Source organism: Podarcis raffonei, chromosome 2 (genome assembly GCF_027172205.1).
Source record: "Podarcis raffonei isolate rPodRaf1 chromosome 2, rPodRaf1.pri, whole genome shotgun sequence".
In the NCBI taxonomy this organism is placed as follows: Eukaryota; Metazoa; Chordata; class Lepidosauria; order Squamata; family Lacertidae; genus Podarcis; species Podarcis raffonei.
Window position 1 is genome coordinate 81258091 of NC_070603.1, and position 125173 is coordinate 81383263.

Here is a 125173-nt window from a genome sequence, read left to right on the forward strand (position 1 = left end):
GCTGCTGCTGGGTGTGGTCTCAGCTGTTTTTGCTCAGTCTCTTTAGGTGGCTGTGACACCTTATATCTGATATATCTGTAAGGTAAACCCTGAAAAGAGGCTACGGCTATAGCCATAAAGTCAAATGCCTGTTCAAGTTACGCAACAGTGCAGATATCTCAAAGGAAATAAATCAACACAAGTGAGGCTAAATTAAAAAAACAAACAAACCCATCCATCCATCCATCATAATCTTGATGATGTCATTTTAACTTTAAGGTCTGCCGATCAATAGTGAAAATTGGATTAGTAAAAAGTTTTTTGCACCTATGAATGGTGTTCTGATTTAAATTATACAAACAGCATGAAAAGCCTAATCCCACAGCCCCAGAGCTTCCTATGGCCATTCTCCACCTTCCCACATTTTATGGCCTCAATAATTACATTAATGAGTCTCAGACTCATCAGCTCCCCTTGCACACCCATGAGGAAGCCAGAAGCTTCCACTTTCATTCAAAACGATGGTTTATTGAAACAGGGAAACTTCAAACTGTTGCTTATGAAATTAGGCTGTACTGTATGCTTAAACCATAGTAAAGATTAGCCAGTTCATGTCAGAGGAAAAGGGTTGGGGGGGGAGCACCCACATGCCTAAACATGTTCACATTGTGTCAGAATCCGGCCCTTAGCAAAAGAAAAAACAATGAGGTGTCTACAATTCTATTATTGTGGCACATTAAAGAAAAAAAATGAATTTATTATGGCACAAGGTATCATAGACTAGAGTCCATTTCATCCAATCATGAAGTGGGCTCTAGTCCTAAAAAAGCTTATGCCATAAATAAACCTGTTAACGTGCCACAATACCTCTTACTGCTTTTGTTTCAACAGACTAACGTAACTACCCTTCTGGAAGTCGAACGAAAACTGTCCTTAGAAACCTACACAAAGAAGGTGGAACCTAGCAGGGAATCATTTAGGGAGGATGAGAGAATATTTGCATGTACATGTACATGTACATATATATATATATATATATATACACACATGCACACACGCACACACACACGTTTCAGACCACAATTTATCCTTTAGTAATCTTTCTATTTCTGGCCAGCTCACTGGTTTTATGAGAGTTTTCACAAACAATGAAATGGTGCTATAGAATAGGTACACATTCCAGAGGCACCAATTAATTTGGGTCCCACCCAGCTTCAAAAAAGCATGGGGGGTGGCTTTGGTTTAGGGTTGTGGTGGTGCTTGTTGTTGATGTTGTCTTACTAGTAACACTGTTATAGGTATCATGAGGTACAAAAACAAAAGCTCTTAAAATGCACAATCCACCCTCCTCAAATTAGCCTTGAACATATGCAGGTCAGGATTTTTGACCCTGCTAAATTTCTTCCCTCTCCCCTCCTACCTTAAACAGGGCACCTGGAATCTCTGGCCAAGGATAGGCAGTAAATCTTGCACAGATGGACTAGCAAACAAAAAGACAGGCGTTTGTTTTTTGAATTCTTGCATACAAAGTACAGAAAGAACATGTAGTCTACCATTTAAAACAAAGAAGAAGAAGGAGGAGGAGGAGGAGGAGGAGGAGGCGGAGGAGGAGGAGGAGGAGGAAGAGACAACCTCTATGTCTTAAAAAGGTTTGGGGTTAATTTGTTTCAAGTGTTGCTCTAAAGTTAGCATTTTTTTAAAAAAGTTCCCTTGTCTGAAGCCACCTGAGTTTACAGAGGATCTCCCACCATTGCTAATGGATTAACTGATGCACCAAGCATGATGTCTTCTGAGGAAACTTCAACCAGCAGTAACACAAAGTTTACACTGATATTCAGGGGAATCCTTCTGTTTGTTCTCTGTGAAGCAGGGAAACGCAGAGGCCTTCTATGTGGATTTCATAGCTGTCTGGATAAAGATCGCCCCCCCCCCCCCGCCAGCAGGTATTAGGGTTCAAACACTGAGCAAAAGCTCTCTGCCCATCTTGGAGAGGGAATCACTTTTTGGTAGGCCTCTAGACCAGAACAGAATACAAATACAGGACATGGGAGGACTTTTAAGACTTTGCAACGACTTAGGGCACATGTTTAAAAGCTTGCATTAAAAATTATTATTATTTTAAATTCAAGTGATAAATAGTTTAAGCTTGTACAAAAATAAAAACATCCACTCCCACAAGTAAAAGGCATATATAGCTGACCCTTGGAAAGGCATATAAAGCTGACCCTTTGAAAGCCCTTGGGAGCAGCAAATATACACTGCTGAAGCCACAGGTTGGTTATATCTTTGGTATAAGAAAATAGCATATCTTTTGACAATGTAGCTCTTCCGCCGGCAGGAAAATTTCATGCTAGACTGGTGAGCCAGTTTATGCTTATTTGTTTCTTGGTGCGTCTTCCATGTACAACATGCAAATATTCCTAACATGTCTTCCTATGATGATTGGAGAAAACCCCAGTATTTTCTTGGCTCCTCCTAGGACTTTTGAATCTAGAATGAAACATGAACAGGGGGAGGGGATGGAAATGAGAAAAAAGCTGAAGTAAGTCAGATTTGCAGCCATAATGGGTTTTGTTTCCACAAATGATATTTCACACACACACACACACACACACACACACACACACACACACAAAACTTGCCGGAATTTTGGCCAAGGAGAATTGCTCTATTCTACGACTTGCAAATTATGTAACAGAAGAAATTGTGATTTGTAAAAAGAAGAGCTCTTCACCTAATTTTGAGTGACTGATTATTTTTGTCATGAATAAAATATTCATTCAAATCAAGGCTTCTGCTGAAGTCTACAATTAGCTATAAATCAACTCTGCAGCTTTGACAACCAAATTGTAGGGATAATAAAAAGTTTTCTGCATGTTTTATACCAGCCTGTTGATTTTGTACTATGGAGTATCTTTCCCACTGGTCTTGCCTCGTCAGGTTTGGACCCCAAAAACGCTTCATTTTCCATATTACCAAACTCATACAGAAAGCTTCCCAAGACTAGCAGTACAGGATTAAGGAATCACTGCAAAAAAAGCCCAAATAATAAATGGGTCACAGGGTTAAACAAAAAAGGAACACTTCTGTTTACAAGGCCACACATGGTAGAGCAGAGGCAGAAAGAAGTGGATTGGAAATTGCTGGTTGATCTCTGTGTAATCTGCAGTAGATCAACAAGGGTTTCTGTGACTCCCAACCACCCAACAATAGACAAAAACTAACACACACACCCGCCTCCCAAGATTAGGTTGCTGAAAAATAATAATTGTGGGAGGAAACCAGGACCGGGGATTTTGTATGAAAGAACTTCCTCAGCTACTAGAGGAGCTCAATTCTATCTAGCACTGATCACCAATGTAGTGATCCTTAGCATATGTCCACTTGGTTGAACCACTAGGTAAAGGTAAAGGGACCCCTGACCATTAGTCGTCCAGTCGTGACCGACTCTGGGGCTCATCTCGCTTTATTGGCCGAGGGAGCCGGCGTACAGCTTCCGGGTCATGTGGCCAGCATGACTAAGCCGCTTCTGGCGAACCAGAGCAGCATACGGAAACGCCGTTTACCTTCCTGCCAGAGCGGTACCTATTTATCTACTTGCACTTTGACGTGCTTTCAAACTGCTAGGTTGGCAGGAGCAGGGATCGAGCAACGGGAGCTCATCCCGTCGCGGGGATTCGAACCGTCGACCTTCTGATCGGCAAGTCCTAGGCTCTGTGGTTTAGACCACAGCGCCACCCGCGTCCCTTAGGTTGAACCACTACTTAGCACCATTTCTGCTTCAGTTTATTAACCCTCCTCCATTCCCTCACTTACTGCAGACACTTACTCCAAGACTTACACTGCCTCAACTTATTCAGATGTTACAGAGAGGTAGAGCTGAGTGTCATCAGCATACCTGTGACAACCTTGCCACAAATAGCTTTCATGTAGGTGGAATGCATCAAGATAATTGGTTTCATTCCAGAATACTTGCAACAGTTGTGCCACAAATGTTGGGGGGGGGGTACTTGTTCTGGCAAACCAGAGTGGGACCTAGATGGGCTTTTTCAGAAATTGTCAGATCACCACCTCTTTCAAAATGTCCAGGGCCACAAAGATGTGTTGACCACATCCTGGATCTCCCCCAGCCATACCCCCTCAGCAAGCCAGGAAGGGTAAGTGTCATCTGTTGGCTGTGTTGCTGTAGGCCCCTTGTAGACACCATCAGGCTACATCAACTGAAACTGATCCCATGACACCACACTGGAGACTGCAGTGAATGCACATGTAGTGTCAAGGTATATGACAAGAGTCATATCTTCCTCACCCAGTTTATATTTCTGACTTCCAGGCAGCTTATGAAGAACTTGTCAGTCTTGCCAAAATGTGTAGCCATGAATTATATAGCTGGGGCCCCACACATCAGCCTGTCCTCTCAGAAAGAAAAAACAAACGCAAGAGTAATTTACCTGAGTTACAGCAATACATGTAGAAGGCTAATCCTGCGGCGATGCTGAAGCAGGCAAGGAAGAATGTAGGACCTAGAGAATAAAAAACCGACAGAGGATTAAAATTATGTGTTCAAATTAATGGTTCATCAGTTATCATTGTTGTTACTGTGACTACAGTGATTCAAATGTAACTGGCACAATTATGTTTGCTTTGGGCTTCATCTACTATATTATATAATCACCATTTCCTGCAGCAATTATTTTTTATTACAATTATTATTACCATTGTGAAGGCTTCTATTGCTTGTAGCCCACTTATTATTTTTTTTGAAAAATTAATCCTTATTAAAAACTTGCAGGGCAAGAGAAGAAATTCTAGGGTGGCATTTAATAGTGTCCTTGTATAAATGGAGCAGAATTCCACCTGAGAATTGGAATTTCCCCTTCCTCTTCTCCTGTGCATATCCCAAAAGTGCTCTGAAGGGTTGTGAGGAACCTCTGGAGAACAACTGGTGGGATGCAGTGAGAGGAGAGGAAGGAGAAATTTTGCCTGCTCATGCAACAATGGATATAACCCAGAAATTTTAATATCTTCTAGCCTTTAAATTTAAATCAGGCTTGTCATTAGCTACTTATGTGAATATAATAATTAAAACATTATTCAAGCAACCAAATGATTCCTATAGAAATACCACAGGGCTTCTCTATGATGACCAGAGGATAACTCAGTCAGTAGAACACGAGATGCTTAATCTCAGAGTAATGGGTTCAAGCCCCACATTGGGCAAAATATATCTGCATTGAAGGGGGATGGACTAGATGATCCTTGCGGTCCCTTCCAACTCTACCATCCTGTGTTTCTGTCTTTGGTTGTTTCTCCCTTCCCCCCTCCTTAGCCTCCCTTCTACCCTTAACTATGTGAGTTTTGTGTGCAACTACTATAAGGCAGTTAAACGCCTGCTCTAGTGGTAGAACAAAAGGGGCTTCTTCTCTCTTCCTAGCCTAAGAACCCCTAATATGCTATTTGGGTACAAATGAGCAGTCCCATCATTGCCCTCCACATGCTCAAAGGCACCCTTTGCACAGAAACTACGTGCGTGCACCCAGGGTCCTGGGTCCTGCATACCTGAGCCTTCAGATATATGGGTGTGCACATGTAGGCTCTGTGAAAACAGCATCTCTGATGGGTGCAGTGCTGATTGTACCCAAAATTTAACTTTTTAAAAAAGGAGGTTTTAGAACAGAAGAGCCAAGAGTGCGCAGGTGATCACTGCACTCTGCTGTATTTCCACGATGCAACGTTAACCGTAACTGCATGCCTGGTGTCCCGCCCTGCCTTCTGGCTTTAAATGTGCACAATAAGGGCCAAAGGGAGGGAGCAAGAGCATTAGGAGGGCGGAACAACTCGGCTGAGTGGAGCAGGCATCTTAAATATTATTTGCACTGCTGCCTTAAGCTTATCCACTGCACAGATCTACAAACTCAGAAGCTCCACAAAACAAACCCAGCAGCTGTACCAAGAAAAATCATGGGCGTGGGTTAACATTAATATAGAGTCGCCACTTAAAGGTAGAAACTTACTGAAGCCTATGCAAATGTTTAAAAATGCCAACACAAATGTGACGTAAAATGTTGTGGCCCACTGTAGTTAGTACTTTAGAGATCAGGGACACAGTTTTCCTGTGCATGCCCCAGTGAGATAAATGGGGTCAACAAGCTCTTGCACAACGCCTATTAATTGCAGTGGTGTCTAGATTGTTTCCTAAACACATCCCTAGAAAACTTTGGATTTTATATTGGATAAAATGGGAAGGGGTTATGGGTTTTTCTTTGTTTTGGTTTTATTATGTATTTTGTATTTTTATGTTGTGGACTGCCCTGTGATCTTCGGATAAAGGACAGCAAGCAAATTTAATTAATAACAATAATCATCATCAGTTTGAACAACCCAGAAATTACTACTGGGGGAAAAATCTTGATTATACATGCATATCTTTCATTTATTAAAGCCAAAGCACATGCCCAGAGCAAACACACTTAGAATTAGTATCATGACATTCAATTGCAACATATATTTATATGTATTTTCCTTGTTAACCTTACTGTCCAATATTGATTTAGCCAACAATACTTTACACGCATTATTTACCCCTGTCATTTAGAATACATTTCTCCTTCTCAGGGTTTATCCCTGTGGAATCTGAGGTTTCTAGAAACAAAAGCAACACACCAAAGAGTTAGTGTAATATTCAGCGCAACACACGTCTGAAGCACGTCATGCACAGTGGGAGGAAAGCAAGGACCAGTTTTCAAAGTACAGCATTTACTCGAGCCTAATGCACCATCAGATCTAATGCACACCTCAATTTTCAGAACCTGGAAACAAAACAAAACAAAGTATTTGCTGGCGAATGTCAATGTGCCATTGGATCTAATGTGCGCCTTAATTTTCACAACGTATTTTGGCCAACAAAGATGAGCATTAGATTCGAGTAAATATGGTAATACAATAACGCAACATAAAATAGCTGCTAATTCCCCCATCCCAACTTTATGTGACGTTAGTGTTCAAATTGCGACAGGAGTGGGGGTGACCTTAATGTAAGGTTACCAGATTTTTTTCAATGAATCCGGGGACACTATTCTACTTTCTACTAAATATATGGATTTTGTCAGGGGACAGATTTGTAAATCCAGGGACTGTCCCTGGGAAACAGGGACATCTGGTAACCTTACCTTAATGACACCCGCAACCCATGCTCTCCCTGATTCCCTCCAGTTTTAGCCAAATAATGCTGTTTTTGAAGGAGCAGCTAAGGGGGCGGTTGTAAAAGGTGCCCATGGGTCCTGCCCCCCTCTAACTCACTTGAAACTGAGCAACCCATTCTACCCCGTGGGAGCCCAATGCACACAGGCTTGTCTACCAAGGGACTCCTGCACAGCTGACATAGCAGCCCTCAGTGCGGCAGAGGAACAGCAAAGACAGAGGAGTATTCTAGGGGGACACTCCATTCACATCAGGCTCTGGGTAGGCTTCACCACTGGGTTTGTAATACAAAAGTGCATCTAGATCACATCCAATATACCCCCTGTGGTTGTGCATTCTCGGGAAAGCTCAATAATGTCGGCTACTATTGATCTTCTCATTGGGTAACCCGTGATGAATCAAAGGGGTCTCCGAATACCACTGCCATAATTAGGGCCATTGACATATGAACAAAAGGCAGTGGTAAAATACGTCAGCTTAAACATTTGTGTAGGTTGGTTTGCAAACGTAGGGCCAAAGGTAACCAACTTATCATCTTTGTGCGTTTCATATACAAAGTTGGCGAATAAACAACATTTAAAAGTGGGGTGGTAGAGAACTTTCATGAGAGGCCAAGTATTAAACCTATCTATTTTCTTTCCATGCTAAATAAGTTTTAATTACATGCAATGCCATTGTTTAAGTGAACAATTGTTGTCTTCCAAGGTCACTCAAATCTTTGTGCTCTTTACAGTCAATTGACAGCTTGTGGTATTTTCCAAGGACTTTTTCTCCTTAGTTGCACCTGCAGATCAACCTTCATGCTGCTCTCAGTAGAAGCACTGGAGTGCTGCGCACCAGCCTGCCACGTGGATCCCACCCTGCCAATTTCTGAAAAACGCTTTCAAGCACACTTTTCAGCCAACATCAGGAACATCTGGTGAAGCAGGTTGCTTGGCACGACAAAGATTAATTTAGCTGCAATAACGCGAGCGCTGATTTTTCATTCCACTTTCACCCAGCTCATGTGCAATGCAGACATCTCAAAAGTTTATGTGCACATCAAGGGTAGAAGATGCATAGCGGGATAAATGCCTGTGTTTAGAAGAATCTTGAGCAAACCTGTGTTTTTTGTTTTCTCTCAAACAGTTAAGCATTTTCCTGGCACCATTTGATAATACACTGGTTTGAATGTAGCTGGAACGTGCAATTTGTGCATCTCTCAAACATTTGTTTAAACACCCGTGACTTTCCCCATAAACTCCCCTTCCCTCCTACTTCTTTTTCCATGCATTTTCCCAGACCCAATTTGGCCAGGTAAACATGAGTCTGGAACGCTATAATACTAGCAAGGGTAAAATGCAGGTTATGAGTGTGCATGCGAAATAGTATTAAAGGGAAAGTAGCTGGTGGGAAGGGATCCAGTGTTCCTCAAACTTGGGTCTCCAGCTGTTGTTGGACTACAACTCCCATCATCCCTGACCACTGGTCTTGCTAGCTAGGGCTGATGGGAGCTGTAGTCTAACAACAACTGGTTTATTTGACACAAGTGGAAAATGGCCTAGAACCCAAGTTTGGAATGAAGCTACTTCACCTTAAAATATAGCCAAAAGTCTCTGTTGCGACTGATCTTTTCACTTTCTTACTTGAACATGCTGCCCCTCAGCTACAGATGGAATCAATTAATGTTTGTGTTCTCACAAAGGCTAAAGGTTTCCAGTACTACATGGTTTCTGAAAGTCAGAAAAGCAGAGTTCTGGAAAATATGCCAGCTTTTGAAGACAGCTAACTTCTGGCTAGTTCAGCAATGTGTAATTGGCACAAAGGCTATCGCTGAAGAAATATGCCCATTAGCTGTCAACTATGGTCTTCAATTTGCAAACTGGGTTGCTAATGTATTGAGTCAAAGATTCAGATTAGCTGACACCATCCAGTCCGTGATATATTTCTAATATGGGCCCTTGGTGCTAAATACATTGTCAGCTCCTGAATTAATCTGAATTAATCTTTCCCATGACACAAAGAAATATATTTAGTGAACATAACTAGGTATTTTATAGCCACCGGTGTCAAAGCCAATGACTGATTCCTTCCCATGATACTGTGGTTCAATTTCATGCACAGTGCAATCCTATGTATGTCCACATAGAAGGAAGTTTCACTCAGGTCTGTAAGACTTGGGGCTTATCCACATTTCCCTTTCATCCACACTTTCCAGGTGCTTTAAACAAAACCTGAATTGTCATCTGTTGTGCTTCAGCTATAAAGGGTGGGTTTTTCTGCTGGGGGGGGAGGGGAGAGTGCTCTGACATGGAGCTTTAAAAGCATGGACCAGTTCCTAGAATGTGCAGGGTAAAAGTTAAGTGTGGATAAGCCCTTACTCCCAAGTAAATGTGCGTAGGTCTTCACCTTAACTGCCCAATCCTATGCAGGTTGACTTGGAAGTAAGTTCCACTCAGCTCAATGAGGTAATTGTGGATACGATTGCAGACTTATAGCACCATCACAGTACGAGGTGCTTTATCAGAGGGGTGGCCAGCCTTTAACTCTCCAGATGTTGTTGGACTACAACTCCCATCATCCCTTTCCATTGGCCATGCTGGTTTGGAATGATGGGAGTTGGAGTCCAACAACATCTGGAGGGCTGCAATGTAAACAGAGTTGCAAAAACGGGAAAAGCCAGTCTCCACAAGAAAGGCATCATAATTCTGGCATGACTTCCTTTGTTCTCCATGTCTGGTGTCAATGGCTAAGGAGCTGGGCTGGCAGAGGGGAAGACCAGCTTCAACTTTCTGTTCAGAGATGCCTCTTCTGTTAAATTCTTAGGCATAAACCTAAAACTTAAAAAGAAGGGCACAAAGTATGTTTAGAAAATGAAGGTACTGTGCAGATATGCATATAAAAGGCAGCCAAGACTGGCTGCAGCTCCCTGTTAACACCTACACCTAACATCACAAACCTGAGTTTGCTGCCACGTAATGTGTAGAATGGCCCTGGGCTCACTGGATAGCCTTGGGCAAGTTTCTCTCCCTCTCTGTCTCTCTCCCTTTCTCTCAATCTTGCCTGCCTTACAGTTGTTGTTGCTGATCTGAATTCCTTGGAGAAAGGACAGAATACAAATATGATTATTAAATCCAGCTCTGAACATATTCAGCATGTCTCAGTGCAGGAGAAAGAAAGAGCAGTCCCAGAATGTTGTTATTTTCTTGCTGTCTATACAAGTGTTATGCGCTCTACTGTACAACAGAAAATTATTTCCATGTAACCCAGTACATAGGGACATAATATAGCAAGGATTGGTTCCTATCCTTCCCCACTGCCTTTCTGGTAGAGCAACCTGGTACTACTAACCTTGATGCCATTTTAGCTAAAGAGGCATTCCAGGAACTAAGTCTATTTGATTCATGTTTTGTCTTAATCACCACAGGAGAGGGGAGCTGGTACAATGTAGTATGTGGCTGCACAAGAGGAAAGGGCACCAACTGGATGGTAGATACTGGCTTCATTCAGATCTAACACTAAACCATGGCTGAGCATTGTGAGAACAAATCTCCACAAACCTTGGGATCACATATTCCTCCCCACTCCAATGGTGCAGCTTGAGGAGATTAGAAGTTTCTACTTCCATTTTGAATTACCCAGTTTATGGTTCTATTTATGGACATGCTAAACTGTGGCGAATCTTAACTATGGTTAGATGAAACAAGCCTGCTTTATAAACTATGATTTGAAGTTAGTTTGCTTCAACAAGCCATCACTACATTTCACCACAGATTGGATGACAAAGCGAGCTGAAGTGAAAATTTCCAAATTCCTCCTTACAGCTATGGAGAGAAGGAGAAAGGAGGGGGAGCACGTAAGGCAAAGGTTAATTCTTTTGATGCTAACCCATGGTTTAGTGCTGAGTCCAAATGAGACCGTGATAGTGCTTCTTCACTTTGCCTGCACCATTTTGTGAATTTATTTATTTTTTAAAGACATTCTTTAGAGCAGGTGTAGAAAATCTGTGGGTCTCCAGATGTTGCCTCACTACCCCTCCCACCTTACCTGGTCACTGACTGTGGTGGTTGGGGCTAATAGAATACACTTGGGTGGGGGCTCAGTAAATCAAGACCTCCAGGTATAGGGCAGTATATAAATTGAATAAATAATGATAATGATAATGATAATGATGACATCCCCTGCCCCTTTCTTTTATGCCTGCTGAAGGCCCTCTGCCCCACTTTTTATCATGATTAACTTGGACCTGTCCTATTCCTTTTCCCAGAATGCCTCTGGGCCCCACATGGAAGAGGACAGGGCTGTTGTAGGCCTTGGCCTTGCTTTCCAGCAGGCTGGCAACCCCAACTACCCTAAAAAGGAGGGGAGGGTGCTTCCCGGTCACTGCATGACAGCAGTGTCCTTGGAGGTTGGGCGTTCTTTCACAAATTGTCAGCATGCCCCCAGTACACATAGGAACGCCACCACAGGGGTCTACAGGGGCTTTACCTCTTTGCCTGCCACAGTAATCTGCATTGAAGTAAAGGTACCACAGAATGGGGACTTTTTAAAATGCAGCTGCAGGGACGGGAGCCTCTAACTGGATCAGGGCCACAAGGGGAAAGAAAGGGTTGCAGCCTTTCCACCCCTGCATGCCAGGATCCTAGCATGAGACAGACACACAGAGGCACAGAGGTTGTAGGCAGACAGTTAAGAACAACAGAACCCTGTCAGGTCACACCAAAAGCCTGTCTCGTCCGGCCTGCTGTTCTCACAGTGGCCCACCAGGTTCTTATGTTCCGAGCACAACACCACACTTCTCACTCATGATTCCCAGGAACTGGCATTCAGAGGTAGACTGCTTCTAACACTGGAGGTATAAGATAGGCAACCTTATCCTCCATGACTTTGCCTAATCTTCCCATAAAGCCATTCAAATTAGTGGCTGTCACTACATCTTGTAAGAGTAAGTTTCATAGTTTAACTACGTGCTGCAACTACTTTTTGTCTGTCTTGAATCTTTCAGCACTGGATGCCCCCCGTTCTAGGATTAGATTATCCACACTGTGCATAATCTTATAGACCTCGATTATATGTGGCTCCCCCCACCCCTCGCTCACTCACCTTTTCTCTAAATCTGTTATCTTTCCTCCTAGAGGAGTTGCTCCAGCCTCTTGGTCATTTTCTGCACTTTTTTTCCTCACTGTGGTTTTGTTTGAGGAGTTTATGTCCCCACGAAACAGTTTTGCATGTTTCCAAATGCCCCCCCTCCTGAAGAATCATAGGGCAGTTTCAGCAATGCAGTATGCCTAGCATTAACAACACACATACACAACCGCAAAACACTCTGAAAATGGCAGAACTGTCTAGGCCAAAAAGGACTAAATAGATTCCAGACCAGTCTAGATATAGCTGAGGTAAGTATGTCTCTAGTTGGCCTGTAACCATTTATCTTATTTGTCCAGAGTTGAACAGAGCACTTTCTTGCTTAACTTTCTGTCAGTTTAGAAACAAGGGTGATGCAGGACTATGTATTTAAATGTAACTGGCTATTACTAATGACTCTCAAAGTTGAAGAACTGATTGCAACTGGCTACCAAGCTGGGTAAAAACAGAAATCCCCCTAAAAGTTATTGGGAAATGATGTCAACCTCAGTTGATTATATGACTGGCTGATTATTTACGTAGCTACATTTGCCTTTAAAATAAATATTAACAGAAAACAAAAGCCTGGACCTTGGAGATATCCCTTGTGGAAGAAAAGTTGGCCACTGAAGTTTTGAGCTGACTACATAGAAAAACAACCTGGACTCATAATCTCACATTGAGCCTGTGCAAAAGTGGGAGAAAGACCCTGGATAGAATAAAAACACTTCAAGCCAAGCACTGAATCGCTTTTCCTGGGCAACAACACCACTTTTTAGTCCGGAATCCAGCCTTTGCAGCTCATAAAGGGAACACAAAATATCTGAAAAGGTTGCAAAGCTGCCAGATTTATTATTCATATATAAAACAAAGATTCAAAATTGCCAGATTGGTGTGCAAGTACAGCTGCAGCAGCTATAAATAAGCATTTGTCTGCCACATATAATTTGGTCAGTTTTTAGGTATATCTAAGAAACAGCACACAGAAAGTTCCATTTAGTCCCTGAAGAGGCAGCATTGTAACAGAGCACCCAAAGAAATCTGTTAGCACTCTGACTTACTTAGAATTCTTCTGCTTGGCAAGTTGTTATACAGCTGTTCAGCATTGATCTGCAAAGCACGGTAAAATTCTTGACAGGGTTTGTCGCCTTCCTTCTGCAAGTGGGCTAGAAGGTTTGACAGCCGACTATGAAGAGAAGCTTTGGGATTTCGGAACTGCAGGGAGGGTGGGAACGCATTTATTAGCAAGGATGTAAAAAACAAACAAATACCAATGTTAAAGCAACCTCTGCCTCCCTTCAACGGTACGTGAAAGAATACAAATGTAGCTTTATATTTTTGTTTAAAAGTTCTTTATAGCAGAGCGTAAGATTCTATCACAAATGTTTATGGTGCTTCTACGTCATGAGAGTTAGCTATTCCAAAGGAGAATAAATAACATACTTTCTCCATTGTACACAATAGGACAAACAAGCAGTGGTGTCCGTCTTTCTACTATTTGCAGAAGATCTAAAAGGCACTAAAGTTCAGCACTAAAGTGAAATCACATATGAATATTTTAGATTTTCTTTTAATCTCATCGGTCTTTGTTGTATGTGGCTTGTGCAAAGGGTGGCATATAAATAATATAAATAATATACAAATAAGCTTTAGAAGAGGATCAGAGGTCAGATGGACAGAGAAGGAATGGTGAAGACCGTCTCCCCAGCCTGATCCTTCTGGAGAAGAAGGCAGTTCAGAATTACAACAGGGGTTTGAGGGAGATCACAGCTCAGAGGAAGATGAGGGGGAAAGTTGGGAAATAATGGGAGAGGAGGAGGCGGCAGAGCCAGGGAAGCTGGCTGACATGTTATCACTAGAAAGCATTCCAGACCCACCATCTCCTAGAACTGGCGAGCCTTAAAAATAGGAGAGCAAAGGGCTCAGAAGCAAAGGGCCCTCAGTACCAACCGCAGAAGGGGTGGCGCATAAGGAAGTGGGAGAGAAGGGGAGGGGAGATTTACACCATTATTCCAAGAGGCTGCCTTTCTAAGCCTCTGTCTGTGAACATTGAATAAAAGGCAATTGGCAAGAACTTCCTTGTCTTATCCATTAGAGGCAACCTCCCATGGGATTTGGATCCTCTGACGCTTGACATCAGACAAATTCATGAAGGGTAAGACTACCCATGGCTACTAAGCCTGAGGGCTATGCCTTACCTGTACTGCTGGATGCAGTAATACTTCTGAATACCAGTTGCTGGGAAAATGCAGAAGGGGAGAACGTTGCTGTGCTCATGTCTTGCTTGTTGACCACTGTGAAAACAGGACACTGGACAAGGTGGGTCACTGGCCTGATCTAGCAGGGCTCTTATGTTCTTTTTTTATGTTCTTACCAATTCTAGTTCCCAGCAAGTCAACAGCTGCCTATGAAGAGCCCTACTGGATTAAATCAAGGGCTGCATCTCATTTCCACAATGGCCAGTCAGATAGTGCCAAGATTGGTATTCAGAAGTATTCTGCGACCAAGCATAGAGTCCGCATAAGGATGTTCCATGGACTTGATGTATACCGATCTATGGCACAGTTCAGCCATTTCCTTAATTCCAGTTTGGGTACAAGAACTTTTTGGTGATCTTGATCAATGCCACATGCTACACCTTCCTGCCTCTTTAACAGAAATTCCCAGATACACAGAGATCAGTCTAACAGGCCACAAATTGAACCTGCTCAGAAATAAGAGTCTAAGATCGCGGCGGCGTCAGTCGTAAGCATTCGCATTTGGAAGTGAGAAAAAGATTTATCTGTCTTTACAGCGGCACACTTTTTCTTAGGAATCCAATAGTTATTTCATTAGTTTGAAAATGCGTACTTGTCTGTGAATGCAAAAAGAGATAATTGAATCTGGTGAGACAGACAAAATTCTGTTCCTAACGGGATGTTTGGATTGCAAATAGAGGACTACACTGCCTCATGAATATGAATGAACACATGGAAATGTTTACTGTAATTTCAGAAGAAGAGTTCAAACGCTGTGGGTGTACGATCACAGCATTTTGAGACCCGGGGCTTGTTTACATAAACGTTTATGGTTTGTCTTGACAAAACAACTTTAGCTTAAGGTATTATAATAGGGATCTAGGAAGTGGGTGCCATTTTCCACCTTCTGCATAAAATTCCCTACCTATTTACGGATGCCCCTGGGCTTCATCACTCCTTGGACTGCAGATTGTAGCTACTCGTTAACTCTCTCCTCAAACAAGAGACAAGCATTACAACACAGAGCCCTCTTGAGATCTTCCCTCATTCAGATTTTAATTCAAACGAAAGAAAAACTCACATTTCTCTCCTTAACCCCCACCTGACCCTCTGTTCCAGTTCCACTCATGGGAGGAAGGAAACCACAACAGCCTGTGAAGTGCCAGGAATGCAATAATTTTTTTCTGGAGCAGTGGAGAAATGATATTTCCAAGTTCTTCTGGAACTTGGCTTAGCAGTGCAAGTGCCAGCGAGCAGGGAGGAGAGGGAGACCTCCTCACCAAGAGAGCTGGAGCCACAGCTGCTGCTGCTGCCGCCACCCCCATAAGCAAAGTGGAAGAAAGGAGGCTAGAAGGAAGCTGGTGCAGCAATTGGACCTTATTGCAACTGATGGGATCCAGTTTAGCGCAGAGATGCTTAGAATTAGCCAAGCTATTTGCCAAATGGGAGACGGTTGGAACCATTCAGCTTATTCTAAGAAACTCTGAGAAGAACCAGGGGAGAAAGCAGTTTGCTCATTCCTCTCTCATTTGCCACTGCATTTTGCCAAGGAGCTGATCTCAGAAGGATTCTCTATTTTTAAAAACCTAAATTATTGCAGCTATTTTTATACCACTTAATCACTTAAGTGTCTAAGTGGTATTGTAAGACCTTGCTGTTGGAACTGGTTTTAAACAACCAGAATTAAACAGATGTGGGGGATTTTTCTCTGCTCAGGTATACGTGTGTGTGTGTGTGTGTGTGTGTGTGTGCGCACATGAGAGGGAGTGCTATGCAATTATCTGCATAGGTTCGCTCACTGGCCATCAGGGTTGGTGTTCCTAAGCTATAAGAGGGTATAATCCTATACACACTTACTTGGGAATAAGCCTGCTTAGATTTAACTGGACTCCCCTTTGATTGGTTTCTACAGATGATAAAGAAGGGGTGCTGGCATTTAGAATTCTCTGCAATGCCTTTACTGATTAAGAAGAGCTGCCATTTCCCAACTTCCCTGGCAAAAGAGACTGAGTGTTAAATCACTCTGAGAGTTCGTAGAATCATAGAGTTGGAAGGGATGCCGAGGGTCATCTAGTCCAACCCACTGCAATGCGGGAATCTTAACACGCGATCCCCCATCCAATCTGAAACCATACTGGACTCTTGTTTAGCTTCACAAATGTGCTAGCAGTTGTAGTTCTGTGAAGGGAATGGTGGTCATCTAACCATTTTCAGCAACAAACTACAGTTCCCAAGATTCTTTGAGGGAAATTGTGGCCGTACGATACTGCTTTAAACGTATAGTACAGTCATATGGGAAGTGTTTTCTGTGTGATTATTCAAGCGTACACTTCACATGTGGAGTCTAAACTTGGCTCATTTTCTTATCTGCTTGAATTTATCAGGTCCACAGTTTTGGTGTGGTTTGTGTTAAGAGGAACGTTGAAGAGCGGGGAAGGGCTGATATCATGTGCGGAGAGGATTTTAAGGAAGCTCAATTGCTGTATACCTTAGCTGAACAAATAGTTTTTCCTCCGGTTCCCATTGTCAGTCGTATTAGAGAAGACCCCAGAGCTGCCTTTGGCTCTCCTGGGTGCAACCACCCCTAGTCTCAATGAGGTACCAGAAGTTTTGCATTTAAAAAACCAGCAATCCTAATCCTGGGTCAAATGAGCTACAGCAATAGCAAAGAAACACTGCAGGTGGGATTCCTTCAATTACCTTTTCTGCTTCTTTATTGGTAAGAATTTGAGGGTAAACTCTGTTCAGCTGAAGGATAATTTTGTCAACCAGCTGCTCGCTCAGCCTGCCGTTGCTCGTTAGGAATGCCATGTCCTGCCGTAAACGATCACAGTAAGTCGGATCTACAAAACAGAAGCAATACATTTAAAAACAGGCCCCTGGTTCCACAAAGACCAACTGGATGGAAGTGCCATATAATTCACATCAGCTACCAAATGTTTCACACTAGGACATGAGCTTCAGGAACATCCTGGGAGCGCCATAAATGCTCTCAGGAACCATTAAGAGCGGCTGACATTCATGAATATACTGTATTTTTCGCTCTATAAGATGCACCAGACCACAAGACGCACCTAGTTTTTGGAGGAGGAAAAGAATAAAAAAAATATTCTGAATCTCAGAAGCCAGAACAGCAAGAGGGATCGCTGCGCAGTGAAAGCAGCAATCCCTCTTGCTGTTCTGGCTTTTGGGATAGCTGCGCAGCCTGCATTCGCTCCATAAGACGCACACACATTTCCCCTTACTTTTTAGGAGGGAAAAAGTAGGTCTTATAGAGCAAAAAATACAGTAATAATAATAATACAAATACTGAGCATTCATAGGGTGTATTTCACATACAATGCAATCTTTACACGTTGCGTAGTACAAGATCTCAGATAAAACCAACAAGCCACGAGGTCTCATCAGTGACAGCCCACCAAGACTGTGTGTGTGTGTAGCGAGGCATTTCCAAGTGGTTTAAACTTCAACATTGCAGCCCTCCCACTGCACTGCAAGCTACTCTCCCATCCTGCTTGTGGTCTCATGTGTTCCTTCACGTTCCTGAACTCTATGTGTGAACTCACCTCTTCCTTTTCTTTTCAGAGCCAACCATGGTCAGCATCACAGTTGCAGTTTTGCAACCATGATCAGAAGTAAGTTTGCAGGGGGCTGAGCCAGGCATCCCCAAACCTGGCCCTCCAGATGTTTTGGGACTACAATTCCCATCATCCCTGACCACTGGTCCTGTTAGCTAGGGATGATGGGAGTTGTAGTCCCAAAACATCTGGAGGGCCAAGTTTGGGGGTGCCTGGGCTGAGCTAATGGTTAGAAAACAAAGCTGCATATAAGCCTTGTTACCTTTGAAAATGAAAAGATACAGAGGAACACAGAGAGGGAGAGGGAAGACGCAGACAAGCTCAGCAGAAAAATAACAGAACAGAGTTGGGGAGCTCCTGATCTCCTATACATGTTTAGGAGATTGGGCAATATCACATCTAAACAGGCCTCAGTAAAAAATGCATTTTTTTAAAGTTGGAATGCTCAATTTTTATATCTGCCTTCAAATCCTAGCCACTAAAAGGGAAACTGTGCAGTCTAACCTGACCTCAGAACAATTTCAATTGCTGTATTTTTATTGCTGCATAGCCGAGCATGGGATTTGTTTGCTAATCAGTGCTTCAAAATCCAGAGATTCTGCTATAAAAACAGCGGGATGGCCTTAAAAGAGGATGATTTTGCTGTTCAGCTTTAAACCTTTCATTGCCTTCAGATTCTGTCCTCTCTTTTTAAATAATGTGATAATTCCCCCAAAAATATTCATAAAAACCTCCCATGATTATTGTAATAAGCAAAGGCTTTTTGAGAGCCTGAGTCATTCCCATTAAAACGAAAAAAAGAAAAGCTTTCTACTGGCATTGCACAACTTTTGCAATTCCATAAGTATCAACTGGATTTCCAGAAGACTGTTACCATTCACCCCATAAAATTAATGGTTCAAATGGCAAGCGAAGCATCTTTTTCTGCATTGTCTCAATGCACCTCAATAAAATCCATGTGCTTCATTATACTGTTTGCTAAAATTCTTTTCCAGTTGAGATGTTATATAGTCTTCTTTTGTTTCAAGATGCGATGAGAAAGGAAGATTGAAGAGGGCGGAAGTCAAGTCAAGAGCTACGTTTTGAAAGATGTACTGAGAATACATGGATGGGGATACGGAGAAACCGAAAACAAACATAGAGATGGTGACAACACAGCATATTAATGATTAGGGTTGTTTCACATAGGACAACATTTCCCACAACTATATTCTGTCCCAGGGTGAAATTAGCAGTGGCTTGCAAATTAGTCATCTCCTTCCTATGCAGTCCCCTCACCCCTTGCCCACTTTGAAACCTAGGACTCAGCTACATTATTCAAAAAAGTGTTTTGAATGCGTTATAAACAGACGCTGTAGAGTGTGTTTTTACATAGTTTTTTTTCTTTTCTTATAACAATTTATGATTCATTTTTAGCGTTCCCCCCCCATGTGTAGACCCACCCCTAGACTGTACACTTCTGGAGGCAGGGAACAGCCTTTTTTCCTTCTGTATGTCAAAGTGTACAGTACCATTTCAGGAAACCAAGAACACCTGATTCTCCCCGTCGGAAACGTCCTAACATGATGATTGAAATGTCTTTGAAAGAGGCTTCACATGACATGACACGACTATCCTTCCATATGAACTCCTCACAGTATACGTCAAGAAAATTAGACATCAAATTCATATAATTTCCTTGCATTGGGCATCCAGTGAGGTTTTAAAAATGAAACTCCTGCCATATCACAAACTTCTTTTGACGCCACCCTAAGTTCCCTAAGACATTTGCTGTGCTGATTAAGAAATCGAGGCCAAGGTACTCTTAAGAGTCTGGAGTTCTCTAGTTCCAAGGTTTACCTGTGAAAATGTCCCAATTGTAGAGGTAGAACTTGTGTCTAGGGCTACATACATACCACAAAGTTAAAACACATTTAATGCACATTCCCTCTTTCAAAGAATCCTGGGATTCTGGGATCCCTTGTTAAGGGTGCTGGCTACACTGCCATTCTTGGGATTCTTTTTTTTGGGGGGGGGAAGCAGGGAGGAATGTGCTTTAAATATGTGGTGTGTATGTAGTCTAAGTGCTGTGAATGAACAGGAAAGCAAGGCAAGCTCAGGCTGGCTTCCCTCTCTTGGCTCTCTCCAATGTCTTCTGCTACAAGTCACATATGCAACAATATACAAGAGCATATTAGCAGCGAAGAGAGTTTACATCAGTTAAGCCTCTCTCTTTTTAAAAAAATGTATTTCAGTAAACTGGAATTCTGCCTACAACTGCAGCTCTTTAAATTGTGCCTCCAAACAACTGTTATTATCTGCTTTGTGCTGACCCATACAAATCTTGTATTTTATGCAGCACACATAATTATGCAATGTAAGCTTCTCTGGGATTTTAGGCAAGGCTCCTTTTTATTTTCTTCAATCAACGGCAAATGCAAGGCAGCATTATGTAAAGGGCAAGTTCCCCTCCCCACTACGCTACCTTTCTATGAGTTCCGTCTGCTCAAAATCCTTACATGCAATTAAAATGTGTTAACCTTAACCTTTAAGCATCACGATAAATGTATGGTAGGGGTAACTAGCCTTTTCAGGCCAGTGGACACATACAGAATCCTGAAAAAGTGCTGTGAGCACTTGCTCTGTCCACCATTACTGATCTTCCTGTTGCAAACTTCCAAGGAACTCTACCTTCCAAAGTACCGAATTTGGATGTTTCGACTAAACACACCCCAGTCCCATCAAGTGTGCTCCTGGACCTTTCACGGTTGCTTCAGAAATAGCTCTGAGGGTGTCAATTACTGAATTAAAATCAAGTTTTGTCACTGACTTTATCTGAATACATCACAACACACAAGACAATTTGCAAACAATGGCATGCCTAACACTTGGAAGATTTCTAATCAGTCTCTTGTTATTTAGGAGCGCACAGAATGCAGAATCTCAAATTGTAAATAGGACTCCCATTGTACTGTTTTTGCCTATTGTATGTGCCAACAGCTAAATAAAAATGTGTTGTTGTTAAAAATCATTGTAGATCAACTATTTCATTTTTCTTTCTTTGACAACTGCTCTATCACCATTAACAAAATGAGTTTTTGAAAATATCCAGCCCGTAATCTTTTAATCCAGCTCTGGCTTTATTCCCTCATGAAGCTGTAACCATAGAAGATCACAGACTCTGAAATCGCTAGATGCTGAAATGAATTCAGCCTTATCTTGGACTCCACCGTGGAAACAGATATGCAAGGTAGACTAGACGTATTTCAATGAAACTTGACTGACTTTTTTTTTTAAGGCACTGGTATTTATTTATCAGAGAAAAAGAAAACAGCCTATAAAAATGATGAGGAAAGAAATCCAAGGCAGGAAGAAATCTCAGTGTTTCATTGGACTGGAGAGACATATACAGTCCAGTACCTCCCATGCTTGAGGAATGTTTACAGAATTGCTAGCTACAGACCTGAGTTTTGTCCTGCAGCAGCCTTACCAATTGTCAATGTTCAATGCTTTGTTCACTTGTCTTATTCTCCCGTCTGCTGCAGGCTCCAGGGAGTAAAATGCCAGCAGTGAGCCCAGGGAATGCCGAGGTCACTAGTGCTGTACAATGACCTGTCACAGTAACTATGGCTTCCCAGGACTGAATGAACATGCACTTTCCCAGGGAAGAGCTTGCATCCACTTTGTTCCTAAACTCCACAAAGCCAAGGTCTGGCTTAGAGTGTTGCCTGAACGCAGTACAGTGGTACCTCGGGTTAAGAACGTAATTCATTCTGGAGGTCCGTTCTTAACCTGAAACTGTTCTTGACCTGAAGCACCACTTTAGCTAATGGGGCCTCCTGCTGCCACCGCGCTGCTGGAGCACGATTTCTGTTTTCATCCTGAAGCCAAGTTCTTAACCCAAGGTACTATTTCTGGGTTAGCAGAGTCTGTAACCTGAAGCGTATGTAACCCGAGGTACCACTGTATCATGGTTAAACTCATTACTCCTTAACCACAATCTGTAGCCAAGTTTTGTTCTTGGTTAAAGAGGACAGAGCACCGAGGACACACCAAGTGAAACCTTGGCTTAGCTTCTATGGGTGCTAAGAGGACCCAGAGAAGAGCAAAGTTGGCACCAGTAGGTTCATGCTAAGCCATGGTTTGCCTTAGTGCTACATGCAAACATTGCCCCTGTTGTCATCACCTTTGGAGCTCTTAAAGATACACACTCTGGTGGAATCTACATACATATAAAGAAAACGCTGTGGAAATGGCTTTTTAAAAAAATGTTTTGAAAAATACATTGAATTTGGCATAGCTCACTGTCGCCATCTAGTGTCACATTTGTATATTGCACTTTACAACACATTTAAAATATTTTATTTGCAGTTGTATAGCTGAGTCCACTGTTTCCAAGGCTTGCACTCTCCACCCTTAATGCTTAGCACTTTCCTTGGTCAATTATGGCAAACTGGAGGTATATATTGTATGTATATTACCATGAACACATTTATGTTTGGCATGTGTAAACATGGCATAGTTATATTTGGCATGTGTTAACATTACACTAAATAACTGCAATATTGCCACACACAATTTTTAAAAAAAATATGCAAAGAGCTCATTCAACATTTAATCCAAAGCCTATCCCAAAACAAACCACATCCCCACAGTTTACATCGTCAAAGCAATTCAGCAATACTGAAAACAATAATGCAACTATTTTAGTACACCAAACAACAAGCAATGCTAACAAAGCAAAGTGCTCATCATTTTGGCCTTCAGGCAGATCATAAAAGGAGAGAAGATTACTCTTCCCACAAAGCAGGCAATTATAGCACTAACAATGATTGCTGAATGACCAGGTCATTATGATAACTGCAGATGGTTTAAAGCTTTCTTCCCACTTCCATTCATTGTGTTCTTGGAAAGAATCAAACAAATCCATAGTTTGGTGCAGATTCTGCAAACAGACTGAGGATTTTATTGCTGCTGGCAGCCAAACATAAAGAAGATATCATTTTATGAAAGTAAGATGTTACAAAGCCATTAAAAATCAGGTTTTCCAGATATAGATTTGGAGAGCACTCTTTTTTTGTTTTTGTTTTGCCTCATTTATGTCCTGTCTGCATATTTTTTGGGTGTTCTCTCAGATATCCAGACGCTGGAGGCAAGCAGTGGGGAATGGCTATCTCTATCTTGCCTGACTTAGGAACTGGTTTCCATTCAAGATGCTGGTATCAACTTTTAAAGCATCTTGATTGGTTGGAGTGTTGCCTGCTTTTTTGGTCGTGTGTGTGTGTGTTGGTAGGGGGGATCTGAGCATCACCAGCTTTCCTTCTGCGAAACATTTTTTGTGGTGTCCACAACAGTTTCTCAGGTTTCCAAATATGCCCCCAAATCCAAAAAGGTTGAAGACCCTGAAGGGTAAGTGTTCAGGGGTAAACACCTGAGGGAATTCATAGAGGTGCAAACTAGCTTCCCAACTTTCATTGGCTCCTTGGCTTCCCAACTCAGGGGTTGGTGGGGTTGGGAGGGAGCTAAATAGCAGACATCTGTCCTTGGAGATACAGTTCAAATGCTCCACAATTGCTTCGCAACAGGGAACAGCCGGCCGATGCTGATAAGTTTCAGTCTCCAATGATCTAAGCTGGATTTGAAGTGATGCCTTCTAAGTGAAAGGTCAAGCAACCAGCCATGTGAAACACGCAGGCATTAGCTCAAGAAAATAGTGTATCTGAAGGTCAGCATTTAGAAATAAAGACTATACAGGGTAGCAGAATCAGCAAACCATTTCTGTATAGGCCAAAAGCACTGCCTCTGATCATTGCAATCTTACATCTGCTTAACTTTTGTCTCACCTTCACACAAGAGCTAAAATAAATGTTTCCATCTCAAGCATCCGCATGTTCAGATTCTTCTAGCATGAGCAACTTGAATATCACAGCTATTTTTGGAAAAGTAGTTTCTACGGTCTATTATACTAACCTGGCTCACAGTAAAAGCTGCTGTTTAATATATATATATATATATATATATATATATATATATATATATATATATAAATAAATATATATATATATAAACAGATTAGGTGTGTTACTGCTCAAACCTTTTACTTACACAACCAAATTATCTTGTTGTGTTTATTTACAAGATCAATTCCGCCAAAGCTTCCTGTAGCTGTTATTGTGTGTATGTTTTTGTACATCTGCGTGACAAGTGACTAGCGAGTCAAATATTATTGTAGTTATTAATGGCAATTCTGATGCTTTAACCAGTGGCATCACTCTAGTTGAATGGTGACTGTCAGGGAACTGCCATCGGAGCCTAGAGTGGAGGTAAGGCTCCCTAACGATGCAGGAGAAGGGACCAGCAGGGAGAGAGAGCAAACTTCCTTAGAGAAAGGAAATAGGAGGGACACCAGGAAGCAAGGGGAGACTGTGGAGGGAGGGCTCCGAGACTCTTCCACAGAGAGCAGCGGGGAGAGCCCAGGACCTCCGTTGGGCACGCCCACTCTGCGCAGGAGACTTCCGCGCAGAGAGGCTAGGCGGAGACTTGGGGTGAAAGAATTTTTATGTTGGAAGAAGTTCAGAAAACGCCCACTGACGGATTCTGCCAGCGACTGACACAGCCATGGAGAAAGGGCTGTCCAGCCAGGGAAAGGTTTAGCCAGGCAACGTTGCCTAGAGCTGCAGCACCCTTTACGCACAAGCAACCCCCAATTCCCTTTACAGTGACCAATGGCTATGTAAGCAGCATTGCAAAAAGTAATGAATATGCAGCATCATTATGTGCAGAGCCTACTCCTGATTTAAATGCCACCCCCCCCCCATTTACCGTATTTTTCCGTGTATAAGGCTAGGTTTTTTCCCTTTAAAATAATGTCAAGAATGTGTGGGCGTCTTATACACGGAGGCCATCTCCCCCCCTCCCATTTTCTTAAATTGGAGTCCCCAAAAATAGGGGGCGTCTTATACATGGGGATGTCTTATAGACGGGAAAATATTATATAATTATATATATTATATAATTATATATATTATATAATTCACTGGGCATCTTGAGACAAAGCAACATACTGCTCAACAGATGATACCTCAGTAGCAGGGTTGGGGAAAACCAGTGGCACTCTAAATGTTGAATGGCTTTAAAAGAGAATTAGACAAATTAACGGAGGTAAAAGGTAAAGGTACCCCTGCCCGTATGGGCCAGTCTTGCCAGACTCTAGGGTTGTGCGCTCATCTCACTCTAGAGGCCAGGAGCCAGCGCTGTCCGCAGACACTTCCGGGTCACGTGGCCAGCGTGACAAGCTGCATCTGGCGAGCCAGCGCAGCACACAGAACGCCGTTTACCTTCCAGCTGGTAAGCGGTCCCTATTTATCTACTTGCACTTTGATGTGCTTTCGAACTGCTGGGTTGGCAGGCACTGGGACCGAACGACGGGAGCGCACCCCGCCGCGGGGATTCGAACCGCCGACCATACGATCGGCAAGTCCTAGGCGCTGAGGTTTTACCCACAGCGCCACCCGTGTCCCTATTAACGGAGGAGAGGACTATTAATGGCAACTAGTCATGATGGCTATACTCTGCTGCCACAGTTCAAGGCAGCAATGCTTCTGAACACCAGCTGGCAGAAGCCCTAGGAGGGGAGAGTGCTCTTGTATTCAAATGAAGCTTGTTGGTTTCCCACAGTACAGTGGTACCTCGAGTTACGGACGCTTCAGGTTACAGACACCAGGTTACAGACTCTGCTAACCCAGAAATAGTACCTCGGATTAAGAACTTTGCTTCAGGATGAGAACAGAAATTGCGCGGCAGCGGGAGGCCCCATTAGCTAAAGTGGTACTTCAGGTTAAGAACAGTTTCAGGTTAAGAACGGACCTCCAGAACGAATTAAGTTCTTAACCCGAGGTACCACTGTAATCTGGTTGGCCACTGTGGGATGCTGGCCTAGATCACTAGATTCACTGATCCAGCAGGATCTTCTTAGGTTCTTATATTATTAAAGTTTATCCAAGTAGTATTTACTTGCTTTCCCAGTGTACTACAGAGAGGCTGCCTCTGTTACCGGGGCTGATGACTCAGGCGGAGAAGCTGACTCACTTGGCATCAATTACTTCCATCTTCTGAAACTTCTGCTCTAAAAAAGTGCCCTGCCTTGCCCATTGTGTTATGCTGTTAGCAAGAGAACCCGACGTTTTTAAAGCGGGTGACAATTAAGAAACTCTAAAAAACACAAAGCTTGTAAGCAGCAAACCAAATGTCTAAAAGCAACGGTAACTGTGCAGTCCAATTAAGATCGACGCGGCTGGTAACAGGGTGTAGGATTGCAGACTTAAGACAACAAACAGAAATGCAGGTTTAAACAACTTCCTTCCACGGGAGAGGCATCTCCCAACATACTGAAGGCTGTCTTTCAAAGAGAGGGTGCAAAGTTGTGCAGGGCACATTCTTTCGTCGCCTTGCAAGGCAGTCGTGTGCTGATCTCCGCAGGGCTTACTTCTGAGTAAACATGCCTAAGATCGGAATGCTTAAACGCACCCTCGGAGAGAAACGCCCCGAGCGAACATGCACAGCGGGCGGAGGCATTGCACGTCTGCAACCTCGCGCACGCTTCCTCGGAAATAAAACGCGAGCAAGCACCCACGGACGAGATCGGGATGCACAATGGTAAGAGGAGACCTCGGCTCCGGTGCATGCAAAAGGGGGGCGAAAGTCTCCTCTAGCAGCGCCTGGGGCTTCCTTTGCGCGCACACACACACCCGCCCTCCGAGGTGTCCTTGCAGCCCTGCTCTGTGCGCCCCCTGCAGCCGGGACTTGGCGGCGGCCCGCCACCCTCTCCCTCCTCCGAGGGGCGTACGAACCTGGCATAATGGCGTCCAGCGGGAAGGAAGGCCGGCCCGGCGAGGTTGGGAAGGTTCCTCGAGCTGCCGTCGCTGCCAGTCCCGCCCCTGCGAGCTCTGGCGGGCGCGTCTTGCTCCTTCCTCCCGGGCAGGCAAGCAGGCAGGAGGCCTTCCGGACGCGCCGCTGCGCTTGCAAGCCGGCCTCGGCCACGCGGCGCTCAGGCAAAGATGCCAGAAGGACCGCCGTAGGAGGAGCCGCCGCCCGGCTGACAAGGGGGGCAAGAAAGCGGCTTCTCCCTCGCTTCTCCTCAACAGAAGAGTCGCGCGCTTTCCCTTCTCACTTGTCTGGGCAGGAGGAAAAAGAGTTGCCCCTCCATTCCCGTGCGCAGCGAGGAGCAGGGAGCTGCAAACGCTGTTGCGATCCCAAGTGCTCTTGTTGGGGCCCGGGGCGCTGGGCTTCCTTTCTCCCAAGCGCCACGTTTTCCTTGGGAGTTCATCATGGTGCGGAGCAAAAGGGCAAACGGTGTGGTAAACGTAAAAAAATGAGCCTGCGCTGGATTAAGGCACACAGGGCGCCAAGCAAAATTGAGATGATAATAATAATTTATTGTTTATACCCTGCCCATTTGGCTGCGTTTCCCCAGTCACTCTGGGCAGCTCCCAACAGAATATTAAAAACAAGATAAAAGATCAAACATTAAAAACTTCCCTAAACAGGGCTGTCTTCAGCTGTCTTTTAAAAGTAAAATAGTTGGTTAGGGTTAGGGAGGGCGTTCCACAGGACAGGCGCCACTACCGAGAAGGCCCTCTGCCTGGTTCCCTGTAACCTCACTTCTCGCAGTGAGGGAACCACCAGAAAGCCCTTGGAGCTGGACCTCAGTGTCCGGGCTGAACGATGGGGGTGGAGATGCTCCTTCAGGTGAGAAGATCCATACCTGAGAAAATCTCATTTGGGAACTCCAGATTTTGGCCTCGCACAGCCACCATAATATGAAAGATGACCAAAGTCTGCCCCTGTATGAGCTACTGAGAAAGCCGCCTACTACCCTGTTTTTTATAAACTACCAAAAAATGTGTACGGTAAGTCCCCAACGTAGGCACATTGTGCACATTCAGCTTTATGCACTTGGCAAAAAAAAAAAAAGGCAGGCGTCCAGGGAAAAAAGACTTCAGCAATCCCACCCACTTTAGGCATGATCCCTAGAACGTAACCCCTGCCCATGGAAGTTGTGGGCTTACTGTATTGAGTTTTTGCTTGGGGGTGGATGCTGAAGTTAGGCCTGAGCCTAAGGGTGCTTCTAGGCTGACCCTACTTTCAGGTGGGATTGTACTGGCAAATCTAAGTTGTGTGATCAAAGTTGATTTGGAGCTCTCGTGCATCGAACCCACTTCCTTGAAAGATCAAACTTTTTGCAGTAAGCAAAGTAAGGGAGAAATGCGCTGGAAAGTATGGGATAGTGCATGCCTGCTTGCTTTTGGCACATCTCGCCTCCCCACAAGCAAATCTCTAGTGAATGCGCATTAAATCTCCCTGCAAACAAATCAGGGTAAATAAACAGATTGTCTGGAAGTGCCCCTGTTCTTTCTCAAGAATAGCAAATAAATGCTTCCTTAAAAATAAAAACATAAACATGTCAGGGAAGAATCTGATAACATGTTGTGGTCTTCCAGTCTGGATAAATCAAGTGCCTCCTTCCAGAAGCAGCATCCATCTACACTTCCTAGATCAGGGGTAGGCAACCTAAGGCCTATGGGCCTATGCAACCCAATCGCCTTCTCAATCTGGCCCACTGACGGTCTGGGAATCAGAGTTTTTTACATGAGTAGAATGTGTCCCTTTATTTAAGATGCATGTCTGGGTTATTTGTGAGGCCTGCCTGGTGTTTTTTACATGAGTAGAATGTGCTTTTATTTAAAATGCATCTCTGGGTTATTTGTGGGGCATAGGAATTAGTTCATTATTATTGTTTTTCAAAATACAGTCCGGCCCACTACATGGTCTGAGGGACAATGGACCAGCCCACAGCTGAAAAAGGTTGCTGACCCCTGTCCTAGATAGCTGGACCTGAGCAGAAAACTTGTACAGTCATACCTCTTGTTACGTTCGGTTCAGGTTACATTCTTTCAGGATACGTCCCGTGGCGACCCAGAAGTAACGGAATGGGCATGCGCAGACGCTCAAAATGACGTCATGCGCAGAAGCAGCGAATTGCGACCCGCGCAGACTCGGGTTTCGTTCTGCTCATGTTGCGAACGGGGCTCCAGAACGGATCCCGTTCACAACCAGAGGTACCACTGTAATGCTGTTAAAATGAATCGGGGGCAGAACTGCGCATGCCATACCAGTCCCAACAGCCACAGCCACTACACAAAACCTATGCTCACATGCAAGCACAAGGGGGGGGGAGCTCCAGAGGTGTTACACCCACCCAAAAACACTGAAACAAATCATCTTTGACTCCCAAGTGAAGTGGTTCAGAGCCCAATTCTCCCCAGTTTATGAGATTATCCCCATATTTGGGTAAACCTGAATTTACAGGGGGAAAGCATGAAGACTGGTGTTTGAGGGTAACATCATCTGGATTACCCAAACTAAATAGGAATGCAAACGCTGTAGGTCTCATTGAAAGCAAAAGGTTATAAATGGCCAGTGTGTGGGGTTCAACCTCAAAGAATTTGCACCATCTGCTAGCAGTGACCTTTCTTATATAGGGGGACCTCATGTGTGGGCTATGTCCAAAGTTGCTCTAAGTGCACTTTCATAGAAGAAAACTGGAAATCATGTGACTGCGTTTCCCAATGGCGTATGAGGATTTATTCAAATATGCCTATGGCAGGGATTATAATCTCTACATGGCCATCCACACACATATAGGCTGTCACAAAGTGAGCCACTTCAGTGCAATGGATGGAGTATTTGATTCATTATCATTCTAAATCTCCTATGTACAGTGCTTTTTTTCTTAAAAAATGTTTAGGGGGTACTCATTTTCCTACTTACCTTGAAATACTGCTCCTCAATGAGGCCAAACTTAGATTCACAAAATGTTTAGGGGTATGCGTACCCCCAGAAAAAAAGCACCGCCTATGTGTATTTACTTCCCAAGTGACATGCATGGAATTGCCCTGTAAAACATTATCTGTAGTTATAATTATTTCTTTCTAATGGTATAATTATCAAAGCTCTAAAAGGTTAAATTTGTAACCAATTTGAAATGCTTAGATAGGAACAATATTGAACCAAAGGACAAAATTCTATCAGCGTTTCCATTTCCATTTCTTGTCCTGTGAATTGAAATATAATTCATGACTATAAATAAGAGCTGATGGCACATTTAATTTTCTTGTAGTCTGAACGGTGAACATAAATTTAGACACAGAAAATTAATCGCCACTTTCGGAAACAATTAATTGTACAATTTCAAACAACATAATTTATTTTTTCACATAAGTTCTCAAATTTAAAAAATTCTACATTTTTCTGATTTGCATATGCAGTTTATTATTATTATTAGAAACATGAGCTCATCCATTTGTGTGCAGCTAGGAGATAAAATGCACTTTGATACGTTTTGTAGTATAAAAAAGCACTTCCCTAGCTAGGATTTGATGCTGCGATCCCAGGCCTCCCTTCTTGTAAGTAACCTTCATTACAAGAAAGCAGAGTGAAATTCCATCTGCACCACAGTGTCTCTTTAGATACCCACAAATACAGTTCGCAAAAATGCAGATAAAAATAGAAACTTAAAAATATAAGTTTGTAAAATAAATAAATCCGTATGGATTATGGCATATATGCAAATGTGTTGTGTATGCATTATTTGGTTATTGCTAAACGGTATAGGCTGTGATCATAGTGTATATATGCAAACCCACAATACTCCACTGTCCGCCAAAAATATACATGCATGTATCATTGGGGCAGTGCCCCATAGGCAACAGTGGCTAAATACAGATCTAAGATTGAAAGCAGAAATCACACTGATCCAACACTCTAATTTCCCATCCTGGGCATCTGATTAGCACTGTCATAATTAGATCAACATTAAATATGAAACTAAATATTATGTTAACTGCATAAAATTGACCTGTTGCTGGCATGATTAACAACCTACAGCTCACACCTCAGGATAATAAAATCAACTGTTTCATAAGAAACTAGGCATCTATATCTTCTCACCTGGGAGTAAGTCCAATGGAATTTCGTGGGACTTCCCTCTGAGCAAAGAATTATTCTATAAGTCTGCTAGGGAGTGCAACGTATTTGTCTCAGGGCTGGAAAGCAATTTGTGATAATGAGGGATGCATAACTTGGTAAGGAATGATTAACATTTGCTCATCTTCATTCTTCAAAATGAGTCCTGAATAAATTAACCAAATGAACCACCCTGGTTGTGAGTCCTTTCAGCTGAGAAATCCTCAGAGCTTCTGAGAACCCTAAACCATTAGGATGTGCAGCAGAAGCTATTGAAGGCCCAGCAGCCAATTTGGGGGCCAAACCACATACGTGTCACCCAGGCCATTTGTATTCAAAAATCTTCATATAACTAGAGCTATACATGCTTTGCACTCTAAGGGATCTTCATTGGGGCACAACAAATTTTTGGACATATAATTGAGATATTACAATGTTAGGGCAGTATCAAACTAACATACCCCCATCACTGCAAGGATTTCTGCTTGCACAGCTGGACTCATCATCTCCCTCTGTGTACACTCTGTTTCCTTCCCAAATCTGCTCCGGAAGGTTGGCAAAAACCCCTAGAACTGATTTAGGAGGCACATGGAGGGAGGAGAGGGGGAAAGTCCCATAGTGCAGGCAGAAATATTTGAACGGATGGGACAAACTTGTGCTACTTTGGATACAACTCTTGATATGTTAAAAACCATACTGAGCAGGTAGTTAGACTTGTGTTTCTTTGCCAAGCCAAACAACTTTCCAGCTTATGACTGCCAGGTGTATGTACCCAAGCATGGGCATAGCCAGGATTTTTGTTAGGGGCGGCTGGACTTTGGGGGTGGGGGCAGAATCAATGGTCAGTTAATTAAGTATTTCTATTGTTTTAAATGATGGGGAGGCAGCTGCCCCCCTTGGCCATGCCAATGTCCCCAAATGTTTAGACATGTACTTCTTTTACGCCTCAGTTGTTCTTGGCAGAGAACTCTGAATGTTCCTGAGCTGGCTCAGAGTTGTGATTTGAATATTGGGTTGCCATGCCCAAACACAACACGGACAATTACATCACACCGGCAGTGTTTTCATACTCATTCCCAGCATGATGCTTGAATTGTTGCACATTGAAATAATCGGTCCATTTTGTGCTAAGTTTATAACTAACCCCTGGATAAACATGGTTGCTACACACGATTTGAACCACCATCCTCCCATCAGCCACAGCCAAAGCATCAGGAGGGCACAAGGGTGAGGAACGCTGCCCTTATTTCAATCATGAATCATTTTTTAATATGCGTAAAATGAAAGGAAATATAGGTAAAGATCAGAGCCTGAACTAATCGGAAGCTCTCCTCACTTTGGCATAACTGACCATGGGAACAATGCCAGGCTTGTTTCGGATAGAATGAGTTGGGTGGAGTTCACAAAATGAAATGGCAATCAGAGTTGCACTAGATATTAACCCAGGCAACAACCTTAGAAACAAATAACCCTCTGTTGTGCCTGCATTTCACAGACATTCTTAGATCAACATGGTAGGGCGTTGCCTTATGGCTTATGCAGTCCTCATGCTGAGCTCTCACTGTCTCTGATGCACCAGCGGGGATGAGGAGAAGCAGTGGGAAAGCACTGTTGGGAAGAGTGTGATTCATAGATTTTTGAGTTTTTTGTCTATGGTGAAAATGCTTTTTTGCTGGGGGGGTGGAAGCAGTACAGTGTGATGCTACTGCTAGTTCTGCAACCCAGATGTCAAAAGGTCTAGAAGCAAGGAATTACAAACACTCAAGGGACCCCATTTAGTAGCCAATGTTTACCATCATTATACTAGCAACCAAGGAGTTGTTGCAAACTAATCATGTCAATCCATGTCCTGGTGAACTGATAAGGTGGCTAATGTGGAATAGGAACCAAGAGCAACATCTGAAGCAGCCTTGGTATGGCAGATTATGTAAGAGGACCCTTAAAGTTTGCCATTGCTAAGGAACTGTGTGTGCCCCCCCCAATAAATCCTCCATTTTACAGAAAGGTCCGGGAAAGTGCTTTTTTTGGGGGGGGGGGTACAATTGTACTTCCAAGCTGGAAGGAAAACACTAATCTAAATAATTTTGAAAGCAAGCCCACAGCCATCGCATGATAATATTAGTCACAGTAGCAATTCTGGAAGAATGTGCGTCTATTTTTGATCTGCAAATAAAATTATCAGTGTGGAAACCTTTCCCTTCAAGCATAATGTTTCATTGCATGTCCTTATGTGCTAAATATATACTAAAATATTATGTTGCCAGGTGTAGAAAACAAAAGCAGAAAGCTTTATACTGAAGAACAAGTCCCAAAATATTATTTTCAGTTGAAAAGGGTTAGCAGACCATATGACTACTATTTTCCTATCATCGCTGTACAGACAGATTCTTTGTTAAAGATAATGAACAGGAAGAATGACATATCCCAGCAATAAGAATGCAAAAGACATTCACACAAAAGGGACCAAGTCTGGGTGAATCAGACTTGCAGGCAGGCACTCCCTCCTCCCCCCCCCCAAAGTCACTTACAGCTGCTCTTGTTTTCAAAGCAAGGCTTTTTGTCTTGTCTTTTTAAAAATCCCACCTCTTTATGAACATAAGCTTTAGGAAAAATAATTCACTATGACTTACATTTTCTGAAGAGCATTGTCCATGGGTTTGGCAGCTTTTCCTGCTATGGCTGAAAGAAATCCATGAAATCGGCCAAGTTGAAAATCTGTCCCCTTACTGAAGTTGCTGTCAGGAACGGAAGTTCAGTGACGCCTTCGGGAGGGCGAAAAACGAAAGTAAAATCTGAGAGCCACCTTAAGGCTTTGGCCAGCAGAGGTCTTCATTCCGCCCTTGGAAAATAAATGGATACCTACTCGGTAAACGGTTCACAACGGAAGAAAGGGGTCACTGTGACCTGATCACATTTGTCCTTTAATATCAAGCAGCGAGGCTTTTGCAGTTTTAAAAACACTCGAGTAAAGCTATTAAACATGTACGCACACAATCGCTTCTGTTGAACTTCTCCAGCCTGTTCCAACACTTGCTTCTGCAAAAGCTGCCTTAAGTGCTTAAAATGGGATGTGCCAACAGGTGTACTGGCACACACTGTAACAAAACATTGCATACTTCCCACAGAAGTTTTGTGTTCCTGGCAGAAACGTTTTAAAAAACGACTGTGAAACCTTTTTACAAATTTTCCATGGCATAGTTCCAGGCATCTAAATAGCAATAGTACAATGTTTAATATAACAGATTAATCAGTTTTAAAACTATTAATCAACCTAAAAGGTGCCCCAAATTAATAACTGCAGCAGTTTTTTAAAAAATTAAAAAACTATACATTTAATACTTTTAAAAAATGAAGGTCGCAAGCACCATATTATTGAGCTTGCTGCTTTTTTCTCTTATGTGGAAAGAAACATCTCTTCTCAGAATATCTCAGCCATGACTAATAGACACAGAATCTTAAAAGTTGGAAGGTACACGACTCCTGCCCACAGGCTCAAACACCAACCTTCTGGTTAACAACCAGGTGCCCTGATCCACTGCGCCACTGGGGAGCTCTAAGCATCTAAGCTTGAAAAAGTACACTTTTCTTCCTTCAGAAATCATGTTTACCCATATGCAAGTTCAATGAATAGATTAACCATGAAACTCACATGAATGATTAAATGCATTACTTACTCCTGAGGTGGGAAGGCTCTGGCCCACAGCCTAATTAGGTTTAGCATCAGCCCCTGATGCGATAGTACCCCTTTATAGGTCTGGTAAAACCACAACGTCCGATTAAACCATAAATGCATACAAACCAGAACTACCTTAGATAATAATGGGCCATCCAGGGTAAAAGATACCTGGGTAGCCTAATCGTACCCTGGAGGCCTTTGCCCTACAGAATCAAAGATTGTAGAGTTGGAATGTATCCCAAGGGTCCAACCCATTGCAACCCCCCCCCCCAAGAATCTGGCCAGAGAGCACTAGTGGTGTTGAAGGTGGGCCAGTGGAAGTCCTCATTCTAGAAGTCCTCATTCTTTCAGTGCCTTTATGGACTTATTTGAGCTCCTGTTGGCTCGCCCTGTTAGGACCAATAGAAAGCCAGTAACATCTTGTACAGATTGTGTAGTGGGAGCTCAGAGATGGAGACTTCCCTGGAAGGATGGCTTGTCCAGGACTGAATGCTCTTTTATGCTGCCACTGCAAAAATGAACCCACAGGAGCTGCCTGCCGAAGTTCATTAGATGGTAAACACTGGAAGAGGTTACTCTCCACTGCTCTCATGTTTCTCATGCACTTCTTTCTGATGATAAGTAAATTTTACATGAGCAATAAAGCAAGTTCCGGGGGGGGGGGGAGATAGCTATCACAAACAAAGCATATTCGCAGGCATCGCCAAATGATCTGAGTGCAGTTTATTTATATAGCTGTAACTCTGCAGTTAATAGTACCAGATTGTTTAAATAAATTACAGTGTTCTAATATTGTCACTTCTGTATACACACCTACTGCTTCACATTAGTCCTTATCTCTTGCGCCATCCATTTCTTGCCTGCTCACAAGGCACACGACACATGCCCCAAACCTGTAGCAATATCACCACTCCTGCCACCTTCATTCTGGGTTTTTCCATCTTACTTTTATGATAACTTTTATGGTGACTTGCATTGTTCTACTGCTATGGCTTTCCATGTGAACCAGCTGGTCACTATTACTATTACTGCTATTGTTATAGGTTTTGGGGAGGATGGGATCCCCCTAAACCCAAGAAATTAATAAATGGTAAGATTTTGACCATTTGGGATAAGATGGGAGAAATTCTAGTTGCAGAGGAATTCCTGGGCTAGCCTATACAAAGTGACCTGTCCAAGCTAGAACCATTAAGAAACAATACAGGCTACTGAGGGCCATTGGCAATTCAAGAGAACAGTCCCCCCCCCCGCCCTGAAGTGTAAACAGAGACAGGATTTGGAAGCTTGCCAGGGTAACTGGGCATGTCATAGGAAGAGTTTGGGGCCTTTGGCAGAAAACTTGGGATAGCTGAGAAGAGCCCAGAACCATTTTGGCAGGTTGGCTGAAGGCAAGTAGAGAGAGAGATGCCTTGGATTCCACCTGCTGCACTGCTGTGAGGAACAAGCCCCTCTTGAGATGACCATGTAGTAAGATCTGGACTCCCTCCATCTAGATTCAGGTGTAAATATGTGAATAAATCATATTTTTTAAAGCTACTATAGCCTCCTCTGCATTCTCAGTTCTCCAAAGGAGCACAGACACTGGTTGGGGGTCAAGACCCCTGGAATCCCGTGGACGAGTGGCCTGTTACACTATAATTGGTGTGCATAGATTTGATCCTGCAGAGCTGGTTCTACACCACTCTCATCTCAGCACAGCCAGATTTAGGGCAGTGAGGGCAGTTCTCCTGCACAGGATATAATAAAATTAGTAGTAGTAGTACCTACTCAAAGTTGGGGGGGGCGCATCCAATTTTGTCCTCTCTCAGGGCAACACATTACCAAAGCGCCCCCCCCCCAACTTCCCATCTTCAGCCTTTAACTTTGAGGATGGAAGGTGGAAGTGAATTTGTAGGTATGAGGTTTATATTCCATTTTACTCTCAACAACTGGACAGCCCTCCTCAGTTTTGTTTAATGCTTCTTCTCAATGCCATGTAGATATCCGTGCTTAATTTGAAAGCTCTTTCCCCTGAACCTTCCATGTTAACTGGGGGTGAAGCTACGCTTGCGATTGTGTGAGGAATGTGATTACGCTGGTAGTACGGGTTTTCCGTAAACAGTTGGTGGGGAGGGAGAACCTCACACTCTCCAGTCAGGACCCTGTTACCCCAAGTGTCATTGGGTGTGGGCTTCTCCTCCTCCTCCCAGTTGTTAATGGGGCCGAGTCTCTTCTTTTTCTATTAACTCCCATTGGGAAAGGGCACTCTCCCCATAAACTTGCAGGCAGAAGGGAGATGATGATGTACCTCAAAAACAGCTGGGGTGGGATTTTCTTCCCCATACAAGTTAAAGTAGAGATCACACTCTCCATTAACTTGCATTAACTGTCAGTGCACATAGGGTTTTTAAAGGTGTCCTTTCAAGCACCACCTGATCCCCACGTGACTTAAGGCCCTCCTCCTTTTTAGTGCCCTTTGCATGCATTATAAGCAAGGCTGATGCCGTGTAGTATGTATGCTGTGCCCCATGAGCGGCGATTCATTCGTGCAAAACAGCAGCACAGCAATACCTCTGCCACCAATGAAAGGGGCTTCATGTGGACCATACCTTACCTTTTCTGTATCGGTTCAGCCAACGAATCATTTCCGTTTTGAATTTCCCATCTAGAAGTATAATATGTTATAAGCATCCCTGTAGCTTCCCCCTGTCTGTTCATCACTCTGTCTTCAAGTTCCTGTGGAAGAGCCATTCGATGAGCCAAAACCCATCACAAACACTCCCCTCCCGTGGTTTCCAGCCTATAAGCAGAGCCTGAACACAGCAGCACTCTCCCCTTCTGCTGTTTCCAGAAACTGGTGTTCAGAAGTACAGTGCCTTCAGCAGTGAAGGGAGAACATATCCATCGGGGTTAGGAGCCACTGATAATCTCTTCCTTCACAAATTTGTCTAATCCTCTTTTAAAGCCCTCCAAGATGGTGGCCAGCAATGTCTCCAAAGCTTAGTGTGTGAATAAATACCTACTTTTGTCTGTACCGGTATTTGCATCCCTGAGCCCCCTAAATGAGTCCATTTGAACACAGATAACATAATGCCTGAATTATTTTGAGCATCTGATGAAAGCTTTTGTTCACCAAAGGCTTTCAAGGGTTTGAGTTTATGAATAAGCTTTCATTTTATCCGAAGTGACTGCAGCTTTTCGTTTGATGTTTTAGTTTGATTTTTGCCTTCAAACTGTTGTTTTGTTTTAATTGTATGCCAACTGCCTTGGTAAAGGTAAAGGTAAGGTAAAGGACCCCTGGACTGTTAAGCCCAGTCAAAGGCAATTATGGGGTGTGGCGCTCATCTCGCTTTCAGGCCGAGGAACCCAGTGTTTGTCCACAGACAGCTTTCCAGGTCATGTGGCCAGCATGACTAAACCGTTTCTGGCACAACGGGACACTGTGACGGAAACCAGAGCACACGGAAACACCGTTTACCTTCCCCCTGTAGCAATATTTATTTATCTACTTGCACTGGCATGCTTTTGAACTGCTAGGTTGGCAGGGGCTGGGACAGAGCAATGGGAGCTCACCCCGTTGCAGGGATTCGAAACGCCGACCTTCCGATCAGTAAGCCCAAGAGGCTCAGTGGTTTAGACCACAGTGCCACCTGTGTCCCCAGCTGCCTTGGACAGCCATATGTGGGAAAGGCAGGATAGAAATCTTTTAAGTAAATGGATACCTTTAATATGGGCTAGCTGAGGTATGAGAAACTAAAAATAAAAGTTAGAAATGGAAGGTTTCCTCAGAATCTGAACAATGAAATCACATCTAAATTTGACATTTTTTTTCTTAATTAAAAATCTTTATTATAATCCCCTCATATTTATTGTGAAAAAATACATTTCATGTATTATCTGATATGCTTATAAAAACAGAGGATAAAATAAATTCGCAGTCATGTGCATTTGTCCTTGTTGCTGTCAAAAACCTTCACAGGCAGCAAAAGTACAAACTGTTAAGAACAGGGATACAGAAACATATACCGGATATACGTGCTTCCTTGTTTTCATGATAGGATCACCTTCTTTTTGGGAAAGCAAATTGCAGAAATGGTTTGCTGTTAAATTCTGAGATGTACTGTTTAATTTAAAAACAAAAAAACAGAATGCATTTTCAAATAACATTTGTCAGATCTGTTAAATCTGTTGATATTCTGACGTTTATTGTAACTGATACATGGGAACAATGCAGTGATTCATTTCTATACAGTGTTTTAAGGCACATTCAGCAGGTATCTCTATTCACATTTGGCTTTGGTCCAGCAAATCCTTCGTTGCGTTTATGAGACTGCCTATCCAGGTAAATGAGTATCCATTGTCCCCTGCGGTTCCTTTTCATGCCCATAGACCTCGACAACATGTATCGTACTTATGGTATGTATGGCAACGTTATGCCCCGGTCCCAGCTGTCTACCAAGTGAACTGCTGGGTTTGGCTGGTTTGCTGTGTAAATCGTTTTCTCCAAAACAGCCGGTCTCTGTGATGCCTCCAGCCCATTCGTCATGGAAGCTGGAAAAGAAAAGAAACCTTTTAAAAATTTAGATAAAACTATAGCCTTGATATAGTATTGTCATTGGATTTCTCTCCCCTCCCCCCCCCCCGCCACCGCAGTGAAGAAGTTGTCAATAAATAGCAGAGCAGATAAAAATCTAGAATACCCAATAAATAAAGCACGCCTCGCACCAGGTCTGCCAACCAAGGCCTGTTGTCTGGTACCACAAGACAGGGAGTTGTCGTTTCCTTGGGAGGTTCAGTTACCTCCCTCACTGTTTAGATTTGCTTATCATATCTATACATAATTTTTATTAAGTTTTCTGTTTTACAATTTAAAATACTCATTTTACATCCTTTAGATGTCAATGACTTCCCTTCTTCTTTTTCCGTGGTTCATTTTACATATCATAAATCCCTGAACGTTTTACAAAAACTATACCACTCAGTATTCCATTATTGCATCCATCAAAACTTGTTTACACTGTGTTGAACTTATCTTAATGCTGCCAGCGTTTTCAGCTGTATACAGTTATTTCCCATATATTCAATAAATGTTTTCCAATCTTCTTTAAACGTATGTTCTTCCTGCTCTCTTACTCTATATGTTAAGTCTGCAAGTTGTGCATATTCTGTCAACGTAAGTTGCCATTCTTTAGTTGGGACCTTGCTCGTTTTCCATTTGGGGGCTAACAAAACACAGCCCGTAGTAGTAGCATACATAGATAACCTTTTTTTAAATTAAAAAAAGGGGGGGTTGCTTATCCACTCTGTCTACAGCAGATCTTACCAGCTTGCTTATTCATTTGTTTATAACATTCCTAGATCTTGTATTTCCACCTTGTGGAGCTGTTCCTAGATTACTTCCAGGTCTGGGGACCTTTTTTCAGTCTGAAGCCTTATTCAGTTCTGGGCACCTGGTGGGGGGGGGACCACACCCCAGTGGTGGGAGGTGCCAGAGGCAAAAGTGAGTAGAGCCACTAAATTTTACCTTTGTACAGGTAAAATTTTACATCTTTGCATTTTCTACACATACCTCTGTATCCTCCATCCCAGCAAGCAAGAGACATTCTCAGAGTTCAAGGACACATTCCAGCCAGGCAAAATCCACGCAAAGAAGGGCAAAGCAAGGTTGTGAGGAATGTGACCTGAGGAGAAGCCTGTAGGCTACATAGGGAGGTCTGGAGGACCATGTGTGGCCTATGGGCCTGAAATTTCCCACTCCTGTTCTAAATGGAGATTTTATAAGTTTCTGCACAGGTGGACAGTATACCTTTAAAAACATACACACATGATTTTATGGCAGACAATTTGATGCCTTCATAAAAGCTCAATATATTTTTTAGCTAATACAGTCGTACCTTGGTTTTCAAACAAAATGGGTTCCAACAGTCTGTTCGACTTCCGAAACATTCGGAAACCAAGGCAATGCTTCCGATTGGCTGCAGGAGTGTCCTGCAGCCAATCGGAAATTGCGCTGGACATTCGGCTTCCGAGGCAAAGTTCACAAACCAGAACACCTGCTTCCGGGTTTGCGGCGTTCAAGTTCCAAGTTGTTCACGAACTAAGCTGTTCAAAAACCAAGGTACGACTGTACTAGACAAATACAAGTCTTTTTAATAATAATGATAGGTGTGTCATGTAGGCTACTGGAACCATATTAGAGATCCCTGAAGCTATTTCTCAGAAGAGACTTCCACTTTTTTCTCATATTAGCTTAGCACAGCCAAAGAGGAAATCAATATATTTCAACAGGAAGTACTGTAGAGGTGTGCAGATTGCTTAACAACTGCCGTTCAAGGGCAACACGTTGTAAAATACACGGTTCAAAAGCAAGTACTTTGAGAAGCCACAGAAAAATCAAAGGATAAAGATTTTACAATCAAACGTTGGAAACCGACATCCAACACAAAATGTTATTGACCTAATTTTTGACTTATAGGAATCAGCTTGGGAGGAGGGGGAAGGCTACAGCAGTTACAGGTAACATTTTCCTTTATCCCGTATGTTGTCAAAAGCACGTGCTTCCCCTATTGTGTCATATACAGAATTCAATTTTCTTGAGGTAATAATACAAGTGGTTGCAGGTCAAAAGCCAAAGTGATATAACGACAAGGGAGGAAAGGAGGCAGGAAGATAAAGATTACTTCAGGGAAAAGGTGTGGTTGCTTTCTGCATTTATATCTGATTGCTAGATATCAGGTGACACATAAAAACTACTTTTATTTTCACGGCCTCTGTGAGGAGGAGTGTTTTCAAAAAAGAAAAAACCCTTCCAGATAGAAGCATTTTTTTTAAAAAAAAAAGTTACGTTCTCTTTACACTACAGTTGCTTTCCAACTTCTATAATTGATCCCAGAGTGATAGTGTTCTCTGAAGCTTTATGTCGGAGTGTTCAAGAGTCTTTTGGAGAGTGTCAAAGAAAACAAATGATATCTGGATAAACGATGCCCTTTGCATCTGGCTAGATAGTGTGCAAATGCCACCAAGGACTAGATATGAAAGCCTTGATAAATTCGAATTGACTCAAATAACAACGATCTGACTCAGTATGATTTGTCCACTGCAGGTATAGACGCTGGAAGTTGTGGGAGAGGAGGGAGATAGGAATGTGTTTTCACAAATTTTGACCCCACCACATACACACAAAATCTTGTTTCCCTCAGCCATATCATTGGTTCCTTTTACTGTCAACTCTTTATAGCAATCGCAATGTAGTGTACAATTATATTATATGCACTTGCATTCTGTTGAAATCAAGGCCACTTCTGCACATCTAACTCAGTGCCTGGTTCTGCTCAGTTTCTAAAGGAAATTGCTTGGCCAAATTCTTCACTTGCATCAGCATATAAAATCCTAGTAACAATTTCATCTGTTAGAAGAAGAAGAAGAAGAAGAAGAAGAAGAAGAAGAAGAAGAAGAAGAAGAGTTTGGATTTGATATTCCGCCTTTCACTCCCTTTAAGGAGTCTCAAAGCAGCTAACATTCTCCTTTTCCTTCCTCCCCCACAACAAACACTCTGTGAGGTGAGTGGGGCTGAGAGACTTCAAAGAAGTGTGACTGGCCCAAGGTCACCCAGCAGCTGCATGTGGAGGAGCGGAGACGTGAACCCGGTTCCCCAGATTACGAGACTACCGCTCTTAACCACTACACCACACTGGCTCTCGAGGTTAACAAACTCCCCTGTCATCATGGGACATGATTCTGCTGAAGAGATAAGCAACTAGTTGTGCATTAATGTCTGGTGCCCAAGTTGCACATCCCCACTGGTAATAAAAAGGAAATGTCTCCACTGTGCTTGAAGGGGTGTAAGGCTCATGGGATTAATGGCACTTGTAGAGGGAATGTGAACATGTGATAAGATTTGGGGGCAACATGAGAGAGATCATGAAATGGCAGGCTGGAAGGACTCATATGCCAGCTCTTTAAAGAGAGGTGCATGTATGGGATATTGTGAAATACTGCCACACCTGGTGACTTTCATAAAACATGGCATCCCTTTATCTTCCATCAGAAGGATGGTTTCTGTTATGTACTGAAGTTCTCACCCTGGGCCAGCAGGGGGATACTGTAGATAGTTATGCAAGTGAAGGATCGAAAGTGGCGTTCAGTGATTGGATAGTTTGTATGCAAATGAAGGATCGAAAGTGACGTTCAGTGATTGGATAGTTTTAGAAAGTTGCTGCAGTTACGTTGTTCTGGAGCTCTATATAAGCAGGCTGACTGAGCTCTTCAGTCCAGTTCTGTTCCAGCTTACAAATAAAGAGCTGCTTTGGAAGAATCGCTGTGTCGTCTGATATGTTCACCCACAACTTAACAGTTTCTGTGTTCATAGACCACCACAAGCTTGGATACTTGTATGAAAAGGAACTCTAGGATTTCTTTTAAAATGCCCATGGACACTAAGAGGGTGGAAGTGCTATATGTGATGTATTATTTGCACTCTTTGGTCACTCTATCTGATTGATCATTGTTCATTCTTCTCAACACTTTGATAAGTCTATTTGATTTTTAAGAATGCCTTTCTCCAATTCATTAGTGTTCTGATGAGAATCCACATGAACACCCATATCAGCAAACGCATGCAGAAGGTTGCATTCATAAGCAGATCTGTCTTGCTGGATCAGCGGGAGGCTGTCTTATTTTGTTGTTGTGTGCAGCTTTGATCTCAGTTTGCATCCCTCCATTCATTATACAACAGATAGAAAAAGACAAGTGATCACCAGTTGAGTTCAGAAGAATCAACTTAATTCCCCTTTGTGTTGTTCCTAATGATAATAATGCGAACAGGACTTGCAATAAAGACTTCAGCACTGTAAGACATAACAAGTATGCTCTTCTGTTTCCTGATTGACATTGGAAATTGCTTTGCACGGGAATTTCTTTTGAAAGGTGGTGGGTAGAAATTTTCGCTTGTGTTACAATGCACAACATTTTGGTGGGAATAATGCAGCTGTTGTGGAAACAATAATGGCTTGAATATGACAAAGCATACAGAGTACAATGTTTGCAACAAGATTTTATAACATAATTTCATGGTTGTGGTAAACCTTCGCCCCCAGCCGCCTGCCCCTCCCTCACCTGTCTTTGCTCTCCGGCCAGTCCAGGCTTCTTGAGCAGGGCTGGTAGGCGGGTTCACACTTTTTACAGAACCAAAACCAAATAAACCCGGTAGGGCTGCCACCACTCCCTCTGTTCCCGGGGACCCAGAACCACAACCCAGGGAGTAGGCTGTGACCCGTTATTCTTGGCTATCCCCACTCTACAAGTTGCATCCGCAGACTTGCAGACAGAAATTCTACGGTAGAGCGTAACCAAGCGTAAGGCTAGGATTTAGCTATTCCCCCGGAAAGGCACATAAACCAAACAGTTTCTTCTTTAAAAAATTTATTTTAAAAGAACAACAGAAAACATGCTAAAATAGCAGGCACTTCTTTGGCAAGTTACAAGCAAGGAAAATAAAGACATTGTAAAATCTAACTGACTTACATACTCACAACTAAGGGATAGATAGAATAGTTAGAGTTCTTCCAGAGTTCCGCATTCAAAGTCTTTTCCGATTCTCCATCACAAAGGATGAAAGGACGGCTGCTAGGTGGAACATCAGCAGCTGGGCGGTTTGCGGATTGCAGAGCGCGCTTTCTCAGCCATTTCCAAGATCTTTTATCCCCAATTTCCAAGTAGCGTCGGAACCCCAAAACCAATCATAACTCCTGATTATTTTTTGAATTCGCCAATGACGAGCTTGTGGACTAATCAATCTAACTCCTGGCAGCTGGACTCATTAAGAACCCAGAGCCTAAATCAAAGGGTTCCTCCCTTTCCGTGAAACTTATGTAAATTCACATTCTCAGGCAATCAAGGCCAGATAACATCACTGAGGGAATGCACTTAACTTCGGACCCAGGTGTCAAAGCTTTCATTAAATCAAGGGGTTTCCTTTCCCATAGTAAATCTCTCACACTCTGGGAGCCTGCGAGTCTGAGGTTAAAGGGACAGAACTTATATCCCATGGTCCTTGTGGCTAGCTGGTTACCCACAAGGCCTCACCCTTGTTGCTTGACCAAGGAATAGCTTCCAACTAAACCTAACTTTACTACAGTTATAATACAACTAAAATTTATCTTAATCAAAGGGTTTGGGAAGAGTATACCAAAAGCCCTATTTATTTTGAGCTTTTATCCTGCATTTTTATCTTGTGAACCACCCTGAAATACTTGGGTGAAGGGTGGTGTAAAGGGAATTGGGGGTTGCTCGTGCGTAAGGGGGCTGCTGCTCTAGGCAACGTTGTCTGGCTAAACCTTTCCCTGGCTGGACAGCCCTTTCTCCGTGGCTGTGTCAGTCACTGGCAGAATCCGTCAGTGGGCGTTTCCTGAACTTCTTCCAACATAAAAGCTCTTTGACGCGAAGTCTCCGCCTAGCCTCCCTGCGCGGAAGTCTCCTGTGCAGAGTGGGCGTGCCCAACGGAGGTCCTGGGCTCTCCCCGCTGGTCTCTGTGGAAGAGTCTTGGAGCCATCTCTCCGAAGTCCTTCCCTGCTCTCCTTTCTTCCTGGTGTCACGCCGATTTCCTTCCCCAAAGGAAGTGTTCTCCTGCATCGTTGGGGAGCCTTACCTCCACTCTTGGCTCCGATGGCAGTTCCCTGACAGGTGGTATATAAATTTAATGAATAATAACATGATAATATTAATATCCAGAGTTCAAATCATCCACATTTCACTAGGTGATGGCATAGCCAAAAGAAGTTCTCCAGCAACTCACAGGGGCAAATGCTCCTCCAGATTATGGAGTCTCAAGCCGTTTGGGGCTTTAACAGAAGCACCTTGAATTTGGTTCACTACAAGTAGCCCGTGCACAGTGTTCTATGATTTCATGCAGCTGTGCTGATCAGCAATCTCTCAGCTGCATTTTGCACTACCTGCAATTTCGGAACCCTGTTCAAAAGCAATCTCACAAAGATCACATTGGCATAGTCAACCCTGGCAACATGGATTACTGTACTAAGGTATCCCTGTCCCTGAACAGCCAGAACTAGTAAACCAGCCAAACTGGGAAACAGATGCTCTGCACCACCACAGCCATGAGCCTCCAGCAGCAAGGTTCAAGGAAGAACCCCAGACTACGCACCTGATCCTTCAGGGGTATGCAATGCCATCCAGAAGATCATTCAAATCTCAGACCAGATCTACAACACCTCCATCTTGTCAGAAGCCAACTTCAGTTTATTGGCCCTGATCCAATTCACTGACACCCCAAACTCTGACTTAGCACTTGAGCAGCTTCTCCTGACTCTTACGGAAAAGGGAGCTGGATGTTATCAGCATACCAATGACACTTCATCCCCAGTCCCTTGATAATCACTTCAAACGGCTTCATAACTATCATAAATAAAACGAGGGGCAAGCTGGATCCCTGTGAGACCCCACAGCACAATTGCCATGGGGCTGAGTAAAAGTTCCCAAAGCTACTCTCTAGAATTGGTCCTGGAGCTGGAGGCAGAACAACCAGAATCTCATGTCTTTTGATTCCCAGCCCACAGAGCCAATCCAGGAAGATACTATGATATTTAAGTCTGTTGCAAGATGAGGGGAATTAGCAGGGTCACACTCTCCACATCCTTCTCCCAATACAGACAGATCATCAGTCAGGATGACCAAAGCTGTTTCATGCCAAAACCAAGTCTGAAGTTGGATTGAAAAGCATCCAGCTAATTGGCCTCCTTTAAGTATGCCGGGCACTGAACAGCCACCACCCACCCTTTGGGCTCTCAAAGAGGATATGAAGGCTGGATAGCTCAGCTGGTGAGAGCATGAGTAACTGGGTGGAAGTTGTCACACACTTCTGGGTCCAGAGACTGCTTCTTAAGGAATTTATCTGGGACTAAGCCCTGTTTTGTGGAAGAAAAGGAGAATATATTTTTTGAGTAGAAGCAATAAAATTAGAGTCTGCAGCCATGTTCATGCCCAGCTGGCTGCCCTCAAACAAGAAAATGCTTTTGAACATAAGAAGAAAGGAAGGATGCTGCAATGCCCAGCTGCAGTGACTAGTGTCTGCCCGAGTGGGCCCTCTTTTGTCCATGATGGCGCAGATGTTGCTCCCATCATCTGCCAACTTCCTGAGATCCAGCCCCAGCTGTGCTGCAGCAGACTTTGGATGTGCCTAAAAACAACTGGGCAAGTACCGTATTTTTCGCCCTGTAGGATGCACTTTTTCACCTCCAAAAATGTAGGGGAAATCTGTGTGCGTCCTATGGGGTGAATACAGGCTTTCGCTAAAGCTTGGAGAGTGAGAGCGGTCGGTGCGCAACGACCCCTCTCGCTCTCCAGGCTTCAGGAAGCTATCAGCAAGCCTGGGGAGCCCGCGGGAGTTCCCGCAGGGCTCCCTACGCTGCGGATAGCAGCCTGCCGCCGGGCGCGCAGGGTGCCCTGAAGCAGAGCCCCACGCGCCGGGCAGACATCCGCAGTGTGGGGAGCCCTGCGGGAGTTCCTTCGGGGCTCCCCAGGCTGCGGATAGCAGCCTGCCACCCGGCGCACGGGGTGCCCTGAAGCAGAGAGCCCCGCGCGCCGGGCAGACATCCGCAGCGTGCGGAGTCCTGCGGGAGTTCCCACGCTCTGCTTCAGGGCGCCCCGCGCGCCGGGCAGACATCGGCCAGCCCCACAAGCTCGGGGGACAGCGGGGAGGTGCAGCGCCACCATCCCACTGTTCCCCAACGTGGTTTTGGGGGGGAAATAAAGGGAAATTTTTTTCCTTTATTTCCCCCCCAAAAAAAAAATAGGTGCGTCCTATGGGATGGAGCGTCCTATGGGACGAAAAATACGGTACTTGGTGAAGCCAAAGGACAGAATCATCAGATTAAAAAGAAATCCCCTTGCCTTCTAGGAACACCAAGTAGCATCAAGCCTTAAAGGTCACCAGAAGTCAAAAAGCTTCTGAACACAGAGGAGAAAAGAGAATTTTGACATTTGATGATAAAAAAACAAAATTTTAAATGCAGTTTAACTTTCTAAAGTTAACTTTCCAATCTTTTCACTTACAGTACACCATCTTGAAAAATACATTTGACCCTATTTCACAAAGATTGCAACCTTTACAAAAAAATTTAACTTGCTACCAATTTGACAGCCTACTCCCTCAATTTGCCCCCACAATGCTGCTAAGTACTGAGGTGTTGAAGCCTACTCATAGCACTTTAACTGTCACATATATATATATATATATATATATATATATATATATATATATATATATATAAGTTTAAGCACATGTAAATTCTTGGTTAATTTATGAATTTTCTGCCAAAGGATACATCAATGGCCACCAGCTTAGATGCCTTTAATAGCTGACTAAAACTTAGTGCAATCCTAAGAACAAAAGATCTGGGCAAAGGCCTGTCTAGGCCAGCATCCTGTTCTCACAGTGGCCAACCAAATGCCTATGGGAACAAGCAGGGCCTGAGCACAACAGGCCTCTCCCCACTTTGTGGTTTACCAGCAACTGATATTCAAAGGCTAGGCCTACTCAGAAGTAACTCCCTCTTCATCAGATATAACCTGTACAGTCCTATATACGTAGTTTGGGCCAGGTTCGACTAAATAGCTGTGTTAGTGGGAGCCACTGCAATGAGTCCCACTAGTGTAATGGGACTTTCCACACGTCTCACTTCTGTCCCCGTTTCCTCCTTGGGAAGGTCAGGAGATCTGCCCAGAACACCCAACAGGAAGGAGGAGAGAGGAGATTGTTCTATCAAGCAAGCAGAAACACTTGGGCTGATGAAACCATCGCCTTAGTGTCACATTGAATTCCACACTTTATATTCCTACCATAAAAATAAAAAACGGGGAGATCAGTTCCCTAATCTGACTTTGCACTTCTTTTCCCTAAATTGTGGCTATGCTTAGCTGTGACAGCAAAACATTCTTTAGCTCTTTAAGGGACTTGTGTTGCTGTCTGTGCTAAAAGCACTGTGTAGATACCCTGGTAGCATGTTCATACTCTCTGTCAGTGCAGGGGTTTCACTGACATTTGCCCACAGTTAACAGACAAGAGTGTTTATTTGAGGAGCAGTAAAACAAATCCAAAGTAAACTGAAGTGTGGGATGAATTAGTAAGAACTACTAATCTCTGAAACCTATTCCCGGTCAGTTAATACCTCTGCTTCCCACCCTCTCCATCTCTTGCAACAGTCCTCTGACATAAATTCCAACCATCACTCCAACTGTCATTCTATTCTCTCTTCCGTTTCCACCTCCCACTTACCCCTAATCTTCCATACTCCAAGTGATCTCCACCCTCTGACCCCAAACATGGTCAACTCACTTATTTTTTGCATAGCCTCTCGCAGGCAACAGCCCATTTCATTGTGTACATTTATTCCTTCCTTTCCAAATGCAGCCAAGATATTGCTGTTTTGTTTTTGTTTTCCCCCTGGATGCTTGCTTTGCTTGTTTTTGCTATACAGGCCACTTGGTTGTTAAGAGATTTCCCCTTTTTTGGTCATAACACACAGCGCTAAAGCATTCTGAATCAACGCTTCAGAAAAGCCACAGCATCTCAGTCCTTCAGAGGCAACTTCTAAAAATACCCAGTAAATACTTCTTTAGGAGTGCACCAATTAGCAGCCCTACAAAAAAAAAAGAAAGAAAGATTTTTCATGGAAATACACGCCAGCTGCTCCTAATGGAGAAAACGCAGCCTCCTACACCTAGAGTCAAATGCACAGCCTTTACAAGTCACCCAGCAATTAGTTCACTGAACCAGGGCTTTTTCCCCATTAGCATTTCAGCTAGATAAAATTGTGGCAAAGTGGGGAATGTTGAGCCTTTGAAAAGTGGGATGATGTGCAGTGTGTGTGTAGCATTCAAATCTTCTGAAAACAATCATGCCAGAAAATATATAAATATAACAATACTCAGCATCTATAGCTTTGAAGGCCAAACTAGATTAACATTCCTCGGCTTAGGAAGCTACTTTATGCCATCAGATGATTTACCCATCTAGTCCAGAATTATCCACTGTTGAGGGTCTTAAATTGTTTACACCATCATCTGCTTAGCTGGTCCTTTAGAACTGGAAATACTGAGGACTGGACTTTGGGCTTCCTGTATGTGATGCATAGGCTCAGCCACGGAGCTATGGCCCTGCTCCTAAAATCTTTCTCCGAATATCTCTTTACACGCTTTGGTTAAAAGTAGGAATGGCTGGGGCTCTTGTCTTACCCACTTCTTCTCTTCAGCTAATAGAAGCTTTGGGACACAATTTCCACTGGAATATCCATTGGAGTGGGGGGAGAAATAAATTCCTCCTGCCAAGCACCAGCTCTCAAATCCAAATCATACCTGTTCCATGGCTGCTTTGACCAAAGGGAAAGAAAACATGACATTGCCAATCTCCCACATCACACTGAGTTTGGCCCTTAAAAAAATGTATGTCTCTTACTTGAACAGACTGGATGTCAAATGCAAAACATTTTCTTTAGGTTCTTGTTTGCATTTGCCCCACATGCTCAACAGCCATTGCCTCAAGAGATAATGGAAAGAAGAGCCATTTCTGAACACTGGGCAAGGAAAAAGCTTTCGGTTTCTCAAGGGCAGATATGGGCCCTCTCTAGCTGGCTCTTAGCACTCTTCCCACCCTGGTCCTTGAGTGTTTTTGCCTAGGTGGGATGCATCATGCCTCTTGCTTCCCTGGATGGATGGAGGGGCATGTGAGGCTGTATAGGAACTAGCCTACTGTACAAAGGTAAAAATCACATTTGTTGCTCCACCCACTTTTGCCTTTAGCCCTGCCCACCCCTGGAAAGTGTCCCTTGAGGTGAAAAAGGTTCCACACTCTTGGTCAAGGGGAACTTGGCTAGAAAAGGGAAGTGTCTGACTTTCAATGTAAGAAGTCCAGTTCAGTCTTTTCAGAACAGCACCGCCTGTAGGCCCAGGGAGGGATTTCCTGCAGTAAATATGCAGCCATCTCCATAACATGAGGCTTTTTCACACACGACAGCCTTAGATTTCAGTGGCACAACCATGGGGTGAAAATTAGAACCGAGGGAGGGAGGACAGAGACCTTGAAAAACAATGTGTTACAATGACACTTCATTTGTTGTCTTCCAATTTCATTTGTTATATAATGCATTACAAGGCTTCTTCAGACTGCACTTACCCTGCAAATTCCTCTTTACTGCCTTGCTATTTGCAATAATTTATGTGTTCAGGATGAAGAAGAAGATTTGATTCTGTCTAATTCATTACAAAACAAATGTCCCTTAAGTGATGCACAAAGCTGTCACCCCATTTGTCAGCTTCAAGGCATGCCACATAATACATTGGACCCATGGCTGTTAAGTCATTTAGTGAATATAGATTTGCATTCAAGAACCTACTACATTGCCCAAAAGAGTTAGGCATTTTTGATTAATGGGCCATAGGCTGGCCCTACCATTAGGGAAAATGAGGTTCCAACTCAAGCAATGAAGTAGGGGCAGGGTTTGCAGCAAAAGGCTCTTGTCCAGTCTCCTGTAGGCACCTCCAACTATTTCTGTCCACTAGAACCACCACCATCTCCCAGGGAATCACCTTAACAGAAGACCTTAACAGACTGGAGAACTGGGCCCAAACTAACAAAATGCATTTCAATAGGAACAAATGTAAGGCTCAGCATTTAGGCAGGAAGAATCAGCTGCACAGATATAAGATGGGGGACACTTGGCTTACCAGTAGTACATGTGAAAAGGATCCATGGCTCTTGGTGGACCACAAACTTAACATGAGTCAACAGTGTGATGCAGCAACGGCAGCAACGGGGGGGAGGGAGGTAATGCAATGCTCCAGGCACCTGGCATCTGGCCCCCAAAATATTGCACAGATGGAAATGTGGCCCATGGACTGAGGTCTTCCCACCCCTGGTTTAAGGCGATATACAAACCAGGGCAAAGTGTGCAGAGCATGGACTCAACCTCAGACATGCCTTTCCATAACACATGAATGGAGGCACAGGAGAATGACAGAATGGAGCCAGGAAGTGTGGCCTTGCTCATCCCTTCATATCCCTGAAACTGAGTGAGGGCTATAGTAAAACAGTCTGTGCTCCACAGAGATTAGCACAGAACAGAGACAGAGATGTAACTGGGTGATCTTGCGCCCCTAGCAGAACTGTCCAGATTGCACCCCCTAGGGAATGTGGCACAGAAAAAAATAGGGGGAAACAGGGCCCCCACATATCGTATAAATACCCTCTATTTAAAACATTTTCTTAAGAGGCAATAATTGATATTTTTATTTATAGACATATTTATGGAAATATTTTTAGCAGATTTTGCGCCCCCTCCTTGCCTGTGCCCCCTTGCTCACCACCCCCTAACTACGGTAGAGATTCTGAGATTTTAGTGAAACAGACTGTTGCATACCAAGTATTTGCTGCTTTATATATTTTATTTGTGTTTAAATTGAAAACAACTGTCCTGCTTAGTAAACAAAATGGTACAAATTCCAGAAATGTAAATATGGACTGCATATTGAACTAATCTCAGCACTTCATTACATGCAGGTGTCTAAAATTAAAAGCAAGCTCTTAATCCTTTTGACGAAGTGCCTTAGGATATAATCACTGTGTAATTAGCTTTTTAAGTATATGTAAAACCCCTCAAAACTCAAAAATTGATTAAGTAGCCACTAGACTTTGTACCAAATGTACCATTTCCCGTGTTTTTTTTACAGGTACATCACACTAGTTCAAAGCTAGCGATAAACTATACAGTAATTGAATTTGCTGTGGTCTATCCTGCACTCTTTTAAAAGCCAAGCTAATGCTTACACTAGAATCTGCTATCAAAAGTAATTTTAAAAAATACCTCACCACCATATGAAACGAGAGGTTTTAATTTATTTGTTTATTATTTTGTTTATGTTATTTATGCACTGCTCAATGACAAAAGGTTGTCTGAGATTTTAAAGGGTCTACTCTGAGTATGATTTAGTTGGCTATCCCCAATATAATACAATAAAAAGACAAGAATGTAAAACGCGGCATTAGAACTTCAGGTAACATCAGGAGCAGAACAGAGAGCAAAGAATAAAAATCAGCAAGTTGAAAGTGACAAGATTTTTTAAAAAAGCAGTGGCACCCCATTTACAAAGACCCTTTCACTTTTAGCCACCTGCCAGCTCAGTGGGCTGAGACATTTTAATAAAGGCCTCAGGTTTGGGCAAGGAAATTTGGGCTTGCAATACATAGCTCATTTCCGTTTTTGTATGTCAGATAGAAATGGGACACGTCCATGCCCCAGTCACAGATTTGATCCGAAGGAGGGAGCTAAACACTGGAGAGTTGCCACTGCAGCCATACACACTGTTGAGGTCGCTGGCATCCATTTGTCTTAAGAGGCAATGGAGTGTGCCTCTGGGGATGAAGTCAAACCACTGCGTTAGCCGCACTAGGCTCCAAGCCTAGGCAAGTGTGTATGGAGGTCCTGAGCCGCCTAGATGACAAGAAACCCCTCTTGGCCTCACTGATGTGGTGTGAAAGAAATCAGAGCCCGTGGCACCAGCTTGGCTGCAGGAGGTGCCAGAATAATGCATACAAAGCGCCATCCAACCATCTCAGGGACTCCAGTCTGGATTGGTGTAGGGCAGGCATAGGCAAACTGGGCCTCCGGATGTTTTTGGGACTACAACTCCCATCATCCCTGGCCACTGGTCCTGTTAGCTAGGGATGATGGGAGTTGTAGTCCCAAAACATCTGGAGGGCCCAATTTGTCCATGCCTGGTGTAGGGTTTACTCCTCAGCCTTTTTTTTTCTCTCCCAATGAAATCACACAAGGCAGCAAAGGTTTAGGATTAGAGTTTTATTGACTGTTGGACCCACTATTGGTCTCGTCCACTCAATCTGCCAGAGCCTGTCTTTGCACGCAGGGCAAGTCCCTAACTCACTGAGCATTTGAGACCCATCGGCGACCCTCACCTGGTTTAGCAGCCCAGTCAAAGCCATTCCCAGGGTGGGGCCGCTATCGCATGCTGGCAGCTTCTGGGAGCCACAAGTGAGAGCTGAGTGCAGGGTAGGAATCAAAAGTGGACAAACTATCCCAGAAGGAGCCTGACCTGCCCCACACCAGAGGTACTACTCCATCCCTAACACCCCATACACCCCACCATTCACACTAACCACATTTTAAAAAAGCAATTCCACCAGAAAAAAATGGGGGCCTAATAGGAAAAACAATATGCAGTTCCAGGGATGGCTACTAGAAAACAGGAATGGTTGGTGCATGGTGGAACCTAGCAGTAGGGTTCCTGCTTTGCAATCAGCAGGTCCCAGTTTTCATCCTTGGCATCTCTAGTTAAAAGGATCAGGCAGCAACTAATGAGAGAGACCTGTGCCTGAGACCCTGGAAAGTGGCTGCCACTCACAGCAGGCAACAGATGGAGGAAAAAGTCTGACCTAGTACAAAGCAGCTGAAGTGGTACTGCTGATGCCAAGATGACCTCCAAGGAGATCCCCAACAGCTTAAGAACTGTTAAGGGAGCTCCCTGTGCTATGCAGACCAGAGTCTGCAGGCTAGGGGATTTCCTGTAAAATGTTGCAGTACATGAACACATATGCCTACCTCAAAGTACTTTCCTGTTCTGCAGCACAAGACTGTGCTGAGCAAAGCAGTGGCCAGGATTGGCCTATGAGTCAGAACCAGGCATCCGTCAAAGCAGGAGCTGAATTGAATGTACCGTAATTTATTTGCATTATCTCCTCCGACCCTCTCAGCCTGAGTGTTATTGCAACATGCATCTGCCATTTAAACTGTTCGCTCTCCTCCAGCTACTAGCAGCAAAAAAAGCAGCAGTAATAAATTCAAAAACAAAGAGTGGAATATCTGACAATAAAAACAATTGCTATTATGGGGTAGCTTATAGAGCTCAGCTCCCCGCTGCTCTAAATAAATCTCCTTCCCAGAAAAATTGCAGACTGCACCTACACTCTTTATTCAACCAAATAAAACCTCCACAACAAGTAAAACGACTCCTTTAAAAACCCTAAATTAGGAGTAGACACACTGCCTTCATGGGCAGCCTTCCAGGGGCTGCAAGCCAGAGGTAATGGGGTAGCTGGAGACAAGGAAGTGGGCATGGCAAGGACGGGGACTCTGGTTTTTGGATAGGGGCTGCATTTGAGTCACGCAGGTCAGCAGTTTCTACATACAAATCTCTCCATCTGGGCAAGCAGCAGGGACACATTCCTGCCAAGCAAATTCACTTCAGGATGGTGTGGAGCAGAGCCGGTGAAGAATGTGGCCTAGGAAAAGTGCTAAAGACCAGTTAATAAGGCTTGGCAGGATGGAATTGGCCCAAGGTTCCCCACCAATGCCCTCAATGGAAATGAAGGCATTGCCCTACTATTGTTATCACTCAGGGGCACTAAAGACTGGTCTGCCTCCTTAGCCAAGAAGGGAAGAAGAGGCAAATGACATTAGTTTTTAAAAAATATATTGCTTTAAGTTGGGGTCATAGAATCCTAGAGTTGGAAGAGTCCACGAGGGCAGGAATCTTTTGCCCAACATGGGGCTCAAACCCATGACCCTGTCTCATGCTCTACCAACTGAGCTATCCTACATTCCCTCATAAGCAGTCTTCTGGTGGCTGGAAGCCAGAGGCAAAAAATGGTGAGAGCAACAGAGGTTTCCATACACCTCTCTGAGGGGTGTTCAAGGACACATTCCAGCCACGCAAAAGCATGAAAAATGGTTTGTGAAAGGGCATGGCCTGAGGAGAGTTCCACAGGCTGGGCAGAGATACCTGGAGGGTTTCATTCAGCCCAGGGGGCTGAGGTAGTGTTTCTCTCCTTTAATTATTCTAAAGAGATAACCAGTTGGCTGGTTAGTGCTCCTGTAGGACAGATAAGTATGGAACAAGGAGATGACCCAAATGAATGCAGTGGCCTCAGAGAGATATCAACAAAAGTTTGCCACCACCCCACAAAAAAGAATCTATCCAACTTTGCTCTATCAGATTTTGTATTCTGATTTAACCAGATTTTGATTTCCTCCCAGGAAGGGAGAGAAGCATTGAGTGAAAGGGTGCAGATTCCATCAGCACATACACCTCGAATGGACTTCGCATCCCATGAATTGGGTGTGCCCATGGCCCAGTGAAAGCAGAATCTGATGTGTATGCAAGCATCAGATGACAATGGTGGTTACAAAAGGTAATAAGGCTGAACTTTCTGTTACTACATCCAAATCAGAGTCACTGACCAGTTCGAATTACATAGCCCCAATGTATACACAATCAGGACTATAGCTTCATACTGTGTTCTATGTTGCATTATCCCAAATAAAACTGCATCACGTAGGTGATATATATTAAGTTAAACCAGTGAAGACAAAGACTGGAGGCACGATGCCAAGAATGATCAAAGGTTTTCATTTTGAACTGTGTTTTTTGTTTGGAGAACAGAGGCATTTTATCACTATCTGAATGGAGCCCACACCAGAGAAGTCAGTCATTTGCCGCTGTCTAGTACAGGGGTCCACAGACCTAAAGAATTGGTTCAGACCCTGATTTGGCAAACAGCCTACCTCAGTGCAAGGTACTCTGTAGACTGTTCAATGTGTTAAAGAGTTTTGGTCTTGCAAAGCTGCATAACCCAGTACCCTGGGCTACCTTACCTGCAGAAGCCTCGGTTGTCATACGCCATATTACTACCATCATCAAATACTGGCTTATTCTTTATTTTGTTATTGTTGTTATTTCTGCCTTTAAAACCAAAGTAAGCCGCTTGCATGTTTTCCAGTTCTTCACTTCTGAGCTGGTACCATAGTTGCATATCCCTGTAAAAATGGATACAGAGGAAAGGATAAACATGGGTGGCAGCAGTGTTGTTAGCCAGGCAGGTGACTGAGCTAAAAAGGTTTCAGTAGCACAGGCAAAGAGCAAAGCAGAGTTTCAAAGGAAGGACACCCAAATATGAAGAGCACCCATGAAAAGAGACCACGTGACATCAACAGGCAGAAAATAAATAGGAAACAGTATTAAATCTGCAGGGGATACTTTCAATTTTTTATTTTTACTGCCATTCCTCTTTTTCTGCTACTGCTTTAGAAAGTATACACCCATCATGTAGACACGTATGGGACTGTGAATGAGTGACAGGGGGACAGGGAGCTTTTCATGCTCCTTGAGCTCATGGTAGCTTTTGACACCATCAGTCACACTATCAGGACTTCTGGAGCAGCTGTGCAATTTGGATGTGGGTGGTTTTATTGTGTGTATTTGCAGTTGTAGCAAACAACTAATAAATCTGGAAAATAATAATGCATATTATTAAATAATATCAGCGTGGGTAAAGGTGCCATTTGGGAAGCAGGAAGTGTTTAAAATATGGTAAGAGCTTGTTGCTCTGTCCCAGCTCCTGCCAACCTAGCAGTTCGAAAGCATACCAGTGTGAGCAGATAAATAGGTGCCGCTGCAGCGGGAAGGTAAACGGCGTTTCTGTGTGCTCTGGTTTCCATCACGGTGTTCTGTTATGCCAGAAGTGGTTTAGTCATGCTGGCCACATGACCTGGAAAGCTGTCTGTGGACAAACACTGGCGAGATGAGTGCCACAATTCCATAGTCGCCAATTCCATAGACTTAACCATCCAGGGGTCCTTTACCTTTCACCTTTTAAGAGATTGTGAACATGACAACCGCTGGGAGCAGAGCAAGTTGCCACATGCGTTAACAAAGTGTCATTGCAGACAGACAGATGGGACAACTTTCACCAGAGTTCCAATAGCCACATTTAGATTACTTTTAGAAACTTTTACTGCGGTTTTCTGCAATAAATGCAGGAAAATTGCCATCACAAGACAAACTTCTGATTTTGAAGCAAAACAGTGTTTTGTTTTGTTTACCTTTGGCATACAGACTAAACCCACCCCCCAAAAGAAGATCTTCATGTGTGTGAGGAGGCTGCTTGTAGTGGATAAGAATGGGAAGGATCCAGCAGGCTACTAAGGATCCTTAGTATCTAATCCACTAAATGCTTGCATAAACAAGAATTTGGCATTTGGGAAAGTCCAATACAATTCTCAGGAGATGTAAGAACAAAAGACAGGAGTCAAAAACCCTTCAATTATATAATATGGAAGCACTAGTATTTCAGAAATTAAATTGCCATTATCTGCCTTCCTGAACAGCACTTATATAAACAAGCTGTGCTGCTGTCACTGGCTGTTTCCAGCTAAAAAAATAATTTAATTGGTTTCATGGCTTTCCTTCTTTTACATTAAAGCACTGACAACCCACCTGTTGCCCTCTCACCACAGGCCATATTTGCAGGACATAATACTGATTAACTTCCTCCTCATACATAATAGTTAAATCTTTAACAAAAGGGACACATCTCTCACCCCTCCATGGTTCAGTCAGGTGATAGAATTAAAAGTCTGTTCTTTTTCTTGGTAATATTTGTGAGTTCTTTCTACATTATTTAAAAATCAAGGTGTGTTTGTGGCCTTTGTACGACCCTCACAAATAGCATTGGAGATTATAAGAAGCTGGGCTACACATAACATTTGCCAGCTGGAGATGCCACTGTGTTTCCCTCCCCAGCTACAAAAATTGTATACAGAAATTACACTCCATGTCTCTTGAAGAATCTCACACCCCTCCTCTTTCCCAGGCCATACCCCTAAACTCTGGGCCCCTCCTTGGGTATTTTTGCCTGGCTAGAATGTGTTATTGAGCTCTGATAATGGCTTCTCCTTGGCTGGATTAAGGATAGAGAGGGGTTTGAGAATAATTTGGCATATATTGCTCCACCCACTCTTTCTTTTGGTCCTGCCTACCACTTGAATGTGGCCCCTAGAAGGTTGCTTAGAAGGGACTGTGGCCCTCAGGCTGTAAAATGTTTTCTGTCTCTGCTCAAGAAGTTTCTCCTGAAATTATTCCTATTATAAATTAAATTTGTTACTCACTTCATCTTGCCCAGGGCAACTCATCTGTCCCTTTTTTAAAGCCAGTTCCTCAAGAAAAATTGTATGTGTGTGTGTGTGTGTGTGTTTAGGGTTGTCATATGTCCTCTTTTTCCAGGACACATCCTCTTTTTCATGGGTAGAGTCGTCATACCGATCCATAGTTAAAAGTAGAAGTCGGCAAATATGTCCTCTTTTTTGCTCTTCAAAATATGGTAACCCTAGCAGAAACTACTGTATAAAAGGAAAGTATACATTTGTTGGTCCAGCCACTTTTGTCTCTGGCCCTGCCCACCACCTGTGTGTGGCCTCCAGAAGGGAATGAGGCCCTCCGTCTGTAAAGGGTCGCCTGGCCTAGTCTAAAATTTGTTACTACAGGACTCAGCTGCTGCTACATCAGGGCTCAGAACCATTCTGTGGAAATGAAAATGGTAGTGGTTATTGCAGTAGTTTGCCACGCACTTCTCTTCACAGTGCCAGGCTGAGTACTGCTGCTCTCCAAATATATATATTAATGTGTATTATATTAAAGGGAAGTCAGTGACCAGCCTCAGCTGCAGTGGGAGTCCAACATTTGCTTCCCTAAGCCCAGTCCTAATGTCAGGCCTGCTCTGTTCCACTGACCCTGCCTATGATTTTTCAGCATGGTGTAAACATTGTTTCCAAGGCAGCAGCAGGAGAAGAATGGCTGCTGATATGGCAGGGAGTGTTGCACAGATTGGACGAGTCGTGGCTTCCTTGAGGTATGCTGCCTCTCCCTAGACACAGCAAACACTGGGGTACCCTCACTAGAATCAAGCTGAGAAGCTGTCAAAATCAAACAATGCTTTAAACACTTGTTTTGTTATCAGTTATTTCAGTTTCACAGAGCCAAAAATGATGTGCAATGCTAGCACATAACTGACTTTCTTCCCCTCAGCAAAGTACATCCCCAAATTTTCAGACACCGTAGCATGGGAAACCAAGGGAATCTTCCATTTTGCATGTCCATACTACACCAACAACAACATTGCAGAGGGTTGGACTAGATGGCCTTTGGGGTCACTTCCAACTCTACAAAAGTACAGCAAAAGTCTCAAAGAAAATCAGCAGTAGAACAATAACATGCTGTCTCTCCTATAGTTGAACCTTCAAGTTAACTCTCTTAAACCTTTCCCCTGAAACAACTTTGCCTGTCAAACATGACATACCTTTGAGCTCTTCTTCTCTCACTTTTCTTAACACACTTGATAAGACAGCAGGTTAAAAAAGCCATCGACATCAGCAGAATAATGGCGCAGCTCACAATGGAGGCAATGACGGCAACTTTAAATCCAAAGGTTTCGTATTTGGATACAGCTGCAATACAGCAAACACAGTCAGAGATTGACATCCGCCCTGATATCTACCTCCTTTGTATTCCTGCTAATGAACCCCTCACTTTAGTATGCGCTGACAAGTGGAGTGTTTTGGCTTCAGTTCAACCTGGGAGCATCTCAAGGCAGACTATTTAAAAGCGTCCTATTTATAAGTGAGCAATGAAATACTCACAAGTAACTTGGCACAGTAACTAATCCTGCAGAGAAGAAGAAGAAAGGAAAAAGGAGGGAGAGGGAAGCACTCTGTCTATATGCACAGCTTGTGGCACAGGCCTGGCGCCAGGGACTGGCATTGTCAGGCACCCTGCCCAGAACCATGCCTCAATAAGGGTCCCGTCGCCAATTCCTGGAGTCTCCTGGTTGTGCTACTACCCTTCTTCCTGCTGCTGAGTGTTCACCTTCCATCTCCAAGAAAGCAAATAGTATGTACCTTGTCTTCTTCCTCTAGAAGGCAGTGCTGATTGGGCCCAGAGGGAACAACCAACCAATCAGCAATAGCAGCAAGAAGAGGAAGTTAAAGTACTCAGCGAGGAGGGGACTGATAGCATATTTCCCACTATAGCCCATCAAATTCAGAACCGACACGGCCAGGGTTGGCCCAAGACATCTTGCTGCCTGAGGCAAAAGGCAAGAAGCCTTTCCATGAACAGAAGTTGACTGGACTGGCAGCTGAATCTTACTTCGGCACTGGTGATGGGATAGCATCCCCCATACACCTGAAGCAGCAAGTCAGCGTAGGCAGTTCATGACATACATATATCTCTGCCTTCTCACAGAGCAGAATGAACAGGTGGCTCGGGAGAAGCAGGCAGCTGCTGCTGCTGCCCCACAGCACCTGCCGCCTAAAGCAATTGCCTCATTTGGCCTAATGGGAGGGCCGGCCCTGGGCGCTGTTGTGGCACGCCAATCCAAACACAGCCTACCGGTTAGGACTTTGCAGCCTGTTCAGTGCTAGATTGTTTCTTTATTCTTTCAGTCCTAGGGAGGGTGGTGGGTGGAGGGGATGATGGGAGGCAAACCTTTAAAGAAGTTAATGGTTAGGACAGCTCTTTAATTTAATTGTATACTTCGCCTAGCAACTGATATTTAACGGGTTATGTTTATGGATAACAATGTCAGGGTTCATCTTCCCAGCAAGCAAAGCTATAACGCTGCCCACGGTCACACTTTTTCAAGTCTAAGGAGGTGCAAGAGATTGTCCATCATCAATGCAATATTGGTAGACATACTTGTGATGCTTCAGCACACCGAAGAATAGGGAGGGGGAAGGATCAAGGGGCAAACAATAAGAAAAGTGATACTCCTAATATTAGAAAGGAACACGTGTGGTATTTAACAGGGCTAGCTGTGAGGCACAGACAGGTAAGCAGCAGTCATTGTCTGCTGTGCCATCCTGCTGGCAGTTTCACATATTACATTAAGGTAGAATAATTTCTAGGGCTGTTTCTTTCTGCTAGCTTGGATCTAGGTAGATATCAGGCACATGTGAATAATCTTTGGTTCTGCTATATCACCTGCTGCATCCGCTAAAGTCAGCACACAAAACTAGGCACCCTTGATGGCTTGTACTAGGGTCAGTGGAGTCACAATGGGGGGCGGGGGGGCAGTTCACCCCGGGTGCCATGTCTCAGCGGGGGTGAAAAGAAGGCACCCCATGGGGGCTCATGGCGGTATGAGCAGCCATCACGCCGCCGCAGCCACATGTGGAGGATCCCCCGTTTGTGGCTGCAGCCGCAAGCAGAGGATCCCGGCTCCAGCAGCAAACCACTATGTACAGTGCATGTGTGGTGTCGCTACGTACGGTGCATGCACATGCACATACAACGTCGCACATGCGCCCTATGTAGTGACATCCCACCCCGCGTGTCATGACACCTTTGTTTGCCACTGACTAGGGTGTCCTCTCTCTGAAGGACTATCAGATGAGAATCTTCTATTTGATGGGCTGTCCACTCCAGCTGTGGTTTGAAGTTCAAGAACCCTAAGAAAGGAGATCCAGGGCCATGAACATATTGGCCATCAATAGTGATATCAGACTAAGCAGCCCACAATCTACAGGTACACCAGAGTGCAAAGAAAAGGAGGAACAGAACTGAGTATAATGTGCATATTGATTTATTTGAATAATTGGATGTCAAGATTTTAACATGGGGCTCAGATATTTAGGTAATATCTTATTAAGACACCTTCCAAAGACGGCTTTTATACTCTTTAGAGCAGCTGTTGCTGCCAGCCTCTTGGAAACACAATTAACCAGGAATGCACCACTGTGGTTGAGCTTTGCAAGCAAATTTCAGATGAGTGGGCAAGCCACGCAGTCCCTTGTCATTTTAAATTTAGATGTGGATGCACTTCCGGTCTATTTAGGATTGATAGCAACTTGCTGAAATCCTACGGCTTGGCTGCAGCCTCTTTTCCCCCAGTTGGACCATTACCACTGATGTAATAAATAAGAGAAAGCACAGAGTGAAAAGGGGCTAATATTGTTGCCATTTAAGGCCCATTGTCAATGTGACAGCCTCTTCTTTCTGCTATCTACCGGCAGTAGCCTAATTGCGCTTTACAGAACTATCCATATTTTTAGGAGATGAATCAATTTTTTTTCCAAAAGCCTAGCATTAAATTAAAGAGAGCGAGCGAGAGCTATTCACAGACAAGTTATATAAAAAATCAGCGTTATTGGTCAGACCTGCAGTTTTCTGAGAAAGGGTACAGAACACGTCTCACAGTTGCAAAAATGAAAGAAGTACAAGGGTAAGCATTTATATCCCTCATAAAGCTCTCAACAAGCCTTTCTTTGATGATAGCTGGTAATATCAGAATGTGACTCAAGTATTCTTGCATATGGTAGTACCATATTTTTCCATCTATAAGACGCCCCCTATTTTGGGGGCCTCAAAATTTAGAAAACAGGCGGGATTGAGCTTTTGGGGAGGATTATTTGGGGGGTGTGAAAATGGCTTACCTGCCAGAATGCAGCACACAACCGCTCGCGTCACTTACAATTGCTGCTTATGATCTCGGGCTCGCCCTTCGTTCTGACGGGTGTGCGATTTTCAGCATCTTCCCCCCCCCCCAACAATCAAGCAGCCAATCGCTTACAATCTCAGGCTCGTGCCAAAAAAATCATTCGCATGTCCCCCCTCAGCACTACCCGTGTATAAGACGAGCCTAAATTTTGAAACTCATTTTTGGGTCAAAAAAGCTCGTCTTATACATGGAAAAATACAGTGACGATCATTCATTGTTCCCCTACACATCCATCATCAGCTTTGCCAGTGTTATGGATCAAGTCGGAAAAGATAAGGTAAAAGAATTGTCCAAATCAGTTGGGGGGAAATACTTACGTTTACAAGAGGGAATGTCTGCTGTCCACTGTGTGCTGTTTCCTTTCCAAATGCATGTGACAACGCCTTGTCCAATCAGCTGGTGTTCTGCAGAACACTGGAATGTTATTACTGTGCCAACGGTGGTACCATTGCCATGGATTATCTGTGATGTGCCAAGGTGAGGTGGGAATATTCGGCTGCATTGTCCTATTAAAAGGAGAGAGTAAATAGATGCTATGCTTTTATCAGCGTGTTCCATCAGCAGACCTGAAACATCTTTGGCATTAGCCCATTCCCGTATTACCATCAGATTAAAATGACCATTGATATATGGTGCAGAACAGTGAAGACACATATGTGCACTATAATTCCAAAATTTCTGCATTCAGATCAACTCAATAGCACACACACATGTACATATAGACACAAACACTGGGTGAGGCTAGCCTCTCAGCCTCAGTTTCCCATTTGCAATAGGGAGATAATGTGCTGCCCTACATTACAGAGTTGGCAATAAAGATTACTCAGATGATGCACAGAACTGCTTTACATGCTTGAAATGTGCTCTATAAATGCTAAGTAGTAGCATTAGAATATCAGAGATGAGGGAGAAGATTTACTAGCTCTCGATCTCAGCTACGAAAAGCAAACAAGCTAACTGGATTGTAAGTGCATAGCTGTCAGACTCTGACAATCTCAAAAAGATAAATGGTAGTCCCTCTCTTCTTCAGCAAGAAGCCTGGTCCCTATCTCATGCTGAAAACAAAGCCAGGTACATTAAGTCAAGGATTTCCCTATCTAAATTAAAGCTTTATTCTTAGAAGCATGTTCAGACACAAAGCAATTTATAAACACTTCACATTGTTGTATATATGTTAAAGCTAAAAAGTATACTGACATGCTTTTCATTGACTAATTAAATAAACAACCAAACAATACAGGTGCTAAAAGCATCTAGTCTTAAACATACCACTACAGGATGATTATGGCAGCAATCCTATGCATGGATTCCTGGGAATAATCATGTGCATACAGGGATATGTTTCTGAGCATAGGATTATGCTGTAATTCAGTTTAATTGAATGCAGTGCTTGGTATAAATACTATATTGTAAAACCACGGCATTTATTTCAAAGATTTCAGCAGTATTGCGGCATTTTCTTCTATTCTGGGATTCACTTGAATAGCAATCTCTTTCATTCTATACATATTAGGCCCGTTTTTATGAAGACTAGGGTGCTCAAGTCTCCAGCTGCAACAGCAGCATCTTCATCACCAGCAAAATAAAAATGAAAGACTGGTACAGGAAAACCATTAGGAGTGTTAGACAATTACATCCAACTCATTTCCCAGTTTAAAATAAGTCGTGATCTTCTCGTTCCGTTTAATTAGAGGACACTAATCAGTAAAATTGATCACAGCAGTGCAGCGCATTCAAAATGGAGATACCATTAGAAGCGTTTTGCTCCCATGAACAGTTTTACACCAACACTGCCAGCCAGCCCCTAAAGAGCAGCCACTGCAACAATCCACCCCTTACTCTATGTCCTTGGCGTCACTAGTAAGTACACTGTTGGCAGCAGTCATGGCCATTACTTCAGCTGGAGAAACCCAGGATGGAATTTATCACTACATCAAATCTCACAGGACAGCTGTTTACTATACTACTGAAAGAAGAAGAAGAAAAGGCAGTTATAGAGGGTGGCTATGACAAATGGGATCAACCAGTTTATGAAGGAAATCTTATGAATTTTGATGGAACTTGATCCTATGTTCAATATAAGCCACATTATATAATATATATTGGGGGGATAGGTGTACACATAATGTGAAGTCCCACAAGAGTTGTAGGGTTGTGTCTATATAGGTTTCTTCAAGATGAAAGAAGTCCACAGCCTAAGGAGGAGTCTCCAATCACAGGTGGGGTGGTGTCAGTGAGGACAGTGGTGACAAGAGATATGATCTCCGATGAAAGAAGCAAGATCAGCCATCACATAGCAATCCAAAAATTCAAAAAGGGGAGCAAAGTGTGAGTCTAAGACAGGCTGGAAAGGAAGAGGAATTAACAACCAGGCTGAGTAGGACAAAGTAATATGTCGACTGGTCCTAACAAAGAAAGCTTTAATGATTTGAGGAATGGGGAGTAAACAAAGGGGAAAGAGGGAAATCAGATGGGTGGACAAAAAAATTTAATAATAATAATAATAATAATTTATTATTTGTACCCCGCCCATCTGGCTGGGCCTCCCCAGCCACTCTGGGCGGCTTCCATAGAACCAAAAATACACTAAAATATCACACGTTAAAAACTTCCCTGAACAGGGCTGCCTTAAGATGTCTTCTGAATGTCAGGTAGTTGTTTATCGCTTTGACATCTGCTGGAAGGGTGTTCCACAGGGCGGGCGCCACTACCGAGAAGGCCCTCTGCCTGGTTCCCTGTAGCTTTGCTTCTCGCAATGAGGGAACCGCCAGAAGGCCCTCAGCGCTGGACCTCAGCGTCCGGGCAGAACGATGGGGGTGGAGACGCTCCTTCAGGTATACTGGACTGAGGCCGTTTAGGGCTTTAAAGGTCAGCACCAACACTTTGAATTGTGCTCGGAAACGTACTGGGAGCCAATGTAGGTCTTTCAAGACCGGTGTTATATGGTCTCGGCGGCCGCCCCCAGTCACCAGTCTAGCTGCCGCATTCTGGATTAGTTGTAGTTTCCGAGTCACCTTCAAAGGTAGCCCCACGTAGAGCGCATTGCAGTAGTCCAAGCGGGAGATAACCAGAGCATGCACCACTCTGGCGAGACAGTCCGCAGGCAGATAGGGTCTCAGCCTACGTACCAGATGGAGCTGGTAAACAGCTGCCCTGGACACAGATTTGACCTGTGCCTCCATGGACAGCTGTGAGTCCAAAATGACTCCCAGGCTGCGCACCTGGTCCTTCAGGGGCACAGTTACCCCATTCAGGACCAGGGAGTCCTCCACACCTGCCCGCCTCCTGTCCCCCAAAAACAGTACTTCTGTCTTGTCAGGATTCAACCTCAATCTGTTAGCCGCCATCCATCCTCCAACCGCCTCCAGACACTCACACAGGACCTTCACCGCCTTCACTGGTTCTGATTTAAAAGAGAGGTAGAGCTGGGTATCATCCGCATACTGATGAACACCCAGCCCAAACCTCCTGATGATCTCTCCCAGCGGCTGCATGTAAATGTTGAAAAGCATGGGGGAGAGGACAGAACCCTGAGGCACCCCACAAGTGAGAGCCCAGGGGTCTGAACACTCATCCCCCCCCACCACTTTCTGAACACGGCCCAGGAGGAAGGAGCGGAACCACTGTATGACAGTGCCCCCAGCTCCCAGCCCCTCAAGACAGTCCAGAAGGATGTTATGGTCGATGGTATCAAACGCCACTGAGAGATCCACCAGAGCTAGGAAACAGCTCTCACCTTTGTCCCTAGCCCGCCGGAGATCATCAACCAGTGCGACCAAGGCAGGTTCAGTCCCATGATGAGGCCTGAATCCCGACTGGAAGGGATCCAAATGGTCCGCTTCTTCCAGGCGTGCCTGGAGTTGTTCAGCAACCACTCGCTCAATCACCTTGCCCAAGAATGGAAGATTTGAGACTGGGCGATAGTTGGCCATCGTGGCCGCATCTAAAGATGGTTTTTTAAGAAGCGGTTTAATAACCGCCTCTTTCAGCGGGTTTGGGAAGGTTCCCTCACGGAGGGAAGCATTCACCACCCCACAAAGCCCATCGCCCAGTCCTTCCCGGCTAGCTTTTATAAGCCAGGATGGGCAAGGATCCAGGAGACAGGTGGTTGGTTTCACTCGTCCAAGCAGCCTGTCCACATCCTCGGAGGTAACAGATTGGAATTGATCCCACTCAACTTGACTAGACAATACTCTAGCACTCTCCCGCCCCGGCCCTGCTCCCACGGTGGAGTCTACTTCTTCCCGAATCTGAGCGATTTTATCTGCAAAAAACTTTGCAAAATCATTGCAGGAGAACATGTGCCCGTACTGGGCCCCGATGTTGCAGGTGGTTCCGCTAAATTGAGAACCACCTGAAAAAGTCTCCTGCTGCTGTTTTCTGCAGATGCAATAGAGGCGGTGAATAAATTCTTCTTCGCCATCGCTATCGCCACTTGGTAGGCTCGACGTTGAGCTCTAACCTGTGTCCGGTCAGATTCGGAATGAGTTATCCGCCACTGGCACTCTAGCCGTCTCAACGATTGTTTCATTGCCCTCAGATCCGTGGAAAACCACGGGGCTGTCCGGGCTCCATGCAATCGGAGAGGGCGCTTCAGAGCCAAACAGTCAATAGCCCTGGTTAACTCCACATTCCAGCGGGCCACCAGGGAATCAGCTGAAAGGCCATCAACATGGGATAAAGCATCCCCTACCATTCTCTGGAAACCATTTGGATCCATTAAGTGGCGGGGGCGGACCATCCGAATTGGTCCCACCTCCCTGCAGAGGGGATGGGTCGCAGAGAAGTCCAGTTGCACCAGGAAGTGATCTGACCATGGCACTTCTTTCGTTTCGCTTTTACTTAGTGTCAGTGTGATGGGATGGTGAGCTGCTTGTGCGTAAATTCCTAGTCCCTCAGAGTTTGGCTAAGTCCACAAACCTCTGTCTGTGACGGAGCTCCTTAAGCATGGCTCCATCAGTCGCTCGTTGAATCGGACAGTGGGCGTTTACGGAACTTCTTCCAGCATAAAAGCTCCTTAACGGAAACGCGTCTTCTGGACTCTCGGCGTGACAGTTTCCGGCGAGGAGTGGGTGTCCCTCTAGGAGGTCCTGAAACCTCCCCACTGTTCTCGCTTGAAGTGTCTCTGAGCCCTCCCTCCGACTCACTTTCCCTTGGAACTCCACTTCTCCCCCTGCTGGTCCCCTCCTCAGCTGAATGGTCTCTCTCACCCTCCGTGAGCCCCTTCACCTCCTGCGTCTCAGATGGCAGTTCCCTGACATCCACCTCCCCTCCAGGGCCCCCTTCACCCCCTTCCCTCCCCTCTTCTGCGGGAGGCGAGGGAGCAAAACCCCTGAAGGAACCTCCCTCATCTTCCGAAGTTTCGAACACTTCCCTCCACCTGTTGCTGTTTCCGGTTTCCAAGTACTCCTCCTCATCGGAGTCTGTTCCTTCTTCCAACTCCGATTCCCTGAATCCTTCCAGTTCCTCCTCATCGTCGGTGGTGCCAAAGTACTCCCTCCGGAACCTCGCTACTGGCTGAGGTTTCCTGGGGAACCTTTGGTGGAACGTTTCGATCAAGATCTCGTCACGGACCTCCTCTGCCGTCACCCAGGTGTTTTCCGACTCCGGCTCCCCTTCCCACGCGACCAAATACTCCACCTGATTACCCTTCCACCTGGAGTCGATGATTTCCGCCACATGGTTGCTGCTTTCCCTTTCTTCTATGGCTGGCCCCCGTGTGGATACCCCTTCACCTTCCCCCCTATATGGTGACAGTAATGACCTGTGGAAAACTGGGTGCAGTTTCATGTGGTTCGGTAACCGGAGTCTGAAAGCCACTGGGTTGACCTGTTGGATGACCTCAAATGGTCCCAATCTTTTGGGTCTCAATTTCTTGCAACCCCCCTTGAACGGCAACCCTTGGGTTGATAGCCAGACCTGACTCCCCACCCTAATGGTTTCACCTTCCCTTCTGCTCTTGTCTGCCTGCCTCTTATATTCTTCTTTGGCCCTTTCTAAGTTGAGTTGGAGTTGACGATGGATCGCTTCCATCTCTTCTACAAAATGTTCAGCGGCCGGGACACTCCATCTCTCCCCTCCTCCCCCTGGAAACGCCCTGGGGTGGCACCCATAATTAGCCAAAAAGGGGCTCATCCCGGTGGACACATTCTCTGCATTATTGTAAGCAAATTCCGCTAGCGCCAACTTTTCGACCCAATCGTTCTCTCTGTCATTGACATAACACCTCAGGTATTGTTGGAGGATACCGTTTGCCCTCTCCGCCTGCCCATTGGTCTCAGGGTGCCTGGCAGTCGAAAAGTTGACCTCTACGTGCAACAAGTTCATAAGTTTCCTCCAGAATCTGGACGTGAACTGTTTCCCTCTGTCGGAGACCACCCTCAAGGGGGCGCCATGCAGCCTAAAAATATGTTCTACAAACAATTTCGCTGTCTCTTCCGCCGTGACTGCATGTGAGCAAGCTACAAAGTGACCCATCTTAGTTAACAGGTCTACTACGACTAGTATGGCGATTTTCCCCTGGGATTTGGGCAGATCAGTCATAAAATCTATCGATACCGCCTCCCACGGTCGTTCTGGTGTGGGTAACGGTTCTAATAACCCCGCTGGCGCCCGCCTTTCTCCTTTGGCTCTCTGGCATTGGTCACACCTTCTCACATACTCCCGTACATCCTCCCTCACCTTGGGCCACCAAAACTCCCTGGTCACCAACCACATGGTCTTGTGTTGCCCAAAATGCCCCGCTGTGGGGTTGTCGTGCATCTGTTTGAGTACTCTCCCCCTCAATTCCCCTTCGGGTATATATAGTGCCCCTTTGTAATACAATGCCCCGTTTCTTTCTTCAAAACCTCCGGGGTCTTCTCCCTCTCTCCTTAAACCTCTGAGCTTATCCTGGGCGTATTCATCATTTACCGTTCCCTCTACCAGTTCTCTTTGCCCCACCCAGGCTGCCCCACACACCCAGTGGTCCTCTGGGATAATATGTCTCTCTTCAGGCACTCCCTCCCCCTCCAAATATTCAGGTTTGCGTGAGAGAGCGTCCGCTCTAATGTTTTCTGGACCTGGCACATAGCAGATTTCAAAATGGAATTTGGAGAACTCCTGGGCCCACCTCACTTGTCGTTGGTTGAGCACTCGTGCCGTTCTCCAATACTCCAAATTCTTGTGGTCCGTACACACTTGCACCTTATGCTGTGCGCCAATTAGTAAATGTCTCCATCTCCGGAACGCTTCGTGAATGGCGAGTAGTTCTCGGTCATATACGGTGTAGTTCCTCTCGGATTTGTTCAGCTTACGCGAAAAGAAGGCACACAGTCTCCATTCCGACTTATTGCTCCCTGGCTGAAGCAGCACCGCCCCCACCGCCCGGTCTGAGGCATCAGTTTCCACTCTCATGGGTTTTTGTAAATCCACATGCAGGAGCTGTTCTTCCGAAGCGAATGCCCTTTTCAATTCCTCAAATGCTTGCTCCGCCTCCGCCGTCCAAACGAATTTCTTCTTGCTGCTGAGACAGTCCGTGATGGGAGCCGTTAAGTGGGCAAAGTTCTTGATGAATTTACGGTAAAAGTTCCTAAACCCTAAGAACCTTTGCACATCCTTTTTCGTTTTCGGTGTCTTCCATTCCAGCACCGCCTGGACCTTGCCTGGATCCATGGCTAATCCCTTGTCTGATAAGCGGTACCCCAGGAATTCCACCTCCTTGGTGTGAAACTGGCACTTCTCCAATTTCACCCACAGCTGGTTTGCTTGCAGCTGGCTCAGCACTTCCCTGACGTCCTTTACATGCTGCTCCTCATTCTCTGAATATATCAGCACGTCATCGAGGAAGGCCACGCAATTCTTGTAGAGCAAAGGTCCCAGGACATGGTTCATGAGCGATTGAAAACAGGCGGAGCCTGATTGCAATCCGAATGGCATAACGAGATATTCAAAAGCCCCCAAAGGGGTGAACATGGTGGTTTTCCATTCATCCCCTTTCCTTATTCGTATCAGGTTGTATGCCCCTCTCAGGTCCAGTTTCGTGAATATCTTTCCCTTCCTCACCCTGGTCAAAATGTCATCAATCCTGGGCATGGGGAAAGTCACTGGTTCTGACACGGCATTTAGCCGCCGGTAGTCCACTACAAGCCTGGGTTTATCCGTGTTTTTTTTGTCCACAAAAAACACTGGGTTCCCCCCCACCGCTCTGGACTCTCTGATGAAGCCCCTCTTCAGGTTTTTATCAATAAACTCCCTTAACTCCTGCATTTCCCTGTCTGACATGGCGTACAGCTTGCCCACGGGGAGCTGGGCCCCAGGGACCAGGTTAATTTGGCAGTCAAAGTCTCTATGCGGTGGTAGTTTATCTGCTTCCCTTTCGCTGAAGACCTTGCTCAGGTCAGCGTATTGTTTGGGCACCTTCCCTTTATCCGCCACTTCCGTCCCTGCTAGAAAGGCTTTTGCCCCTTCTGGCACCTTTCCTTCTCTGCAGTGTTCCAGGCAATGTGCTGACCCAAAGGAGACCACTCTCTGATGCCAGCCCACTAGCGGGTCATGCAACGCTAGCCAGCTCATTCCCAAAATGACGGGAGCCCCTCCCAGGGTGGCCACATTGAACGCTATCCTTTCGGTGTGCCTGGCCACCCTCATAACCATTGGGACGGTCTGTAGGCTAACTTCTCCTCCCAACAGCTCCCTCCCATCGATCGTGGTCACCTGCAGGGGGTTGCTTAAAGGGAGTATCTGTATCTGGTGTTCAGCTGCAAACTCCTTACTCATAAAATTACAGGAGCTGCCTGAGTCCAACAGCGCCTTTGTCTTTAGTGGGTATCCGTTTGCCAGCTCTAGCAACACCTCTATTACTAGGGCTGGTCTTGGAGGTTCCGGAGTGGGCACTTTTACTGCTCCTTGGCCTGGCTGCAGTGCCCTGACGGTGGCAGCCAGGCGTTGGCTTTTACTGGCTCCTGGACTCCCTCCTCCTTCCCCCCAACAGCTCCCGCCATCCCTTGCCATTCCTTTCTTTGCGGGCAGACTCTGGCAAAGTGACCTGGCTGCTGGCACAGATAACATTTCTTGGCGCTCTTTTCCTCCTTCTTCCTCCCTTCACTGGGATTTGAAACTGCGCGCACGCGCGCTGTTCCAACTTCCATCGGCTCTCCTGGCGGGAAACTCGGCTCTGGAATCTCTGGAATGCGGAAATCCCTCCAACGCTCTCCTTTCCCCTCCCGCTTCTCCAAGGCTCTTGCCTCCTGGCGCGCTCCAATGGTCAGTGCTGATTTGGTCAGCTGGTCCATAGACTCCGCCCTGGGCGCTCGGGAAAGTTCGTCTTTCACCGCCGAAGAAAGCCCCTCTTCAAAGAGCATTTGAATGGGTTCCGCCGATAGGTCCCACCCTAATTTATGTATCAACATTGTAAACTCAGTCCAGTACTCACGAACCGATCGGCTACCCTGTTTGCAAGCCATCAATTGTCTGCGCACCAGTCCCTGTTCAATCTCGCTGGAAAACATCAAATCCATGGCGCGAAAAAACTTCCTCGTGTCCTTCAGCATTTCACTATTCCCTGCCATCAGGGGTCTAACCCAGTCTCTCGCCCCCCCCTTCGAGATGGCCAATCACAAACGCCACTCGCGATGCCTCGTCGGGAAAGTCGTTAAACTGCAGTTCGAGAGCATACTGCATCTCTGTCCTAAAGGCTTGGTAGTTCCTGGGGTCCCCCCCAAACTTCTGCACCAAACCTGGCATCTTTCTTGCTAGTGTAGCGCCTTTTGCCTTTTCTGCATCCTGCGCCCTCCTTTCCTCTAGCCTCGCCGTTTGCAGTGCTAGCTGGACTTCCAACACCCTGTACCTTTCTTCCAGGCTTGGACCCTCTCCAGCTCCTCCTGCTCCCCTGGCTCCGGCTGGGTTGCTCATGATGCCTCTCTGCACAAGCTGCTTTCAGGGACTGTCCGATTGCTGTGATGGGATGGTGAGCTGCTTGTGCGTAAATTCCTAGTCCATCAGAGTGTGGCTAAGTCCACAAACCTCTGTCTGTGACGGAGCTCCTTAAGCATGGCTCCATCAGTCGCTCGTTGAATCGGACAGTGGGCGTTTACGGAACTTCTTCCAGCATAAAAGCTCCTTAACGGAAACGCGTCTTCTGGACTCTCGGCGTGACAGTTTCCGGCGAGGAGTGGGTGTCCCTCTAGGAGGTCCTGAAACCTCCCCACTGTTCTCGCTTGAAGTGTCTCTGAGCCCTCCCTCCGACTCACTTTCCCTTGGAACTCCACTTCTCCCCCTGCTGGTCCCCTCCTCAGCTGAATGGTCTCTCTCACCCTCCGTGAGCCCCTTCACCTCCTGCGTCTCAGATGGCAGTTCCCTGACAGTCAGATCACCAACATCCATAGAGGTAAACACCAGGTCCAAGGCATGTCCGCGGCTATGGGTTGGGCCAGACTTATTCAGGGACAGCCCCATGGAGGCCATGCTTTCCACGAAGTCCCGAGCAGCCCCTTGTAAGGTCGTGTCGGCATGGATGTTAAAATCCCCTAGGACGACCAAACTAGGTGTCTCCAGGAGAACATCCGCCACGACCTGAAGCAGCTCGGGCAGGGAATCCTTGGTGCAGCAGGGAGGTCGGTACACCAAAGGAATCCTGTACTGCCCCTATTGCCCAACTTCCAGAACATGCACTCAGAAAACTGGGTCTTCCCAATAGGATGCCTGGTGCAAACGAATGACTTCCTAAAAATCCCTGCAACCCCCCCTCCCTGCCCACATGACCTGGGTTGCTGTGCGTAAAAGAAACCTGGTGGACAAGCAGCGGCAAGGACAGGCCCATCTGCTTCATCCAACCAAGTCTCTGTTACACATGCCAGGTCAAGTCCTCCATCCATGATCAAGTCATCGATGGCAGTGGTCTTATGAATCATTGACCTGGCATTGCACAGCAGCACCTTCAGGTCATGTGGGTATCCCTTGCTGATTCTAGTATCCATCCGGTCAGGACCAGACCCGGAGGCAGGAATAGTCCTCAGACAACGACTAAACCTGCCCCCTCTGTAATGACGTGGTCTAGTCTTAGCGTAACTCCTCCTCCTACCCGTGATCACTGAGATCGGTTGTCCCAGTGCATCCCCCCCTGTGTAACATGCCCCAGCCATTTTGTGGGCTGGGGCCCACTCCCCGGCAGCCCTGACCCCTCCCCTTAAGAACAAAATAACACCTTAAACAAACAAACAAACCCAATAAAACAATACTAAAAACTGTAAAAATTACAAAAACATCAAAATCAAAAAAATTCCCTAAGCCCAACCAAACATCCATCCCACCCCCACCCCCCACATACAAAAAATTCAAAAGAAATTTTTAAAAAACATTTTAAAAACACTCTATGCCCCTCCAGCAGTAACAGCAACTGTCCTAGTGAGGCTTGTCAGGCCCCACCCTGGGCCAGGTGGTAAGTGGCAAGAGCAGGGCCCTCAGGCACTCACACAGGGGAGTCTTCCTGGGCCTTAAAAATTAAATTTAAATTAAATTAAAAGATTCCAACTGTTCTTCCTAGGGCTGAATGCTGTGCAGAAAATCTTGACTAGTACTGATTTAGATAAATGTAGACAACACTCATCACAACATATTAAAATGACTTGTCAAATGGCAAATTAATGTCTGGAAAATGATGTCCATGAGGTGGCATGCTTGATTTTTTTATCTGTTGTCATTTACCTGCAGTCGTATTTGTAGAGTAATTTAAAAGTATTGAGCTTGTAGGCTTTTCTTCCTGAGCCGTGTATTTTCAAACGTTACCTTCTCCTGATCTCTTCAAAGAGTGCTTAGGACTAGTCAATCGAGGGCCCATTAAGCTACGTGTCCTTTGCCTGACAGGCCCTTCCTGCCTTAATAGTATTATGTCATTACTACTTGTATGTGTGGACTAGATTAAAAGGGGAGCCAATTTGTCATGAAGGGTATGTTTTCGAAGATTTAATACCTGTGTTCAAAAGAGCATCACAACATTTAAACGTCTATCTGAAAGGTGTTCCAGTGACTTAGCTCTCTGATCTAGAGAGACAGCTTAGAATCTTCCTTGATCAGACTCAGTGTTTCTTCCCTGGGACTGAGTTGGATTCAAACACGCCAATGAAGGCGCCCATGTGTCCTACTTTACAGAGGGCAATGCTCTTTTTGAGGGACTTCTCTCTGAAGGCTTGTCTAGTCCAGGTCCAACTGAAAGATAAAGGACCCTAAGATGAGAGAGTAGGGAAGGACCTTGAAGTCGCCCATCAATATCTCCATCTTCTTTGCCATGGTGAGATGTATTGTATTTCTGCTAATTGTCAATAACCGCTTCTAAATTTGCATAGATACATACATTGCTTTTTTCTTTAAAAATGTTTAGGGGTACTCTCATTTTGACTCAAGAAAATCACCATTTTGTAGTTCAAATCGGAGGGAAATAAATACAGTAAATTACACAGCTGACAGCTCACAGTAACTTCCACATTAGCATGGGGTTGTGTGCACTAACATCTTCCCGATTCTTCTGCTTGTGTCTGAGACTCAGGAAACACCAGGCAAGGAAATGAAACTGCCATCACAGGTGGAAACCACGAAACTGACCAATCACCATGCTAGATTCCAACTCCTACTTCACACACTAAACGCTCGCTTCTGTCTGAGACTCAGGAAACACCGTGTCAGGAAATGAGGCTGCCATCGGGGGTAGCTAAGGAACTGATGATTCACTGTGCTAGAGAAGAAACTAAAAATTTTAGGGGTTTTTTAGTTTTTTCTCCCGTTAGATTCTCAAAATGTTTCTGGGTACATGTACCCCTATGCCCCTTGAGAAAAAAAAGCACTGGATACATATAAATTAGCAAATTTAATGCAGTCCAGTGCCTCATTTGCCCTCTTCTTTACTGGTACAGTTCCTCTTCCTTGTGGTTATCCTGAATCCAACTATCCCTGTTTGTCAGGCATTGTCCCTATTTATTAGTCCCTGGTAAAACACTGTCTCAGCTTTTTCCTTTTTTGCTGTCTTTATCTTCTGTCTGCACTTCACAAGAGCTGTCATTTTTCAGGTTTTGGTTTCCTCCCCAGGGTCATCTCTAGAAGTTATATATCCAAGTCGGTGAATGAAGACATTTTGGCTTCAGCTCACATGTAGGCCAATGGGCATGCGTGAATACCAAGGCTCCATGCAGTGCACAGCCAGACTTACACAAGCACACACACACACAGCAGCTGTCTTGAATACTGATCACATATGGTAGAAAATGTGTTTTCCCAAGTATCTCTTTAACACCTTCCTGAGTTTTCTCTGGTGGAACACAGAGAACTGCAAAGAGAATGAAGACTGAATAGAGAAAGTGGAGGAAAGCCAGGAAGGAGAGAAGGTAGCCTGGGCAGTGATCCTTGGGAAGTGGGGTGTCACAAGGATGTCCCCATTTTCACCTGTGACATATTGGAAGGTATATATTAAATGCTACATCAGCATATCTTTTGCACTGGAATCTCACGTTATGCTCAAATTTATTTTTCACTGAAATGCTACCAGGCGCAAATTTGAACAGGAGCACATGATGGGAAGAAAGGATTAACTATTCCCATCACCATTTGCCCTTCCAAATGAACTGGCAGCTGCCATGGCTTGTATTTCAAGAAAGGAAATACTAGGAAGCAAATCCTTGGGTCCTGTCATAACATGGGGGGGGGGCTGTTTTGAACCTCTGGCTGCTTTAGTTGGGTAATGAGAAAATCATTTGACAAAACGTTTGCTAAGCAGAGTCATTGGACAGAATCAGTTTTCCATAAAGGCTCACATTTTATGGTTGCTCATTAGTCTTAAATGATTATATATTCTTGGTCATAGTCTGAAAATCAGCAAACTTTCCTTTGTCTGTTAACACAAGCCTAAGCTTATTCTAGTTTGAAGGTTGAATTGACACTTAGGTAAAGGCAAAGGGACCCCTGACCATTAGGTCCAGTCGTGACCAACTCTGGGGTTGCGGCGCTCATCTCGCTTTATTGGCCGAGGGAGCCAGCATACAGCTTCCGGGTCATGTAGCCAGCATGACAAAGCCGCTTCTGGCGAACCAGAGCAGCACATGGAAACGCCGTTTACCTTCCCGCCGGAGTGGTACCTATTTATCTACTTGCACTTTGACGTGCTTTCGAACTGCTAGGTTGGCAGGAGCAGGGACTGAGGAACGGGAGCGCACCCCGTCACGGGGATTCGAACTGCCGACCTTCTGATCGGCAAGTCCTAGGCTCTGTGGTTTAATCCACAGCACCACCCCCGTCCCTTGAATTGACACTTAGGGTGTGCTTTGTGATTCCCCCTACACACACACATTCATTTGCATCCAAAAAGGCCACTTTAAAATAGATGGGGCCAGATACAATTAGCCTGCAATAAGGGGCAAGCTGAAATGCTTGCACTGATGAAACAGTCTCCTTAGCGCTATGCTGAATTCCACCCTACAGTTTTATACAACAAACTTTCAAGATACCAGAGTAAACATCCGTAATATTGCAATCCTATGGATGTATATTCAGAAGTAAGCACCATTGATTTCAAAAGTTCTGAGCTTGAGACCAGGTTACTTTAACAATCCCCTTCTCTCACTTAAATCTCCCCTGGATCTCCCCACCTTTAAACATAAATGAGACCTTTGGCAGGGTCTTTACAGTTGTGGCACCACACCTCCGGAATGTTCTCCCTGAGACTTGCCTGGCACAGACTTTAATTTTTTTTTTTTTTTGCCTTCAGATAAATACCTTTTTAAAGTTTGAATCCAACTCACTCTGCGAACTCTGCTGCGAAAGATTTTGTAATGTTGTACTTACATTTCAGATTTTATTAGCTGCTCTAAAACTTCATTTTTAAAAAACCTAGAAAAAGGTTTATTTTAATCTGAAAAGCACCATGTACATTTTTCAAACCAATAAGTTAATAAATAGATTATAAGTTATATATGTGAATTTTATATACCCAAAGAAGGAAAAGTTAAGAATGAGCAGAATTTTAGGGGGAATGCCATATATATTCCAGATACTGAAAAATGAACAAATGAAATCTACCAGGACTTAAATGAGCTCAAAACATAATCTCATCCCGTGCAATGCCTGTATGATTTGCATAGTAGGAGGACTTCTTAGAAACACTTACCATATGGTTTCGCTGCTGGTAAGCTGTGGATTTAGCTTTGTTGATGAGAAAACAAAAGACGTGAGAGCAATTTCACAATACCTACCTATAAAACATTTGTATGGTACCAACAAAAAAAGGGACAGAAAAAGACAAATGGAAAATTCCTTTAAAAGATGGGCAGTTAATGGAAGAATAACACTAATTAAAATCCTAATTAGTTTGTGGAAGTTTAATTATAATAGACACAATAGGTTGCACCCAAAAGTTACATGGCCAGAAGAAGGCTGCTCACAGAGCTGATCTTCCTAGACTTTCCTCTCTCCTTCAGTCCTCCTATGCCCTCTGAAAAGTATATTCTAGGGGGAGGACCCACAGAACCAATGAGGAGCTGAACAGGCGTTTTATTCTTATTACTGTTATTAAATTTGTATACAGCCCTTCATCAGTTGATCTCAGGGCAGATTCAGTCCAGTCTGCAACCCTCTCAGCTTCTCAGTAAGCAAATATCTGTGTTGTTTTAATTTAACGTCTTGAAGATATGTTATTCCAATCTGACTTTAGCAACCATCACTCAATTACCAAATTCCAGGCCCTTAAAAGATTATATCTATGGTGCACTTTTGTGGATTAGAGCCCAAGCAGTGCGAAGTGTTATCCTTAGCTGGTAGGGGGATGCGCACACACAGATAAAGGAAAAGTAATCACTAGGTGTTGGGGAGCAGAGATTCTTAGTAAAAAAAGTAAATCCAAAAGGCAAGGCAAAAGGTGTAAGTATTATTTGCACGCAGAGCCCAAACACAGAAAAGACGAGAATAACCCATTGATGATAATGCTATCCTACTCAGCGTTGCAGGACCAGTTCTGTGGAACTACCTCCTGGTTGAGATCAGACAGGCCCGCTCCCCGTCAAACTTCAAGTGCTTCATCAAGTCCTTTCCATTTCAGCAGGCATTTTAAGGAAGCTAATAATGATAATGACGATGATAATAATAATAATAATAATAATAATAATATAATAATAATAATTCATTTGTGCCCTGCCCATCTGGCTAGGTTTCCCCAGCCACTCTGGGCAGCTTCCAACAAAGATTAAAAATACATTAAAATGTCACACATTGAAAACTTCCCTAAACAGGGCTGCCTTTTTTATTTTATTATTACGTACCGTATTTTTCGCCCCATAGGACGCACCGGCCCATAGGACGCACCTAGTTTTTTGGGGGTGAAATAAAGGGGGGGAAATTATTCCCCCCCCCAGCCGCGGATATCTGCCCGAAGCGCGGGGCGCTCTGCTTCAGCGCGCCCCACGCTCTGTGCAGCAGGCTGCTATCTGCAGCCTAGGGAGCCCGGCGGGAACTCCCGCAGGGCTCCCTAGGCTGCGGATGTCTGCCTGAAGCGCGGGGAGCTCTGCTTTGGCACGCCCCGCACTCCAGGCAGCAGGCTACTATCCGCAGCCTAGGGAGCCCTGCGGGAACTCCCGCGGGCTTCCCAGGCTTGCTGATAGCTTCCTGAAGCCTGGAGAGCAAGAGGGATCGGTGCGCACCACGCTTCAGCGAAAGCCTGCATTCGTCCCATAGGACATACACAGATCTCCCCTTCATTTTTGGAGGGGGGAAAGTGCGTCCTATAGGGCGAAAAATACAGTAATTTTAAATTGGTTTTATCCACCGTATGCTTTACGTAACCCTTCTGAACACCGATTAGAAACCCTTGTGCCCCGTGGCATAAAAACAGCTGAAATAAACAGACAATACATTACGCCACCAGTGAGCCACACAAATTGCACGGTTTTCATGGATAAAGGTAATAGGGGCGAACTTATTTGCTTGTGCAACCTCAAATAATTAGCTGACTCCTAGGATTCGCCACAGTTAGAAGGGTACATGCCCAGCTAGCATAGTCCCTTACGGGAGATGTTATTCACCAGGCACTCCTAATTTCACTGGGTTCTACTGCTGTTGGCATAAACACAATTTCACGCAATAGCACAGTTTCATATTGTTCTTCAACCATAGCAAATACATTGTATCTATGCAGATAATCCTCAAATCACATTGAGCATTATGAGGAAATGTTATCCAGCTGAACCAGCAGGTGTTAGGTAGGCTATACATCTGAGCAAATAATTAAAAAGTTATCCTCTCAAGACAATTTACTACAACAGGGAAAACTCAATTCCACATCCACAACACAGAGGCTGTGTACACACTAACCATTTTGTAGCACAAAAATTATTTATTTTTTCTCAATCCCGGCGCATTCACACTTCTCCTCAACATGCTGTTTTCAATGTAGATGGATTCTAGAGACTGCCTTCCACAAGGGTGGGTATGGTTTCTTGACCGTCATTTGAAAATCCTCCCCTTGATTGGGTTATTCATGCCTTTCCCACCCTGTGCATCGGGAATGAAGAAAGATTGGCAACTGCAGACTTGGTATATGCCTATTCACAACATCATTGGGTAGAAGTGGACACTCATACACACATCCCTATTGCCAGTACTGCCTACATCTGTTTTCAATGCAATGGATCATTGTAGGGTAATGCAGAGTCAATCAGAATGAAAACAGTTTCTCAAGAAGTGCTTTTGGGGGCCAAAAAATATGCAGTAGATCTCTAGATTACATGAGCAGACTAGGTAAAACAAAGGAGTGCCCAGTTTCCATTGACTCTAGAATAAAATGTAATAGGTGTACACATCCAAAATCTTTGGGGCCTGTAGGTTACTTAGTCTAAGTCAGGCATAGGCAAAGTCAGCCCTCCAGGTGTTTTGGGACTACAACTCCCATCATCCCTAGCTAACAGAACCAGTGGTCAAGGATGATGGGAATTGTAGTCTCAAAACATCTGGAGGGCTGAGTTTGCCTAAGCCTGGTCTAAGTCCACAACTAATGCAGAAAATCCAGAGTTAGAGGAATCCCATCATTTGGCTGACCCAACTTTTGCTTGAAGACTTCCAGCAAGGCTGAACCCACTACCACTCTAGGAGGTAAGTGGTGTCAGTTTGGAAGAGCTTGCCCCTTCAAAAGCAAAAATGGGTCTGGAAAACCTCAAGCCCAGGGGCTGCATGTGGACCTCCAGACCTCTCTGTGTGGCCCTCTGAACTACCCTCAGGCTACATCTCTCACCATTCCTGCTTTGCTCCATCCTTGAGTGTTTCTGCCTGTCTAGAATGTGTCCTTGAACTCCGTTAATGCGTCTTGCTTGACTGGAAGAAAGGGTAATGAGAGCTATGTGAGTAAATTAGTATTTGTTGCTCCAACCACTCTGGCTTCTGGCCCTGCCCATGTGACCCCAGAAGATTGCCTAGGTCCTGTGGCCTTCAGGCTGAAAAGAAAGTCCTACCCTCCCTGCTCTAGAAGTTTCTCCCAATGTTCAGGTGAAATCTGTGCTTCTGTATTGTAAGTCTGTTATGAGCTAAGAATCTCCTAAAGAAATTTTCAGTATTTCAACTGAAAGAGAGACTAGTGCATCTTCCTTGTCAGAGTATGTGGAATCTTAACAGGGAGATTCTTTCCTGTGTCTTTTATGTTACTTTCTGAGGAGTGGGTTTGTTCCTTCCAGCTGCTAAGTTTTATTATGTACATCAAAGCCAGATGTTCAATAAGATGTTGTTCTCTGTCATGGAGCAGCATGGAAACTGAATCTTCCTGTCCTTCCTTTGCTGAATTCAACCGTTTGAAGAAGAAAAAAACAGCCAGATTAGTCTATTTAAAGATGAAAACCTCCAAATGCATCAAAACATCCATCAACAGCATAGAAAAACTGACTTATAATAAAACACCTCAGATAATTACAGAGATGGTCTAATTAAAGGAAATCCAAAAGGTGTTATAGAGTTACATCTTGACTGTTATTTTCTAGTTAAAAATAGGCTGCAACGGGTATTGTCGGAACAATTATGCTTCTGTGCAATGCCATCTGCAAATCTGAATTACTCACAGAAGAGATGTAAAGTGCCCATTCTTTCATTCATTTCTTTTGCAATTAACATATATCACTAGTTGCTAACTCTTGAGTTTTCTTCCTTTGCCACTGGGGACAATTTAATCACGTTATATACTTTCAATCATTCCACTGCAAAGTAAATAGAGAGTAGAAAGATGAAGTATTTACCGAATCACTTAATTTCTGTGCTTTTAAACAGAAAGTCTAAAGAGGATTGAACTGAAAACAAGCTCTGAAAGAGAAGAACACGACTGCTTGTTCATCATCCTAAGAACCAGTACATGGACTTAAAGAAGAAGTATTTTCCCCACCCCAAATATCAGCACAGTCTAATAGCCCAATGAGGTTGACTAAATACTGTGCGCAGCCATCATGTACAGGGCCATTGAGATGATGGTGGAAGACCGCAACCTCACTGCAACCCATTGATTGTCCACAATTGATTGAATGTCACAAGAGTGGACCTTCCTCTTCCTCCTCCTTGGGTTCCCCAAGCCTCCAGAGCAGATTAGGAGTTGTGTGTGTGGTTCATAAGGGACAGAAAGAACCAGATGTTGCATTCAATGGGCAGTAGATCAAGGGGCTGTAGCAAATAACCTATGATGGAAGGTTATAATTGTGAGCCTTAAGCTCCTGCAGAATAAGGCACCAGTCGGAGTAGACAATAGTGGGTTGGGTGGACAAAGAAAACAATCTGACTTCATATAAGGCAGTTTCCTATGGTCAAGTGTCAAACAGGAGCCCCACCCCTTGGGATTGTTTTTTCCAGGGATCACTGCAAAAGGCAATTAAAGTGTTAATGGGCCAGTGTGATCCTTGATTGGTTAGTATTGTCTATATTGCCTATAATCTATATTAGAAGTGCTCCCCCTACTTCATTTGCCCTCAAAGACATCAGGATATAGCCAAATCTGATTGGATTACTAGCACGAAGACATCACCATCCAGTGTCCAGTTTATTTAAGGCTGCCATACACCCAGAATTTTCCAGACATAGCTGGTATCCATCCGTCGAAAATGGCATCTGGGCAGAATTATCTGAAAGCAGCAAAAACGTCCATATTGGAAGTGTTGATTTCTTTTTGCAATTCCCCTCCCTCAATAGAAGAGTTTGGATTTGATATCCCACCTTTCACTCCCCTTCGGGAGTCTCAAAGCGGCTAACATTCTCCTTTGCCTTCCTCCCCCACAACAAACACTCTGTAAGGTGAGTGAGGCTGAGAGACTTCAAAGAAGTGTGACTAGCCCAAGGTCACTCGGCAGCTGCAGGTGGAGGAGCAGGGAAGCAAACCCGGTTCACCAGATTACAAGTCCACCGCTCTTAACCACTACACCATGCTGGCTCTCAAAAATAGGCAAAATACTTCTCTCTTTTTTGTTTTTGAGATTTTGCAGAAAAAGCTCAATAACTTTGGCCAAAAACAGATTTTCACTTTTTGAAATATGGCAAGCCCAGTTTATTGGATAATGCCACTCAAGAAGAAATAAAACTGATTATTTTTAAAATATATATAAAGTGGCACTGAAGCACCACGAGAGAATGGAAACATTTAAGTTGCTACTAGCAACCATGAAAAAATGCAGGATTAAAGATTAAACACGGGGATAGGGCCAGACACCCCAAATTTCCGCTTCTGAGGCAAAAAGCAAACCAGAAGAACATTTGGCTCAGCCCTAATCATTATTCTCTACCTGTACTCATGAATAGCCGCTCATTTGTTAAATGTGTGCAGCCAACCATGCTACTTCTGGAGACAGTGCCAAATGGTACCTATTAACTACAACCCATATTTTCGAATGGAAGCAGCAATGAAGAGAAAAGTTAACTTTCCCATGCCCTTAGTGAAGCCGACATGTTATCTGGGGATAATGTTTAAATAATGTTCAACATTTCCAATAACCGTAAAAGAGTTCCATTAAAAGTGTCACAGCACTCAATACAAAAAAAGGGGAAAAAATCCAGTCTATGCATTTGTGAGGCATGTATAACTTTCTCATAAAAATTCTAATCTTAACCTCCATCTAAATATCTTGCTGATGTATGAATCAAGCCTCAACAGAGAAACAAGGCTTTTCACAGCGAATCTATCATTAGTTTTGGTTCTATGTGCGCAGAATGCAAAAGTGGCAGAAATCCTTCACATTACTAAATATGTTTGCATGCATGTGTAATTAATTCATTATTAATTAATAAGTTTGTTACTTAATTCCACAGGAAGCAATTAGCAAACAACAAACCTCAGCAAAATCCAGCTACAATTAAACACTTTGAATTCCCATTGATTTCAACGAAAGAGTTAAGCGCACACTTAAATCTCTCTCATTGAAATAAATTGAAAACTAGAGTGTTTAACTTCAATTTTCAAACTGTATCATATTGAACATGCAATAAATAAATATTACGCAGACCCACATCTTGCCAGCTCACCAAAAACAAAGCACACCTAGAAATGAAAAAATTAAGGACACACACTTAAATATCTCCCATTGAAAGATATTTCATGCTAGATCCTCTTTCCAACCTGTACAATATTCCATGTACAACAAACAGACAAACATTACAAAGGCAAACAGATCAATCTCCAACTTGCCAGCTCACAAAAACCACAGTATTGGGAAGAAAGATGTCAAGAGACTGAACAAGAATGTTGAGCGTCCTACACTCATTTCACAGGAAAACATATTTGATATGTGGGGGGGTGGGGTGCCAGAGGCACTGACTTGGTCCCCAGACTCTGGGTGCCCAGCAGCACACGTGCACAACATGACATCACAATGACATGACATCACATCACATCACATCACATCTGCATCCACCGTGGGGCTTATGTTGGGGCCCACTGTGGTCGTGGATGTGCTTCTACGGTGGCTGGGGGGGAGCAGAGCATGGGTACCCACAGTCCCATGGAGATGGCGTTCCGCCACCCCACCCCCTCCCACCACTGCAGTGACCAGGCTAAAGCCTCCACTTAGGCCACACACACACCCTGGGCACACGTCCGTGGCCACAGTAGGCCCCAACAGAAGCCCCGAGGCGAAGGCCCCGGCCCAGTCACCACCATGGAGCCAGAGGTAAAGCAGCAGGTAGTGGCGATGGGTGGAGGCCAGGCACCCACAGTGAAGATTTTGTAGGTGCCCAGGCATCCAGGGGCTCCTGGAGTTCACACACACACACACACACACACACACACACACACAGTGATTGCATACCATTCTTTTAAGGCACATCATTCCATCACGCACGCACAAAAATTTATGGGAACTGCAGTTCATTAAGGGTGCTGGGAATTGTGGCTCTGTGCTAGAGAAACTACAGTTCCCAGGATTCGGGGGGGGTGTGCTTTAAATAAATGCATAGTGTACAAAGCCCCAGGGATGCTATAAGGTACCTAAAGGGAACACTGCCTATCATAGGAGCCAAAGAACCTGCCTTATACTGAGTAGCACTATTGGTCCATTAAGCTCAGGGAATCCTGACTAGCAGCAGTGCACCTGATTCCAGACCGGGAATCTTTTTCAAAACTACCTGGCAGTGCCTAAGACTGAAGCCAGAACCTTTTCTAGGCCAGGCACATGCTCTGCCACTGAGATGCATTTAAAAAATGGCAAGGCAGCTAGCATGTCAACTTCCTTCTTCTATGCTACCTCTCAGTCCAGGCATGAGGATCGCTGATACTCACCTAGGTCATATCTCCAGTATTCAGAACAAAGGGTAACCATAGCACCTTCTCAGTAGTAAAGGAAGCTACAACCATGGGGTTTTGGATCCAGACTTGCTGGAGACAGGGAGGCATCAATATGCCTTAAATTAGTCATGGTTTCATTGGGTGTCCTCTTAGCATGACCAAGTCTAGAGCTGCCCCATTGTCCAAGGTTGGTTTAAAGGACAGAGGCAAGCAGCTCAGGATGGCTGAAGGCCGGCAGACCCCAAACTGGAGGATACTGAAATCCAAGAAGGGACAAGGAGTATTAAATGGGGGTTTAATTGGCAGAAAGGGCCCAAGACAGCATCTCAGCAGTAGCTTTAGGGAATTTCCTGCCTTTTGTTGCAGCACACACACTTTGTATAACCAGCATTAGCAGACAAAACAATACTTCACCTCCCCCCCCCAGAACTGTCAAAGCAGGGAGGTGTGGACATTTGTATGGAAAAGGCTGCCCATTTGCCAGTCCTTCTTTGAGCAGACATTACCTTCATAAATTATCCAGCATTTCAAACCCAGAGCATGGTTTATGTTCAGGTAGCTCACTGAACATGCTCAGCCAGTTTGGTCCAGAGGAGATTATATATTTTTAAACATTTACTAGCTGCTTGGCACGTTATCAAAAAAAGCTGTCATAGTCATCAATTTGTGCTGTCCTGCAAGAGGCATATTTTGTTGTCACAGTGCTGTGCTTAAACTAAATCTCAGCCACAGAAAAAGGGTGTGCTGGAGAGAAAAAGAAAATATAAAGACAAGCAACGGACTATTGATACCAAGTGGATGTTCTGTCTCTATGAAACACAAATATCAACAGATGCATTTATTCCACCCTCCATGCCAGCTAGAGCCAGCTGTTAATCAGAGTCTAGAGACTTACAGCAGGGATGAGGTCCCTGTGCCCCTCCAAATACTTGCTGCACTACAGCTTCCATCACCCCTAACCATTGGTCATGCTGGCTGGGGCTGATATGAGCTGGAAGGTCAAAGGTTCACCATCCACATGATTTAATATTTGGAGGGTCACAGATAACCCACACCTGGTTTAATGTATGCACTACTGGGGCGCGTGACAAAAGGAAGAACAGAAAATATTATCTGAACACACACAATGTGAAAACTTCTAATAGTTTGCATTTGTTTTGCTTTAACCTGTAGACCTTGGAGTTGCAAAAGATGTACGACATGAAAACAACAGAAGATCCCAGTTTTAAGAGCCAAGCTTCTTTCTTTCTGGAACAGAACTAGTAAATCTTACAAGCCCACTTACTAAGAAAAGAGTTCCACAGGGCTTCCTTTTATTTCAACTTTTTACAACATGGAAGCTATTATATTCGAATGCTGTTCAGCACCCCAAATAACGCCCATGGTGCATCTACAGAATCTCACAATGGCAACATGACCATGCTGAAGCAAGAGTGACATGACATCCGTCAGACTGGATCGTGCCAGACGAGGGAAACGTTCTCTGTGGGAGGAAGGTGAAGATGTAAGCCAGTTTTTCGTTTCTGAATTTTCAAGCTGACCCAGCTCAAGGCTAAGCGAGGCTCATTCTTTTCGCACCATTTTGACCTCCATTACAGAACCGCTAGAACAGAAATGTACTTTACTGAACCCAGAGGAGGCAGCCACATGAATTCCTGCACTAAAAGCATTAAAATAGTGGAAGCACAGGAGTGGATCAGTTCATTTTATGACAGAAACCAAAAAGCTTCACCAGGACAGATAACAAGAGCTGTACTTTTCATCGCAAAGAATTAGTAAACCTATGGTCTGTTCTTCTGAATGATCTGCAGTAGCCATTACTGGGTATCGTGATCAATTAGTCAGCCATTCCATCTTTTAATATGAACAAGAGCACTTGTACATATTTATTTACTATGCCATTTATACCCTACAGTTCCTCCAAGTTGTTCAGAATGGTGTACATTATTCTTCCTTGCCTTCTATTTATTCTCACAACAACCTTTTGAGGTGGGATAGGCTGGGAGGTGGTGATTGATCTATTAGTACCACAGCACTAGCACTATTCATACAATGGCTCTTCTTACTACTAATATGTAGGGGGGGTTCTTTTTGCACTATGCATACAGACCCTTCGTGTTTACAGTTTGTTCATGTAAGAATCATGTAGGCAGTCAGTTGTATTGACCAGAGAGGTGGACATCTGGCTGGACTCCTGCCCACACATCTACATGAAATGCTTGTACATGCAATAATTGTGCAAATCATATACACTTAAGCTTGTACAATTAAGCAGATATCATTTCAGCTCCCATCAGCCCTGCCCTATGCCTATAATATGGGATCATAATTATACCATCATCCAAAATAATGCAGACAATGCACGTTCAGGTGATCCTACCCTGTTGAAAATCGCACACCAACCTTGGCAGATAAATGTCGTGGCAAACATGCAAACACTGTTGTTTGGCAAGGCAGGAATATGCATAAGATAACCGGGAAGCCTTTGCACATCCTACAAATGATTAAACTGCCGTGCCCAAGCTTTTGCTTCCCTGACCCTGGGGGACGAGGGGAAGATGACAGGGATCAAGCACAAGTTAAGCTTGTTTATCACTGTAATGAAAAGAATGGCAAAGCAAAACGCCGCAAATTAGTTCTAACAGACTTCCTCGGTTAATGTAGCAAAGCAGAGATGGCCCTCACCTTTTCAATCAATATCAGCACATCTGCCTAGAAAACAAGAGAGGCAAACCCAAATTGTGTCTGATTACTTGCTCACTACCAATTCTAACCTCATGTTAAACTTAAAAGACAGCTAATCTAATTCTTAAAAACAAACAAAGAGATGGAGATAATATGACTTTTGAGCACTAGCGAGCATTGGGGTGCCATCACTCAGCTGACTCTGGTTGGACACATCACAGCTGCTTAACAGGAGATAAAGAGAGAAGGGAGGTGGAGGTGGTGCAAACACACTGGCAGGAGTCTGGACTGACTCTGCAGGCGCATTCACACTGTGCCAGACTCACCACCACCTCCCTCTGTACCTCCTAGTAAGCAGCAGCAAAATGACCAGCCAGAGGTCAGGTGTGTAGTGCTGTCTCACCACCCCATCCACAGCTGCTTTCTAGGCGCTTCTCACAGTCGAAATTCAGACTACTATCACAGAGTTTATTATATATTATGATTTCAGCCACACACTCCGTGTTTGGGCCTTGCTCATATGTCCGACTCTGACGGTGCTTCACATGTGTATGTGAGTATTCCTGTGTTCGTGCAGCATGTGATTTCCATGAGCAAAGTGGTCGTCATCGGCCAAGCACCACAACTAGAACTTTCCAAAAGCTTCACAGCATCTGAAGCATGAGGATTTTCACACAACTCTGTCAAGCCAGCCCTTCAAAGCACCCCACTTTTTCAGTTCTCAAATGATGATAAAGTAGAAAGACAAGTTTTTCATACATTGTCTAAAGAAAGTATTGAAGAGTAAAGCTAAGGCAGGCGTGTGTGTGTGTGTGTAATGGAACTTGTGACAGAATGTTGTGGTGTGGACTACTTCTATTCTGCCATACCTCCTTCCAGGATACACCATTCCATTCCCTCACTCCTCCATTTTCGGCTTCCCACCAGCATCACCCAGCATTCTGTGGCCGCTAACCATGTGTTCAGTCCTTATTGAGATGTCTTTATTTATTTATTTGGTTTTATTTCACAAACTGTATATACCACTTCATTGTAATGAAATGTCCAAGTGGTTTTTCCAAAAGAAATAAAATACAGTGGTACCTTAGGTTAAGAACTTAATTCGTTCTGGAGGTCCATTCTTAAGCTGAAACTGTTCTTAACCTGAGGTACCACTTTAGTTAATGGGGCCTGCCGCGCCACCACCACGCGATTTCTGTTCTCATCCTGAAGCAAAGTTCTTAACCTGAAGTACTATTTCTGGGTTAGCGGAGTCTGTAACCTGAAGCATATGTAACCCGAGGTACCACTGTAAAATGATTCTAATAATATAAAATTATCAGTAAAAACAACTATTTAAAACATTAAAAAATAATCAAAATCAACAATAAGCTAAAACCAGGTTAAAACGCATTAAAATGTTCAATATGTCTGGATTGGCTTGCCTAAACAAAAATGCTTTTAGCAGGCATTGAAAAGAGTACAGTGAAAGAGCGTGCTTGATGTCAATAGGCAGGGAGTTCCAAAGTGTGTGTGTTGCCACATTAAAAGACCAATTCCTTACAAATGTGGAAAAAGTATGATGTGACGCTTGCAACAGTGCCTGTTTTAAGGCTTTAAGGCTTTTTTTCCCCTTCCCATATCCAAGCCGGCTGATACTGCCCTCTTGTGCATGCACACATTGCACAGTGCCATTTTCATTGCATAAGGATCCACACCTGGCGCACCAAAGTCATGTTAAGTATACGTTATATTAATTCTTTCCACACCAACTATCCTTTATGGCAGATTCTAGCTGAAGCACGGATATGCAGCCCGCCTGGTGTGCTCGCATTTTATATTGCAGGTAATATATTACTTATATCCTGGCTTTGATCTCTTTGCTCGGAACGGGGAGGACGGACATTGCTAGAAGCACAGTTCCCTTGACCTTTTCATGGCTGAGCAGCAGGCAGCTTTTTAAAGTGCAGATTTGCGGACCATTGCTTCTGGAAACACTGACGTCCGAAAAGGGATTCACAAGGTTGCTCGGGTCTGACTAAGGCAGAAAGGTAGGCAAGTGCCTTGCAAGGTGAAGTCTTAGCTCACCCCCACCTGCCCACACTTTATCTCTAAGCATTTCCCACAAGGTAACATCACTGAAACAAATCATTTACAAGCAGCTGGGCAACACAGAGAGACACCCTGTCCTTTATCCTTTACCTATTAATTCTGAATCGCTGACAAAGCCCTCTTCCTGTGAAGAGGAGGCCCAGTTTCAGTGAGAATCATTCCCATCACCTGATGAACTTTACTCAAGATACTCTATGGATGCAATGAGCATAGAATGAACTTGCCTGGTTTTTGTTTGGGGGCAGGGATGCTATCTGCCATATTGGTAGGAAGGCATCCTTGGTTTTGACCCTGAGTCTGCCCATTGATCTGTCCAGCTCAGGACTGTCAGCACTGACCGGCAACAGCTCTCCAAGGTTTCAGAGAGGAAGTCTCTCCCAGCCCTAAATGGAGACACCAGTGATTGAACCTGGGAGCTTCTGCACACAGCACAGATGCTCTACCAATGAGCTACGGCTAGTTCTGTGGAACCAACCACCACATCAGCCTACGCCCCGAGAGAGAGCCAATTTGGCTGTGTTCAAAAGATATCACAAACCCCTTTGTTCCCTTCACCTATCTTCGTACAAACACCGCTGCAGAGCTTCGGAAATCGCTGCCACTAGATGCAATGGTGGCCACCATCTCAGCCGGCTTTAAAATGGGATTAGACAAATTTATGGAGAACAACACTATCAATATAGCTGCTAGTCTTCATGCCCAATGGGTCAGAGGGAGCATACCTCTGAATGCCAGTCACCAGAGGAGCCATTGTACGAGAGGGATATTGCTCTCAGGCCCAGTTTGTGGACTTCCCAAGAGGCCTCTGGGAAACTAAATGCTGAACTAGAAAGGCCTTTGGCCTGACCCCAGAAGGCCTCTTGTTACGCTCCAAAATGCAGAACTCCGGTGTCCATTAGTATGCTGGCTAAAATGGGAGTGCCTGGGAATTATTAATAGTTTTCCAGCCAGATTAATTACCCTGCTTCTACCTCAGGCCTCTGGTCTGCCTAACTAATAAAAAAGCAATCAATGGCTATTGTAGAACCTTGAATTAAAGACTGATTGAGACTTACATTCTCTTAATTCACTCCAGGGTCTGTGTCTGAGGGGAATAAAGTCAGGACTCAAGCAGCTCCTCTATAAGGGAATATTATACTATTTTACTCAGTGTTTTTCTTCTAGAATAAAAGGTGCTGGTACTCACAAGTTGTTACAGTACATGCCATGCTTTTAACCAGTGCCTTTTCTTCTAGAAAAAAAAGGTGTTGGTACTGTGTACCCTTGAGTACTCCAGAAAAATGGACTGGTTTTACTTCTGGAGACTGGCAATTTGAACGTCTTTGCCTGCTGCTATGAGTTCTCTAGTTAAATGACTGGTGATTTCTGGGAGTGATCGTAAAACCATGGAGCTGGAATGACCTCAAAGGCCACCTCATCCAATCCCCCGTTACTGCAAAAATACAGAAGCAATTTTTTGTGCTTTTAGTTTTTGGTCAGTCATTGTTTTGCAGTGAAATTGGGTCTCTTGGCAGTATTGGCAACCATAAGGTAAATGGCCTTTGCTGTAAGCTGAGAAATGACAGGACTATGACAATTATGCCTATACGTAAAGTGGGGACTCTAGACCTTTCGCGCAACTCAGCGCCAGGAGGGGACATTTAATGCAGCCTAAGACAGTGCAAATGGGCGCACTTTGCCCTCACTAAATTCCTGTCCAATCTGCTTTGTCTATGAATAAAAATTGTTTTACATGTGTAAAATTTCTGTTATAAATGGTTTTCAGGTAAATGAAGTTATTTATCGGCAGTAAGCATTTCACACAGAGAAGCTCCCATGCAGTCACTTCAGGGATACATATGCGTGGTCTACCCTCTCATACACAAACACATTTTTATGGCTCTGCAGGTTTTTCCAAATAATAAGTCCACTCCAGGATAATCTGTCTGTTCACCCAGCCCCTGAGCAAAGAGAAGCTGAATTTCTAAGTGTGCTCTCAATCCTGACATGATTTCTTCTATCGTTTTATGACAAAAAGATTTGAACATCTATCTTGACTAGATGCCATAACTGTATTTGGCAAGGGAAATCAGAGGGCCCAGCCCACTCCCTGTATACAGTTTCTTTCAAATTCCTCATGACAATTCATTGCTATTGGTTTTACAATCCAATTCACATGGACTGAGCTATCACTGTGGATTGCCTTAAGGCAACATGGTGCTTCCCCAATGTTGTTGGACTGCAGCTCTCATCATCTCTGACCTTTGGCAAAGCTGGCTGGGACTGATAGGAGTTGTAGTCCAACAAAATTGGAGGAAACCACACTGACTACCCATGTCAATATGCAGGGGGCAGAGTTTTGAACTTGACAAAGGGGTGTTAATAGCCCGGGGTATTCTGGCAATGGGTCTCCATTGGAGATAACTGTTAGAAGACTGCTTCTTGATGCAAGACCACTTAGGAATGTTCTAAATAGGGAAAGCTGATCAGAGGAGGGAGCAGGCGGGCATAGTTTTCTCCCTAGGTAACTTTGATGCAACCTAGGTCTCCATAGGTGTGTACATCTATGAATTGATTTTTAGAGACACACAGAGAGAAAGACAAAGAGATTAAGAATCATAGAACCGTATAACTGTAGAGTTGGGACCCCAAGTGTCATCTAGTCCCACCCCCTGCAATTCTACACGCAGTCACCCATCGAATTCGAAACCATACTGGACCCTGCTTAGCTTTGCAAATGTGCTAGCAATTTTACTGCTGCACTATTAGAGGCTGTCTATAAAGAGCATTCTGGAATGCTGAATGCCTTTCATTTTTATTACTTGATTTATTGCCTTCCATTACAAAGGTCTGAAGACTTACAGCAGTGCAAGAAAGTAAAATATAAACATTACAAACAGTAGGGCCCGAGGGCCGCATCCCCTTCTGGGCAAGCTTCTGAGGGCCACACACCAATGGTGAGCAGGGCCAGACACAGACAAAAATACCTAGTGTGTGAAGAAATGCCAGAAGCCTAGAGAGAGGGTGTATGTCTGGGTAGAGTCCTAAGGGTCAAGTCTGGGGGACCTCATTTCACACACACCCTGGCCTGATGTTTACCATCCACTAGAATATAATAAAAAGCTCTGATGTGAGGTAATGAAGTTGGCTGTTTTTGGAGTTCAACCTGTATACTGGTAAATAAACCCAAACACTACAATATGCCATAACCCCATTCTGTATGACACCAATGCTTGGTAAAGCAGCACTTCTGAACTTCTCATCCCTTGAAGAAGTTGTATGAGCGTAACATTATGGACTGTCGTCACAGCCCTGCAATAGGCTACTTAACTACAACCAGCAACAATTCCTTCTAGAAAAGCATGGTGCATTGCACAAACCACCCCTGATACACAGACACACATCATCTATGACCACCAATGTAAGCTGTTTCAAAAGGCTGACAAGCAGAAGGGCAGCCATTTTCTTAGCAGAATTTTGAGGCAGCTGACAGGAAGAGCTATGGACTGCACTCTCCTGGCGCCGCAACATATTTAAGGGGTGTGTGACATTTGTTGGGAAAGGGAAGCGTGCCCACCACTATACATTTCTGTTTGAATAGTTTCGTAAGTGAGGGTAGAACAGCAACATAGGAGAGAGATGCCACTTTTCATACAGATCACTCTGTCACTTCAACTGCCAGCCTCCCAGCACCTTTGACTGATAAGCTGTATTGATTCAGTGAGGCAGCCAACCTGGAACAGGCCGTTCTTCTTAGTGTACGGCTCCCTTGGTGGTCTATTACTGTACCATAAATAGTAAAGCAAAGCCCACAGAATCAGGCTTTATGTGAGCAAAGTAGATTACATTTCTAATAGTCTTGCAACAAAACATACAAGTGAAAAGAAGGACGGGAAAGACAGGTGCACTCAGTGCTGCTGCTCCGGGAGCAAGAGATTTAGACAGGCAACTTCTGCCACTGGCACAAACGTTTGGGCTGTAAATGGGGAACAGAAGACTTCCCCGTTCTTCATATTTATCTGGGCTGCAAAAATAAATGGAAGATATCTATCTTGGTAGCGTTACATTTTTACGTGATCAGGGACCTGTGGATTTCTCCAGAAATATATACTTTTAACGTTAGAGAATATGCATTTGCAGCTTTGCAAAGATGTACATCTTGCAAAGCTCATTTATGAGTCTTAAGCATGCTGAGGGAATTTTCTGAACTAAATGATGTTGACATGCTCCCCTTCTTTTCCCATAGCCTTTCCTCTAAGTAGAGTCTTGACAGATTTTCAGTACAATTCTACCAACACAAGTGAGCCTTTTCAAAAAATATATGGTACAAACGCCAGCTGCTAAATAGCCACTATGAAATGACAAGTAGAACCTGCAACAAAACATTGCCGTGTGGAGTGCTGCTGTTCGTTGTTCCAGTCAAGCCAGCCATGCCCCCCTTCACAGCACTCCATTCCACTGCTTCTCCAACATGGTTTCCCATCTCCTCCTGTCAGTCAGCATTCAATGACACCACCCAGTCTTCACTGGACTGCTTTTGGGGTTCCCCACCTCACTTTGAGGTTTCGCCCCAAAATAGTTTTATAGTTCTGCAAACTTGGGGGCTTTCCTGACCCTGCTGATACCTCCATCTTGTGTGTGGCCGTATTGGCTTCAGAACATCAGAAAAAGATGGAATGTTTGCTTCAAAACTGAAACTGCATTAAGGAGAGCATCATTTGCAAAAGGTATGTTTGGTTTTAGCTGAAAATATCGAGATGGCTTCTGCTAAAAGAAAAGGACTAGCACATCCTGTACCCGTTCATTTTGATGTTCAGTGAATGCTTAGCATTGCACTCAAAATTCCAGATAGCAATAAAAGCAGGGAAACTGCTTTATTTTATCATCCTCATCATGAACTGCCCAGCAGGCCATTCCTCCCAGTTCCAGATTTTGGAAAGTGCAATGAATCCCCCGTTTTAGCTCAAGGGGATAGGAAATAAAGTTTACTGCTGCCGCGAATGGATGACTTCTCAAGAGAGCTGCACCACAGCGTCAGTTTCATTTTCTCCTAAGTATAAAGGAACTCATTATTGACTTTCAATACCTACTATTGTCCTATTCTCCGTATCACGGTGTGTCTGCAAACACATTCCACTAATGACCACTGAAAGTGTCCTTGCCGAGAAATCCTCGCTCTGCGTGAGGCCAGCTTATTGCATGACCTCAGCTGACATCACTTCCCTCTTTACGGTAAGAATTGTAAAGGAAGCAGAAATGAGTGGTGCACCAGCAAGAGGGAAGCGAAGGGTACGATTTTAGTCTCTTTCAAAGGATGTGCATTCTGCTCTGCTCAAACTGAGCTGAAATCAGCAAGTCAAAATAGGTTTCTCTTTATTGCCTCCTCTACTAAAAGACAATGGGCAGCATTTGTTCTAGACACTAACAAGCTGAGCAGCAAAGTTAAATCAGGGCCAACTACATGTCACTTGGAAGCATGCCAGTTTTGTTTTCTTTTTTTAAAAAAATAGTAGACACAAGAGGGAATTTTCATCCAGGAAGAGCAACAATGGGAGCTTTCCTAAGGCTAACAGCAATGGGGCAGGGAAAGCTAGTTTCATTGGGACTGTGGCTGGGAACTGAAAAGTTAATCCTTACCTACCTACACCTGATAGCCTCAGTGGAAATCAATGGGGGGGCATGTTCACTGTTACATTTTTAAAAGGAAACCCCTGAGATGCATCGCAGTAATGCATTTACTGGGTAGTTTGCCCCTTGGTTATTTCTTAGTTCTGAATAACTGTCATATCTGGCCAAAGATACACACATCCGAGTCCCTAGATGTGCCTAGATTTCCCCTATCAAAAGCAATGAATCCCACCCCACCCCCAATCTCTCCTGGTATATTTAGCATTGAGTATATCACTTTAGGGTGCCATCATGATGAGCATATATTTTTAGGATATTCTGAAGGGTGCCCAAATCAAAAGTAAGTTGCTTCCTCTGAAGATGGGAAAAAGAAAAACCCTCTGTAGGTATACTAAAAACAAAATAGACATCACATGAAAACTCTATTATTAGATTGCATTAAAGCAGCTGTGGGGGCTTCACATTTGACTGGAGCAGTGTCAGTGTTGATGATTTTACACACACACACACATACACACACTCACCATTTTCTCATTCTAAATCACACTCAACAACCTGCTTTTAACTCTAGAGGGGGGATGTATCTGCAATTTCTTTCCTCCAGTGGGCTAACAGCAGCTTGGTTATCTTTTTTTTTTTTTTTTAGATGGAAAAGGTTAGATCAGGAAAATAGTGGAAGGAGAAAGCTTCCACTTTAAAGCAAGAACTGTTATGGATTTCTCACATAATGTGTATTTTTGGCCCTGAAGTCAGCTTCATTAAATCTGAATTTAAATTCAGAAGCTAGTTCCTCTTCCAGGTAGCCGGATTGGGCAAACTACAGCACAGGCAGATATATTATCCTGTATCTTGCTTTACTACCCCTAAGTCACTCCTCTGATCTGATATGGGTTACCCAAAAATACAGCCTGAAGTGCATGTCAGATTTGGGGGCCTCTTCATAGGTTCCAAACACCCCCACCAAAAGCTCAATCCAACATTTATTTCACTGCAGGGAAATGTTTCCCATACAGTAGAAGAGTCGTGCAGGATACATACAGCAGAGGATACCTTGAATGCCTTTGAAATCTGCATCCTGATCTCTCTGTGAATCTGGAGGTGGTATTGCAGACAACTCACTGTCTCTAAACTTCTCCCTAAGTCTATAAAATAAGAAGGTGGCTTGTCTCATGAGGATGGGGTAAATGAGATAGAAACAAAAGGAGCTACCTTATACAGAGTAGTACCTTTGAGAACAGTAGCAGCTCTACAGAATTATTTCCCAGGGTTGCCTAGAGAAGCTTGGGATTGAACCTGGGACCAAACGCAAAGCAATTTGCTCCTCAGAAATGTTACAGAGTTTGGTTAGGCCCGTTTGAGGATGAAAGACCCCCGCAGGGCTTCAGGAGTGAGCCTCTGAAGGATCTTCCTGACCACTAGCAAACTTTGCATTGACTCAGCCCGCTGGCCAGTGCAACCCAGGACTGTGTATTCTGACAGGCAGCAGTTCCCCAAGGGCTCAAGAAAAGATCTTTCCTACCAACCACCTCTGAACTTTTAAGTGGCGCTGATGGCAGAAGATGAACTCGGGAGCCTGAGCCCTTCTTGGCTTGCGCCTTAGCGGTGGCTCCTCCGCATCACGGAACAGAAGCAGGGCTCAGCCCCGGAACCTGTTTCGGCGCCAAGGTTGGAGCTTAGCGAGCAACGCTCCAAACCAGAGCGCCTCGAGGCGTCTGCAGAGTGCCCATCCTTCAGCATCGTGCAGTCATAAGGACGACAGATCCTCGGAAGAGCAGCCCTCCCAAACGAAACCCGGGGCTTCTCTTTTCAGGGGGTTCATCATGCCTACAGGGAAAATGTGCGGGCGGGGGTTGTCTCTCTCGGGGTACCTGCCCAAACCCAGATCCCACACCTGGCTGGGCTTTCCCACCCATACAATCCAAGACCTCTTCCCTTGCCCCCCCCAATTTTGTGTCGTTGCGCCCATCTCAAGCGCCAGGCAGCGCAGACCCCCCCTCTCCGCCCCCCTTCCAGGCGACCCTCAGCTGCCAAGACGGCTCTTTCCTTACCCGTGTAGTTATTCTGGGGATGGTTGCCGTCCTCGCGGATCACCACCGTCCTTGAAACGTCGAGGATCGAGGCAGTCGCCGTTTGCATCTCTCCCTCTCTGGACCCTTCGCGCGACCCTCGGGGCGCCCAACCTAGAATGTGTGCGTGCGTGTGGTGGGGGGAGGTAGGAGGTAGTACTGCCCAGCGGTGAGTGCAGCAGCTTCAAAGCGGAGGTCCTCCAGCCCGCCGGCCTCTGGCTCTTCCTCCGGCAGCCGAGGGATCCAGGCATGCAGGGGATTCCGAGGAAGGGCTGGCGGCGTCGCGCCCCGCTCTTGCCGGCGGAGGATTCCGCGAGGGTGCACTGGCAGGGACCCGATCCGTTCCCCGCGACTTCTCGCCGCCCAACTGCCGCCTCGCACTTCTCCAACGGCGTCTGGCTCGGAGCGAGCGAAGGACGGTGCTGAGCACCTGAAGACCCCGCCCTCCTCCTCCACCGCCGCCGCCGCCCGCCTCTGGCCCGCTTCCCCCAACCTCCTTAGCCGAGATCAGCAGCGCGGAGCTGCAGATGGCAAGATCGGCTGGGCTCCTTCCACTTCAGCCACATGCTCAGGGGCTGCGCGGGCAGCGGCGACGCCTCTCCTGGCCGGAGAGAGCTGCCAGCAGGCCTGGCTGGAGGAGGAGGGTCGCTGCCCCGTCTGGTTCCACTACTAAGGCTGCCCGGGGGAAACGCATACGGGTCGGGAGGTGAGACAAACACGCAAGTGCCTGCTGGGCTGGATGGATCATGGGCGCTCCGTGGGAAGGTTGCCGGACTGATCTGGCGCAAAACGCAGACCTGCCCGATCTTCACACGTGGCTGAAGTTTCTTACTCGCGTGTAAGAATATCATGTGTGAAGACATCAGGAGAAGGCTTCCATCAGGCACGTGTCTCTGTGTCTGGGTATTTACCAAAGCACAGATTTGTACTTTGTGCTTATACTTTGCACTTCCTTTTGGAGACTTGGCTTTCAATTTTAATTTTTTATCCATATATTAAAAACGCCCCAACGTTAATGAGTGAAGGGTGCTGAGATCCTTAAATGTGCACCTACTCGCACTTTAGAAAATGCCTCTGTGCAAATTACCCCCCAATTTGTGGAAAGGAAGAAAAAGAAAGAGTCAAGGGCAAAGAAAATGAATGAGGGGAAAGTCAAGAACCAAGGAGGATAAAAATGGTGTGCAATAAAGAGGAAGCATCGGGAATCTCACATATTTCTCTCAACCTTACCCAAGAGAGAACTCTTAATGAATTTGTCATTATTAATTCTGAGCCTTGGAAATGATAGCCTAATCCCCGCCTGGTAGCTTTTGCCACCAGCTGACTGGCTGGCTGGCTGCAGGAAATTAATCTGATCTGGGCTGGGCTAAGTCAGGGCAAGGCCATCTGTTTATATTCCTGTGGCCTGATGATCTGCAGCCAGCAGGGTGCAATTTTCAAGGTAGAAGACACCTTTCGTGAGAAGGAGGCCTTATCAGATCAGCAAGAAGGAAGTGGTGGGAAAGAATGCAGGTTTAAGCAAAAGCACCAAATGTAGCCGCAGGCGAGGCGTTGTCTTTGGGAATCCCAGATCTGCTGTGGCCCTGTGAACCAAAAGCAAGGTGGAATTCTTGGGTTACTAAGTGAGGGGCTCAGACGATTTGACAATTTGGCTAGAAGAAGGGGAACCTGGTTACTGAAAGAGCAATCTGCTTTTTGTTATTGTTGTGGTGGTTAGATTGTGGTAGACTGCATACAGAGATAGCGAGCAGTCACAGAGAGAAGACCCCCAAATTGTTGCATGGGTGCGTAGCCTATAGTGTAGCTGGTACAGTCTCCATCATGTTGGTTAGTGTGGCATTGAAATAGAGGGAATGGTGGTCTGTAGAAAATCAGCTACTTAGGAATTTCAATCTTAAAATCAGCACTATGGATTGCTTCTGAAGCAGTTACACATTTCTGTTGACAGATGCCATGCATGCTTGTGGGCACAAAAGCATGCAGATGTCTTAAGGCCAGAATAATACAGATTGTCCTGAACAACCACAACAGGTTAATAATAATAATAATAATTTATTATACCCCGTCCATCTGACTGGGTTACCTCAGCCACACCGAGCGGCTTCCAGCAAAATATAAAGAAACAAAACATCAAACAAAGCTAGATTTAATCTGAGCTCAATTTGCCTTCCATTGTGCTCCTGTGACATCACCAAATGCTCAGTTATAAAAAATGAATGTGTATGATTTGTGTTGATGGTTTTCAGTCACTTAATTTCCTACTAAGATTCTGTGTGGTACAAATTCCTTCTTCCCCTGGAGACCCTGAGGAGGCTGAAATCCTGACATTTCAGATCCAAACCCTGAGACCAAACTGACCTATTCCTTATACTCATAGCCTCTTTCAAGCCTTCATTATACAAAAATTCGCAGAAGATCAACACAGATTCAGCGAGCAGTGCTAAGTTGCCAGTTTTGAGGGTAAGCACCAATTTGAAGTTTTACTGCAGTTCCCAAAGCTCATAGGAAGCAGAGTCCTTAGTCCATCTATCTCAACACTGACTGACACAGCAGCTTTCTGGGGTCTTTCTCAGCCTTACCTGGTGATGTCAGGGATTAAACCTGGGACCTTTCCCATGTGCTCCAGCAGCAAGCAATAGTGCTTGTATACCTGAAAGAAGAAAGGATTGTAGTCTTATTAGGATGCTGTTGCTTAAAAGCACTGCTAGCCACTGGTACCACCTGAAGCACGAGGCAATGAGAAATTTAAAAATCCTTCCCCACCACAAATGAAAAATATTCTTACAGATAGAAGTAGTTTTTGTATGTTTATTATGGTTGGCGTTTCATAAAAGCGCTTTTAAAAAATTCAGCGGAGGAGTACTGTCATGATTAATTCTGTTGCCCCTCTCCCACTTTTCCTTCGAGGAGCTCAGGACAGCCTGGGCCCAATTGACCCTTGTGTCACACCTGTCAGGTAGGTTAGGCCAAGAATTGGTGACTAGAGCAAAAAAAAATTTTTTTTTTAATTGTCCAGTAGCACACAAAGCTTATACCCAGAACTTCTTAGTTGGTCTCTAAGGTGCTACTGGACAATTTTTTAAAAAGTTTTGACTGCATCAGACCAACACTGCTACCTTCCTGACTAGAGCCAAGTCACTCACAGGACAGAGATGAGGAACCTCATGTTCTGGGGCTGGCTATGGCCCTCCACATCTCTTTCCCAGGCCCTCCTCATGCCACATATCCTCCATTTCTCTCCTGGATGGAGAATAGAGAGGGGTTCCTGCTGTACAAAAGCACCATTCACATTTACTTCTCTGACCACTGGTGCTTCTGATACCACCGACCACTGACATGAGACACCCCTAGAAGATGGGCAGAAAGCAATGTGGCCCTCACCCCCCAACACTGCTGTAGGAGATTTGAATGCTCCCATCCAGCTGTAGGAAGTTTATGCATTGCTTTCCCAAGGAAATAAACATTGTTTGAAGGGGCTTGGCGTTGGCTGGGATATGCCCACCACCCTTATTAGACATGGCCTGAAGGCTGCAGCCCAAACAGTTGTAAATTGCCACACTATCTGCACACTGAGATCCATTTGCCTCATCACCACAATGCGTTTGTCAGCTTTCTCAGCCTTAGGTCATCAGCCCTGTGTTTAGTGCAAATTGATCCCAGAGAGCCTGTCATATTGAGGCAAGGCTGTGACACACAGCAGCAACCTTGGATGTTTGGGCAGGAGAAACCAAGCCACATGCTCCACAGGTCCAAAGCCAAAGGGAGACAGAACTAGTTATGAGCTGGAACGATCAATAAGGCTAAGCTGCCTTTTGCTCCTCCATCACAGCTACAGAAAAAGGCCTTTAATCTCTTGTAATTGGGATATATAATCCCGTTGAACATTAAAAAAAAAATGAGCAGACACTAATAAACTATCAAAAACTTCATGGGAGCAGGTGAACAGTGTTTGTTGCTCCCAAAGGAGCTAGTCAGGAGGGGCTGCCAATACATTTTAAGAACAAGACAGTCCATAACACTCATCCGTGCTCCCAAATTCTGTCTCATGTGGGAGCCGCCCACCATGGTTCTTTGCCAAAGCCAAGTAACTAGGTTTGTGATGGTCCTATAATGCTGGCAGGACCAGATAGGACAGAATTTGAGAGTGCTATTTTTGACTTCCTGTTCTTTCCTTACTTCAGCTTGTCTCTCAGGGTGGGTAGGTGTACTATATATTTAAAGCACATTTGGTAGCCTGGTAGTCACTTGAAAACTTGCAGCACTGGCTTGTACTCCCCATTGTAGCCAGTGCCACTCAGAAGACTGACAGTTTCCCCAGACAGCTTCTTTACTGAGAGTTCATCCTGATTTGATTGCAAAAATACCCTACATTTAAAGCACATCTGCCCTACATTTAAAGCTCATCCACACCTGCTGAAAGAATCCTGGAAACTGTAGTTTGCCCCTCACAGAACTACCATTCCCATAATTCTTAACAAACTACAGTTCCCAGGACTCTTTGGGTGGAAAATGTGCTTCAAACATTTGATGCGTATGCAGCCATAGTTTGGTCTGCCAACTTATTCAAGGTCCTGAATTCCTGCTACATGAAATGTTGACTTGCAACAATATCATTCTGCAAAAAAATGCTGTGTTGTCATTTTTCCTACCAAAGAATAGTGACATTTTAAATACTGAGCATTGCTGAAGGACCAGTGTCGTTTTAGGAGCGGCTGTCAGCGATATAAAAGAGGCTGTCTTTCCTTTCTTATTCTTTCTCCATAGAACAATGTGAGGCTAGCCGGCTGATCAAAGGCGCCTTCTTTCACATGTAAATCCAAAGGGATGGGAGATTGGCAGTACTGCTTCTTACACAGTGATTTCCAGACTGGGTTCTCCAGACTTTATACAGTTATGGGTTACAATGAAATGTAACTCATTGCGTTATACAAATCTTTGGCACAGCCGCATTTGGAATACTGTGTGCGATTCTGCTCACCTCACCTGAAAAAAAAGGATATTGCAGAGTTGGAAAATGTTCATAATAATAATAATAATAAATTAATTAATTAATTAATTTGAACCCCACCCTCCCTGGCCGGAGCTGGGTTCAGACCAGCTAACATATAAATAATACAATATGCATAAAAACAAGCAAGCAATTGATTAAAATGCATCCCAAAATTAATTCAAATAAATTAAAGTTAAAACTGAACAACAGTCGGACATTGTCGTAGTAACGTCACAGGAAACAACGTGGAAGGTCAAGTCCACCACGATAAGGACAGATGGAACTCCTATCTTCAATGGATAGAAACTACTGGAACAAAAGACATTCGGTGGAAACTAAAGACGCTATGCCTGTGGCTGAGGATAATTGTTTGAACCCTTCCAATGGATATGGGGGGAGGAAAAATTGTACGGAAAATTTAAAAATTGGAAGGAGATAATATAATGTACGTAAAAATCCCGAAATAAAATTTTTAAAAAGTTTTTTTAAAAAGTTAAAACTGAACAAATGGCAATTCTCAGGTTAAAATTGAAAGCGGTTAATACAACCAGAATTATCAAGGAGATGGAGCAAGCAAAGACCCTGTGAAGAAAGGTTGCCACATTTGGACTTGATTGTTTATAGAAAAGACAAGTAAGAGGTGACATGAAATAAGCTTAGAAAATTATGCCTTGCATCTAGAAAGTGGCTAGAGAATAGTTCTTCCTCTCTGAAAACACTGGAACTCATAGACATCCAATGAAGCTGAATGATTCAGGACAGATTCAGGACAGATAGAAACAAGAACCTATTCATGCAGTACATATTAAAACTATGGAACTCACTCCCACAAGAGGTTGTGATGGCTAACAATCTGGATGACTTTAAAAGTAGATTAGGCAAATTCATGGAGGATAAGTCTATCAATGGCTACTGGTCATGGTGGAGGCAATGCGTCTGAAAACCACAGGAGGGGAGAGTGTGCTTGTGATCCAATCCTACTTGGAGGCTTCCCACAGGTATTTGACTGGCCACTGTGAGAACAGGACCAGATGGGCTATTGGCCTAATCCAGAGGGGTCTCCTTGTGTCCTTATGTGACCCTGAACCAACATAAAACCCATACAAACGTTTAAAATTTGTAAAAGACTTTGACAAACATACTCAGCAACCAGCAAATCCCCATTTAGGCACAGTACAGTGCGTGCTGGGTGATTGTGGAGGAGAACAAGCAGTCACCATTACATAGCCTGGCCCATCTCACTGGGTTACTGTTACGAGGATGCAATGTGGAGGGGGATAAGGATAGCTGCCAGCCTAGGCTCCTTGGAGGAAGAGCAGAATGGAAAAGTCATTTTAAAAAAGGTATATGAACATGCCTTTTTCTGCAAATCAGTGACATTATATGTTCCAAAACAAGCAATGCAGACTGCTTTATACTGTTTACTTTATTCATTTTGGCCCCTTGTCCATGATCAATGGGGGGAATTCTGCTATATAGCATCCGTCTTTGCTCCCATCCGACCTCCCTAGAGGCATCCCTTTTGCATTCCATTTTTGCCTCCGTCATCACTTCTTAAATGGTAAAATATTCATCCAAGGCTTTTCTCACTTCCTCTAGATTTTCATTTTGGGATTAGCACCTTGACTGGCATTTCAGAGGCCTGCAGCACATTAGGGGGAGGGGGGAATAATGTGTGTGTGCGCACACACACACCTTCACCATTTGGAATTGTGCAGCACACACTTTTGGTTTTGAATGAGAAAGAGGAAGCAGGAAGTGTGGAGGTGAAAAGAAATGGAACATCGACCTAGGGTCTTGGGGAGCCATTGCTGATCAGAGAATACAATATTAGGCTAGATCATCTACAGAGTATGGACTAAAATTCCCATTCACGTTAGCCAATGGTCAGGGATGATAGGAACTAGAGTCCACTTTTTAAGATCACCATGGTGGCTACCCCTGTCTTGATGGACCAGTAGCCTGATTTGGGGGGGGAAACTACTGGGGTTGTAAGTTGTTCATTTATCAGCACCAGAGTACCTGTCTTGGATGCTGAAATCCCAGTTTCAGTATCTCCAGCAAAATGGGCAGCAAGGATGGAAAACACCAGTACCTGAGATTCTAGCAAGCCACTAGTCTTCAAAGAATTTGATCCTGGGGTCATTTATTAGTTGAATTTATATTCTGCCCTTCCTCTTAAAGGAGCCCAGAGTGGGAAAAATGTCCATTTTTTAAAGTGTTCCAAAACATCTAAAACATTCTAAAAACAGTTAGAATCATAAAATCAGAGAGTTGGAAGGGATCCCGAGGGTCATCTTGTCCGATCGCTTGCAATGTGAAAAACAATTACAGCTAAAACATTATTTCAGCCAGTGTTGTGAGATTGAGAGGTTTGAACAGGGGAGGGTTAGCAGAGTTAGAATGGCTGCAAAACACTCCTAGTAATTAGTTGGCGAAGGGGAGGGTGACGCTGAGGTTGATAAAGCCAGTAGAATACAGCTTCATCTGATCAGCCACTCGTTGAAAAAGCAAACGGAAGACTGTGCTTGCTTGAGCTCTGCAAGGAACTGAAGCAGCCATTGGGGTGGGATGGAACCACTACACTTGCTTACTGGTTGGTCAGGTGGAGTCAGGTGACAGGGAGGGTAGCATGATGCAAACACACCAGTGGAGCCAATCTGGCACTCCTGCCAGGGCAACTGCATGCTTCTGTCAAGGTGAGTGTCAGGAGCAGGTCAGCAATAATTCACACGGTGTCAATGAAGTTAACTCTCTTTTTTTCAAAGAAATAGGAACAGCTCAGGAGGCCAGGCCTTGTGAGCACGGCAACATTTCCCAGTAGGTCTTGCCCCAGTGAGGCAGCTGCAAGGACTGAAGGTCCCTGCCTTCTCACAGCTACCTAAGTCTCCTCCTTCCCCAGTTCCTTCCCAAACAATCTGAGACTCTGATGCCTTCTCTGTCTTTGGCTTGCCCTCTTCATACCTCTACTGGTCCAGCAGCCTGCCTCATCTCTGCCTCTCCCCCCCCCAACCTCTCAAGCCTCCACTTCTGCCTCTGATTCTGGACTGCTCTCTGCTGCTGTCTCTTACCGCTCACGAAACCCTGCTACCTCTTCATTGTCGTCCCACCACCAATCCCCTGGGGGATCGCCTTGGCCCTCTGCCTCTTCGTGAGCAACAGCAACCCACTCAACAAGCTACTTCTAACAAGGAGCACAGAGGTTTTTCAACATCTGCTATTCCTGTTGGGTTATTTATTTATTTATTGTTATTGTTAAATTGGTTTAAGCTGTTCTTAATATTGTGTTTTGATATTAATTATTTTTTTAAAAATGTAACCTGCCCTGGGACCTTTGGATAAAGGGTGAGTAATTAAGAATAATAATTTATATTCTGTGACTTAATAACATAATAATGAACAACTTGGAATTTTATACATTTTAGTGCAGTTTCTCCCTTTCTGTTGCAAAGAAAGAATTTATGCACTTTTACTAGGTTAAAAATTGACCTGCAAAGGTCAATCTTCTTCCCCCATGTTTAATTTCTTCTCCTTTTTTTCTAGGATGGAGAGCACATTTCTAAAAAAAGCATGTGAGTCTTGTCGCCAAAGTAGATTTCTTACCACTTGCATGCAAATTATTCTCTTCTGGTAATACAGAAATGGATTTAATTGGTATGCTATGTCTAAAGAAGACAAGCGCTCACAACTCTGACCCTTTGCTACGTCAGCCCATGAATAAGCCAGGGTTCTCTAGGGCCCTCTATCAATGTGGATCCATCACTCAAAAGGTTGTGTCAAGGATGCTCAGGGGTCAGAGTCATTGCATAGATACTGCACATGGCGCAGAGACAGCATGAGCTGCTGCTAGGAGGATACAGGAGAAGTGTATGAGATGGGCAAAGAGAGAGAGAGAAATCTGCTTTGAGATAATAATAAGAACTGTAATCACCCCAATCCTTATAATGAAAAGTCTTACTGATTTTTAGGAGGGCTGAGCAACTGCCACCGTGTTGTCTATTTGAAAAGAAGCTTTGACAACAGTTGTGCTAACTCTCTCTCCAGAAACATTTGTCCTTTTTAACCTTCACTTGAAAGAAATGTTTTGTCCTGTGAGATAAGTAGCTCCATTTCATCCAAGCCTAAAAATACCACGTTGTTTACTTAACATCGGTTTATTCTGCAAAAAGTAAAACATAAATCAATACCTGAAATTGTTATCTGCAATTTATTTGGACATTATGTTCTCTAGACTTGAGAGGTACTGCTGAGTAAGTATATGAAGAGGCTGACCATTTCCCTGGGGATCTAATGCAGGAGGAGTGGACTTTGGCTGTCTGTTAAAGTGCTAAGTTGTGCCTAAACCTAGGCCAACCTCTACATTTTTAAAGAAATGCAAATACTTTAAAATGACAACAAGCCCCCAGCAAGAGGATGTGTCATTTTAGGAGCTGAAACTTAATTTCTGCACATTTCTTTGGTGAGGGGGTCTTTAAAATATGTTTTGGGGTGTGAGGAATTCAAATCTGCTGTTATTTATTATTTTTTGTGTGACTGGACAACATTTAGCTTGGTAAGTCTACGTGTGATGAAGAAGCACATAAACTGCTTTCAGAAAACCAAATAATTTTAATTTTACCTTCTGAAAATGTCAAGCAATGCCAAATAAATATATAATATAACTGCAAGTACTTGGAAATCATTTTAATGATTTCTATGCAATTATGAACACATATAAATTAAGCAAATATAAATTAAATTATATTATATTAATTTAACCGAAATTAATTTAATGTAAATTTAAATTATATTATATTATATTATATTATATTATATTATATTATATTATATTAATTTAACCAAATTTAACCAGAATTCTTTGGGGGAAGTCCTGACTGTTTAAAGTAATCTCATAGTGCTTTAACTATGTGATGTGAATGTGGCTCAATTCTTACCATGAGGGAATGTCTGAAAGGTACAAAGGCCCAATATCTACCAATTTATAAAAAGGAAGATATGAAATAAGTCTCTCTCGCTACAGAAAAGCGAATATCCAGCCAATATGTTTGCTTCTCCTCTTCTTGCCCTACAGCTGTGATGACATTATTTTGCCAGTTCTAAAGGAAGTAGGGTTGCAATTAAAATCCCATCCAGAACTGTAGGAGGCTTATACAGCAGACTCTGAATCTGAAACCTGTCCTTTAGTTGATCTCTTAAGGCAGCAGAGCTACTCCTTAGAATATGGAGCAGTCATTAAACTGTACCACTGGCGGGAGCTTCTGAGATCATTTGAGTTTGATTAAGCCGCTGAAAAGAAGCTCTAGGCAGAAACAGCCAAAGGGTCTGAATCAAAGCTTATCTGAGGCAAACTCTACAACTCTGACAAATCTCACCGGATTTAGTTGGACTAGCTGTGTGATTAGCGAGGCGTGCAAGTCTAGAGCTTAATCTTGAACCTCTGAAGAAGATTGCCTTTTTAAAAAATAGATCACAATACAAAAAGGATCAATATATCTCACAGTTAGTGGGTTAGGAAGCCATGGGTGTTAACAGGAGCTTAACAGAAATGGGGGAAGAAACTCTTGCATATCAATAAAAATTAGTACAAGCACAAGCTGCTCACTTTAAAGTTCATAGAGAAAATATTATTGTATATTTGATGACCCCTTTACACATGGACTGACCTCACTAATAAGAATTGTATTTCAGATAGCTATCCCATTTGTATTGTGCTCTATAGATAAATGCTAATCTTCTTCACTTCAGGATCAAACTCTAGACTTTGCAGGTCTCACTCATTGCACAGCTAGGCTGACTTAATCCAGTGAGATTTCTTAGCTTTGAGGGGTTGCTACAGACAAATTAAAAGCTTACCGATATATATATACACAAAACTGATGGGAAGCTTTATCTAGGATGGTTGGGTGGGCTGACTTTGGGCTTCTTGGATCCACCTTGGGGTTGTTGTTGTTTTTGTTGTTGTTGTTTACTAGAACCCCAGATCCATCAAGCAGAGCCAGGTGCAAAAGTCATGAAACACTAAGTGAGTGTTCCACCCACACAAGGATTTCAGCTCATTTCTCTGCCTCTCCTCCCTGCTTAAATGTGTTCTAGGGATTCCCCAACTCCCTGGAACATCCTTGTGCTGATGGGATGCATTAGTTCGGGGGCCAGCAAACTTTTTCAGCAGGGAGCCGGTCCACTGTCCCTCAGACTTTGTGGGGGGCCAGACTATATTCTGGAAAAAAATAATGAACAAATTCCTATGCCCCACAAATAACCCAGAGATGCATTTTAAATAAAAGCACACATTCTACCCATGCAAAAACACCAGGCAGGCCCCACAAATAACCCAGAGATACATTTTAAACAAAAGGACACATTCCCAGACCGTCCGCGCGCTGGATTCAGAAGGTGATTGGCCCAGATCCGGCCCCCGAGCCTTAGTTTGCCTATGCATGCATTAGTTAACATTGACAATACAGTGAGAATTGTATCAAAGGGTGTCTCTGAGCACATTCTAAGCACAGGAATTGGTTTTCTGTAGCAGAACTGAACTGAACTCACAGCCCTCCTTTTGCAAAAAGTCTGCTCCTCAACCAACCACACCCGGCCTAAGCCACCCACAACCTCTCTAAACACCAAGGAAATAAAACAAGCGAATAGTAAGAGAACCCATACAAGTAACGATGACACAAAACCCCACACATACACTAAATAGAAGAATGGAAGCATAACCACCCAACTCCACCCCACTTACCATTCCCCCTGCCCCTCTTTCCCCCTCTTCCTAACCTAACACTGCATGTAACAATAATGTCTCACAACAAATGAAACTGATCTGTAGGGAAAAAAAAAACACACACACACACGTCTGCTCCTTATTACCTTTCTTCATTTCAGCAATTGTTATTCTTAAATAGCTGAGAGTCAGAATTTTTTGCAGAGGAACCAGAAATATATCCAGCTTCCGTCAATCCCTAGTCTATCTGAGTTGTGCCCAGGTAAGTTATACTCAGCATAGAGCCATTGAAATGAATGGATCTAAATAATGTCCATTTATTTCAATAGGTCAGCTCTGAACATGGCTAAGATTGGAGACAGACCTCTGACTCTATCATAGGGAGCCTCAAACAGGGGCAAGTGTCCTTGACAGGCAAAAGCTGCATGATAAACACTGACAAGATTTAGTGCTTTCTTCTCCTTTTCACCTTGGAGTGATTAGAATCTGTTGCACTAATGTGCCTATTTTATATATTCTAAGAATATGTGGATAGTTATTTATAAATAAAGCAGCTCTTTCCTTTCCTTCATTAGTATTTGTTTGGAATTATTAGATGAGTGTCGGACTGCCTGTCGATTCTTCAACTCACTTAATTTTAATCAATAAGTAAATGAAACTCTTCTTCTCAAATATAGTGGACACTGTGATACATATTGTCTCTCTCAAGCAGCTGTCAGAGAGAGATGTGACAGAAATGCTCCTTGGATGCACTTGTGCCCAGTGAATTACTTTATCATTTCCCCGAGTACAATCTGACAGTCAGGAACAGATCCACAATTCTCCATTCCTCCTTCATCCTTCTTACTTCTGCCTCCCTGCCTCCACTCTGAATTTTTAAACTAAGACAGGGAAAGGCAGGACTTCAAGCATATGGCTAGATTAGAACCCTAGTTTTCTGCCTGTTGTTTACTGGTTCATATGTAATGGTATTGCTTACCTTCAGGTATCACTGCTGTCCTTCAGGAGTCTCTGGGAATAGAAATTCAAGGTAAGAGTTCCTTTCATTCCTTGCTGCTACATCTTCTTTTCCAGACTTAGGGAGAGGAGGGTCAGCTGGGGTCTTTGAGGGGTGGACATTCCTAGGCAAATTGGTGGGTCTCCTCTTTGGGAGTGGTGGGCCCTGGCTGTGGTGCTAGGATGCATTGTGGGAAATTAAAGCATGGCTAGATCCAGTTGCCTGGTGCTGCTTGCAGGAAAAGAAAAAAGGGAAATAGGGACAGGGCAGGTATAAGCAGATGCCCCAGGATGCCAAGTGCTGACACCAGCTCTGTTAGTGCGTAGGAGACTAATTTCATGGAAGAGAACAGTAAAGAAACACTGAGGGGGCCAAGGCAGATTGGGTCAGTACAATATTTGCTGTTCCTTTTGCTTCCATTACAGAAAGGCACCTCATGATGCAGGCATTATCCAGGAATGAAATGGCTTTCATTGGAATAAAGGTAAAGGTAAAGGGACCCCTGACCATTAGGTCCAGTCGTGGCTGACTCTGGGGTTGTGGCGCTCATTTCGCTTTATTGGCCGAGGGAGCCGGCGTACAGCTTCCGGATCATGTGACCAGCATGACTAAGCGGCTTCTGGCGAACCAGAGCAGCGCAAGGAAACGCCGTTTACCTTCCCGCCGGAGTGGTACCTATTTATCTACTTGCACTTTGGCGTGCTTTCGAACTGCTGGATGGGCAGGAGCAGGGACCGAGGAACGGGAGCTCACTCCATCGCGGGGATTCGAACCGCCAACCTTCTGATCAGCAAGTCTTAGGCTCTGTGGTTTAACCCACAGCGCCACCCGCGTCCCCCTTCATTGGAATAGACCTGCCCTAACATGCTTTCCAAAAGTCTTGTACTGATGGTGGGTGAGACAGGGAGTGGGTGTGTTTTTTTTATAAAAAAAAAATTAAATCATTCCAAACAGTAATATAACTACCTCTGAAAGTTTACTTTATGAAATATTTCAACCATTCTTGTTTACCTCAGACACGGAAAAGATCTAGTCCACTGATTCTGACAATGTAAACAATTTTGTGATGAGTAAATCATTCTTACCACAAGGGGTCCAAGTGCTGCATGGAAGCTGAGGCAAGACCGCAACTCCCGGTGTCCCAAGGCTCACTTAGATCACTTCCAGCACAATGCAGTTGGAGTCTTTTGTGCAAGTAGCATCCACAGGCAGAAGGCAGCACTAGACTCTCCATTTCCATTGAGAATAGTCATGTTTGCATTTGGATTCAGTGCCTGAAGAACATCAAGCTTTGAACATTCCCTCAGCAACCTGATAAAAAAAAAAGAACACAGAATATCAATCAGTATTTGTTTCTTCCTGTGTTTAACAGTATTTGTTCTGCATCTGGGACCTGAAGGGAGCTGAAATTAACTGAAAAGGCACGGCAAGGCTAGATTTCAGTGTCTAAGTCTTATGTACTAGCTTGGCTTCTCTTTCTCAACTTACGTATATGATAGTTGAGGGTTTCTCAAATCTTAGCATTGGAGGTATTGTGGGAATTGTATGTGTGTTTGGTCTCCTTTGTTTTATTTTAAAATGTATGCATTTAGCCTTTGGGGTAAAGAATGAAAAGATTAAAGCACATCTCTGCTGCATCCTAAAGACTCCAAAGTCAGACGATCAAATAAATAAATAAGCATGAACATGAGATTCCCGCTTTTTAAATTAATTGTTTATAAGCCAGTCATTGTATCCTGCAGTTAAGCAATCCACTGAATTAAGCAAAAGAACATAACAGCACAAGATGAACATCATATCGCAACAGACGCCATTAACAGAACTGATGCATTTCCTCAGAATGCATTAACAGAACTGATGCATTGTCTGGTCAATATAAAACATTTTACAAGTTACTAGAAACTAAGGACACCAACTATTTCAAAATAAGTCATTTAAGAGGCTTGAATAAACAAACAAAAAGTCTTCTTCTGGCACAACCATGATAGCTATGTTCTACCTCCACATTCAGAGGCAGCAATGCTCCTGGAATACCAGTTGCTGGCAATCTTAGGTGGGCAGAGTGCTGTTGGGCTCAGGCCCTGCTTGTGGGTTTCCCACATGCATATGGGTGGCCACACTGAGAACAGGATGCTGAAGTAGATTGGCTTGGTCCAGCAGGCTCTCCTTGTGTTCTTATGCACCCAAAATATCACATATGTTGTCAAGTGAACCTCTTGGGGAACATTCTTCCATAACTTAGGGTTGTCACTATTGAAAAGGTCCTCTGAAAAGGCACTGGGGGTTGCCTGCTTCACTTAATTTGGTGGAGGCACTCCAAGCAGAGCCTCTGAAGAAGGCTTCATGATCCTACATCCCATCTAACAAAGATCCTCGCAGCACATCAAAGAAATGGGCAGAATCCAGTTGGTCCTTTTTGGTGCTGTTGCTCCAGTGGAAGCATGCACTAATGGAGGGGGAAGAGAGTCGGTACCCCTTGAAAATCTATTTTGAAGGGCTGGGGAACCCTCAAACGCAGGACACTCTGATTGGTTGTTGTTGTTTAAGCAGTGACCTCTCCTTCTTCCTGCTAGGGAAGTGTTACAGGTGTCAAGGACTCTGGGAAATGTAATTTTATCAGAGCCCCTGATGTCCTTAATGTGGGCATCAGGTGCTGTAGGGAAATTATGTGTCCCAGAGTCCCAGAATCTAGCATACTGCTAGACCAACATTCCAGGCGCTGGGGATGGTGATAAGGAAGAAGAGGAAGGGCTAAGGGACTTCTTTCCCTCCCCACCACTGAAGCAACAGCAGTGAGAGCAGGAGAGAGTAAAGCCTATTCCCACACTCCATGGCTTCTCTGTGGCTTGGATTGCAACCTGAGCTGTGGAAGAGTTATGGGGGAATGGTCCCTGTAGGAACTCAAGTGCCATTTTGAGTTAGCCAAATTTTCATCCCAACGCTGGTAATTCTGAAGGTTCACCAAGATACACCTCTATCCAGTGCAAAAGCCTTCCTTTCCACATCTCCTGTTGCCCTCCTTGCCGCCGTTCCAGCACAGCTGGATCATGTTGCCTCCTTTCCCCCCTTTCTTCCATTACCAGTAAAACCTTCAGCCAACCCTCTCCAATAACACTCAAGGAAATATTTCAGATAATGCATAGTAAATGCAAACTGGGACCCACCAAAACCTCTGTCTGCTGGAAACTCAATTACCTCTAAAGCTCCGAGAACACAACTTCAAGAGCTTCCTTAGGAAATCCAATATCCTCTGTATTCTAGTATTATCAGCAAGTTAGCAGATTCTACCACTAAACAGATCAAGAGGATTTGTTTCTCACAGAGAATGCCCCACTGGGAGCTGGTGGGGGGACGGGGATGACGGGGAAGCAGGAAATCATCGTGACCTTGAGGGCGGGCAGCTTCCTTAATCAACTGGCAGCATTCTGCTGAGCATCAGTGTTTTGAAGCTTGCAGCATGAGAGAGATCCTATACCTGTTGGGGAAGAGGAGGTGGGGCTGGCAGCAACGAAGTCACACAGAGGAGAAGTTTCTTGGATCAAGAGACCTGACAAATTAACTTTCAAATGTTCCAGAAAATGTAAGAGGAATAAAGAACTTAGAATGGAAGCGGCGCTGAGGAAAGTGGGTCACATAATTAGTCAAAACATAGCTTTCTATTCTGCACAGATTATAAGATACTTTTTTTACTTCTGGTTTTTGAACATCCCTAGTCATTATCCTCCTGGCCCATTTTGATCTTAAGAAAAGTGGTGGGGGCGGGGTGGTGGTTTAGGGATCATTGTATAACAAGGTGCCATTTAGAGCAGGGCTGAAAAACCTGTGACTCTTTCAATGTCAGACATCTGCCCCAGCCACTAGGACCAAGGTGAATGGGGATGGGAGTTGTGCTCCAGTGTCCTGGACTGGTTGGACGCAGAGGAATGGTGGGAGGAAACTGTTGGGGAACCTGCAAGGGGAAAAGGCTTAGGACCTAGGGAGTAGTGATAGGACAATGTTGAGTGGGAAGAGGCAGAAGAGGGAGAAGACTGGGAGGAGAAAGTGTTGCAAACTGAAGAGGTAACAGGGCTTAGTGAGCTGGGAGAGTCTGTAGAAGAGAGCAGTCCAGAATCAGAGGCAGAAGCTGAAGCAGGGGATGAGGGAAGACAAGAGGCAGAGATGAATCTGGCTGGTGAAGAGTCACAGGTGTGTCTCCCCCCCCCTCCTGCTGCGATAAGCTCTCCTCTTCTCCCTGTCTCCCAGAACCAGAAGAGACATGGAAAGAATGGAGGAAAGGTTGGCTTAACGCAGGCACAGTCTCTGATTGCTTGGGAAAAATCCTGGGGAGAAGGAACTGCTATGGTCATTTAGGCCTGATACTCTGTGCAGATTGTGTTCTTGCTAATAAAGAGTTAACTCCGACTTGAATGGTGCTATTTACTGCCAGCTTGCTTTTGTCATCCAGCAACAGCTGGAAGACTGCTGGTTCCCCATCCCTGATTTAGGGAGTCAGAAACAAGTCCCCTGTAGATGTTGTTGAACAACAACTTTCATTAGCCCCATCCAGCATGGCCATTAGTTAGGGTGGATGGGAGTTGTAGTTCAACACATTGGCTAACCCTGGTCTGCCTCTGAAGTGCAACAGCTTTCAAAGCTTTCATGCCTTGGCCATTTGCTCTGCTCTTGATCTTTCAAGAGTTGGATGCTAGGAACTGAATTTGGATATGCTGCATTCAAGGCAGGGTACTAGTATGGATGCTAAAGCTAAGCCTTTCTGGAAGAGAGTTAATTTAGAGACAACTGAGGACTTTTTCACAGGACTGGCTTCAAACTAGAGGCCAATATACTATATTTTCCACTTCCCTGAGGTTTCTCCTTTTTAAAGACCCAGGAGTTGTGGCTGTTTTTCAGTTGCACATAACAACCATAAATTGCTGAAGAAGAGGCACCATCTCCTTGAAAGTTCAAATTTGTGTCAGCAAAACCAAGCACAGTGATAATCACCTTCCAAAAGCCCCTTTCAGACAAGTTATTCCCCCCCACGAGACCCATCAGCGCAATTTAATACACAAAGAAAGTAATTAGTGAGATGTTTATGCTAACTTCTATTCCCCCTGCAAACCAAGTCTTGACTTCTGAGTGCTCCGTAACCACACTGTGTCGTTTGGCAGCACACCAAAGAATGCTGACAGCCATCCCATAATTGTGTTAGCAACTTTTTATTTCTTCGGATCCGTTCATTTTATGATACCTCGATGCCCTGCAAATTCATAAGCTTCTTTGCTAATGACAGCAGCTGAAGTAAGAAATACATTCCCTGCTCTGGCAGCGAATAGACACATCAGCAACTTCTGAAAGTGCAGCCTATACCTTTGCTAGTGGCTGGAATAGGTCAAGTGGATCTCATTTATTTCTAGTTTATTACTCTAAATAAAACACAGTTGCACTTCACTAAAACTACTCCATGCAGGCAGTCTTCAGGAACAGTTATTTATTACAACCTAGCGCATGCCTATGCCTATAGGGAAGAGAGGAGGAAGAGGGGAGGGTTGCCATTTAAATATTTGGCCAGAACTGCAAGCCTGTTCTGAGTGTGTACTCTTTTGGGCAAAGGTGGGGACGCATGCCAATGGTGGACTGGCCAAGCAATGAATTGATGTTAATTTTACCTTTGCACAAATGGCCATTTTCTACTCAAACTCACACACCACTCCCTAACCCCCAAACAAGCAAGCAAAAGGCATTATCAGAGTTCCAGCTGAGGGAAGTGAAGGTGTGGCCTGAATAGGGATATGGCTGAGGTAAAACCCCAAAGGTCATATGGAGAGGTCTGGCAGGTCACATTTGGCCCTTTGGCATGAGCTTTCCCCACCCGTGTTTTGGGGCATTATTTTAACAAAGGCTATTAAGCTACTTGATCTCTTGCCCAGAGTTCCTCTCAGTCAGAAGGAAAAGCAACCATCCTAGCCTAGGTCTGCTAGCAGAACAGAGTGTGAAGAGAATGCACTTTGATCATGACCAAGTGATTAGGATCAAGTGGTTTTCTGCGCCTTAAAGTAAATCAGAGGTATTGCTGCTTTTATATTGTTATGAGTTTTGGTGCCAGTTTGTGGGTACAAGGCACCCATAATTCCTGGATTTAGTAAGTGTCAGAATTTAATTGATGCTTGAAAAGTTAAACTGGAAGCTAGACTCTTAATAGCTGGACTCAGCTTCCTGTGTCAGGAGACTGCTAGAGAAATAGGCCATTAACAGAGAACAAAGACAAGATGGGCCATCAGCAAAGAAGACTCTCTGCCAGCCGGCAGATGGGTGGAACCACACCTTGACCTCCAAGATTGTAAGTCAGAAAACAATGCCAGAGTTTTTGTTAGGAAGAAGTTTTAGGATTTCAGGTGGCTGTGGCGTGATCAAGGGGGAAAGGGGTCTGTCTGTTAAATGCAACAAGCTAGAGGGGAGGGGTGGAAGACAGGAGTGCCTGGCGTGCTCTGGTCCATGGGGTCACAAAGAGTCGGACACGACTAAACGACTAAACAACAACAGAGGGGAGGGGTTCAGAGCACAATGTGAGCTGCTTGTTTTGAATTGGAGGCTGCAGCAATGGGAAAGACAGGACCCTCTTGGAGTGTGAACCCCCCATCGTAGGCTCAGGTTGTATATATGTGTAAATAAACCCAGTGCTATTTTTCTAGGAAAAGAGGTGCCAGAACTCACCATGAACACCTCCCTTGTTCTCTTATAATGGCACTGGTGCCCACCTGAGAAGTGCTGGAACCATATATCATAAAGGCACCATGGTATCCGCTGTGCCTCTTTTCCAAAGGAAACACCTGGAATCTCACACTACTCAGATATGGTGGTGGAACTGGTTTTGCTGCCTTAAATCCACCAATGGAAAACCTCTTCCCTGCTAACTCACAAGGGTAGTAATGATACTTTGTGCTGTTAAAATAGAATTTTGACTTACCTGAATTCAGAATTTGCACAAAGCTGTCTTGTAGCACAATCCACTCAGGATGCCCACTCAGAAGTAAGTCCAAGGAAAGTGTGATTAGGACTGCAGCACAAAGCAGCAACTGCAGATAGCAAACCTAAAAAAACAAAACAAATTGAGGACATCCACAGATGGAGTTGAAATGTGCCTTTCATTTCTGAGTTCCTGAGGTAATCAAAGAAACTTTTATGATGTTAACTTGCCTCTTGGGAGGAAATGTCCTTTCCTGTTGTTTGTTCATAAATGAGCTATCTGAAAGAAATCTTTTCTTTGGAGTACAAATGAAATGTAGCCATATCAATTTACCTAACTCGAACAAGTCGTGTTATGTAACTTTGTCAGTACAGTACAGAACCTTTCAGCTCCTTTGGAAGTGGCAATGAATGCCAGTGATAGGATCACAGGTAGCTGAAGCTCACCTGGTCACAGACAAGAGTTGCAAGGGTGGATGGGAAACCCATCCTCAGGCTCAGGCAACATGACCAATGGTCAGGGGTGGTGGGAGTGAGTCCAGAAACATTTGGAGGTTCTCCATCCTTGGTCAATGAGAGATCCAAAGAGATAGGAACCTTAATTACCCACATAGCTTATTTCCATATACACATTACTTACTAGTCTCTATTAGCTCTTAAAAGACTGTTTTGCCAGGAGTGGCTAGCCACATAGGTCCCCTGCAAGGTTTTTTTGTGACTCCCCTTACTTTTTAGGAGAAAAAATGTGAGTGTTATAGAGAGAAAAATACGGTAGGGGGGAGAATCATAGAATCATAGAGTTGGAAGAGACCACAAGGGCCATCGAGTCCAACCCCCTGCCAAGCAGGAAACACCATCAGAGCACTCCTGACATATGGTTGTCAAGCCTCTGCTTAAAGACCTCCAAAGAAGGAGACTCCACCACACTCCTTGGCAGCAAATTCCACTGTCGAACAGCTCTTACTGTCAGGAAGTTCTTCCTAATGTTTAGGTGGAATCTTCTTTCTTGTAGTTTGGATCCATTGCTCCGTGTCCGCTTCTCTGGAGCAGCAGAAAACAACCTTTCTCCCTCCTCTATGTGACATCCTTTTATATATTTGAACATGGCTATCATATCACCCCTTAACCTCCTCTTCTCCAGGCTGAACATGCCCAGCTCCCTTAGCCGTTCCTCATAAGGCATCGTTTCCAGGCCTTTGACCATTTTGGTTGCCCTCCTCTGGACACGTTCCAGTTTGTCAGTGTCCTTCTTGAACCGTGGTGCCCAGAACTGAACACAGTACTCCAGGTGAGGTCTGACCAGAGCAGAATACAGTGGGAGAGACACAGAGTACAGTCAGTCGGGGTCAGGTGAGCTGAGCAAACAAAAATCATGTCCTACTGGACTTCACAGTGGCCTGCATGGTTGCTTTCCCCTTCACACACACTTCAGCTCAGAGTCAGTAAAAATCTACTACCTGTCTTGTTATAGCTAGGAGGTAGATGAGCAACAGATCATTAAGACCAGAGTTGACTGATAGTATATCAAATTTTCAAAGCAAACAGAGCTTCTTGTAATTTATTATTGATAGCTTAGCCCCATTATTTCTCCTAAAATACGAGAAAACAGTCATTATCTTTTATCTGCTTTATTAAACATCCAATGTAAATATTAAAGATGTATGTGCTTGATGATGGTTTCCCAAAAGCGTGAATGCTAATGGCCTTTCGATCAACATTTCAAGCAGTGGGGGAGGGGGAATAAAAACTGCCATGCTACATTGAAAACAAACAAATGTTTATTTCAAAAATCTGATAGAACCAATTTGGTGCCCTGTAAGATGCTACAGTTAAACAAACAAAAGAATGTGCAAAAATGTCAAAATTGGCAACCTGCGGTGTAATCCCATGCATGTTTACTCGGAAGGAAACAGTGACCAATTTGTGTTGCACAGACCTCTTTTTGGGACGGGACTATTGGTTCACCTAAATAAACATGATAATTTCAGAAAAGACATCAGAGCCGAGAATGAGTTAGTTAATAATATGATAGGACTAGCACTGGCACATAGCATCCATCATTCCCATCCTTTGAAAGAAAAACAAAACCCCAGCCCAGCCCATTCGTTTTACAGATAAGAGACTCACAGTGTGTCCAGTGGAACTCACTCGCACAAACTTTGAAAGAAGTAATAAAGAATCAAACAACATAGCTGTTCAGGGAAGGTGGCTGCTGAGCTTTGCTACCATGTAGGTTTAGCCTTCAATGAAACAGCTCTGAGCATGCTCAGAATGGATATATTGGCTCCTTAGTCTACCAGAAAAGTAGACCTGCTAATGTGGCTGGATTGCCACCATGACAACAGGAGGGAGGGGTAAACTGCACCTGTTTCAGTAGTGCCACATACATTTTGTTTTGCCAGTGCCAATTCTTGTAATATGCAAAACAGCTTTAAGCCAAGGACAATAATAAAGATAAAAGAGGACCCATAGATGCAATGGTCACTAGCTGAACTTTTTTAAAAATAATTTTTATTAACAGGCCAATCAAATCACATTAATTCCAAATCACATTAGTTCCAAATTATACAGCCAGATTTTTAAAATTTTATTGGGGGTACCCATACTTCAAGCTCCGAAAGGGATCCAAACATCACTCTTGTTGCTGCTTTAATTACACAGTTCTGTCCAGTTCTGTCCAGATAGTCTCTTTGTTATTTTCCTCATCATCTTGTTGTTATCATATATTCCTTTCTTTGTGATATCTGATAATCTTCACCAGCGGGTTGAAAACAAACAGATCACTAGCTGAATTAGGGTACTTTCAGCTTGGCAGCTCCTAGTGCCATCCAGTTATTCCTCTTCCACTGAAAATCACAACTCTCAACTTCCCATGCTCCAGGAGGCATATAGCATTTTGTACAGCATTTTGTTTGGTCTCCAACTGTTTTTGGACTACAATTCCCGTCATCCTTGACCCCTACTAGCTAGGGGTGGTGGAAGTTGTAGTCCAACAGCAGCTGGAGACCCAAGTTTGGGAAACCCTGTTCTAGAGTATTCTGAGATGTAATATAGGACCATGGCCAGGTCTGACCATACCAAGAATGGGATCACTGCTAGCCACAACCAACATGTAATAATAATAATAATAATTTTTTATTTATACCCCGCCCTCCCCAGCCAAGGGCTCAGAGCGGCTTACAAGCAATAATAAAAACAAGATGAATGATTACAACTTAAAAACAAAAATAAAATACAACATTAAAATAATGGAACATTAAAATATTAAAATGTAGCCTCATCGCAGGAGGAGAATGAAAAGAAAAAAGAAAGAGAGGGAGGGAGGGAATCAAATTGGCTCCAAGCCAAAGGCCAGGCGGAACAACTCTGTCTTACAGGCCCTGCGGAAAGAAATCAGATCCTGCAGGGCCCTGGTCTCATGAGGCAGAGCATTCTACCAGGCCGGAGCCAGAGTTGAAAAGGCCCTGGCTCTGGTTGAAGCCAATCTAACTTCCTTAGGGCCTGGGACCACTAGGGTGTTGTTATTTATGGACCTTGAGGCTCTCCGTGGGGCATACCAGGAGAGGCGGTCCCGTAGGTACGAGGGTCCTAGGCCGTGAAGGGCTTTAAAGGTCAAAAGCAGCACCTTAAATCTGACCCTGTACTCCACCGGGAGGCAGTGCAGCTTGAAAAGCACTGAGTGAATATGCTCCCATGGCAGAGACCCCGTGAGGAACCTCGCTGCAGCATTCTGTACCCGCTGGAGTTTCTGGGACAGCTTCAAGGGCAGCCCTGCGTAGAGCGAATTACAGTAGTCAAGCCTGGAGATGACCGTCGCATGGATCACTGTGGCCAGGTCGGGGCGGGAAAGGTAAGGGACCAACTGCTTGATGCGGCGAAGGTGGAAAAATGTCGCCTTGGCTGTTGCTGTAACTTGCGCCTCCATGGAAAGGGAGGCGTCAAGGATTATACCCAAACTCTTAACGGAAGGCAATGGCACTAATTGGGCCCCCACAAGAGAAGGGAGTTGGTCCCTCATCCCCATGCCATCCCGACCTAGCCATAGGACCTCTGTCTTCGAAGGATTTAGTTTCAATCGGCTCCCACAAAACCATCCAGCCACAGCTTCCAAGCATCTGGTGAGTGTGTAAGGGGCCGAGTCGGTGTGGCCATCCATCAGCAGATAGAGCTGAGTGTCATCAGCATATTGGTGACAGCCCAGCCCAAAGCTCCGGATAATCTGGGCAAGGGGGCGCATAAAGATGTTAAAAAGCATCGGGGAGAGAATTGTGCCCTGCGGCACTCCACACACCAAGGAGTGGCGCGACGACATTTCCCTCCCTAGTGCCACCCTCTGTCCCCGACCAGAGATAAAAGAGCACAACCAGTTACGGGCTATGCCCTGTATCCCCACGTCTGCGAGGCGGTGGTCCAGAAGATAATGATCGACCATGTCAAAGGCTGCTGACAAATCTAAAAGGATCAGCAGTCCTGACCCGCCTCGATCCAGTTGTCTACGGAGATCATTTGTTACGGCAACCAGAGCCGTCTCCGTCCCAAAACCAGGACGGAAACCGGACTGAAATGGATCTAATGCCGATGTTTCCTCCAGAAACCTACCAAGCTGTTCAGCAACCGCTCTCTCAATTACCTTACCCAGGTATGGAAGATTTGAAACTGGGCAGTAATTGGATAGGTCTAAAGGGATCTAATGAAGTTTTCTTTAAGAGTGGACACACCACTGCTTCCTTCAGTTCCCCTGGGAATGTCCCCGTGTCAAGGGACAAATTGATAATTTCAACCAGGGGGGTCCGCGCAACATTTGGACAACATCAGCCAAGACGGGCATGGATCAAGGAGGCAGGTGGTGGGCCTACCAACTTGGAGGAATCTATCCACATCAGTAGGGAGTATCCGATCGAAATGGTCCAACACTGGACCTGAAGTCAGCCGAGGGGCCTCCAGTTCAGTCATTGTATCTAAATTGGCAGGGATGTCACAGTGGAGCAACAGGACTTTCTCCGCAAAAAAGCTCGCGAATGCCTCACAGCTGTGGGTCGAATTTGTGCTTAATTTTGGTTGTCCTCCTAAGGACGTTATTGGCCTAATTATTCTAAAAAGTTGTGCTGGGCGAGAGCTAGCGGATGCAATGGAAGCTGCAAAGTAAGATTTCTTAGCAGCTTTCATAGCCATCTCATAGGCTTTCATAAGCGTCCTATAAGATGTTCTTGAGGCTCCGTCACGAGTCCGTTGCCATACTCGCTCTAGCCGTCTGAGATCCCGCTTCATTTTCCGGAGCTCCTCAGTAAACCAAGGGGCCCGGTTTCGACGGGGTCGCAGAGGGCGCTTAGGCGCGATCTCATCAATGGCTGCCAAGAGCCGGTTATTCCAGTCCTCAACAAGGTCATTTAATGAGTCGCCAGGAGGAGCAGGGTTCCGCAAGGCTTGTCGGAATCTATCAGGATCCATCAGTTTTCGCGGACGAGCCCAAATAGGTTCGCCACCTGAGCCGGGGAGGAGCGGGAAGTCAATCTTGGCTTTCAGAGTGTAGTGATCAGACCATGGCACTTCCACAGCGGGGAGCATGATCACATCTATGCCAGCGCCAAAGATCAGATCCAGCATGTGGCCTGCTTGATGAGTGGGGCCCAAAACAAACTGGGAGAGCCCTAGTGTTGCCATGGAAGTCACTAGGTCCAGAGCCTGTGAGGAGGGAGCGGCATCGGCATGGATGTTGAAGTCTCCCAAAACCAGTGGGTTTGGGAACTCCAAGGCCCAGCCCGCCATCACCTCCAGCAGGTCTGACAGGGTGGCTGCAGGTGTGCTGGGTGGTCGGTACACCAGCCAGACAGCCAAGCTCTCCTTGTGCCCCACACGAGACCAACACATTCAATGCCGGAGATCGCCGGTGATGGCAGAGCTCTGAAAGATGTAACAACAAGGCCAGATCTGTAGCTCATTCCAGGGTGCAGGAGTATCTCCAATGTGTGAAGCCCTTTTTTAGAGTGCTGCCCCATATAGAACAGGCTGACATCCTGTTCCTAGGTCAGTAGGCCTCCCAACCACAAGTGCCTCTGTCTTTTGTGGTTTTAATTTCAGTTTGTTTAACCTCATCCAGCCCATCACAGATTTCAAACACCAGTTCAGAACCTGCATGAAACCTGCTCCTTGTTTCAATGCAGCTGGCTAAACGTTTTTCTGGACTGAGTTCAATGCGTTATTGCTCAGTTCTACAAGGTAATTATGGTGTCCAACAGCAGGAAAGCTCCACTTTCCATAAACAGTGCATCACTACGATATAGTGGTGAATCATCATTTTTATTCCCCAAATAATTTCTATTGATTTCAAGTTAGGGACAGGAAGCCATATGAGAGAGGACTACAGGATTGTCCCCACCACTCTGCCTTCTGTCAGAGGCTGCAAGCCCATTCCTATTATAGGCCACCACAGACATCAATGGTATCTGGATTCGCTCCAAATCTAGCAGATATATTATGATGTCCCAGCAGTCATTTCTTCCTCTTCTCTATAAATGATGGTCTCAAGATAACATCACACTGTACAGAATATGAAACATTAAGGGACTTGCTGCCAAATTACAGCAATAAAATGTAATTGGCAGATAAAGTAGGCATGAGAATAATACAAATGTGTTGAAGAGTTGGAGTGAAGATGATGGAATATTGCCAGAGGAAAGCAGGGCTTTATTGGAAAGACCTTCTTCAGACATCTTAGTGAGAGGCTGGTGTTAATTATCTGAATGAAATCCAAATGAGTTTGGGGTGTTGTTCTAGCTGCCCCACAGCAGATAGAAGCTGTGGGGAAACTTGAGGAGCTTGGAGATTAGGAGGCCGGGGGGGGGGAGTTTAATGCTTCCCTCTGATGTGATCCAGACAAAAATCATCTTCTGACAGCTGCTATTTGCACGACGAGGGAGCCATGGAAATGCAAAGAGCAGCTTCAGAAGGTTTTTGCTGAAGACTAAGCACCAAGGAGGGATGCGGGTGGCACTGTGGTCTAAACCACTGAGCCTTAGGCTTGCCAATCAAAAGGTCGGCAGTTCGAATCCCCGTAACAGGGTGAGCTCTCGTTGCTGGTCCCTGCTCCTGCCAACCTCGCAGTTCGAAAGCACGTCAAAGTGCAAGTAGATAAATAGGTACCGCTCCGGCGGGAAGGTAAACAGTGATTCTGTGCGCTGCTCTGGTTCGCCAGAAGCGGCTTAGTCATGCTGGCCACATGACC

General features: G+C 44.4%; 2 protein-coding genes across 6 annotated transcripts; both read right to left on the minus strand.

Annotated features, from left to right (window-relative positions):
* Positions 1-2191: 2191 nt before the first annotated feature.
* CARD19 (caspase recruitment domain family member 19) lies at positions 2192-33885 on the minus strand. 5 transcript variants are annotated; one of them, XM_053377788.1, is made up of 6 exons: positions 33730-33876; positions 17220-17362; positions 13344-13497; positions 6562-6621; positions 4431-4502; positions 2192-2469 (listed from the first exon to the last, which is right to left on the minus strand). In XM_053377788.1, the coding sequence occupies exons 1-6, from the start codon at positions 33743-33745 to the stop codon at positions 2354-2356; spliced, it is 561 nt and encodes a 186-aa protein (XP_053233763.1). In that variant the 5' UTR covers positions 33746-33876; the 3' UTR covers positions 2192-2353. The 5 variants fall into 5 exon arrangements, with proteins under 5 accessions (XP_053233763.1, XP_053233764.1, XP_053233765.1 ...); XM_053377789.1 differs by lacking the exon at positions 33730-33876 and adding an exon at positions 26926-27341; XM_053377791.1 differs by lacking the exon at positions 6562-6621 and adding an exon at positions 10118-10254 and having other exon boundaries at positions 2364-2469; positions 33730-33884.
* A 5030-nt stretch (positions 33886-38915) lies between these two features.
* Positions 38916-98915, minus strand: SUSD3 (sushi domain containing 3). Its single transcript, XM_053377795.1, has 5 exons — positions 98281-98915; positions 63423-63611; positions 59908-60055; positions 56429-56590; positions 38916-39305 (listed from the first exon to the last, which is right to left on the minus strand). Exons 1-5 carry the CDS (start codon positions 98366-98368, stop codon positions 39089-39091), a joined length of 804 nt encoding a protein of 267 aa, XP_053233770.1. The 5' UTR covers positions 98369-98915; the 3' UTR covers positions 38916-39088.
* Positions 98916-125173: the final 26258 nt, after the last annotated feature.

Excerpts from the sequence above, each read along its gene's own strand:
- CARD19 (XM_053377788.1), bottom strand. Across the intron at positions 6,622-13,343 it reads GCCAAGCAGAAGAATTCTAA|AAACCTCAGATTCCACAGGG; the intron begins GTAAGTCAGAGT and ends TTTTGTTTCTAG. Across the intron at positions 2,470-4,430 it reads CATGTATTGCTGTAACTCAG|ATTCAAAAGTCCTAGGAGGA; the intron begins GTAAATTACTCT and ends GTTTCATTCTAG.
- SUSD3 (XM_053377795.1), bottom strand. The coding sequence starts at position 98,368 with ATGCAAACGGCGACTGCCTCGATCCTCGACGTTTCAAGGACGGTGGTG. Across the intron at positions 63,612-98,280 it reads TCCCCAGAATAACTACACGG|GACAATGCAGCCGAATATTC; the intron begins GTAAGGAAAGAG and ends TCCTTTTAATAG. Across the intron at positions 39,306-56,428 it reads GACAACCGAGGCTTCTGCAG|CTTCCATGACGAATGGGCTG; the intron begins GTAAGGTAGCCC and ends TTTCTTTTCCAG.